This window comes from Elephas maximus, chromosome 3 (genome assembly GCF_024166365.1).
Source record: "Elephas maximus indicus isolate mEleMax1 chromosome 3, mEleMax1 primary haplotype, whole genome shotgun sequence".
Taxonomy (NCBI): domain Eukaryota; kingdom Metazoa; phylum Chordata; class Mammalia; order Proboscidea; family Elephantidae; genus Elephas; species Elephas maximus.
Window position 1 is genome coordinate 66,693,979 of NC_064821.1, and position 140,293 is coordinate 66,834,271.

A 140,293-nucleotide genomic window follows, 5' to 3' on the forward strand; every position below is an offset into this window, starting at 1 on the left:
GTGGTACTCAGCAGGAAGGTGAGAGGTGGCTCTTAAAGCCAGCAGTGCCTCAGTCTTTTGGAGCTGCGCCTGGTCCCCTATTCTGGGCCAGGACTCCCTCTCCAGCGTTCTCTAGGACCATCAGTCAGCAGAGCCATGGGAAGCCAGTGGCTTTTGGTGCTGCTGCTGTTTATTGGGGATGGAGCCTTCCACCTGTGTGGTGAGTATCCACATATACCCTTTCCTTACTTCCTTTTCTGGGGGCTCTCACAGCCTTTCTTCTGGCTGGCTGGAGAAGAAAACTAGGTAATAGAAGATCAGGTAGGGTCCCCAGGAAGATCTTAAAATGTGAGCACAGCCCTCCCCCAAATGTCCAAAAGGCTTGAGGCACCAATGAGTTTGGAGGCAGGAACATGACAGGATGATCTCCAAGGGACTTCTGTCCATCCATCTCTTCCCATCTCTGCTATCTGTGTCCAGTTGTCTACTCCATCTTGTCTGTCATCTCATCTACCTCCCCCTTTCTGTCTGCCCTTCCCGTTGAACCAGGCTAATAGTTCAGAGTTTCAGCAGACTAGTGCTCTCCCAAGATGGCCAGAACTGAGGACCCAGGAACTTGGACCCCTGCTGCCCTTCCCTGCCCCCTTAGTTCAGAAAGGAGCAACCCCCAACTCCAATCAGTGCATCACCCAACCTGAGGTAGGAGTCCAGCCCTGGATTCTGAGCTCCTGGAACAGTATCAGGGAATATATTTGGAGGTAGCAAGAGATTATGTATCTCATCACCCCCATGAGTCTTGGACTTTTGCCAGGGACAGGAGCATCCTTGGCAAAGCATGCAGGAAGCAGATAACAATTTTGGAGATAGGAGCAGAAGGGATAATCATTACTACTACTACTAATAATAAAAAAAAAAACAAACCCATTGCCATCGAGTCGATTCTGACTCATAGAGACCCTATAGGACGGAGTAGAACTGCCCCATAGAGTTTCCAAGGAGTGCCTAGCAGGTTTTAATCAGTGAGCAGCTACTACGTGTTAAGCACTGTGCTAAGTGCTTCACATGCATTATCTCACTCAATCCTCATGATTATCCAGTGAGGTGGGTGCTATTATCGTTCCTGTTATACAGTTGAGGAAACCAAGGCTCAGAGATGTGATGTGATTTGTCCCCCATCACAGAGCTGGAATTCTAGCCCTGGTCTGATTTCAGAGCCCAGGCCACACTCATTGCTTCCAAGGGAGCTACTAAGGGCAGGAAACCGCTCATATCATAAAGATGTCAGTTGTAATACATTGCCAATCAAAATCTCAACAGAAGTTTTTGTGGAACTTGAAAAGCTGATCCTAATATATGCAAGGAAGAATGAAAGGCAAACAATATCCAAGATAAGTTTGAAGAATAAGAATGGAGACTCACTCTACCAGATATTGAAATTTACTATAAGGTATTTTGGTTAGCAGTCAAACCCTTAACCAGCTCGCCACCAGGAGTCCAAGACAATGTAGTGTTGGTATAGCAAGACAAATGGACCAGTGAAACAAAAGAGAGCATAGAAATTGGTCTAATATACATGAGGAAAGTTTACATATGACAAGTGGCATGACAAATCAGTGGGGAAAGAATGGACTTTTCCATAAGGGAACTGGGACAACTGGCTAACCACATGAAAAAAAATAAAATCCAAGAGAAATATCTCTACCCCCAAATAAAAACTTGAGAATTCTATAGGAAGACATCTGTTTATTTTAGCCTGCACCTTTATTGCAAACAGATCTATGGACCACTAGAGTTTAGAGTATTCCTCTGATATTGAGTCCTAAGTTCCTCACTGTGCAGAGGGGGACATGGAGGCCTAGAGAGGGTTAGGGCCTTACTCATTTTCACACAGAAAGTAACAGAGCCAGGTCTAGAGCCTAGGTTTCCCTGCTCTTCCCATACATCCTGACTGGCTCTCTTGTCCTGTTGTAGCCCTTAGCTCTGTACAGGACTGGTAGAAAGTGGGGTGTGACAGGGCCAGGTGTCAGGTGGGGGCAGAGTTGGTCAATCCCTTCTCAGAGCTAGGTTGTGGGAAGGATGGTCCATCACCTGGGCTGGGTTAGCTCCAATTTTCTGAACCAGCCCTTTGGCAACTGCCAAGGATGCGATGACAAAGCATCAGGTGATGAACCTATTTCTGTCCATTGCCCAGGGGAAGGGGGAAGGTTTCCAAGGGAACCCAGCTCAGCACAGCTTATTTGGACCTTTCTCTCTAGAGAGAGTGGCTGGCTTAGCCATGGGAACAAAGCAATGTTTTTGTGAGGCGGTACATATAGCACAGTAGGGAATACATTGGGCTCTGGAGTCTGACAGATTTGGTTTCAAACGCAGTACCACTACTTCCTGGCTGTGCGACCAGGGACAGATACCTTCTTCACCTGTCTGAGCCTCAGTTCCTTTATTTGTTAAATGGAATTAATAACTTCTGCCTCAGTTGGTTATAAGGATTCAGTGAGCCAATGCTTGTACATGGGACTGACAACTTACTTGGGTAGGGTGAAAACTGAACATTGCCAAAATGGATGCCTTTGCAACAGATGAAGTAGTTGATTTGCAGTTAGGGAGCATATTGTACAAGAAAATTATATACCTAGATATTGGAATCATATTCAATGCAGTAGGGAATTCACATCAAAGAGGGCATCAAGAAACCCAAGACCAAATAAGATATCAGATTTCTGTCTTTTGTGGACTTTCACTGTCTCTAGAGTGGTCATTAATGAAACATAGTTGCCTGCACTAGCTGTAGTCTCATTCCCTGGTATGCATCAGTTGAAATCTATGTGTATGATGGGATTCTACTGTAAAGTAATTAGCACACAGCTGGCACATAAATGACCGTGGGACAGTAATCGTACAGCTGCTGTTGATACTGTTCTTTTTTATTGAATCTCCCAGTAAGAATTCTTGGCAGCTAGAACATCTGTAAAGAACTCTGGTTTGGTGGAGGAAACAGGCTTATTGGCTTATTTTTGTTTTTGTATTTTTATAGGCAGTTTTACAACCTGGGAAGTTAGGTCAGATACAACACCCTTCACAAAAGGCTCTGTGCCTAACAGCCCGGGAACATCATCCACTCCATTAACTCCAGCCAACAATGAGAGAAGCCACATCTTTGGAGCTTCACCTAGCACTTTGTCAATGACCACCATGATATCAACGTCTGACTTTCAAAGCAGTACAACATCAGTTACTCATTCAACTTCACCACAAACCAGTAGCACTACTGGGTCCCCTAAGCAGATGGCCCAAATACATGGGACTCAGAAAATGGAATCAGATACAACTGTCATCACACCATCCAAGGGCACAACACTGTCAAGTTCCATGGCGACTTCTATGCTGATGGACCAGGGAGAGTCATCCAGAATTACAGCCTCATCCAGCGTGGCCACTTCAGCTGAGATGTCAAAAGAGAATCAGAGAGTTTCAACTATGGCTCCAGTAGCATCAAATACCACAGTCAACAGAAAGGAACCAGCAGTGTCCACTGACTCTGAGGAGTTAACTGCAACCACAACCTCAACAGCATTAAACACAACGGGCAATGACGTTACATCATCAGGGTCCATGAGAACCAGAGTCTCTAAGAATTCAGCTATAGCCTTAGCCCCAACAACACCGAACATAAGCAAGGACATGAAAGAATCTTTGTCTACGACAACCAGTCCTGAGTCCACTTCAGCTACCTTCACCACCCTTGGAACAACCATGTCTGGGACTCAAGGCAATGACATTACATCATCAGGGTCAATGACAAACATAGTCTCTGAGAATTCAGTTACAACTACAGCCCCAACAACAATGAACATAAACAAGGACATGAAAGAATCTTTATATGTGATGGCCAGTGCTGAATCCACTTCAGTTACCTTCGCCACTTTTGGAACAACCATGTCTGGGACTCCAGGCAATGACATTACAGCATCAGGGTCCATGAGAAGCACAGTCTCTAAGAAGTCAGCTACAACTACAGCCCCAACAACACTGAACATAAGCAAGGACATGAAAGAATCTTTACTTGTGACAACCAGTGTTCAGCCCACTCCAGTTACCTTTACCACCCTTGGAACAGCCATGTCTGCGACTCCAGGCAGTGATATTACATCATCAGGGTCCATGAGAAGCACAGTCTTTGAGAAGTCAGCTACAATTACAGCCTCAACAACACCGAACATAAATAAGGACTTGAGAGAATCTTTGTGTACGACAACTAGTGTTCAGCCCTCTCCAGTTACCGTCACCACCCTTGGAACAACCATGTCTGGAACTCCAGGCAAAGACATTATAGCATCAGCATCCGTGAGAACCACAGTCTTTGAGAAGTCAGCTATAACTACAGCCCCAACACTGAACGTAAGCAAGGACATGAAAGAATCTTTATACGTGACGAGTGCTGAGTCCACTTCAGTTACCTTCACCACCTTTGAAACTCAGGAAGAGGAAACAACAGCTGCACCCTCAGCTCTAACAATGGTCTTCACAAAGGACATGAATTCCTCCATCTCCCTGATGAGCACGCTCTCTGAAACACGTCACAACACAGCCACACAGACACCTTCCCATTTAGCAGAATTAGCCTCCAGTGCTGGCACTGCTACGGCCCAGTCACCTGAGACAACAGCCGCTCATTCAACAGCCCTTATCTCCAGGTCCTCAGGGACAACAAAATCCTCTCCTGTGGCTGAGGACAGTCAAGTCTCCCCTAAATACGCCCAGAATAGTGGTCCCAGAGCTGGAGCCTGTGCTTCGGGTGAGTATGCGACTAGTGGGAAAGGTTGTACGGGCAACGACAACTACTATGCCCACTCAGGTAAGTCTGCGGACCTCATCTGAGTAAAACCAAAGAAGCAGAAGCCAGAGCGGACATTATAACTCTGATGTTATTGGGCAAAAGGCCTAGAGGAATGTGTGTCCAAAGGGTTTGGGGAGGTTCAGCATGGTTTGGTCAGACATTGGCACCTAAGGAGGCCATCCAAGGTAGAAATGATTTCTTGTGGGAGGAGAGATAGCTGGGCATATGAGATAGAATGAACAATCCATCAATCATCAACCCCCAGGACTCCAGCCATGGGTCAGAAATTAAATCCTTCTGGGGGAAGGAGCTGATAATCTACCAAAGACCAGCGTTATTGTCCCAGCAGAGGCCAGGAGGGATAGACAGGGAAGCTGAGGCAAAGTTGGGGCAATGCCAACGTGGCAGACATACAGAAAGGCTGAGTTCACAGAGCATCCCCCAAGCAGTATAACTAACTCCCAGGCCTACCCTCTGTCAGGGCTGAGCTGAGTCCTGGGCACCGAAAAGATGATGGTAACTCCCAGCATGTGGCATTCACAAAGTAACCCCCCAGAACACTTTAGTTTTTTTTTTTGTAATTGCCATTTGTAAAATAAAATACCTTTTTATGACTACCATAATATTTATAGCCAAAGTTAAAATTTAACAAAGATAACATATGATTCTTAATTAAATAATTTTTAAAACAGTGTTGTGGATTTAAGTAGTTGGACCTCTTATTCTGTTATTGGGTGATGCTAGTCAATTCCAACACATAACAACCCCATGTGACAGGATAGAACTGCCCTATAGGATTTTCCTGACTGTAATTTTTTTTTTTAATTTTCTTGTGTTGTTGTTGAGCATATACACAAAGAAACATATACCAGTTCAACTGTATCTACAATACAGTGATTACATTCTTCAAGTTATGCAACCATTCTCACCCTCCTTTTCTGAGTTGTTTCTCCCCCATTAACATAAACTCACTGGCCCCTAAGTTTCCTATCTAATCTTTTAAGTTGCTGCTGTTACTTTGATCCCATATATATAGTTCTTAAAACAGCATAACGCTCAAGGCAGACATTTTTTACAGGTTAAGCTAAACTATTGTTTGGTTTTAAGAGACTTCAGGGGATATTTTTGGTATAAGTTTTAAAGATTATATCAGGGCAACAGTTTCAGGAGTTCATCCAGCTTCAAAGGCTCCAGGAAGTCTGGAGTCCATGAGAATTTACAGTTCTGTTCTGCATTTTCCCCCTTTTGATCAGGATTCTTTTATAGAATCTTTGATCAAAATGTACAGTAATGTTAGAGGGCCACCATCCAGTCTTCTGGTCTCACGGCAAAGGAGGTAGTTGTTCATGAAGGCAATTACTTAATCTTTACTGAAGCAGACTGCCACATCTTTCTTCTTCAGAGCAGCTCGTGGGTTCAACCCACAGCCCAGCATTTAACCACCTCAACACCAGGGCTCCTTGCACCACCTTAAATTAAAAAAAAAAAAAAGTTTCAGTAGAGTCGATTCCAACTCAGAGCAACCCTATAGAACAGAGTAGAACTCCATAGGGTTTCCAAGGAGCAGCTGGTGGATTCCAACTGCTGACCTTTTGGTTAGCAGCCATAGCTCTTAACCACTGCTCCACTATGGCACCACCTTAGGCCCCTCAAAAACTCCTAAGAGCCAGGCTACCTGTTAGGAATGGAATGAATGAGATCACACAGAACACAACAGATTAATATCTCAAAAAATAATTTTGCCAGACAAGTAACAGAAAACAACTGGGCTAGCTAAGGAGAAACAGAAGAATTTATCTTAAGGCTAAGAGGGTCTCTCATGGAGGCCAAGGGCAGGCTCCAACCAGGTCCCCCAGGGACTGGACTGGGAATTGGAAACCTGGCAGGAATCAGAGAGTCACCTCTCCTCTCAATCTTGCTTCTCCCCTTCCGCACTCGCTTTGTTCCTCTCTCCACACACCAACTTTTTCTGCCTCTCAGCCCACATGGCAGAAGACGGCTGCCTGACAACTCTCAAGGTTTTTTGTTTTTTTTTGTTGTTTTTTAATAATTTTTATTGTGCTTTAAGTGAAAGTTTACAAATTAAGTCAGTTTCTCACATAAAAACATACGCCTTGCTACATACTCCCAATTACTCTCCCCCAACGAGACAGCCCGTTCATTCCTTCCACTCTCTCTTTTCGCATCCATTTTGCCAGCTCCTAAGCCCCTCTACCCTCCCATCTCCCCTCCAGGCAGGAGGTGCCAACCAACATAGTCTCAAGTGTCCACCTGATCCAAGTAGCTCACTACTCACCAGCATCCCTCTATTGCCCATTGTCCAGTCCAATCCATGTCCGACTTCTGGCTTCTGGGGGCCAACAGAAGGTCTGGGGGCCATAACCACTGGGGTCTTTCTAGTCTCAGTCAGACCATTAAGTCTGGTCCTTTTTGAGAATTTGGGGTCTGCATCCCACTGTTCCCCTGCTCCCTCAGAGGTCCTCTGCTGTGTCAGGGCAGTCATTGGTTGTGGTCGGGCACCATCTAGATCTTCTGACTCTTATCCTCCTGCAGAGCTGTCCAGTGTAACAGTGACCCTACACTGCCGACTACAGGAAATTGAGGTGGTCCTGAGCAGCTGTTTCCTGAAGACTCGCCACTGGATCCTGAGGGAAGATACCTTGTCAGGATGCCCTAATGTCAGCAAGATGGAGCAGGGCCGTCGTGGCTAGGCCTTCCTGGTGACAAAGAAGGAGGACACTTGTGGACTCTGCCTCTCTGTAAGCAAGGTGTGAGGGACTGTCTGATAGGAAGGGGGCTGTGTGTTTATCGGAGGGGTTTGGGAGGGAGTGACTTTCTTTCCACCTGACTGAGGAATTCTCTAGAATGGAGTCAAGTTTTAGCCATCAGACCAAACTTTTTCCTATAGCTCCCATACACAGTTGTCCTCCACCAGACAGGGAACACCTTATAGGTGGCACTATGTTTGATGGATTGGGATAGTGGTTTCCAAACTGTTGTCGGTCATGGAATACTTTAAAATAATAACAACCACAACCACAATTGATATTTAGTCATATCTTACCATATGCCAGCATGATGCAGGCCAAATCCTTTTTTATATGCATTATCTCATTAAATCTTCACAATAATCCTGTGATGTTCCTATTTTACAGATGAGAAATTTGAGGCTCAGAAAAGTTGTGAGATTTCCCAGGTCACACAGCTAGTTATTAACAGAGCTCTCCCTGGGTGGCACATACCCATTTGTGTTGGCAGTTTAAACCCACCCAGAGGCGCCTCGGAAGACAAGCCTGGCGATCTGCTCCCGAAAGGTTATAGGCTTGAAAACCTTATGGAATGCACACACTGGTTTGCCATGAGTTGGAATCGACTTGAGGGCAATTGATTTTTTTTTTGTTTGTTTGTTTGGATGGTTTGTGATTCTAACTGCTCACTGATGCTACCACCTCTTCTTTGGAAGGGATCTTATATAAAAACAGAATACAGTAAAAGCAAAGCAGCTCCGACTGAGTTGGGGAGAAGGAATAGTGCCCTGCAAGGCCAGCTTCCACCAAAACCAAGGTCGGGTCTCATGTTCCTTCAGGGAGGCTCTGGGGCTCCCCAGACTCAATTTGAAAACCAGAGGTTGTCCTGAAGAGGTGATTTAGTTCCTCCTGGCTGTCTGACATTATCTCCAGTCCTGCCACCCAGGGATTCACAGGCCTCTCCCGTGGGTTATAGAACTGAGTCAAGACTTTCCACATGTGGCTAAGGCCACAGCTATGCCACTAGAACTCTTTATCAGTATTCTTTTTTAACAAACTATTTATAGAAACAAATACTTAGTTTTTTAAAAAGAAAAAAATAAATCTATGTAGACAACAAAATACCAAAAAGATATCAGAATCTTGGGGTAGGGGCCAGGACTTGGCATTTTTAATAGGTACCTCAGTGATTCTTTTATTTAATTATTTTTCCAAGAGACCCTAAAATGCACACTAAATTTTGAAAACCATTGGCACAGAGGTTAAATACCTAGGCACTGAAGTCAAAGGGATTTTGAATTCTGACTTTGTTGCTTGCTTTGGGCAAGTCTTTTAACTTTCTAAGCCTCAGTTTGTGCTTCTGTCAAATATAACTAAGAACAGAACCCTCTGTAAAGGGTTATGGCTAAGCCACAGTGCCTGGCATACAATTCACCCTCAGAAAATGTTAGCCATGATTATTTTTATTTAAGTAAGCAAGAACAATAAAATAAACAGGTGTCTTCACACTTGCAGCCAATGAGGCTAGGAGCTGTTTGTTTCCCTTAAGAGTCTGAGGGTAATAATGGCTGCCTTCCTGTCTTTTCTAGACCAACAGCAGCCACGCCCTGTACTCGCTGGAGGTGCAGCTCCTGCAGGTTTCCAATACCAACATCATAACAGACTTCAAAACACTCAACTTCAGCTGTGCATACCCCCTGATGGTGAATGTCAGCCAGACCCACCCCCACCCAGTGGTCTCCTTCCTGTGAGTTCTGCCCTGTCAGCTTGCCTCTCACTGGGTCTGGCTAGGCGCTATAGAGGCTCCTGAGTTCTCACTGACACCTCTAATCCAGGCAAAATGTCAATACCCTCTGGATGTGGTCTCCTCAACTTGGTCTCCAATGCCCACCCATGAAATATAGCCACCTCTTAGATGGGGACTGAAAGCATTAGTGAAGAAAAGGGGTGCTTCTATGAAGAAAAGCATTATGGGTTGCTTATGTAAATTACTATGGGGTAGGGCAGATTTAAGGGTTCCAGGTCTGGGGATCTTTGAGGTGGCCTCTCATTTTTCAGGAAGGTTACCAGGTCTGCTCCTCTCTTCTTATTTTTTAGGACTACCAGTGCTCAATGACCTTGGGTGCCAGGCAGAAGTTGAGTGAGTGTCCCTCCCTTGGGATTTTGTGGTAAGAGTCTCAATTCTGTCCCTCTCTAGATATAGCACCATCCACGTGCCAGGTACTGGTGATACCATCGTCACCTTAGGCATCTTCACAGACCCTCAGCTTTCATCTCCGCTTGAAAACAAAAGAGCTCCCCTTGGCATGCCCCTCTATGTGGTCCTCAGTGCCACAAGCAGCGATCCAGACCGATTTGTCCTGGTTGCCAATGAGGTCTTTGCCAGCACTGACAACTCCAGGACAGGTGCTGCTAAGGCCACCCATCACTTTGTGAACAAGAGGTAAGGATCTGTAAGGCCTGGTAACCTCCTGCCAGTGTCAGGCCAGCCCTTGGAAGGTGGCTTGTGCTGGCTATTTTTGTGCCAATGAGCTTCTCAAAGAGCCCTGGTCTGCAGTGGTTAAGAGCTCGGCTGCTAACCAAAAGGTCAGCAGTTCCAATCCACCATCCTCTTCTTGGAAACCCTATGGGGCAGTTCTACTCTGTCCTATAGGTCACTATGAGTCAGAGTCGCCTCGAGGACAATGGGTTTGGTTTTTGCTGGAGATTTTCAAGAACCCAGATCCTGTCTGTGTATGTATCTTTGGTACATAAACACACGGAGAAACACGTAAGTGCTGGATGAAGGTATGTTGAATAAATTCAAGTATCACTGTCATTCCCATTTTGCAAATGAGTAAATTAAGTCTCAGATATTAAGGTCTGTCCAAGCACCTATGCAAGTAAAAGCGGGGGGGGGGGGGGGTGGAAGAGGTGGAGAAAAGAAGGGTTTGGGATGAATGTTTGTTCATTCACACCTTCGGCTCCGATCCGCGGCTTCTAACCAGCTGGTGACGCTGCTTCTCCCCACAGCTGCCCAGTCAACAACCGGCTGCTCCAGGGCCTGCGGGCAAACGGGGCCTCTCTGAAGGTGATGCTGGCTTTCAAATTATACCGCTTTTTGTCTAGCGATATGTTCTACTGGCACGGCCGGGTGACGCTGTGTGACAAGCGGGCGGGGCGCCCTTGCCAACCGGTGAGTGGGCAGCCCTGGGGGTCCTGAGCAGTCGAAGGAGCCTCCGCTGCCGGGCGGTTTCGGGGCTGTAGTCGGGGTAGCCCAGAGTCTCAGCAAGGCCGTCATCGACGGGGCGGGACTAAGAAGGGGCCTGAAGGACTGCAATGCTGAGGATTGGCCGATCCTCCCATGGGCGGGGCCAAGGGCGGGGTCTGTGGGAGCTAGGGGCCTGTGGCCTGGTAAAGGGCGGGACTGTGGAGACCAAGGTCTTGCCGATTGGTGAACTCTCTGGGCGGGGCTAGCTGAGATTTGGGGCAAAGTCTCACTTGGCGGGGGATGAGATCCTTGCATCGGTACCCTTCCGCTTGTGTCGCCCACAGAACTGTAGTCAGATGAGTCTCTCTGGAAGGAATCGAGCCTGGCAGATCCGAGCACGGGAAGGCCTGGGGGTTGGCGACGGCTGGATGGTGTTCGGGCCGATTCGAATAAGCGGTAAGTGGACTATTTGTGGGCGGCCTTCCTGACTCCTCTCTTAGAGCCTTCCACTGACCTGTTTAAGACCCGCATCCCTCCCTGAGCAGCCTCCCACCTTCATGCCCTCACCTCCCTTCCTAAGTCCGAGTCCCCTCCCCAAGCTCACACTGCCCTCTTTGGCGCCCACTCTGCTCCAGAGAGGCCCTTCACTGGGCCCTGCTGTCCTTAAACTTCCAGTCTGAGCTGTCTCTGCCTCCTCCTCCCATTCTCACCTTCTGGTCACATCAGATCACTCTTCTCCCAGTCCGTTGGTCCCTGATGCCAGCCTCCTTTTGTGAATTTTTCTTGCTGATCTAGAACTCTCTCTCCCATCTTTCTATTCTGTAACTGGCCTCCAAGTCTTTGACCCTCAGGGGAAAGCCCATCTTCTTAGTATGTCCATTCTTATTACGGACAGAAGATTCAATTTCCCACCCGTTCTGAGTCCTAGCTTCAACGATGCAGGCTAGTTCCTTTGCCCAATCTTGATGTGAGGATATTGGCTTTGTCCTATCTGGATGGCACCACAAGCTCAATCTTTCTTTGGTGTTTCAGAGTCCAACGCCTCCAGCAGCAGGAGCCCAGTAGGTTGGTACAGAGAGATTGCTGTGCTGAAGTTCTGATGGTTGTGCCAAGGTCTGGGGTCCACTCTGGGTCCTGGTGGGTACTGGTCTTGTGTCCTGTTGCTTCTCAACTCTCTGTAACCTGGGAGACATCATTTGACCTCTCTGACCCTCAGTTTCCTCAGCAGTACAGGAAGCTGTTGGTAGTCATAGAGTTTTATCCCTTATCAGAGCCTGAGACTATCCAGAAATCATTTAAGCAGGGGTTGAAAATTCAAGATCCCTACAGGGCCGGGTGGGTAACACCAAATGAGGTGTACTGAGGGGGCCTGCATTGGACTGGAGAGTGCAGCTAAGGGGGCAGCCACCACTCAGCTCCAGCTGACTGTTGCCATATGTGAATTTAGACCAAACATGCTAGATCTGATTTTCCAAGAGAAACTAGAGATTCAGATCTTCAAATGTTGGCAAGAAATTTCAATTAAATATAAACAAGCAAACAACTCCCCCCAAACAAACAAACAAACACTGTTCAGCCAAACTACCCATTTGCATGCTAGATTCAGCCTACAGGTTACCAGTACACAGTGTCTGGTTTGGGGAGTCTGACGATAGTGTAAATTCAAGTTCTAGAGCTTAGAGTCAGGGCTGCCACTTTGCACAACTCCAAGAGATGCTTTCTGTCTAATATCTGTGTGGAAGGAGCTCCTCAGGGTAGCACAGTGCATAACATGACAAGATAGAACTTGGGTTACTGTATGTAGAAGCCCTGCTCAGAGTAAGAACCTAAATCTTTATAAGCTGGGATGCATGCTTTTTCCTTCCCACTCCATTCTCCGGCCTTAGTTGCCCCAAACTCAAAGCTAAACCCAGATGAAGTAGCTGGGTGGAAAACTCCCAAAATTAGGGGCCAGAAAAGTCTGGGGAATCTCTGGACTTCCCTAAGCAGAATTTGTCACAACATGACAAATAAACCCTTTGCTGTTGAGTCGATTTCGACTCATAGTGACCCTATAAGACAGAGTAGAACTGCCCCATAGGGTTTTCAAGGCTGTAAATCTTTACAGAAGTAGACTGCCACATCTTTCTTCCATAGGGCAGCTGGTGGGTTTGAACCACCAACCTAGCAGCCAAGTGCTTAACCACTGTGCCACCAGAGCTCCTTAGGACAAATAAGGCCACTCTTATAACAACTGTCATTTATTGATGTGCCTGGCACTGTTCTAAGCACTTTACATGGGCTAACTCATACCACAATCCTGGAGGTTAGCACAAATGTTCCCCCCATTATATAGACGAGGAACTGAGACTCAGTTATCAAAATAACCCTTTTTGGAAAATGCTTCCTTGGGATGTCAACGAGTGAGGCTCAGTCAGGTTCCCTATGAGTAGTTTTCCCAGAAGGGATCTACAGGTCAAATCCAGCACAGTGGATAAGAGTTTGGGCTAAAGTTGTGTGAATTATATACTAAACTATGTATGTAAAGGAAACCCTGATGGCATCATGGTTAAGAGCTACAGCTGCTAACCAAAATGTTGGTAATTTGAATCTACCAGGGGCTTCTTGGAAACCATGTGGGCAGTTCTACTCTGTCCTATAGGGTCACTATGTGTTGGAATCCACTCGACACCAATGGGTTTTTTTTTTTTTTTTAATTTGGTTTTATGTACGTAAAGAACCTAGTGTAAAGCTTAGCATGTAGCACTGGGTTGAACCATATGAAATTGTCATTTTTGTAGGTAAAAAATGGGCAAGTATCGGCAATTTCATAGGATTCCACTTAATATCCAATCAGTGAGAGGACTGGTCAGGTACAGAATGTAGCCTGGAGGGTTGTTTGTCTTTTTATGATGGTGTTTGATCCATCACAAGACCAAAAAAAACAGTCCAAATGCTCATCACAGGAGTCAGCCAGCATTGTAGCTCCTGAACGGTTTCTTCCCAGTTAGATTTCCTTCCCAGTCTCCTTGAGGGAAAGGCTCCTGTCTTTCATCCCAGTATCCTCCTACCCCCAGTCTAACAGAGGGACTGGCACACTATCAGTCCCAAGAAAGTTTTGTTGAAAGAATGAATGAATGGATCACTAGATAATCCCCCAAAGTGGAGTATCTAAGTCTAAAAACCGATTCCCCATAGCAGAGTTTCCAAGGCTCTCAAAGCCACTTAATCCTGTTTATAATCATTTCTTTCTCTCCTGCAGGAGCCTGGGTGGTCATATTTCTCCTGATGGTGAAAAGCTGGATGCTGGGATAACTCTAGCCCCTGGCCTCTAGTTTAGTAGCCTGAGGCAAGGGTGGGGTGGAAGAAGACTTGAGGGAGAGGCAAGTAGTCTGTGCTCTTGTGAGGGACCAAAGAAGTTGAGGGTGAAGATGAGACCGAAGATATGACCCAACTACTATCTGGTAAGGAGTGGTGGCTGCTGAGCCTTGGGCTGCACTTCCCCATCCCACCTTTCCTTCCCATCTCTGGAACTCAGCCTTGCTGCTTCCAAGGGGGAGATCAGGTTGCTCAATATTGAGGGGTGGGGGCCGGGGGGTGTACAGAGGGTATGGCTAATAAATAGCAGGAAATTCTGATACTTTATGTCTGACTCCTTTTCTGTGTAATCTTACCATAAAACTTCAGCACTAGGGTGGACAGTGGTGAAAGAATGGGGTTGCGGAGTGTTGAGAAGTCACTTTATTCTCTGTGGGCCTTAGTTTTCTCATATGTAAAATGGAAGATTTTGACCAGATGATCTCTGCTTCAACAACAGGGCTCTGTACTCTTGTTCTAAGGTCCTGGGTGGCACAAATGGTTTGCAGTTGACTACTGACTTAAAGGTTGGCAGTTCACACCCATGCAGTGGTGCCATGAAAGAAGGCATGGAGATCTGTTTCCGTAAAGATTACAGCCAAGAAAGCCCTATGGAGCAGTTCTACTGTGTAACACATGGGGTTGCCATGAGCCAGGATAGACTGAATGGCAACGGGGTTTTTTTTTTAATACTCTTGTTCCAAAGAGAGTTTCTGGGCCTTAGCCAGTCAGCCCTAAATCTCCTTTCCTCTTCTGCAGAATGGTCAAGAGCTATTCAACTTCAGAATTAGGGTTAAATGTATTCATATAATATTATCCAAGCCTTCTCTTTTCAACTGTCTGTAACCCGGGAGACGTCATTTGGCCTCTCTGACCCTCTGTTTCCTCAGCAGTAAATGGCAGAGTTGTAATTGTGAAGCTTCTCTTCCTGTCCCTTAATTATTTCTGACCTTATTAGCTCCCCCTTCCTAGTAAAGGGTGGCTATAAGGAGCAGTGCTTGTGTTACTACCATTTATCTAGTCAAAAATGGCTGGGCTCCTGAGGACATTAATGGAATTCCTGCTGCGACCACAGCATGAGGTCAGTGTTTGAGAGGCCTGTGGCTCCAGCACACCTTGCCTAAAGTGATAATATTCTCATTATCAGCAGGCATCTGGAACAGCAGCTGGCCTCCCACCACACACACAACCTATACCTTTACTTATGGAGGGGAAACGGAGAGCAGCTGTTATCAAGCGCCAGAGTGAGACAGAAACCAAGATCTCAAAGCCACCCTTTAGTCCACGTCACCAATTTCCTGAGAAAGTTCTCTTTTAAGGAATCATTCAAACTCTTTCTAGCTTTTAGAAAAGGACCAAGTATTCAAAGATACAGATAACCCAAAAGGGTATATATGTTTCAATAAAAAATGGCCTATAATAGAAGCTAGTCTCAAAAGGTTACTGCTGATTTCTATTTGACATTCTCAGAAAGACAAAACTGTAGTGATGAAAAAAAATCAGTGGTTGCAAGGGGCTATGTGGGTGAAGGAAGGGAGTTTTATGGGGTAATGGGACAGCTCTGTATCCTGATTATTGTGGTGGTTACATGAATCTATGCATATTAAAATTTATAGAACTATGTAATAATTTTTTTTTTTAATTTAAGCCTCCTTCCCCCGCCCCCAAAAAGAAGAGTGGAATCTATTAGGTATGGGCCAGGTCCTGTGTTAAGCCCTGGGGATTCAACAATATGTAAGATGTAGTCTTACAGAGAAGACTGTTGAGTGTAGGGAGTAGGTGGGACCAGAGAGCAGGACACGCTTTCTAATTTGGCAAAGGTGGCCCCTACCTGTGAAATGAAATTTCACAAAATGACAAGTAGGTCCTGTGCCTTTTTAGTGCCTCTCTCCCAAATCAGATTTCCGGATACCTGGAATTTCATTGTCAAAGATTCATTCCTTTTATCAAAGATTCCTGGCTTTGTTTCTCCTTTTAAACAGTTTCCCAGTCTGATGATTCAAAAATCCATATGAATGCAAATGGACTTAGCAGTCTCTTTTCCTGGGGACCAAGTTTGGGTAGGAAGGCAACACTGGTTCTTTACCTTTCACCCTGAGCTCTGAGTCTAACCCAGATCACAGACTGAGTCCAGCCACAGACTGAGCCCTAACCCTGACAAGTCAGTGATTCGGGCACAACCTAACTCCTGGTCACAACCTGACCCTTGCTTCAGGTGGTAGCGGTCATCAGTGGATTGTGGAAAAAGAGGAGGGTGAGGCAGGTTTGGTGGGATTCCTGAATGATTCGCACCGGCCCACTAGAAGCCCCGCCGCCAGTTTCCCCATCCGCACAGGCCGGGCCCGTCCCTCCAGGCCTTGCTGAGCAGGGCTCCGCCTAGAGGCGAGACGCGGCAAGAGGCAGAGAAGACTACGAGGGCCGGCGGGGTCATGCGCAGAGAGATCCGGCCGGCTCTCCGTGCCGCGGGCGGCGTGCACGAGCGGGAGGCCGGCGAGGCCCGACTCCTGATTGGTCGGGGAGGAGAGGGGCGGGGCTGGGGCGGTACGCGCTGTGTGTCGCGCGGGCTGGCGGGTGTGTAACGGCCGTTAGGCGAATTGAGGGACGGAACCGCCTCCCGCGGCAGACGTGGTGGTCAGTGGCCCTGAGTGAGGGATTTCGCCTCCGCTTTCAGACCCACGTAAGTTCTCCTTCTTTCGGGGGCCCCGTGGGGCTGACAGACCGTACTCCTTCAACAGCGCCAAGGAAGCCTCAGACCCCCACGCCCTCTCTCGGGAGCGCCGAGGGAGCGAGGCGCATGCGCAGAGCGACTAAGCAGTGACCCACCTCCGTCTCTGATCACCTCGGCTCTTCTAAAATAATGCTCCCCTCCCCTCGTGTCTGGTCGTCTTCTCTCCCTCGTTGCCTTGCTTTCCTCCCCCTTTGTTTAGCTCCACAGAAATTGCTTTACTTGTGCGCCAGGCCCTGTGCCAGTCGCCAGGGAAACAGCGGGAAGCGCGTTCCTGCCCTCATGGAGCACACAGTCCAGGAATAAAAATGATGACTAGTAGTTGAACGAGTAATTGCTCAGTTAGGTCTCAGAAGGTGTAGGATAAAGACACGCAGAGAATACAGAGCTGGAGGAGATGACCTAGTCTGGGAGGTCAGAGCGCTCTCCCTGAGGAAACGAAGTTTGAGCTGAGATTGTGAAGGATAGGATAAAAAGAGAATTCAGGCTGGGGAGTCACAGCGCTTGTGGAGGCCACACACCAATGGTTCTCAGCATTGGGCCGTTTTCCCCTCCATGGGACATTTGGCTATGCCTAGAGACATTTTTGGTTGTCACAGTTGGGAGTTGCTACAGGCATCTAGTGTGTAGAGGCCAAAGATGCTGCCACACATCCTACAGGGCACAGGACAGCCTCCCACAACAAGGAATTACCAAGCCCAAAATGTCAGTACCGCCAAGGTTGAGAAACCCTTCTCTAGACAAGGAGGAGCTGGTGCTTTGGATGAACTAGACGATAAGTGTGTTAAAGTTTATTTGTTCAACAGAGTGTATTCAGGAACCCTCGTGGCACAGTGGTTAAGAGCGTGGCCGCTAACCAAAATGCCGGCAGTTAGAATCCACCAGCTGCTTCTTGGAAACTCTATGGGGCAGTTTTACTGTCCTATAGGGTACCTATGAGTCGGAATTGATTCGATGACAGCGACCTTTGGTTTTCTTTAGAGTATATATTCAACATTTTCTTCATCACAATAAACCAGGAGGATCAGAATCATGTTTGTCTTTTACACCAATATATTTCCAGCACTTGTCATGGCACCAGGCACATAGTAGGTGGCCAGTAAATTCTGGTTGATTAATTGAATAGTGTGTGCTAGGTAGGGAGATGGAAACCCTGGTGGCTAGTGGTTAAGAGTTGGGCTGCTAACCAAAAGATTGCTCCTTGGAAACTATGGTGCAGTTCTCCTTTGTCCTGTAGGGTTGCTATGAGTTGGAATCGACTCCACGGCAACGGGTTTGGGTTTTTTTGGTTTTAGGTACGGAGGAGTGGTGTCAAAAAGATGATTGAGATAACCGTGCCTCTGCTCTGCAACCCCCTCGTTACTTGCCCCTAGGCCTTGTCTGCTTTATAGTGGTCTGTTAGTTTTGTATCTCTCAGGACAACTTCTTGGCAAGGATTTAGCTTTATCTCTGGTTTAATGAATGATCAAAGCCATGAAAAATAGTGTGATGGTGTGAGATTCTTCATGTGTCTGTGTCAGCTGTCTTTGTCTCTTATCAAATCTTCTGTCTTGATGTGATTCTGAACAGCTGGCATGTATGATGTTCCTTTCTAAGATTGGGATTCTTCAAGGGGAGAAATAGTTATAACAGTCAGAATCTAATTCTTGGGTAGCAACTTGGGAAATACAGCATGGGCGATGACCAAGGGCAAAGTGGAGAAATTATCTGTGCTGTCCCTGCTCCTAATTGCTTTGGGGTTTGCAGCTCACGTTAGAAATTCCGACTTGTGGTGCTTTAATAACTTCCTTGATTTTTCTTTTTGTGTTTTGTCATGCACAGAATGCTGGCTGGACTGCTATAGCATTAGAGAGAGTGTAGTTCTGGCTTTGAAGCCTCTACCTAGCCATGCCCTTCATCTCTTTAAACTTTTATTTTCTCATCCATAAATGAGGATAGTAACTGCCTCATAGAGTTATGTGAGCATGATACATGATACCTGTAAGTGTTTAACACAGTGCCTGATGAGTAGTAAGTATTGAATACATATTACATTTGTTGAATGAATGAATATTTCTATAGTTAAAAAGACTTTGAAGATAGGAACTATTAGTGTTGAATGATTTCTTTTCTCTCTGCCTCCATTCACCCCTGCCTTTCTTGACTGTATAATTGGTTATTCATGTTGCTTTTTGTGTGCTCATTTTTCTCACTTTTATCTCAGAAAACCTCTGTCTCCTTCAAATGGTACTAAAAATTTTCACCAGTGGCCCATCTACTTCTGAACGTAGTAGTAGAAGTCAAGGATGAGTTATTCTGTATTGTTTTACTCCTGTGGGAGTTCTCCTTTTTTTTTTTTTTTAATTAATATTTAATATACTGTAAAATTCACCCTTTCTGAGTGTACAGTTCACTGTTTTGTAGTGTATTCACAAAGTTGTGCGACCATCACCGCTCTTTCTAATTCCAGAACATTTCGATCATCCCCAAAAGAAGCCCTGTATCCATTAGCAGTAACTGCCATTTCCCCTCACCCTTTAGCCCCTGGCAACCACTAATCTACTTTCTGCCTCTGTGAATTTGCCAATTCTGGCTGTTTCATATAAATGGAGTCCTGTAACATGGGCCTTTTTGAAAAAAAATTTGTATTTGCTTTATGTCTTCATATTTAGTACATATGCATTCCAGAATGCCAAGAACCAGGGGAGAAGGACATGTTTCTGTGTACAGTTTTGGTTTTTTTTTTTCAATTTATTTTTTGTTGAGAATATACACAGCAAAATGTACACCAATTCAACAGTTTCTGCATGTACAGTTCTTCATGTACAATTCAGTGACATTGATTACATTCTTCAAGTTGTACAACCATTCTCACCCTCCTTCTCTGAAGTGTTCCTCCCACATTAATATAAACTCACTGTTTCCTAAGTTTCCTAATCTTTCATGTTGCTGTTGTCATTCTGATCTCATAGAGGTAGATCTTAAAAGAGCACCATGGTCAAGGCAGACATGGCTTGCTAGTTAAGCTAGACTCTTGTTTGATTTTAAGACTTGCAGGGGATAATTTTGGTTTAAGGTTTAAAGATTATCTCAGGGCAATATTTTCAGGAGTTCATCCAGCCTCTATTACTTCGGAAAATCTGGATTCCATAACATGGGGCCGTTTATATCTGGGTTTCACCTAGCATAATGTTTTCGGGGTTCATTAATGATGTAGCATGTATCAGTACTTTATTCTTTTTTATTGCTAAATCAAAACCCATTGTATGGATATTGTTATTAGTTGCCTTTGAGTTGGCCCCCAACTCATTGTGACCCCATGTACAATAGAATTAAACATTGCCCATTCCTTTGCCATCTTCATGATTGTTAGTATGCTCAAGTCCATTGTTGTGGCCCCTGGGTATTTTGAATGGCTTCCAACCTAGGGGACTTACTCTTCAGCAGTATATTGGACAGTATGCTGTTGTGATCAATAGGATTTTCACTGGCTGATTTTCAGAAGGAGATCTCCAGGCCTTTTTTCCTAGTCTGTCATAGTCTGGAAGCTCTGCTGAAACCTGTCCACCATGGGTGACCCTGCTGGTATTTGAAATATCGGTGGCATAGCTTCCAGCATCATAGCAACACCACAGTATGAGAAACTGACAGATGAGTAGTGGTATATGGATATGCCCCATTTTATTTATTTATTCATAAATTGATGGACATCTGGGTTGTTTCCACTTTTTGGCTATTACAAATGATGCTGATTGAACATTCATGTACAAGTTTTTGTGGGGACATATGTTTTCATTTCTCTTGGGTGTATACCTAGAAGTAGAATTGCTGGGTCACAGGGTAATTCTGTGTTTAACTGAGAGTTCTCTTTTTGTCACCGTATCTTCAAGCCATCTATCTGTTTTAGGAAAGATCTCAGAATCCAATGGTCCTATCATTTTGTTATACTTTAAAGAAAGGGGTAAAGAAAGGAATTTTGATATTGAAAAGAGTCGCTAGTAGTTAATCTCATCGTTCTTTGTCACCATTAACATACTGAATGATCAGAACCAAACCAAACCCGTTGCCTTCCAGTCCATTCTTACTTATAGCAACCCTAAAGGGCAGAGTAGAACTGGCCCATAGGGCTTCCAAGGAGCACCTGGTGGGTTCGAACTGCTGACCTTTTGGTTAGCAGCTGTAGCTCTTTACCACCACACCACCAGGGTTTCCTACTGAATGATACTAGCCATAAATTGAAGGTTTTATTACCGTACAAAACTTCTCTCTCCCAGTGTGTGAAAAATTGGGATTTCAGGGAATGGTACCGTTCCTGTTGTAGATGCATTTAATTAGTGAGGGTTTGGGTTGTTGTTACTAAGAGAAAGCTATAGAGGTCAGTAAAGTACATTAGAGAAGTAGTACAATATAGCCTTTTTCTTTTTCCTCCAGAGTTGAATTTAACATCTAAGAATTGTGTTCCATAGATAGTTTGTCACAAATTCTTTTGGGGCTCTTATAAATGAAAAGTTTCTAAACTTATTTATCTTTCAGGGGCTGTACTTTGCCACTTTTTGTTGATGTAAACTGCCAAGTAATTATATTAAAAACGATTAAGCACTTAATGTGTGCCAGGCCCTGTTCTAAGTGAATTCTAAATGAGTTAACATGAATTGGGTCATTTTATATGAAGGAATTGAGGCACAGAGATTAAAAAAAAAATTGTCCAAGGGTACATGGTTAATAAATTCCCGAGCCAGGCTTTAGACTCAAGCAGTCTGATCAAGAGTCCATGTTCTTAACCATTTCCCTAAACTGCCTCTCAAGTACTACGCATATAGATAAAAAGCTTTTGTTTACACAGATGGTAATTATGGAGCCCTAGGTTGGCAGTTTGAATCTACCAACTGCTCCTTGGGAACCCTATAGGGCAGTTCTGCTCTGTCCTATAGGGTCTCTATGAGTCGGAATCCACTGGATGGCAGTAGGTGCATGGGTGACCTTTAGAGTGGGGTGCTCTGGTGATGCAGTGGTTAAGTGCTTGGCTACTAACTAAAAGGTCAGGTTCGAACCCACCAACTGCTCTGCGGGAGAAAGATGTGGCAGTCCACTTCCGTAAAGATTTACAGCCCTGGAAACCCTAAGGGGCAGTTTGTTCTGTCCCATAGGGTCACTATGAGTCAGAATTGACTGGATGACAACAGGTTTGGTTTTTGGTTTACCTTTAAAATAAATATAAGTGTTCTAAGGGGTGAGAGAAGTGGGAAGAAAACAATGTTCCCAGCTGATGATTGGGGTTATACTTATGACCAAAAGTTTTCTCCATCTCTGTGCATCATATGACCAACTTTTATTGCGGAAGGAATTGGTGGGTTCGTTTTATGTTGCTCATAATTGAAGCTATAATACCTCACTGTTGGTTTGGTTTATTAGGTCTTTTTCCACCTCATCCCTCTTGCTAAGAAGATCCATGGCAAAGATTCGGTAATTAAAAGTAATATAATTTTTTAATTTTGCAACAGTTAGAAGGGTTCTAAGACTGTATGGGATTAGTATTAAGAACCTCTGTTTGGTTTTAGGTTTTCTCTGCTTGCTGTGGGAAGAGAAGTAGAGTGGAGTATTGGGAGTTGTTTTGCCTAAAAAAAATCCTTGGACAATAGACATATGGATTATTCAATATCTGAATAATCTGTGTAGTCTTGACCGTTCGCTGAATAGGAATTGAATTACAGGGAATTAAAAGTTATCGGAGAGATCTAACTGATTATTCCTACATTCATTCTACAGTTGGCTCAAATAACTGTGATGGCGATGCAGGAGAAATACCCAAGTGAGAGAATCTCCCAGGCCAATTCACCAGGTGAGTTAAGTTTTCTGGGTTAAATTCTGACCCCTGCTCTGTTCTTTCTTTAAGGGAAATACTGAGCAGACAAGCATTCACTGAAATGCTGTTGATTGAAAAAAATATTGGTTGAAAACACCTAGAAAGCAGTTGATAGCTATAAAGAACAAAAATAACATGAAGCGACATTTAATAGAAAAACAGGTCTATGGGGGAACAGTTACTTGTCTCTGGTCCTCCATGGCTTCTAGAAAGACCACATGATTGATGAGGGGGAGGGGAGGACACATAAGGGATCAGAACAGAATGACTTTGGAAAATATTTCCATTTGAAATTAGAAAAACAGCATAAATTACTGTATTCTGTGTTGTCTTTGTAGTCCTCTGGGTGGGTCAGTCATCTGCTAGCCCACAAAGATCAGAATTCTTCTTGGATGCCAACAATCTCTGTAGTGTTTTCACTAGAGACTCAAAAATTTAATAGGATTTTGAAAGTTACAGTAGATATACCAAATGGATATATTTAGTATATATATTAAATATATATGCTTACACATACTCAGTAGACATGGTGTATTTCAAATAGGAAATATAGCCTTAGAAAAATAACTTTTTGACTTCTAGGGCATTTATGAAGAAAAGGGTATATTTTATTCAATTAAGGATATGTTTTATTTAGCTTTAAATATCTCACAATGCTTTACTCACAGCAGACATTTGGTAGGTACTTGTATCCTCCTAGGTACAGTGCCTTGCATGTAGTAGGCTCTTGTTAAGCTTTTGTTGAATCAGCTCAGCATTTTGCAAATACTTAGTAATCGTCTACTTTATGCCAGGCACTGTTTTAGGGCCAGATTATACAGTTTTTTATGACAGTTACGTGTGCATTGCAAGTTGTTAGAATGTGGTAATTCCCAAAAAAGCTCACTGCCTTTCTGATAGCTTTGTCTTTCTTTAGTAGTTTGTCATTCAAAGTAATAATGGTCTTAATATTTGGTAAGGTTGCTACTGATGGGATATGACATAGCAGAAAAAAATTCAGTTTTCAAACAAATTTTGAGATAAGCAGTAGTCAATATAAATATATCAAAATGTATTTTTATTTTAGTAAATATTCCTTTAGAATTGGGGTTACAGAGTCAGTGGATGGAAATGTGGTAGTAGTGAAGAATGGAAGATTAGTCATAATAATAGGGAATGGTTTCCAGTAGGAGGCCAGGAACATGGCAGTAGAGGCCCTTAATTTTCACTATTTTAAAAGTCCTGGAAAATTATACACTGACGAGTGAGATAAAGCCGTTTAGATTCACCAGGAGGTCACATTTCCTTGCTTCTGGCTAGAATTACATCAACTTGTTAACACAGGTTAATCTCTTGCTGATCAGTAGCTCTGATTGTTGGCTATGTCTTCTATTAAAAATTATTACAGATTACTGCATATGTATATAAATTGGGTAAATTATTTCAAACTTGGCAGTTCATGGTCACCCAGAGAATGAAAGGAGTACTTGGGGGAGGGTCAGTTTGCCCTCAGTAGAAAGCAGAAGTAAAGCTAACAAAAAAGGAACAGAAGTAGAAGTAGGTTAAAAAGATGGGCGAAGCACTAAGTTTGTAAGAAAGGAATAAGGTGATTTCTGTTCCAGTATCATTTGTCTCCCACTAGATCAAAGAGTCTATAGAGCCATATTTTTTAATTTGACCTCAAACTCTGATACTTTATAAAGGATAAGTAGCTGCCATTACCTGTTTTTGTTTGTTTCCATGGATCATCAGATAAAGCTTAGAAATCTAATTCTAGTTTTTTAAAAATTAATTTGAATTGAAGCCTTCACCAGTATGTTAGTAAGTAAATCAAGTATTTTTTAAATACTTCCTACCTATCAACCCTCAAAGAGCTATAAGAAGCTAATAAAGTCAAATAAATCTCATCAGTCTTTTTTTTTTTTTTTTTTGGTCTGTGTGCTCAGAAATTTTAGCAGTTTCTTTACATTGATTGCCTACAGGATAAAGCTCTTCACGTTGGCTTTTAGAACTCACCTTGATCTGAGTTCTCCCTGCTTATTGAGAGTACTCTGGTTTAGTCAAGTGATGGTTTTCAACAGGGAACTGGGCCACCTATTGTCTTAGGGTGCATTTAGAGTATTTTCTGATTGTCACATGATGATGGGGTGGGATAAGGGTTTCTACTGGCATTTAGTGAGTGAAGACCATAGATGCTAAGCCATCCTGTAATGCATGGACTACACATTGAAGAAATGTCATACCCAGAATGCCAAAAGCACCCACTGAGAAGCCCTGCAAGAGGAAAGAATGTGGGTGTTGGAATCAGAAAGACCTGGGTTCAAATCTCAGCCCTCTTCTTTGTAAAACATGGGTAATACCTTTTCAGTAGATAGGTAGATGAATTATGTTTGTAAAGTGATGTGGCTTTTAGGTTTTAATAAATGGTAACTGCTATTAAATATTGCTGTTTTCTGTCCTAGTGCTCCTGCATTGTGTCTTTGAACATTCTCAACCTCTCATGCTATTTCCACTTAAAATTAACTAGCTCAGAGCAGCTGAAATAGGCATGGGAGTGAGGAGGAGGTAGGGTGCTGCTATTCTCTCAGATTTAGGAGTGATTTTTTTCTAAATGATCTCAAGGAGTTACATCAACTGGTTCACACTAAAAGTGGGAAACGCCACTTGTTTCAGGTTCCAGTGTGATTCAGAAGGGCAGTTCCCTGGGGACTGAGTGGCAGACCCCAGTTATCTCAGATGCCTTTCGGAGCCGCTTCAGCCGCTGTTCAAGTGTAGCTGACAGTGGGGACACAGCCATTGGCACATCATGCTCAGACATTGCAGAGGGTAAGTTTGGATTTAATGATTTGATTCCTAATATATGTTGTCATTTCCAGATTGTGTTCCAGGTGTATTGTCACTTTTAGATTGTTATTTCCAAAATATTCATAAGGTCAGTTTGTTCTTTCAAGGAGTCTGCTTGATTCTTCCCTCACCATGGTTCTCACATCTGGTTTATTCGTCTCAGTTCCCACTGTTTGTCCTATCTGAAGCAACTTTCTAGTAGGTTTTTTTGACCTCAAGTCTTTGCCTCTGCTGCCTGATTAATCTTGCTACAAGCTTGATTTCGTAGTTTCTCTTTGCTGCAAATCCTCAGTTCTTCCCGTTACTTGAAGGGTAAAATTCAGAGGCCTCACTTCTTTTGTAATCTGGCCGTGCCCTACCCATTGAAGCATGTTACCTGCTATCACCAGGGAACTTTGTTCCAGCCAGGTCTGCTGTCTTACTCTTCTATGAAAGTACAGGACTTTTTTTTTTTTAACCAGCCCGTTTTTTTTTTTTTCCTTCTTTAAACCGGGCCTATTTGTGCCATTCCTACCTTCTCTCACCCTCCCTGCTATGCTGATCTTATTTAAGATCTAGTGAAGTCCCACAAGGCTTTCCCTATTCCTCCTACCCCTTACTGATATCCTTCTCTTTGCAATCTTATATGTTTATTGTCTCTGCCCCTTTTTTTGAACTTAATTAAGTAACAACTACCAGGCAATATTTTACAAGCATATTTTGTTTTTCCAGTTAGGTTATAAGTCCCTAGAGGGCAGAAGACCTAATGATAATAATTAATTACCATTTATTAAATATTTTGTGATGGGTATTATGCTAAATTTTTTCTATATTATCTCATTAATGCCTGTAAGAACCCTATGAAATATTTTATGATTTTCATTTACAGAACAGAATTTCAAAGTGAGTGAATAACTTGATTAAAGCTATAAAACTAGTAACTTGGGCAGATGTTGTCAATAAGAAACATATTTACTCCATACTCACTAGAATGGCTGTAATCAAAAAGATAATAAGTGTTGGCAAATATGTAGAGAAATTCAAACCATAACACATTGCTGGTGGGAAATGAAATTGGTGTAGCTGCTTTGGAAAACAGATTGGCGGTTCCTTATAAAAGTTACTGTATGACCCAGCAATTTTACTCATATACTCACGAGAAATATACATACATCCGTACAAAACTTGTACATGAATGGTCGCAGCAGTATTATTTATAATAGTCAAAAAGTAGAAATAACCCAAATGTCCATCAGCTGATGAATGGATGAATAAAATGTGATCCATACAATGAAGTATTGTCCATCAATAAGAAGAAATGAAGTACTGGTAGATGCTACAAAATGTATGCCCCTTTATGGCCTGACAGAGACTGGAGGAACCCCCAAAACTATGGCCCCTGGATGCGCTGTTAACTCAGAACTGAAACCATTCCCCAAGCCTACTCTTCAGACAAAGATTAGTCAGCACTATAAAACAAAAAATCATACACATGAGGAATGTGCTTCTTAGTTCAATCAGATATATGAAACCAAGTGGGTAGGTCCTGTCCAACAGCAGGATGAGAAAGCAGGAAGGGACAAAAACTGGTCGAATGGACACAGAGAACCCAGGGTGGAAAGGTGGAGTGTGCTGTCGTATTGTGGGGGTTGCAGCTAATGTCCCAAAACAATATGTGTATAAATTTCTGAATGAGAAATTAACCTGAGCTGTAAACTTTCACCTAAAGTACAATTAAAAAAAAAAAGGTACGAACCTGAAAAATGTTAAAGTGAAAGAAGCCAGATATATAAGACCACACGTTGTATGATTCCATTTATATGAAATGCCCAGCATAGGCAAATCTGTAGAGATAGAAAATAAATTAATGGTTGCCTAGAACTGGCGAAGTTGGAGGAAAATGAGAATTGACTACTAAAGAGTGTAGGGTTTCTTTTTGGAGTGCTGTAAGTATTGTAAAATTGATTGTGGTGATAGTTGCACAACTGAATATATTGAGTATACATTGAATTGTATACTTCAAGTGGGTAAACTCTATGGTATGTGAATTATATATCTCAGTAAAGCTGTTAAAGAAAAAGAATAATTTAGAAAAGTTTGGAAAAAATAAAAGGAATGAAGAGAAAAAAGAAATACCTACTAATAATATTGACTCCTGGAGCCCTTGTGGCACAGTGGTTCAGTGTTTAGCTGCTAACCAAAAAGTTGGCAGTTCAAATCCACCAGCCACTCCTTGGAACCCTATAGGATAGTTCTGCTCTGTCCCATCGGGTTGCAATGGGTCGGAATTGATACGACAGCTTTTTTTTTTAGTAGTGACTCCTAAACACCTGGCACTTAATTTTAATAATTTAACAACTGTATGCGTATCAGTAAATACTGAAGTAGGATTTAATCATAGATTTTTGAGGTAGATACCCCTTGCTGTCAAGTGGATTCTGACTCATAGCGACCCTAAAGGACAGAGTAGAACCGCCCCATAAGGTTTTCAAGGAGCAGCTGGTGGATTTGAACTGCCAGCCTTTGGTTAGCAGCTGTAGCTCTTAACCACTGCAACACAAGGGCTCCTTGAGGTAGAGAGGACTTTAAAAATCACTTATTCCAGCTCTTTTTTGCTGATGAATAACAAAAATTCCCTGAGGGGTTAAGAAATTTGCCTAATGTCACACTGGTCGTTATCAGAATCTGGTCTCTTGACTGTATATTTTTTCCATCACTTGTGTAATCAAAAGTGTTACTGTCAGTCTTATTCAACATTGTGCTCAAAGTCGTAGCCAGACAATTAGGCTAGATAAAGAAATAAAGGGCATCCAGATAGGCAAGGAAGAAGTAAAAGTATCTCTATTTGCAGATGACATGATCTTATACACAGAAAACTCTAAGGAATCCTCCAGAAAACTACTGAAACTAATAAAAAAAGTTCAGCAGAGTATCGGGATACAGGATAACATAAAAAAATCAGTTGGATTCCTCTACACCAACAAAAAGAACATACAAGAGGAAATCACCAAATCAATGCCATTTACAGTAGCCCCCAAGAAGATAAAATATTTAGGAATAAATCTTGCCAGAGATATAAAAGACTTATACAGAGAAAACTACAGTACACTTCTGCAAGAAACCAAAAGCGACTTACATAAGTGGAAGAACATACCTTGCTCGTGGATAGGAAGACTTAACATTACAAAAATGTCTATTCTACCATGCAATTCTGATCCAGATCCCAACGACATTCTTTAATGAGGTGGAGAAACAAATCACCAACTTCATATGGAAGGGAAAAAGGCCCCGGATAAATAAGGCATTACTGAAAAAGAAGAACAAAGTGGGAGGCCTTACTTTACCTGATTTTAGAACCTATTATACCGCCACAGTAGTCAAAACAGCCTGGTACTGGTACAACAGATACATGGACCAATGGAACAGAATTGAGAATCCAGACATGAATCCATCCACATATGGGCAGTTGATATCTGACAAAGGCCCAAAAACAGTTAAATGGGGAAAAGACAGTTTTTTAAACAAATGGTGCTGGCATAACTGGATATCCATCTGCAAAAACATGAAACAAGACCCATACCTCACTCCATGCACAAAAACTAACTCAAAATGGATCAAAGACCTAAATATAAAATCTAAAACAATAAAGATCATGGAAGAAAAAAAGGGGCATGTTAGGAGCCCTAATACACGGCATAAACAGTATACAAAACATTATAAAAAATGTAGAAGAAAAACTAGGAGCTCCTAAAAATCAAACACCTATGCTCATCCAAAGACTTCACCAAAAGAGTAAAAAGATTATCTACAGACTGGGAAAAAGTTTTTAGCTATGACATTTCTGATCAGCACCAGATCTCTAAAATCTACATGATACTGCAAAAAGACAAATAACCCAGTTAAAAAGTGGGCAAAAGATATGAATAGAAAAGACACTTCACTAAAGACGACATTCAGGTAGCTAACAGATACATGAGGAAATGTTCACGATCATTAGCCATTAGTGAAATGCAGATCAAAACTACAATGAGATTTCACCTCACTCCAACAAGGCTGACATTAATCCAAAAAACACAAAATAATAAATGTTGGAGAGGCTGTGGAGAGATTGGAACACTTACACACTGCTGGTGGGAATGTCAAATGGTACAGCCACTTTGGAAATCGATTTGGCGCTTCCTTAAAAAGCTAGAAATAGAACTACCATATGATCCAGCAATCCCACTCCTTGGAATATATCCTAGAGAAATAAGAGCCTTTCCACGAACAGATATATGCACACCCATGTTTATTGCAGCACTGTTTACAATAGCAAAAAGATGGAAGCAACCAAGGTGCCTGTCAACGGATGAATGGATAAATAAATTATGGTATATTCACACAATGGAATACTACGCATTGATAAAGAACAGTGAGGAATCTGTGAAACATTTCATAACATGGAGGAACCTGGAAGGCATTATGCTGAGTGAAATTAGTCAGTTGCAAAAGGACGAATGTTGTCTAAGACCACTATTATAAGAACTTGAGAAATAGTTTAAACTGAGAAGAAAACATTCTTTTGTGGTTACGGGGAGGGGGTGGGAGAGGGGCATTCACTAATTAGATAGTAGATAAGAACTACTTTAGGTGAAGGGAAAGACAGCATACAATGCAGGAGAGGTCAGCACAACTGGACTAAACCAAAAGCAAAGCAGTTTCCTGAATAAACTGAATGCTTCAAAGGCCAGCGTAGCAGGGGCAGGGGTCTGGGGACCACGGTTTCAGGGGACATCTACGTCCACTGGCATAATAAAATCTATTAAGAAAACATTCTGCATCCCACTTTGAAGAGTGGTGTCTGGGGTCTTAAACGCTAGCAAGCAGCCATCTAAGATGCATCAACTGGTCTCAACCCACCTGGATCAAAGGAAAATGAAGAACACCAAGGACACAAGGCGATTACGAGCCCGAGAGACAGAAAGGGCCACAGGAACCAGAGACTACATCATCCTGAGACCAGAAGAACTAGATGGTGCCCGGCTACAACCGCTGACTGCCCTGACAGGGAACACAACAGAGAACCCCTGAGGGAGCAGGAGAGCAGTGGGACGCAGACCCCAAATTCTCATAAGACCAGACTTAATCGTCTGACTGAGACTAGAAGGACCCCGGTGGTCATGGCCCCCAGACCTTCTGTTGGCCCAGGACAGGAACCATTCCCGAAGCCGACTCTTCAGACATGGATTGGACTGGACAATGGGTTGGAGAGGGATGCTGGTGAGGAGTGAGCTTCTTGGATCAGGTGGACACTTGAGACTATGTTGGCAACTCCTGCCTGAAGGGGAGATGAGAAGGTGGAGGGGGTTAGAAGCTGGCTGGCGAAATGGACACAAAAAGAGAGAGTGGAGGGAGAGAGTGGGCTCTCTCATTAGGGGGAGAGTAATTGGGAGTGTTTAGCAAGATGTATATGGGTTTTTGTGTGAGAGACTGACTTGATTTGTAATCTTTCACTTAAAGCACAATAAAAAGTATAAAAAAAAAGTGTTACTGTCAATTTAGTTATAACTTGTTAAAGTTTTGTCCACGTGTATTCATGGGACCTTTGTCATTTTGACTAAAATAATAGGTTTTTTTAATTGAACAGTGGTCTAGATTTTCCCCCTGTTGAATTGACTGGCTTATTGAATTTAATCAAAGCATTGCACTGATTGTATATGTGACGTCATTTGCTGTGTACTCCTTTGGGGATATAAGTATATTTCCTTTGTAATACATGGTTTTTAAGTTGTTGTTGCCTTGAGATACTGGCCAATCTCATTAGTCTAGAAGTTTAAGAATCTAAAGTGTCTTTTCTGCCGTGTTTGTTATATACCATGATTTTTGTCTCAATCTTGACTCTTGCTCATTTGTTTGGAGCCTAGTTGATAAAAGAACCCCTGAGACTGGTATAAAATATAATTCATTATCAGATCTTTAAATTGATCAGGTTTTCTTTTGGTCCTACCCGTCACTAAGGTGTTTTACCTTGAAGATTCTTAAGGGACAGGGTAGTGGTAGATACCGAAGAGCTCAGAGTGCTTTCAGCTCTTTACTAAAGACTGACCTGGTGGCACAGCGGTTAAGTGCTTGGTTGCTAACCAGAAGATCAATGATTCAAACCCACTGGCTGCTCGGTGGGAGAAAGAAGTGGCAGTCTGCTTCCTTAAAGATTTACAGCCTTGAAAACCCCATGGGGCAGTTCTCCTCTGTTCTAGGGTTGGTGTGAGTTGGAATTAACTCGATGGCAACGAGTTTGGGTTGTTTTTTGTTGTTGTTGGTTTTTAGTTCAGACTACCGTACTTCATAAGCCAACAAGGGAGGTAGGCAGAAGTGATCCAGATTTAGCAACAGTGCAATCTACCCCTTACCAAGAAAAGGGGGTTGCTAGAAATGTTTAAAGAAAGGATTTGTTGTTTATGGAGAGGGACAGAGGGTATGGTTGGGGAGAGGAGAAATTCAGAAATATGTCATAAAGTTGCAAATATCTAACAGTTTTGTGAACTATAAACCAAAAACCAAATCCGTTGCCGTCGAGTCAATTCTGACTCATCGTGACTAGATATCTCTAAATAAAAATCACATAGCCCATACACTAAATTTTGAATGCCTTTGAATTTTGTTTCAAAATGTTCTAAAACACAAACCAGACTTAAGGTATAACTTGACATTTTTAGAGTGCGGCACAGTTAATCAGAATCAGGCAGTTCCCTTAATATTAATAGGTAAACCCAGTAGACAAGTGACAAATGCTGACATTGAAGTAGAGACAAAAGCCTTTCTTTATTCCATCATCTATGAGAAAATTATCATCTGTTAGAAAATTAGAAAGACTATATTATCCTGGGTCAGTTGGTACTTTTCTTCTTGACTTTGGTTTTGGCATGAATACTTTGGAGAGTTATCTTAGTTTCCTAGTGCTGCTACAACAGAAATACCACAAGTAGGTGGCATTAAAGAACAGAAATTTATTTTCTCACAGTTCAGGAGCCTGGAAATCCAAATTCAAGGCACCAGGTCTAGTGAGAGAGTCTGTGGACTCTGGGGGAAGATCCAAGTCTCTTTTAGCTTCTGTAGCCCTGGTTTTCTTCAGTTTCTTGGTAGTCTTCACGCGGCATCTCACTCGCCCTGTTTATGCTTACCTTTGTGTCTGATACGGAGCCCTGATGGCACAGTGGTTAAGACCTTGGCTGCCAACCAAAAGGTTGGTAGTTCAAATCCACCAGCCACTCCTTGGAAACACTATGGGGCAGTTCTACCCTGAACTATAGAGTAGCTGTGAGTTGAAATCAACCCAGCAGCAAGGGGTTTGGTGTTGGGTTTGGTGTCTGATACGCTCTGAAGTGATTAGTTGAAGGCACATCCACTGGTATGACCTCCGCTGATTGAGCATGAGATTGCATTAAAGAAGGTGACTGCGTTACATTGGATTAGATGGCAGCCACCAGGCTTAGGGTTGGGACTCTAACACATATTTTGGAGGGGCACAATTCAATCCATAACAGGGGTTATGGAATCAAAACTGAATTTGTTGAGTCTAGGGAAAGAGATGGAGAATGGAAGGAGATGTTACTAAATGCAGCACAGTAGCAGCCCCTCATATGCCACCATCCCACTTCCATAATTACACTATGGGAGCAGGGCCCCTAAGTAATATTAGGGTACTATTATGGAGGATTATAAGTAGAATTCTTACTGGTCCTGAAAGTCTACACCACCACCAGTCCACCTTAGGCCTGTTGACTGGTCTTATATTTAAGTTGTGGGACACCAAAGAATGTGTTCCTTGACTCTGGAGTTGGCTTCTTTCTTGGTCCTGTTTGCGTGTGGGTTTTTTTTTTTTTTTTAAAGGTATAGCCTTTTATATACCCACAAGACCATCTGTATATAGGAAGCAAGTACTCTACATACAATATAAACGATGCCTTGGCTTGTCCGTGTTTTTAAAGAGCTGCTTACAAACAATGAGAAGATGGTAGCTGATCTGTACTTAAAATTTCTGGGAAATGTTATATTATCTGTCGCCTCATTAGCTGAGTGTGCTCCGTGTTAGCTAAGAAAATAGAGAAACAAACTGGTGGTCCGCTCTTCTTGGTAGATGTGTTTGGTTTGGAAAAGAGTACTGGAAAAGGAAGGAAATTTGTATTCTTTGTCCACTTACTCAGCTTTCTGCCTGTTGAAGGTAGAGGTCATGTTACCCCACATTCCTGTCTTGTTTGCTTGCAGCCCACTACCCTGGCACATTAGTTCTGTCACCTAGTGCTCTTTAGAGCAACAACTGAAAGTTGAAAATATGTTGAAATGCGAACCTTCCGCAGCAGGGCTAATCAAAGAGTTATCTCCCAAGATGAGGCAGGAGCCAAAGGAAGCCTAAGTCCAGTCCGAAGGAAAAGTTAAAAGTCACAGTTGAATACAAACAAGGGGACAAGTGAAAGGCAAAATATAAAATAGTGGATTTCAGTTCGTACCCACTTGAGAGTGCTCGCTGTGCTAGAGTGAAACCTGAGAGTTACTAAGAATAACTTCATATCCAGGCATCAGGTCTGGGGTGTGGGGGAGAGAACAGAATCCTGACTCAGACGCCACACTCCCTGCCCTGGATACTGAGCAAGACTATCCAGTTCGTCTTATTCTTCGGATAGTTGTGATTCATTGCTCACCTTCACTGGGGAGCTTTGGAGGTCACAGAGGCTTCTGGCAGGCCTTGGAAAGGGTATTATTAGATTGGATTATATAGCTCAGTGTTGTTCATCTTCCAGAAGAGTAGGACCTAATCCATTTCCCTTAAGTAAGTGGTTTTTTAAAAAGTTTGATTTCCAGCTTTGTTTGTTGACTGTCAAGATTTTTTACTCAAGTACAAAGGACAGAGTATAAGCTAAAAGTGAAGCCAGAGTTGCCTTTATTGATTTTACTTTGTGAATGTCATTTGAGATTTTGGAACACACATCTCCCTGTTAGGCTCCCGTGTCTTTTTGAGTGATACTTCTAATGATAGTGCCCCCTGCCTGATCTTAGGACAGCCAGAGAACCTCTGGAATAGCAGCCAAACTCAAGAAAGCGTGCTGCTTCAATTTTGACTTATGGAAGACTATTCTCTTCACAGATTTTTGCAGCTCAAGTGGCAGCCCTTCTTTCCAGCCCATCAAAAGCCACGTCACCATTCCAACAGCCCATGTGATGCCTTCTACTTTGGGGACCTCTCCTGCCAAGCCAAATTCTACAACTGCTGGACCCTCTTCCTCCAAACTTCCTTTGTCAGGGTCGGCTGAAAGTGTGGGGATGACGAGAAATGGAGACCTCAGTGCAATGAAACGCTCTCCAGGTCTGTCTAGAGATCTGATGTATCTCTGTGGTGCTGCTGGAGAAAATGGAATTGAGCAGTCCTGGTTTCCAGCAGTGGGCCATGAAAGAGAGAAAGAGGTGAGGAAGTTTGATGTTCCCAACATGGAGTCTACCCTCAATCAGTCAACGACAATGGATACACTTTATTCAGATCCCCACTACCGAGTCCACTTCCACAGTCCAAGAGCTGACACAAACAAGGAGTTGTACAAAGTGTTGCCTGAGGCCAAGAAGGCACCAGGCAGCGGGGCTGTATGTGAGCGGAATGGACCACACCCAAACAGCAACGGGGTGCTTCCTTTGGGACTCCAGCCTGCTCCCGGGCTCTCCAAACCTCTACCCTCTCAGGTATGGCTGCCGAATCCTGACCCTTGGCATCCCCGTGAGCGATCCTGTGAACTCAGCACTTGTCGGCAGCAGCTGGAGTTGATCCGTTTACAGATGGAGCAAATGCAGGTAGAGGTTTTTCTTTGGATTTTGCAGTTTCTGTGCAGATCTTATAACTATAGCTTTTGTCCTTTGTATTTTGGCTCTAAAGAAAATATCGGTAGGAATGAAGGAAGTTGAAGGAAATGAAGACTTGTGGGCTGTTGACCATTCAGTCTGTTGCTGGTCTAATTAAACACTAGATGGGTTCTCCAAAGTAGAGGGTTATGAGGGAAAGGTAGGATACTAACACTGATGGTGTACTCACTGTATACCAGTCACTAAGCTAGGTACTTTCGCATACAGTCTTAATTAATCCCAAAAGCACACAGATGAGGTAAATGTACAGACTTATCAGGTTCTTAGGATAAATAATATGTCCAGGGCCACAAAGCTAGTAAGTGGCAGAGCTGGGGTTTAAAAATCGTCTTTAACCCCTGTGTTCTTCCTACTATACCATTTTTGTGTTCAAAACAAAACAAAAAAAGGTCCTTACACTGTTGAAGAGTGGGAAGGAAGGGAAGAAAAGGACAGACTTTCCTGCCCTGGCTGGTAAGGACATCTTAGCTTCTGGTTTGCCTCTATTACTAGATAATGAAAGATAACTGACCTTTTCTTAGAAACTAGAACCTTTCTGACCAGGGAGTGGCCAGTTGGCAGAAGCCTCACTGGCAGGTTCTTTCCAGTCATGTATCAGAGCTAAAATTATTGCATAAACACTGGGCCTTCTCAGGCTGAGCCAAACTGGGTCTGATTGCAGAGCTGGGTACTGCATACTGCTCAGGTGATGTCAAGTGTCTCTAGGTCAAAGTCAAGCCACCTCCTGAGCCTATTTGTCTTTCAGCTTCAGAACGGAGCCATTTGCCACCATCCCACTCCTTTTGCTCCTTCACTGCCCACCTTGGAGCCGGCACAGTGGATCAGCATCTTGAACAGTAATGAACACCTCCTGAAGGAAAAGGAACTCCTCATTGACAAGTAAGAGCAAGGGGTGCCACAGGGCCAGCCCCTGCTCTCCCAGCTCCCACTGCGGGCACCTGTGAGGCCTTCCCCAGGGCGCACATGTTCGTTCCCCTGCTTAGGCCCAAGCCTTGCCTCATGGTAGAACTGGGTTGTTAAGCGGCCTAGTCCTGTATCTGACTACTGTGATAGGCCAATTGTGTCTTTCTGCAGTGGCCCTAGGGTGTGCTGGAAGGGGGCAGCTGGTTCGTTGCAGCTGATCTTTCCTCACACCCCCTCAGTCAGCTTTGTTGTTTTCTTGTCCTCCTTCAGCAAAACAGTGCTGCTCAGAATCCAGAGCCTTCGCTTATGTAGTATGGAGTGTACCCATTTTAGGAAGAACTCGCTTGAGGAAAGTTTTTGTTGTCGTGTGCCGTGGAGTTGATTCTGACTCGTACTGAACCCTAGAGGACAGAGTAGGGTTTGTAAATCTTTATGGAAGCAGATTGCCAGGTCTTTTCTCCCGTGGAGTGGCTGGTGGGTTTGAACCACCAACCTTTTTGTTAGCAGATGAGTACTTAACCATTGTGCTACCAGGGCCCCTCTAAGGAAACCAAGGGGGGCTTATATTGCAAGTGGGCCTGGACCTGATTCTACTACCTTTTGCAGGCAGAGGAAACACATCTTGCAGCTGGAGCAGAAAGTGCGAGAGAGTGAACTACAAGTCCACAGTGCCCTTTTGGGCCGCCCTGCTCCTTTTGGGGATGTCTGTTTGCTGAGGCTGCAGGTAAGTATTGCCAGCCAGGATGGCACTCTGCTTATCAGAACTCATGCCTTCCTAGTGCTTGGCACAGTTAGTTACCCAGAAGATACCAAAGGGACCAAGTGATGTAAGGCATACCTGCCCTCAAAGAGTAAACATCCTAATTTTAAAGCATCCCCTGCTGTGCCCTTGCAGGGGCAGAAAAGGCTTGCGGGCAGAATCAGGTGAAACTCCTGATGCCTTGGTGTCAAGACATTCTTCAGAGAGAAGAAAGACAGAGCAAGCATAGATAGGAAGACCCTAGAGTAGAGTGATGTTCTGAGAGGGAAGGAGAGGCTAAGATAATGGGAGATTTAGAGCCATTCTCCTTTTTATTCCTCCGTGTCTAGGAGCAACTGAAGGAAACCATATACTCGCTGAGGTAAATGGCTGTGGTGGCTGAGAGCTAGAAAAGAAGCCTGATTTATTGACCAAGCTTCTGCAATTTGGGCTTTTGAGTGAATGGGCACTATAGTACTGACTTGGCTACCTCCTGGGCACGGGAGGATTATCCAATAAGCAAGGGTAAACACAGTGCTTACCTTGTTTACCAGATCATTTGTAGTGAACAATTTCACATTTTTTCACCACATCAGTGGTTATCCTTCTAGGTATGGATGGCATCTGTCTCTCTCCCAACCCCACAACACCTTCATATAGAATCAAAGCCTCTTTTCAAATTTACAGTCCCTGAGAGGGGCAGATAACCCAGTAAGCAAGGTAAGCACTGGTTTACTTGTGCTTACTTACTAATCTGTAGTGAACAGTTTCAGTTTGCCTACTGGGTCATCTACCCCTGCCCCTGGGCCTGTTAAGACAATATTCCATCTCAGAATCAGAATGTTGGAGTAGGAAGTGCCCTTAGGTAAAATCTAGTTTAGTCCCATAATTTTACTGATGAAAAAATTGAAGCCCAAGGAGGAATAAGAACCTACCTAAGATCATAAAGATAAAAAGTGGTGGGGGACCAGGCCTTGAGCCCAGGTCTTCGGATGTCTTGTCCTGTGTTCCTTGCATTGTAATGATAATGCAACTCCTTGGGTTATTGTTTTTTGAGTCCGTGGTTCTCAAATTTTAGTGTGCATCAGAATCACCTGGAGGGCTTGTTAAAACACAGATTATTGGGACCCATCTCCAGAGTTTCTGATTCAGTGGGTGGTCTGGGAGTTGAGCCCAAGAATTTGCATTTCTAGGTGATTTCTAGTTTCCAGGTGATGCTTATGCTGTTAGTCCTAGGACCAGACTTTGAGAACCACTGTTCTAAGAAATTCCTGGAGAAGGATTATATTTGACCTCAAACTGTGGTGGGAATAAATAAAGTATATGAGATTGTGAGGGTACGTAACAGTTATATATTGAGAATCTTTCCTGCAGGAATTGCAGCGAGAGAACACCTTCTTACGCGCACAATTTGCACAGAAGACAGACGCCTTAAGCAGAGAAAAGATCGAGCTTGAAAAGAAACTCTCTGCTTCAGAAGTTGAAGTCCAGCTCATCAGAGAGTCACTCAAAGTGGCATTGCAGAAGCATTCAGAGGAGGGGAAGAAACAGGAAGAAAGGGTGAGCTGAGGAATTGATATCTCTGATTCACAAAGAAGTTGGCACCAGCCAGAGATGAGTCAGACCTCTCCAGCATGAGCCTAGGCTGTTCTGGCCTCCCATTTCCAGAACTAGGAGTAGCCACTTGGTTCCAACTGTTTCTGGGCTTCTTACTCAAGATCTATCAGGTAGAAATGGAATTCCTCCTTTCTGTTGCTTCTCCACAAAGCTGCTGTAGCCGGAAAAGTTAAATAATCCCTCGCTGTCCCAGGCTGTGATATGCTGCCGGCTGGCCTGGGTGGAAAACTAGCCTGGGCAGGCATACTAGATGGCGCTGTTGCAACCCAGTGCTTCGCCACCCTCTCTCTCTGCTGTGACTGATATCCCTGAGTCTGGAGCCTCTGTCATTTGATTTTTCCAGAGAATGAATCTTCAAACCCCTCAAGGGGAATACCAGGGTGAGGACAGTATCTGGCTAACCTGTTTGTAGATTTTCAGTGAATCCTCTTATTTTTCAGGTCGTTGGCTGATACCTGCCTCTCAGGAGTTGTGAGAGGCACAGTATCTTCCATATTATCTAACTCCCACTGCAGAGTGTAACTTCCTCTGCTCTGCTGAGTCATTTATCCCACTTGCCCACTTCAGTTTTTCAAAAACACACTGAACTCTCTCATCTGCTTTTGTCTCCTTCCCTTTTCTCTCTTTTTCTTTTAGGTTAATACTTTATTTCCTTCCTGTCATTTAGAGATGTTTTAGAAGGGATAAACATCTGGGGTCAGTTTACCATTTTTTTTTAATCCAAAGTTGGTTATCAGCATTTTAAGTAAGCTCTCCAGGCGATTCTGATGCATATTACAATGTGAGAACCACTGGTTCAGAGCTTGAAGGGTAGAGATAAGTGTATCTGGGGTAAAGTTTTTGGCTGATTTTTCAGGAATCTTTCCTAGTACTTTCATATCTTTGTATTAAATTAGGCCTGTGCCCTCTCTTTGGCATCAGTGGATCTGCCTCAGTTTTTCTCTGTATTCTCTTGCTTTCCCCAGCTTCCCTTTTGCATAAGCCAAAGAAGAAACCAGAATAGTGAAGAAAAGCCTCCGTTCAACAAATCTTTATTGAGTGCCTGCTCTGTGCTAGGTGCTAGAGATATAATAATGAGCAAAATGGAACACAGCCCCTCCCCTCAAGGAGCTTACATTACGGTCTCATTAGCCCTTCCAGATGATTGCTTGGCGTTTTACTGCATGTCCTATTCAGGGAAGAATGTACCACCTTTTTCACCAGAACTGGCCAAACTGGTTGTACGTCTAGAGGGAAGTGCTGTCAATTCTTTAAAGCTGCCCAAGGAGCCATTCTTCCCTGCCCTCGCCTGGAAAGTGTAGATGTGTTAACTCTGAAGTTTATGCCCAAATCCCAAGTGGCAAAATTTGATGAGTTTCCTGCCTTCACTGCAGTGAAACAATATCCACAGCCCCAAGGGCGGAGACAGTGGTCACTTTGAAAAACATTGATGTTGGGGTTGTAGAGCCAATGAAGACAGACTCTTAACATTTCTTTTTCAAGGTCAAGGGTCGTGATAAACACATCAATAATCTGAAAAAGAAATGTCAGAAGGAATCGGAGCAGAACCGGGAGAAGCAGCAACGTATTGAAACTTTGGAGCGCTACCTGGCTGACCTGCCCACCCTGGAAGACCATCAGAAGCAGAGCCAGCAGGTAGCAGCAATGTCTGGGCATACTCGGGGCAAGCAGGGCATGGCCAAGCAGGGGGACTGATCAGCATCTGCTGTATGCAGTCACTCTGTGGCTTCCCAAAAGAATATCCCAAGGGAGCCATGTCCAAACTCCTGGCCATCAAATTTTCAACTGGACTGAAAATTTTTAGAGGTACCCAGACAAAGTCTTCCTTGGCTTGTTGACCTAAGAATGGGATCCTGTCTCTCAGCTTAAGGATTCTGAGTTGAGGAGCACAGAGCTACAGGAGAGAGTAACTGAGCTGGAGAATTCGCTGGAGGAGACCCAGGCAGCCTGCAGGGAAAAGGAGGCTCAACTGCAAAGCCTGAGACAGAAAGAAGCCACTAAACAAAGGTAAACAGTGCTGTGGGGTTGAGGAAAAGGAAGTGGAGAGCTGAGCTCTGGTCTGGGCTGTCCTACACGCTAACTATGTGACTATGGGTAAATTATTCTACCTCTCTGAGTTTCATTTTCTTATGGACAGGGAATAAATATGTCTTTGGTACCTCAGAAGGGGTGGGAGCAGAGCCACAGGGCTTGTCACTGTATTCTTTGGAAAAATCCAACCCAGTGCCTGGCACTTAATAATCCTCGAATATGTAGGTGTTGAGTGAATGAAAGCACTTTGTAAACTGGGAAATGAAGTATCTGTATATGTGTAAAAGTAGATCCTCGAGCTGAGGAGTAGGGGTTACTAACATTTCAACCTTGTAAGCTAAAGGTTACCAAGAGCATCTGTTTGTCTTCGGCCCTAGGGATTGCTCTCGATTACCATGACAGGTTTTAAGAACAAAACAAGATGTCATAGTGTACTCTCAGGGTGTCTTGGGAGCCTTCGCCATTAGGCACCTCGTTTCCATATTAATAGTTTCTGAAAATGTGATGGCTGTGTTTCAGTAGCCTCTTGGACCAAATCCAGTTTCTGATGGGATGAATTGGATTTATCATCCCATATCCAGCCGCAGTGATCCTGTTGTTTATCTCAGCAGATGGGCCATGATGGAAGTGATTATGGGGACCTGTGGGTGAGGTTAGGGGACAAAGTTGGCTCTGCTCCAGACTATGTGTGCCTAGAAAAAAGGAGTTCTATTTTGTACTTCCCAAATTTCTACAATGAACATGTGTGACTTTTATAATCTAAATTCATGCAATGAATGTTTATTTTTTAAATATCAAAACAATAAAAGAGCCTTGGGTAGGTAGAGAATCAATGGCACATTGAAAAGGCCACTGTCTTTCAGCCTGCAAGATAAGCAGTGTGTAAAGACCAGTGGAGAATGTCCAGCCCAACAGGAAGAACGTCCGAATGTAGAAGTGGAGTCTTGGCAGAAGGAATGTGATTCACTCCGAAAGGTGACTGAGGGTGTCCAGGCTGTGACAGCCAGCAAACTGGGAGAAAAGATAAGATAGTATATTGGGAAGACGCCAGAAGAGCCTGGGGTCACCCAAGATCTGCTATCTAGAGCTTTTCTGTCTTTCCGGAGAAGTCAACCATGCATAGCAACAATTTGCATTTTAGATATTCATCCTTGTAACAGACAAACTTTACTCTTGTAGAGTACAGGCAGAAGTCAGTAGGGGAACATGCCTCTGAGCATAGATGCCCCAAAATGGTGTACTGAAGCTTGGAGCACTTCACTTGTGGCTCAGGCCCTACACAGAATCTCTTGCCACTGCATAGAGTTCTGACCAGCAAGGTGGTCTGCTTTCTCAAGTAGGCAGAGGAAAGGGAGCCAAGGGCCTGCCAGGGACACTGGCTGCAGGTCACCAAAAAAGAAAACCCAGAAATGGTTCAGAGAATTCATAAGGACTCAAAAAAAAAGAACCCAGGCCTGTTAGGTTTCTGCTCGGACAGCCAGTGTGACTAAAGCTCTAAGTAACAACAGCAGTCAGTGCTTTAGATAGGGCAGGCTTTGTTAAACTGAACTTTAAGCCATGTCCTTTACCGAAGAACTGAATGTGCACTGGCTGTATATAAAGTTGATTTCATTGGCTTGTAGTCATTAGGGTGAGAGTCCCCGCTACTCCTCCTTCCCCACCCAGTAGTGGTTGTGGGTCCACACTGCATTCCTATACGAACCTCTTCATGATTGGAGCATAGTAGTGTGAGGCTAGTCAGTCAGGATTGGGAATCTGTGTCATATTTTTTGTAGATAGAGCTAACTAGTCATCCCCTTGGTCTCGCTACCAAAGGACTGTAGCCGAAGGGCTGATGGCCAAACCACAGATCCTGGCACAGGCCCTTCTCCTCCGACCTTACCGTTGGCATTGTGATTGCGCCTTCCTTGATGACTTTTCTTTTTCAGATTGTAGAGAAGCAGCAGCAGAAGATGGATCAGCTGCGTTCACAAGTACAGGTGAGTAGGAGTCTTTGGGACACGGTGGGCAGGACTTGGTGATGGTATCTTTAGAATTCAGCCAATTTATTCTATTCTCTGCCATGTAGTTTGCTCAGTTCTAGGGATACAAACAAGAATGAGACCCAGTCAGTGTTTTTGAGCCTACAAAAGACAAACATGATCGAAGTTTCAGCACAAAAGAGAGCCATGTCCAGGTTACCCTGGGAGCACAAAGGAGTCAGTGGAAAGAGGGGGTAGGTCAAGGACAGCTTTTGGGAGACCCTGAGGCTTAAAGGATGAGGAGGAGGCATTAGCCAGGCAAGAGAAGAGGAGCTGGATAAGATGGTGTTGGAATTCCAGATAGAAGGAAGAACATGAGTAGGAACAGGAAAACATCAAACAGCATGGTTTGAACATGGAGCTGCAAGCTGTTTGATATTGTTCAAGTATTCAACTGAAGGTGCTGAGCGGGAGAGGTGGGTATTCTGAGCTATAGGAGGGCCTTGTTTGTCTCACTAAGTTAACTTGTATTCTTTTGGTAGGTGACTGGATGCTCTTAAAGCACTGAATTGGGTGTGACATGGTCAGGTTTACAGCTCAGGTTTGAGTGTGAAGGAAGATCGGCAGCCTGGAGAGAGGCAAGGCTACAGGCCAGGGGCTGTTGCAGAAACCTTAGTGAGAAACGATGAGGGAACCTGATATAAGGCAAGGATGGAGACGTGAGGGGACCGATGTAAGTGATTTTTAGGAGGTAAAATTGGGAGGGATCAGTGAAATTCTGGGAAAAATGGGTTCACTTAGGGCTCTAAAAGAGGTTTTCTCACCAAACACGTGAAATGTACTCACTCTGAGGAGCAACTGAAAGCTATAGTCCTGCCTTCGTCATTAGGTGATTTGGGCTTTGTCTGCTATTAAGTCGCTTGTTTTAAGTCCTGTAAGGAAACAGTCCAGCCTGGTTAGTTTGTCTATGCCTATTTAAAATCCCAGGGCTTCAGTAGAGTTTTTAATGAATCTGAAAATAAGTTCCCTGGAACCCTGAGGTTCCACAAAGTTGGAAAAATGCAATATTTTAAATGGCATATTTACCCATGTTGGGGCTACTTAGACAAATTAAAATGTCAGGTGGAATTTGCTCGAATTAGGTGGATTCAACATGGTCACATTGGGTATTTCATAGTGATGAGGCTTTCTCCTTGGCATTTATATTTTCTATTAATATGGGAAAATTCAAAAATTTTTAATAGGTTATTCAAATCAGTTTCAAAATTGGACGGGGAATTGGAATGAATAGACTGGGAAGCAGAAGGCATGAGCATAAATACCTTCCTCCCCTGACACCACGCACGCGCGCACGCGCACACACATATACCCCCCCTTACTGAGCACTCTGCTTACCCCCTCGCAGCTGTGTCAAAGCACTTCATACACGGTATTGTCGAGGGCATCTGACTAGGAGCTCTTCAAAGACAGGGGCTGTTGAGTATTTTTTTCAGTATCTTCAGTGCCCTTCACACAGAAGTGCTCAGTAAATATTGAACTGAACTAAATGGCATGTTCCCTGCCCTCAAGAAAGTTAGGATCTACTGGAGAGAGGATCATGTGCACATCCAATTAGAATGTTAAGCAGATGTATTCATGAGCCGTGGTGGAGGTATGAGTGGCAAAGAGAGATTAGGATTAATTGGATCTGATTCACCCATTGGGGAAGGCTCAGGTGGACCTCGGAGGTTTCTTGGAGTGACAGGCAGAGCAGAAAGCAGTCTAGGTAGAGGAGAAGAGGAATGAGCAAAGGCATTCAAGCTGGATGGAGCCTTTGGGGAAGAAGGTAAGTCATTCAGTGTGGTTGGAGTGGAGGCTGTGTGAAGGGTAAAAAGAAAGGGTACAGCTAGAAAAGTAGGTAGGGCCCGACAGGCCTGGCATGCCCTGCTGAAGAGTTGAACTCTATGAGCAGGTGTCGGGGGCTATAGGCAGGTTAGAGTGGGAAGTCACAGATTCGGGCTGTTGTAAAATTTGTAGCAGTGGGAGGATGGGGCCGATGTGGTCTCAGCCAGAATTGTGGTATGGGTCTCTAAAAGAAGGGAAAGAAAGGAGAACTGGTTAGTGAGTTCACTTGTTATTCCTGGTATATTTTCCCACCACTCCTTGCTTTGGGATTCAGAGCCTAGAACAGGAAGTGGCTCAAGAAGAAGGAACAAGCCAGGCCCTGAGAGAAGAGGCCCAGCGGAGGGAGACTGCTCTGCAGCAGCTGCGCGCAGCTGTGAAGGAGGTGAGCAGCATGAGCCAGGCATTGCCTCCACAAACCAGATTTTTCTTTATACCCTCCCACCCTCAAGAGCCCCTGTGTTTGAGAGGTCCCTACTGAGGAATAGGCAAGGACGTTGCCTCATCCTTCATATCAAAGGCCCTAAGCCTGTTTTGGAGTGACCATAATCACCCAGGAATGCTTTTTGGATGTAGAAAATAAATCTGTCTCCCTTTGTCTTCCTGCAGATTTGTGAGATTGGGGAGGGAGGGTTCAAGAAGACTTGGGGTTTGGTGGTCCTTATGCAGGACACAGAGCTGTCAGCAGGGGGCGACCAAGCTTACTGGCCAAGCTGCCTAGGAAATAGTCTCCCAGAGCTAGGATTGTCACACGGCCCAGCTTGGATAGAGGACTGGGACAGGAGAAACTGTATTTCTCAGTCTTTAAAGCAGAATTAGAAATAAGCTGGGAAGGAGAGTGGGTTTAAGGAGAGTGAGGGAAAGAGAAATAAGTAAGGGTTAAGAGGAAGGACATGTTCCAGTACTGGATCCTTCAGTCTAGCTTCTCCAGCCTCCCACCATTGACCACTAGCTGTCTTACTGTCTTCCTTGTCCCCTTTTATTCCTCTGACATATACTGATCAGGCTGGCTGGTGGCCACTTTTGTCAAGGTGGCAGGGAGAGATTGAAACCAGTGTCTCCTCAGATTTCACAGTTCACATTAAGCCTTCTCTAATAGCCTGGCTAACAGAGTTGGCTGAAGGAGTGGCTTCAGATAGAGTTCCTAGGGGCAGAAACATCTCTGGTTGCTGAACAGAAACCTGGAGGCTGATGACTCAGAGCCTGCTGGGGAGCAGCTTCCTCTCCAGTGCTAGAACCCAGTGGGCCCAACCCTACCTGCAGGAGGAACCTGGCCTGATATTGGGGTGGAGAGGGGAGACATGGCCTGTGACTCACCGTCCCCCACACACATACACCTGTGTCCACACACGTGCAGATACTCTGCCTCTCCCTGGGCCTGGGGTAATGTGGCTTACACATCTATCTACTCAGCTTTCAGTGCAAAACCAGGACCTGATTGAGAAGAATCTGACACTCCAGGAACACCTGCGTCAGGCCCAGCCACTGTCCCCACCTTCGCCAGACACAGCCCAGCTGGCACTTGAGCTGCACCAGGAGTTGGCCAGCTGCTTTCAAGATCTGCAGGCTGTCTGCAGCATTGTGACCCAGAGGGCCCAAGGCCATGACCCCAATCTCTCTCTGCTCCTGGGCATTCACTGTGAGTCCCCAGGCCAGTCTGAGGCCCCAGATAGAGGGACCTTTATTCTCCCCTCACCTCCATCCCACTTTCCCATCCTTAGGGCAGTGTTTGAACAGGGCTGCATATGAATTTCACAGAGTAGGTGTTTTGAAATCTATTTTGGGAACGGGCATCCTTATGGGGTACTTGCATACAGGTGTCTTAGGCAGCAGGTTATCAGCCCACTATCCCGAGCTGCTTTTTTAAAAGTGCCGTGTCCCAAGATCTTGGGCCTTAAGGTGCTGCCCATCCCTACTGCCCCCAACATTAAAGCATCTCCTAACTGACCTACTGACTGACATTCTCGAAACACTCTCCTCCCCAGCTGCACAGCACCCAGGGACTCAGCTAGACTTGCAGAAGCCGGATGTGATCAGGAAGAAGCTAGAGGAGGTTCAGCAGCTGCGCTGTGACATCGAGGACTTAAGGACCACCATGTCAGACAGATATGCCCAGGACATGGGAGAAAACTGTGTCACACAGTGAGGAATGCTGGGGGTGTGGGACAGGCCCTGTTCCCCCAGGGAGGGTCTGGGCTGCTGAGAGCCCCGTCCAGCAGGTCCCTGCCCTGACAATCTCTTGCCTGCTGTCTGCTGCTATTCCTAGAGAAGGGGGAGGGCAGTGAGAGTCTGCATCTGGGGGCCCAGGGCTGACTAGGGAACTGTGGCTACCTTGCCCCACACTGGCTTTGCCTTGTTGGATTATGTTTGTCCTCTCATCCTGGTTTCCCCTTTAAGGGTAAGTTACTAATGAACTTTTGCAGGCACAATTAATAAGTTCTCATACAGTGCTCCCAGCCCCAGGCTGATGTCAGAGGCAAACAAGTTGCTTACATCTATTCTCCATTCTCCGGGATGGATACCCATTCATTCCCATTCCATACCTTGATCCCGCTGGTTCCCAGCATTCATTAGGGAGGCCCGGAAGGGCTAAGTACCAGAAGCATTGGCTGTTTGAGGATCAGGCCTCATGTGCCAGCCTTCCTGGGAGCTGACCTAGCTTTCTGGATTTTCTCAGGCCTAGTTCCACTGCTGCTTCCTCAGGGCTCTTGTTCTCCCAGAAGCCTCAGGATGATCTGTTCATGAGCAAAGAACCCACTAGGATTGGAGGCCCCAAGATAGCAGCCAGGGCTCCTTAATCTGCTCACCAAGACATTTTACAAGAGACCCTGTTCTCTAGCAGCCCTCAGTCCCTGGGGCCCTGGCCATGTGGTTAGCACAGCCCCCTTCTTTGCTTTTCAGGCCTTCTTGGGCTTTGAGTATCAATTCTTCTCTGTGATTCAGGACTTGGGGAGGATTTTTCCCCAGAATGCAGAAGGGCAACTGTCAAGCTGCTAACCTCCTCCCCTGGAGCTGGGGCTCAAGCCTAGCCTTCTCATTTGTGCCTCTCATGTTTGGGGGAGACCTTTCACCTTCTTGGCTCAGGGTTCCTTGAGAGTTCAGAGTACCTAGTGCAGGTTAGCTTTAAGTTAAGCTTTCCATGTTTGTTTGTTTGTTTTTTTCCATTTCTCTGGGGCCTTTGGACCTTCTGCTTTCTGGTTTCTCTTGCCTTTTTGGTTTAGGGAGGCATTTCACAGTTGTTTGGACCTGGCTCTTTGGACCGGGCCCAGGCCACCTCTAGATCAGAAGCCAGGCCAAGCAGGGGCTGTGTGGGCATGAGGGGAGCACCAAGCAGTTCAGGAGCCCAGAGTCAGCCATGAGATTCTTGCTAAGCTTTGGGCCTGCAGCATTATCCTGGACTTCACTCCTTGGCCTGAATGAGGCTCCTTCTTAAGTGTTTTGACAAGTTTGTGTTTTATTTATGGAGTGACTTATCCCTTTCATTCAGAACAGCCCCACCCGGCCATTCCCTCAGCCTCTGGGCTCCTGCCTCCTGAAAGCAGAGCTGCCTGGTTGGTCTCCGCCCTGTGTTGGGAGCCCAGCCACCATGCTCACGGGTATTTTTCCTTGTAAAGTTTATAAGCAGTTATTTATATGAATCTTTGTTATGTCAACTGGTTTGTATTGCCTATTTTGATTACAAAATAAAATATTTAACAGACTCCTCAGTTTTCTGTAGCCTTCCATCACCACCTCGCCCTTGTCTTACCCTGTTTAGGCTTGTTGAAGCCAAAGGCTGGGTGTTTACCCAAGTTCCCCAGACAGCAGCAAGGAGGGACCTTTGGCAGGTCCAGTCTCACATCAGTATCTGTACCACTTACTTCTGCTCCTCTGTTGTTCTGTTGGGGCAAACAAGATGTCTACCCACACCCCTTTCATTTGGGCAAAGCTGTCCTGAGTCATCAAGCAAGTTCATCATTGGGAAGAGTTTCAGCAGTCCTCCCCAGAGAGGAAGTCTCGCTGCTTCTGGGTTGCTGTGAGGAAGAAGCTCGCAGAGCAAGGCCAGGCACTGTTTGCCTGAGGGCACCAGTCTTGCTGGGCTGTTACCTGTCTGAGCTGGAACTGTTTGCCTGAGGGCACCAGTCTTGCTGGGCTGTTACCTGTCTGAGCGCTGGAACTGCGGGAAACTCGGGGGACATCATGGCCAACCCCAGACACCTAGATAAGTTCCCAAAGCTAGGCTGGTTGCTTGGTTCTGCTCCCTCTGAACCTATTTAAGTTTTGCTGGGAGCAGTTGCTGTTTCAGACTGCCATCCACAGCATGGAGTTGGGGTTGAGCTGGGGGCCCCCCAGGACTGGTTGTGAATCTTTAACAGAGGGCCAGGTGAGGCCAGGCTTTCCAGTTTTGACACTAACTTCTGCCTCCTTACTTTCCAGAGCTTTTTTTTATCAGCCTCTTGATCTCCATCTGGCTCGTTTAGGGTGTGGCCACCACCCTTCCTTGTCTAAACCTGCCTGAGTGGGGAGGAACTTCAGGGGAAATCTGGAGCAGGCGCGGCACCTGCTTTAGTGTGCCTCCCCTTCCCCAGGGTTATGGTGGGGGCTTCCCTGGGAGGGGCGTGGGGAGGTGGACCTGGAGAGAGGTTCCCTAGCTTGGAAACTTCGAGTTAGAAAACAGTCCGAGCTTATCAAAGCCCGGAGCTGAGCTGCTTTATCATGGCTCCTCCTCTTGGGAGCTAACAGTGGCACGGAGGGGTGGTTGGGAGCACCAAAGCTGGGTGGTGACTGGGGCGCAGGCCTTTGCTAAACCCTTGCCCCTGCCCTCCTTGGCCCTCCTGCCATCGGCTTCCTCCCCAGCCTCACTGGACCCCAGAAGAGGGTAGGACAGAAGAGGGCGGCTAGAAAAGGAGCGGCCCTGCGTGGGACTGAGGTCCCCGGCGTCTGGCCACAGAGGGGGAGGGGAGGGGGCCTCCGGCGCGCGGGGCGGAGTCGCGCAGGCCCCGCCCCGGCCGCTTGCCTGCCCGCACCGCCCATTGGTCCTGAGAGCGGTGACTCGCGGGCTGAGCAGGAAGGAAACCGCTCCCGAGCGCGGCGGCGTAGTCTCCTGGCCGTGCTGCTGCCGCTATCTCTGTCCTCCTGTCGGTCCTTCCGTCCGCCCGCAGCATGAGTGGCCTGCGCGTCTACAGCACGTCGGTCACCGGTTCCCGCGAAGTAAGTGCGCCCCGAGTCGGGCGCCAGGGGAGAGGACCGGGGCCGTGTCCCGGAGCTCTGGACCGGGCGCCCAGGACCCGCCCCCCAGGACGGGGGCGGGCCGGGGGTGGGGGGCGTCGGGTCCCGGAGCTCGGCCCCTAAGGTTTGGAAGCGAGTCCGTGACCCCATCCAGAGCCCCTTCATCAGGCATTTTGTGTCCTCGGCGGCCCGGCATGAACTGCCCACGCCCATCCCCCGTCGCCTGGACAGCCGTTCTCCGCATCCCCACTGCCCCAACCACATCCTTATCCTGCCTTCTCCACCACCGTGTACGCGCGTGGGGTGGGGGTGGCCCCTTACCACGCCTCCATCCAGGTCTGCTTTGCCTCCCCTTGGCTCAGACAGCCGCTGGCTGTCCTCACCCGGAACCTTATCTCACTTTCCCCGTTCTGACCCTTCCCCACGGTTAGTGGTCCCTCTTTTCGCCCTACACCACCTCAAACTGGACTCACCCTTCCGAATGACCAGTGGCCAGAACCCTTCCCCAGAGTGTGGAGGGAGCAGGGAGACCAAAGCTCCAGGTCACAGCCCTTCACACAGCCCAGGCTTGCCCCACACTTCCCCCCTGCGTGCCCACTGATCCCTGCTGGCCCCCCACCCCCAGATCAAGTCCCAGCAGAGCGAGGTGACTCGCATCCTGGACGGGAAGCGCATCCAGTACCAGCTGGTGGACATCTCCCAGGACAACGCCCTACGGGACGAGATGCGAGCCTTGGCGGGCAACCCGAAGGCCACCCCGCCCCAGATTGTCAACGGGGACCAGTACTGTGGGGTATGGGCCTGGGGGCTGGGGGGAGTGTTGTAGAGGGCTCCAGCCAGGGTCAGACCTGAGACAAAGCACTAGTGGGTGTCCAGTGCCAGCACTCAGGTGGCCACCCCTCACCTCCCTCCCCCAGGACTATGAGCTCTTCGTGGAGGCTGTGGAACAAAACACACTGCAGGAGTTCCTGAAGTTGGCCTGAGCTAAGCACACCCACGGTCCCCCACTGGACTCCGTCACCACGTTCCCCCCTAGCCCTTGCCTAGCCATGGACCTTGTGACCAATTCCCTGTCATTCCTAACCTTTTGACCTCGGAGCCCCTCCCTCCTCCCCCCAGGTCCCTTCTCCCCTAACTGTAGCCCCTCTCCTCCATTCAAAGGCAACATTCCTTACCTACTAGTCTTAAGCAACAGCCCGGTGCTGGCTATCCCAGCCAGCCTTGAGGCTGCCACCCTGCCCGGTACTGGCTGATGGGCACCTCTGTTGGTGCCATCAGCCAGGGCTCTGCCAAAGGCCCCGCAATCCCTGTCCTGGGAGCACCCGGAGACAATTAAATGTTCCATTCCATTGGCGCTGTGTCTGTCTGGTTGTGGCCTGGACATCCTGGGCCCCTGCCCTCAGCAAGGCTGTGCTCCTGTGGGCCCAACAGCTGAGCTTCCCCCCGTGTGTCTGTCACCTCTGTGTGTCATGGTACATGTGCTTGGATATCAGTTTGGCAGACCCAGGCCTGTGTGGACCACCAGTTCCTGGGGACTGAGTGGGTGCCCTCCAGTTCACATGCACGTGATGGTGTCCCCAACACCCCTGTCCGTGCCTTGGTGTGTATGCATGTTTGCATGCCTGTCTCTGCAGGTGGCTGTCCGGTGGCTGCCTGCTTATGTGCCAGCAGGCTGGCTGAGTGTGGGTGTGTAGTGGGAGTGGACGCACAGCTGCAGTGCTGCAGGTTTGGGGGCATGAGAGTAGTTGCCGGCTGGGGCTTTGTGCATACTGCTGAAGTGTCCCCACATGCTTGTGGGTTTGTACACATCTGTCTGCACACTTGCACATGTGAGGCCGCGCTGCCCCAGCTGAGGCTGAGGATGGGGGAACTGGAAACCCAGCTAGGCCGGCCTCTCCCTGCGCAGGATCCGCTCAGCCCTCGTGGGCGAAAGAGGAACCTGGAGGACAAAGACCCAGCGGCGAGGCCCGCCAGCTGGGGCTCGGGTTACTGAGGGGCGGGTCCGTGCCGCCCCTTCCCCGGCCCAGCTGGGCTCCCGCCCTCCCTGGCGCCCCGCTGGGCGGGCGGGCGGGCCGAGAGAGCCTGGTGGAGCAGCCGGTGGCGGGGGCGGGTGTTTTATTCAGCGCTGGGGCCGGGGTCTAGACCCAACCCGGCGCGGGCCTCGCGGACGGGCGGCGGGGCCCGGCGCGCCCGCAGCAGCAGCGTCGCGTTGGGCACCAGGCCTGCGGCCTGCAGAGTGAGCGCGTCGTCGTCGTAGACCGTGGGCGGGAACGTGCTAAAGATCTCGAAGGCGGCGGGGTCCACGGCCCTGGGGACCGGGCGGGGCAGATCAGGCCCGGCAAGGTGCCAGCGGCCCCTTTGCGGCCTGCAGCCCCGCCCGGCGCCCACCTGGCCTGCGCTAGCAGGGCGCGCACGTCGCCCACAGTGTCCTCCGGCCGCATTGTCAGCAGGAATGCCTGCTCGCAGTTCTCGGACTTGATGCGCAGCGTGGAGAGTGAGGGCGTCAGTGTCTCAGGCGACTCCTGGCTCCTGTGGGCCCAGGACCATTAGTGCTCCCGGGAGCCCGAGCCCCGGCCCACACCTCTCAGCCTGGCCCTCACCTCTCACGCTTCGCAGCCAAAGCAGGTGTCTCCACCACAACCTCCTGGATCCGGACTGGCAACGGGCAGCAGTTCTGGAAGGCAGAGATGGAGAGTGGACAGAGCCCTGGGCCTTACCAGACCTACGCCCCCACTCCCCCCAACCCTTAGAAGGGGACTCATCCCCTGGTCAGGGATGGAGGAGACCAATGGGCAGTGCCAGGCTAGGGGGTAGGTTGTTCTAACAACTAAGGAGAGGAAATGGAAAAAGAGGGGGGTCCTTCTCTGGGAGATGGCCTCATCATTCCCCCGAGAAGCCTTGAGCTCCCTCAGTCTAGTGGGGAAGACAACCCCACAGACCATAACCAGGCAGGGTGCTGCCCTGGGGAGATGACATCTGAGCTGTGCCTGAAGCATAAGGAGTCCTTAGGAAGGAGGTGGAGAAAAAGGCAGCAGGAATATTCCAGACAGCATAGGCAAAGATCCTGACATCAGGAAAGGCTTCCTAGAGGAGGTGATACCTTAGGGAAAGTGCCAGCCAGTCGCGGGGGCTGAAGCTGGGAATCAGGTTGGACAGGAGGAGCAAAGGGGTTGGGAGGGGCTTAGATGAATGGTGGCCTTGAGGGCCAGGATGAGGAGCTTGGCCCTATCCTCCAGGAAGCCTTTGGAGGATTAGTGGGGAGTATCAATTTACATTTTCAAAGAAACACAGAGGCTGCTGGGAGAGGGCTGGCTGGAGGTGGAAGGCCAGTGAGGCTGCTGCAGCTGTCTGGGAGAGACACTGGAGCCTACACTAGGTTGGTGGTGCTGTGGGAATGGAGAGAAGGGATGGATTTGGGAGAAGCTCTGGGACTCACAGAACTTGGTAATGTGGGGGTGAAGGAGGCAGAGGAGTCCTGGAAACTGAGGCTTGGTGCCTTTCACAGGTGGAGACCTGGGAGGAGCGTGATGGGGAGTGGGGGAGATGGTGAGCTCTGTGAGGGCCAGCTGAGTTTAAGGGGCCTGGGGGAAACCTGGACTGAATTCAATATTTAGGTCTGAACTGCGAGGGGGCAGCCTAGGCCTTGGGCTCATCCATGGCCTGGACCCCAACACTTTTCCCTTCTCATCACATCCCCCTCTCCTCATCCCACTGCTGGGTCCGAGCCCAGAGCTCTCACCACTGCTGGGTCCGAGCCCAGAGCTCTCACCAGCTCTACAGATTCCAGGGGACAGTCCAGGCCTTCATCGGGGGGCACCCAAGCCTGAGCCTCTAGACAAGCCACTGCTCGGGGAGGCTGGCCCAGGGTTGGTGGTGCATACCCCTAAGTAGGGCTGGGGGAATTGGGGCTGGTCTCACCTGTAGGGTGTCCCGGATGGGGCCACGGATGTCAACCACCTCGCCCTGCCGGATCACAACCTTGGGAAGCCTGTTCAGAAACTTCTCAGCAGTCATCCTGGAACCTGCAGGCAGGAGGGTGTCAGGAGCCTTGGTTCCGGGGGACTGTGAGGATTGGCGGAGGAGGTCACCTACACAGCCCCCAGCCACCAGGCTCAGCCTCAGGGCTGAGCTCACCTGAGTTTTCCAACCTGTCCGAGGCCTTGCGTACCCTCTGCCAGCCCACCACGCGACCCTCTCCTGGGAACAGGTTCAGCCCATCCTCCGGGTAGAACTGATTGCGAAGGTCACTCACCTGGCAAGAAGGACAGGCACAGAGGCAGGCCCAGCTCTTCAGCCCTGGGCCCCACCCCGACCCCTGCTTGCCCACACAGAGGCCTCAGAAACAGACTCTGGGAACAGGACCAAGGGAAAGTTTAATTCATCTAATGCAATTCCCATTTTACAGACGAGGAAACTGAGGCCCTGGGAGAGAGCAGGGGAACCACAGTGCATGTTGCTGTCATCTACCTGGGCCCTGCTCTTTCTACAAGCACCCCTGATCTATGCCAGCTGAAGCCATAGCACTGACATCCTCCTCACAGACCCCCTCTCATCAGCTGACCGTAAGGGGAAGGTGTTAAGAAAGGACAAAGCCTTCTGCTGCGGCCTGTCTGCAGGGCAGACCCCATCACAATGTGTATTACCTCACTTGCCCCCATCAAGGCCCACCTCTTGGCACCATCTTGGCACCGACTGCCTCCGACGCCCCCAATCATGACTCACACTGTTTTTTAGCTGTGGTGGCACATGCCTTCTCACTGTGGAACTACTCACCCGCCCTCTGGGACACACTGCCTCACGTGCTCCCATAGCAGCACCCCCAGCTCACATACCCCAGCAGGGACCACCTCCATCCCGGCCTTCAGCCCCAACATGTGCCCATTTCAGTTCTGTGTTGAGGTTCACAGGACTGCCTTCCCCCACAACCAATGGCTTCAGGAGACTCTGAGGGAAGCTAGGCCACTTCTGCATAGATCCCTCAGGGACCTCAGACTGTCGAGGTGTCCTGAAGGAAAGGGCAGCAGTCCTGCCTGGCCAGGGCTGTGCCTTCAGGGTGCCAGCAGAGGGTGCTGCCTGCTGCTCAGCCTCGGCAGAGCCCGCTGAGTAGCAGCCACAGGCACAGCAGCCTCCCCACTCCTTTCCCACGCCAGCTCAGGCTCACCCTCCCCCAGGTCATCAGACTAGGGTCCCTGGGGTGCTGAAGTGGCTCCCCACCTCAGAATGGGTGACCCCTGAGAGGGAGCTGTTTATCACCACCTTCTCCAAAATCCTCACACAGGGAGGGGGTGGTCACCTTAAAGGGGACTCCATCGGGGTACAGTCGTTGGAGCTCGGAGGGGAAGAAGCCATCCAAGATGTCTCGGAGGCAGCGCTGCAGGGGGGAGAGGCAGGGTGAGGCCTGGCCAGACACATGCAGTGCCCCCAACCTGCTTCTTCCCTGGGTGCCAGGCCTTTGGCGCTGGGCTAACCCAGTGGATCACTCTGGAAATACTCAGAGCCCCAGGATTTGGGTGGGGGCCCTTTGCAAGTCGTGCATGTAGCACCAGCTGCAACTGGGCTTGGGTGCCCGGTGGAGGGTAGGCTGGGCCTGGGGTGAGCTGAGCCCCACCATCTCCAACTGTCGGCGGGCAGGTGGGAGCAGCCTGTCCCCTGCACTTACCTGCGTGGAGGGATCGTAGAAGGGCCGGAAGGGCCCGTCAAACATGATGATACCATTCCGGTAGAGCTTCAGGGGGATGGGCTCGAGGACATGGAGCCGTGCCCCACCGGGCACTGGTGTCACCTGGGTCTCGCCCTCAACCACCAGCTCACTGAGGTCCTTCAGGCTGGCCAGCAGCCTGTCAAAGTCCACCTCTGGGGGCACCACTGAATCCCCTGGCAAAGAGGATGGTCACCCATGAGCCTCTCTTGATGGCCCCTGTGGCTGCCCTCCCCATGCTGGGCAGTGTTATCTCCTTAAGTGGCTACCTGAGGATGAAGGACAGCTATCTTTTATTGAGTGCTTACTGTGTGCTCGGGGGTTAGCATCCATTATCACATTCACTCCTCATACCAACCCTATGCTGCAGATGCTTGATCACCCCCATTCTTCAGATGAGGAAACTGGACAGAGCAGGTGAAATGACTTGCCTAGGGACACGCGGTAGTTAAATGGCAGAAGCAGGATTTGGCTCCAGGTCTGTCTGGGTCAGGCACTGGGTTGGCAGCTTAAAATCAACAGGGTAGAGCTCCAACTCAGGATCACAGCAGCCTGGGCTCAAATCCCACCTCCTGCATTTCTGGCTGTGCAACCTTTGGTCAAGTCATTTAATGCTGTGTGCCACAAGGTTCTCTAGAATGGGATGATGATAGCATCTACCTCCTAGGATGGCTGTGAGGGGCCAAGATGACAGCCAGCTCATCGCAAGCACTCTACCCATGTTAGTTATTGTTACCAGCTCTACCTTGCCACAAATAATCCTCAGACCACCCCTGAGGCTATGAGGCAGGTGTCATTTCTCTCCATTTTTACACAGGAGGAAACAGGCCCACAGCAATGAAAAATGACCTGCCCCAGGCCACCTGGCAAGGTAGAGAGCTGGCTGGGATTTGAGTTGGGGCTGACTCGAGTGTTTTTCCTGCCCGTTTGCACCATCAGGAGAGGAGGGTCAGGGTTGGGACAGATGTCTGTTACGCAGGGTGTTGGGAATGCCGCTGGACAGAGAGCTGGGGCAGGCCTTGGGCTGTGCAAACTTTTTCTGGGTCACAGACCCCTGTGAGAAGCTGACAGAAGTTTTGGCCTGTTCCTCTGAAAAATGTGTGAACGTACAGCTGTGTCTAAGCTCTGGGAGGTGAAGATGGGGTGGTGGGGACAGCCATGACAGATGCCACAACAGCAAAGGTAGAGGGCAGGCGGGACGCCACCTGGGGACGGGATGTGACCTGGTCCCCAAATAAGCTATCTACCAGGGTAAACCCAGACACAGCACCCAACACCCCAGTGACTTCCTGGGCCTTCTTGGAGGCTGTTCTTCACTAGGACAGCCAGGCTACAGCAGGATGTAGGTCAGGACTCTGGGGACCCAATTCCTTTCCCCACAGAGGACAGCTGCTATGCTGGGTAAGTACGGATGTGGGTGGCCATGCTTCCTGTTGCCTTGTGGGAGCTGAAACAGCAAGCCCCAGCTGGCCTTCCCCTCTCCCCACATGCCCTACTGTCACTGGGGTTGCACCTGCCCCCCACCTCCTCCTGGGGCTCACTGGGGTCCCTGAGATCTCAGGAGAGGCTGGCAGGAAAACCCACTCAGACCACCCTGGGTGTCCCTGGTATGTCTGGGCTCAGAACACTATCAAGACGTTCTTTTCCTTTACCAACTGCTTTAAGAACAGCAACAGCAGAGAAGGTCTCACCCAACGCTGCCCCGCCCCTATTCTTACAGATGGGAAAAGTGAGGCCTGAGAGGTCAGGGGACTTGGCCAAAGCAGAGCATACAGTGCAGAGCTGGGAGTAATCCCAGAGATGCTGACTCCTAATCCAGTGCTCCTCCCCCTGCACCAAGCTGCCTCCAGGGGCCAGGGCTTTTCAGGGAGCTCAAGGGCATGGGTGTCCACAGGGAATGGGGCAGGAGGAAGCCCAGGGAATGATGCCAAGACAGAATGAGAGGGATAAGAGAAGTTTGCTGAGAGAACAGACCCCAGAGGCAGCACTCAGCCAGCTGGGTTAGGGCTCAGCAGTGAAAGCAGGGTGGGCTGGGCAGAGGTTGGCTGCTGTTGTCTCTCACACCCCACCCTCCCATTCATCACTGGGCACAGGGTGCGCTCACTCACCCCATCTCCTCCAAGAAGCCTTCCTAGGAGCCTCCTTGAGGAAGGGCCCTGGCTCTTCCTGGGTTCCTGGCGCCCTTGGGTGCACTTCTCCTTAGCCCTTGTCTCAGGCTGTTGTTTTCTGTTTGCTTGTTTGTCTCTTCAGCCACACCGGGTGCTCCCTGAATGCAGGGCTGGAGCAGCCAGCCCTGGGCCTGGCCCAGAGTGGGTGCTCAGGAAGTGTGTGCTGGATCTGTTCTCCCCTTTAGCAAACACGTCTGCAGCACCCACGTTCTGCTTATTGTTGTTGTTGCATGTCGTTAAGTCAATTCAGACTCAAAGTGACCCTATATGACAGAGTAGAACTGCCCCATAGGGCTTCCAGGTCTTCTCTCCTGCAGAGCTGCTGATGGGTTCCAACCGTCAACCTTTCAGTTAGCAGCCAAGCGCTTAACCATTGCTAGTTTCTGTGAATTCTGGCAGTGCCACAGCCAGGGCCCTGCCCTTCTCAGGCTCACACTTAAGCAAAGGAGATGGGGTAGCCAAGAGACAGTGACAATAGTGCCACTGTGGGGGCTGTAGAGCCCATAGGAGGGCCAGACTGCTGCAATGAGCAGGTAAGTGGTGGCCTTGCACGGGGCTAGCTCCTTGCAGGTCCCTAGGAGAACCACCCACTTCTGTGAGAGACTGAGTAGTGAGCAAGTTGCCCTGGCCCCTCTCAGTTCCACTGCCCTCCATGCCTCTTTCCCTGTGGCCTCACGTAAAGACGGCTGCAACAGGAGATAGAACCACTGTTACCACACACTTGCAAGCCAGGCCCTGCACCACTGTTACCACACACTTGCGAGCCAGGCCCTGCACTAAGGACTTTGGCAGTATTCACTCTGCCCCTCAGAAGAGCCAGTGGGAGGAAAATAGGCACCAAGAGGCTGTTCACTGCTGGGAGTGCACAGCTAGCCCATGACAGAGGCCTGCTCCATTCTACCCACAGCTCTCTCTGGCCCCATTCATGCAGATGACAGGCTAATCTCCCCCTCAAACAAGCTGATGGGCCTGGGGCTGCCTCACTGGGCAGGAAGCCCACCCCCAGCCAATCCCGTGTGAGTGCATATACCCTGGCCCACGTACCAGGCACTGTGCAGGCACTCGGGGCATGGGGACAGTGCAGTGACACTGTCTGCAATCCCTGCTCATTTACGGGGCAGCAGCATGCCAAGCACTCCACATGCACTCCCATTCCATCCTCACAGCGGCCTAGACATCTCACAGGTGAGGAAACGGGCTCAGAGGGGTTAAGCAATTTGCCCATACAGGGTCAGATCCCACCCAGGATCCCTACTCTTCAGCCTGAGCCATCAGCCCCTGCCCTCTAAAGCAGAGTCCCTTCCCACAATGCTCTGCGGCAGCTACAACAGGCATTTCAGCACTAAGAACTTATGTGGGAGGAGGTGGGCTTTGAGCCAAGATTCAAAAGAGGGGATAGAAGTGGGCAAGGCACATGGGAGGGGACACAGCACTAGCAAAGTTCCAGGTGAAAGTGACGGTAGGGAGGAGCCTAGACTGCCTGGGGTCTGGGCCAGGCTAGTCTGAGGGGCTCAAGGGCAGATCCAGGACCCAATCCTATGATGGCCATGCCAAACCCAGACCCAGGAGCTTGGGACTTCAGAGGAAGGATACAGAGGGAGGGGAGGAACTTGATGGGGAGATGAGGAGCTCTGAGAGGAGGACAGGAAGGAGGGGGAGAGAAGCTCAGAGAGGGGGATGGGAAAGGGGGGGAAAGGAGGTCAGAGGGGGACAGGGAGGGGAGAAGACCTCAGAGAGGGGGATGGGGAGGAGGGGGAGAGGAGCTCAGAGAGGAGGACAGGGAGGGAAGAGGACCTCAGAGAGGGGGACAGGGAGGGGAAAGGACCTCAGAGAGGAGGACAGGGAGGAGGGGGAGAGGAGCTCAGAGAGGGGGATGGGAAGGAAAGGGAGAGGAGCGGGGGGGTAGGAGGGGAGAAGAGCACAGGGTTGAACTGAGCCCTTAGCCCTGAGGCTCAACACCTGCCTGGATGGTGTCTGACCACAGCAGGACTATATCTTTCATGTTTCCGCATACCCTGAAGCACCTGGCACAGCACCCTATTTGATGCTCTATATATTGGTGGGGAGTGTGGGAAGGGGTGAATGCTCCAGCCTGAGGCAAACTCCTGCAAGGCTTCTCCTCAGCTGGGGCCTTTTTATGGGCCCAGTTGACCCTCATCCCTAAGGCAGTTATTCCCTGGCTCGAGAATGTTCTGAATCATCCCCTTTTGGACCAATATAGATGTTCTGGCTCATCCATGGAGCCATTGGGGATGGGGTCCAACAGAGGGAAGCCAGAAAAATGAGCCAGCGTATGAGGGCTAGCAGGAGGAAGGCTTTGTGAGTCAGACGGTGCTTGGGCAGGAGCAGGCTGACATCTGGGGGCTGGAGGCAGTGGGGCAGAGGGAAAGAGGAAAGCCAGGGGGGCCCAGGAGGAAAAGCTGCTAGAAATGAAAAGTGTGTCACTCATCTGGCAAGAAGAGCTAAATCAAGACCCCCTCCCATGTTGAAGAATCAAAAAGTGAAAGAATTAAAAGGGGACACAGAGGGGACATGTAGCCAGAGGGGACCTCTGAGGTTAGGGGGTTGGGTGGCTTTCACAGTTGCTTTAGCCATGAAACACTCAACTCCAAAGCCAGCCCTAACGAAGCATAAAGGAAGTGAGCCGAGCAGGGCTGCTCTCTGTTTTGTGGGGCAGCGGGGAATCTAGAGAGCCAGATCCAGAATCCAGCCATCTGGTCTGACCCTCCCTGTTATGGATTGAATTGTGTCCCCCCAAAATATGTGTTGTAAATCCTAACCCCTATGCCTGTGGTTATAATCCTGTTTGGGGATAGGTTGTCTTTATTACGTTAATGAGGCAGGATTAGTATAGGCTGTGTTTTAAGTCAATTTCTTTTGAGATATAAAAGCAGATTAAGCAAGCAGAGATGGGGGGATATAGATTCGAAGCCACATGAAGAGCATCAAGAAACAAAGGAACAAGGAACAAGGACCTTCCCCCAGAGCCGACACAGACAGCCTTCCCCTAGAGCCAGCGTCCTGAATTCGGACTTCTAGCCTTCTAAACTGAGACCACAGCCTTCAGTGTGGATTATACCTCAACATAAAACAAAAGCCCTCACAACTGGACCAACAAGCAATATCATGATAAATGGAAAATTCCTAAGGTTGTCAAAGACTTCATTTTAGTTGGCTCCACAATCAACATCCATGGAAGCAGTAGTCATAAAATCAAACAATGTATTATTGCATTGGGCAAATCTGCTGCAAAAAACCTCTTTAAAGTCTTGAAAAGCAAAGATGTCACCTTGAGGACGAAGATGCACCTGACCCAAGCCATGGTGTTTTCAATCACCTCATATACATGGGAAAGCTTGTCAACGATTAAGGAAGACCAAAGAAGAATTGATGCCTTTGAATTATAGTGATGGCAAAGAATATTGAATATATCATAGACTGCCAGAAGAACAAACAAGTTTGCCTCAGAACTGGTACAGCCAGAGTGCTTCTTGAAAGTGAGGATGGTAAGATGTCTTAGTCATCTAGTGCTGCTGACACCACAAATGGATGGCTTTAACAAACAGAAGTTTATTTTCTCACAGTCTAGTAGGCTAGAAGTCCAAATTCAGGGCATCAGCTCCAGGTGAAGGCTTTCTCTGTCAGCTCTGGGGCAAGGTCCTTGTCATCAATCTTCCCCTGGACTAGGATCTTCTCCGTGCAGAAACCCCGGGTCCAAAGGACACGCTCTGCTCCTGGTGCTTCTTTCTTGGTGGTGTGAGGTCCCCAACTCTGTTCACTTCCCTTTCCTTTTATCTCTTATAAGATAAAAGGTGATGCAGGCCACACCCAGAGAAACTCCCTTTACATAGGCTCAGGGATATGACCTGAGCCAAGGGTGTTACATCCTACCCTGATCTTTTTCATCATAATCCAATCTTGCCTCATTAACCATAGGCAGAGATTAGGATTTACAGCATGTAAGGAAATTATATCAGTCACAAAATGGAGGACAACCACACAATACTGAGAATCATGGCCTAACCAAGTTGACACGTATTTTTTTTTTTTTAATCAAAAGGGTACCTTTTTTATTACTAATTTTTATTGTGCTTTAAGTGAAAGTTTACAAATCAAGTCAGTCTCTCACACAAAAACCCATACACACCTTGCTAAAAAAAAAAAATATATATATATACACCTTGCTACGCACTCCCAATTACTCTCCCCCTAAGGAGACAGCCCACTCTCTCCCTCCACTCTCTCTTTTCGTTGACACATATTTTTGGGGGGCACAATTCAATCCATGACACTCCAACCTTTGCCCCCGCCCCAAAATTCACATCCTTGTCACATGTAAAACACATTCTCCCCATCATATCATAGCAACAGTCTTAAATCAACTCCAAGTCCAAAGTCCAATAATTCCTCTTCATCTGTGAGATCTAGAATACAAGTTATCTGCTTCCAAAGGTACAATGGCAGAATAGGCACAAGCTTACAAATGGGAGAAACTGGAAAGAAAGAAGGGATAGCAGGCACTAAGCAGGTCAGCAGAGTACATTACATTAGCCCTCAAGGCTTTGAACATAATCCTCTGTTCTCTGCCACAATTTACACAATGGCCCTGCCCTCCAGGCTCTAGGTATTGGCTACATTCTCCAGATTCTGAGTGGAGGCCCCTGGGCCCTGGGTTTCAGCTCCACCTTCGGGGCCCACTGGAACAGCAACTCTGCTCCCTTGGCTTTAAATGCGCCATTCTCCTAGTCCATCTGAGTGGTGACTCCACCCTTAGAAACATCAGAAGCAATGGCTCCAGCCTTTAAAATCCCAGAGGTTGAGGCCATACCTTTTGAGACTGAGGCAGTTCAGCTTTCTGTGTTCCTTGTCTCTTCAGCTTCTGCTTCCTGGTTCCTTGGCCTCTCAGCCCTCAGGCCTCATGCTCGAATCTGCCCTGCTGGGGCAAGTGTTCCAAAGCTCTGTACTCCACCGGTAAGTCCCCGGAGGCACCCCATTCCACCAGAAAGCCTCCTGTGTACAGGCACTCAGCTCTCTCGCTCCATGGGTAGGCTCCAGTGCTGCCTGGTGCTGGTCTCCTGGTTTTGCTGCAGCCGGTCCTCTGCTGCCATTTCTCACCAGCATCACCTTCTCCAGTGTTAACAATTCTCCTCGCTTCCCTCTGAGTCCTCTATCCATTCACAGTTTCAAAACCGCTTCCACATTTTAGGTATCTGTTAGAGCAGCACCCCACTCTCGGTACCAAAATCTTAGTCATCTAGTGCTGCATAACAGAAGAACCACAAGTGGATGGCTTTAACAAACAGAAGTTTATTCTCTCACAGTCTAGTAGACTACAAGTTCAAATTCAGGGCATGAGCTCCAGGGGAAGGCTTTCTCTGTTAGCTCTGAGGAAGGCCCTTGTTATCAATCTTCCCCTGGACTAGAAGCTTCTCTGCGCAGGAACCCTGGGTGCAAAGGATGTGCTCTGCTCCCGGTGCTTCTTTCTTGGTCGTGTAAGTTTCCCAAGTCTCTGCTCACTTCCCTTTCCTTTTATCTCTTGTGAGATAAAAGGTGGTACAGGCCATACCCGAGGAAAACTCCCTTTACATTGCATCAGGGATGTGACCTGAGCAAGGGTGTTATATCCCACCCGAATCCTCTTCAACACAATCCAATCTTGCCTCATTAATCATATGCAGAGATTAGGATTTACAACATACGGGAAAATTATATCAATCACAAAATGAAGGACAACCACACAATACTGGGAATCATGGCCTAACCAAGTTGACACATATTTTGGGGGGACACAATTCAATCCATGACATGAGACTTTGTCTCAGGTACTTTGGACATGTTATCAAAAGGGATCAGTCCCTGGAGAAGGACATAATGCTTGGTAAGGTAGAGGGTCAGAGAAAAAGAGGAAGACCCTCAACGAAATGGATTGACACAGTGGCTGCAACAATGTGCTCAAATATAGCAACCATTGTGAGGATGGCACAGGAATGGGCAGCATTTCATTCTGTTGTACATAGGGTCGCTATGAGACAGAAATCAACTCAATGGCACCTAACAACAATAAGCTTCGAGAAAATAAATTTCTGTTTGTTAAAGCTACCCACTTGTGGCATTTATGTTATAGCAGCACTAGATAACTGAGACACTCCCCAAAGGGGCAGGAAGGCCCCACTGGCCAGGAAGAAGGTTACCCTCCAACAAAATGCAGGGTCATGTGATACCTGAGACTGGCTTGCCATGCAGGCCTCTCTGCCCCTGGACCCCAGGGGCAGATACTCTTACAGCATCTAGCAGTCGCCTGCCAGGGTCTTGCCATGCGGGGGTCCCTAGGGAACTCTTCCTATGGCATTCCTGCCCAGAGTTCAGTTAATGCATTAGAGTTGCTGGCACGCCCAGACTTGCAGCATCATCCTGGGCAGCCGAGCCATGCCCCACCACCTACTGGCATCGCCCAGATGCTGCACAGCTCCTTAGCTCTGCCACGTCCCAAATAGATTCAAATCTTCCCCCACAGCTGTGCTCCCTGGGATCATCCCTGACTCCCCTCACCCTTCTAAATCTCTCTGCTCTGCTTCTTCTTGCCATCTCATCAGCGCCACCCTCCTCCTGGGCATCATGTCATCTTCTGCCCAGATCACTATAACTGCCATCCAAGTGGGGTCTCAGCCTTAAGCCTTGCCCCCTTTACTCAGCAGTCTTCTGACTCCTTCAGTACCTCAGTGTGCCCATCGGTAAAACGGAATAGCCCATGGCCTGTGTCAAAGATGTTCATGAAAATGCTTTGAAAGCTGCAAATGTTACACAAATTGGAAGTGATGTTTTTAGAATAAGCAGTGAGGGGGTTGTGCCCTGAGATTTTGGGGGACCTGACCAAAGCCCAGGTCTAAATATAAGGTAGAACATGCACGTACTGAGTCTGGGTTTTTACTGAGCAGGAAGTGTAAAGTGAAGAGAGTGTTGTCATCTTTCAAACCACCCCCTTGGGAGCTAAGCTCATGTTCCCTTGAGGCTGCCATTGCCTTCCTGGGAGGGAATGTCAAAGACTGTGTGCGGCAAAGACTTTGGAAAACAGTAAGAGCTCCAACTTGTTGGACTTATTATGTGCCAGGCAGTGTTAAGTGCTCTGCCTTTATTAATCATCTACTCCTTGTAACTCTGCGGGAAAGAGTATTATTCTCATTTTATTGATGAGGAACTTGAGGCTCAGAGAATGGAAGTCACTTGTCCAAGTCATACTGGAATAGCTGGTGGAGTCAAGATGAGGACCCAGGCTTGACTAACTCCACAGCCTGCAGAAGTACCTCCTGGACAACAGCCTCCGTTCTTTGAAGGTGGACCTAACTTTCCTAAATGGTCAGTTCTATGGCTCCAAATCTAAGGAGCAGGAGTGCGGTCCCTCTAGATATTAACAGTTGAGTTAAAAATAAAATGTGGTGGGAATCCCACAAAAGCAGAAAGATTTTAATGGTCTGGATTATGAAGGAGCCTGAAAAGAGAAGGCCTAGCCCTGGAAGTGGAGGATCTGGCTTCCAAAGCAGATTTTTTTTTTTTTAAAGGATGGATGGCTTTTGGTAAACTACGAAGCCTGAGGCAAGTGAATCTGCTGTTACATCTTGTATCTTTGTATCTTTGGAGCCTTTGCAAGATGAGCAAGCAGAGTCTGAGGTGAGACCAGAAGGAGAAATTGGCCAGAAATTGCTCAGTGATGAAGGCCATGACCTTTCCTGAGCTGTGTCACGGACAAGGTGTGGAATATCTTAGGGGCACCTTGTGCTTGAAGGCAGGGGCATGAAGCATGAAGGAAATGGACTCTGGAGGGCCAATGGGCAATAGAAAGCTGTTGGAGAATTCTCTTTGTGGGAGAGGCTAGGGATAACCCCTACTTTACCTGGCTTCCAGAACTTCTTCACAGTCATCCAGTCCTTCTTGCTATCCTCTGAGGCTGCCCTGCCCTCTGAGTCCTCGTGGTCCGTGGGCTCGCCCACCCACTGCAGGCCATAGTCATTGAGGAACCGCTGGGGGAAAAAAAGGTGGAGATGCTGGGAGCACTGTCAACTCAGCCCCTTCCCAGGGAAAATGCAGCATCAGCCCAGTGCCTAGCCTCGGTCTTCAGCTTCCAGAGCCAACTGGACAAAGGGGATGGGCTGGGGAATCAGCCACTTCCTGGCTATGTGACCTCAGAAAGCCACTTCACCTCCTAGAGCCTCAGACTCCTCCTCTATAAAATGGAGATGAAGTACCTGCCTCTCAAAGGCTCTGAAGACGACTCAGATGATTCATGTCAAGTACTTAGCTGGGTGCTTGGCACAAGCAAGAACTCCGTCAAGTTAGCCATTATGGCTGTGGGGAACCGTGTGAGGCTAGGCCTTAATGGGACTGGCCTGAGTGTGAGGAGGCAAGGACGCCCCGCCCTGCAGGAACTGAGAGGACATGGCCACCACACGCCAGCCCCACTAGGGCTTGGCCTCATATCCTCTATGCTACAGGAAAACAAGTTGTATACACTTCCTGTTGCTGCTTCTTTACCTCCCTTTCTTTCCAACCTGACCTCCATCTCCACAATTCACTAAAACTACTCATGCCATGGCCACCAACAACCTCCACGTTGTCAAACACAGCACATTTCTGGCTTCATCTCTTTCAACGCATGCCTGGTTTTCCTCCTACTTCATGGGCTATACCTTTTGAATTTGCTTTGCTGGTTTCCCATCTATTTGCTGGTACCCAACATCTATGTTGGAGGGCCCAGGGCTGAGCCCTCTTCTTCTCTCTATACTCTCTCCTTTGTGGTTCTAATCAGTCCCAAATATATATATGGATGGTACCCAAATTTATATCTAGTGCAGATCTTACTTCTGAGCCCCAGACTCAAATTCCCAACCATCTACACTTGGATGTCTAATAACCAAACCTGCTGCCATTGAGTCGATTTGAACTCACAGCGACCATATAGGACAGAGTAGAACTGCCCCATAGGGTTTCCAAGGAGCACCTGGTGGATTCAAACTGCCGACCTCTTGGTTAGCAGCCATAGCTCTTAACCATGACACCACCAGGGTTTCCAGACGTCTAACATGCATCTCAAAATTTATTCATCCAAAACAGTCATGACCTTCTGCCCTTACTGCCCAAGCTGCCTCCCCTCCAGGTTTTTCTGTCTCAGTCAAGGATACCTCCATTCATGACCTATTTCTCTCTCTAACACACTATCCCTGACAACCTGCAAGGCCTCTGGGCACCAGCTCCAAAGCAAACATGAATCCATCCACTCTGTCCATCTCCTCTGCTACCATCCTAGTTCAAGCCACTGTTGTCTCTCTCCAGGACAGTTGTAACAGCTGCTTCTACCTGCTTCCCTCTTCCACTTGTGCACCCCTGCCAACCTGTTCTCTGCACAGCAGGGTGATCTTTTTGTCACATTGCTCCTCTACCTAAAACCCTCCTATAATTTCCCGTTCTTGGAACAGAATCCAACCTTCACCATGAGAGAGCCCCATGTGATTTGCCCTGTCGGGCTCTTGAGCCTCTTCTCCTTCTCCCTCTTGTTCACCACAACCAGGGACCACAAGCCAAGTTTATGTGACAAGTGGTAGGGCCTTTGTACGGGTTCGGCCTAGATTCTTTTCCCCTAGTCTACAAGGCCAGCCCCTCCTCTAGAAGTTTCTATGCATTCCCTGTTTAATTATCTCATGGCACTCTGTAATTGTGTGTTTTTCTGTCTACTTGTTTACGTCTCTTTCCCCCTCCACACGGTAGACCCCATGAGGACAGGGCCATGTCTGTCCTGGTCACACTGTATCCCAGTATCTGCCAGGGTGCCTGATACACAGTAGGTACCTTGTGTGAGTGTGTTAAATTAATGAAGCAATAATTGTATGGATCCCTGAACATGTAAGCCAACCATAACCTGTGCCCGAGGCTCTGGGGCACAGCTCTCACCCCCCTTCAGCAGCAGTGCAGAGAAGGTCCATGGGCTGCAGGGGCTTCCAGCAGGCAGTGCAGGGAGCAGCTGGGTTTCCCCACAGCCCAGGTGTGAACAGGCCTCTTGTGGGAAGGGCTTGCAGCTGCAGCTGAGGCTTGGGGGTTTGCTTCTTTGGCCTTACGTAAGATTGGGGCTTTAGAAACCAACTCTGCATGGAGAGGGAAAGAGGAGAGACCCCAGGCAAAACTTCCAGCAGGGCCAGAGAAAGTGTGCCTGGGACCTTTCCTTGTGCCTGGTGTCTCTCTAGTTCAATTCCTGCCTCACCCCTCCCCATGCCCCACGCCCTCCCAGGACAGCTCCTCCCTCCTCTAATTCCCGACCCCAGCGCTGCCGTGACACCAAGCTGGCACTCAGTGCTAAGTTATGATGTTCCCTTTCCCTGCCTCTCTCTCCCATCAGACTCAAAGGTGGAGCTTGGGTCTGAATAATGTGCATTTCCCCAGCTCCTGGCACAGACCTGGGCATCAGTCACTGCTGTGTGAGTGATGAGTCAGTGAGTGGTGGCCAGAGTAACTGAATCACTGGGTGAGAAGTCATGTTCTGAGGTAGGGAACGGCCTTGGCCACTTCAGCAAACATGTATGCCTGGCACTGTGCTAGGTCCTGGGCGTACAGCAATGAACACAAGGGATGTGGTCCCTCTCATGGAGTTCACAGTATGGCAGGGAAGAGAAATGAAGCACTAAGAAAGCACATGACAGAGGCAGGGCCTCCTGGGGAAGTGACCTTGATTTGAGACTAAGAGTGAGTGAAAACTGACCAGGGAAGGTGAGAAAAAACATTTCAGGTGGAAGGAATGGCACGGGCCAAGGTCTGGAGGTAGGAAAGAGCCCCAAGTAGTCAAAGAATCAGAGGAAGGGCCCCATGGCTGGAAGGAAATGTGAAGGAGAGAGTGGTTCAAGATGAGACCGAAGCAGTAGACAGGGGCTAGCCCACAGGAACTGTGGTAAAGACTCTGGCATTTAGCTCAAGAGCAGTGGGAAGCCATGAGGTCTACTGAACAGGGGAGTGATATGTCCAGGCTCCACAAGGCGGGTGTGCTTTGGCATTGGACATCTCCTTGGCTCTTTAAACTCTAGGTTAGTCTTTAAACTCTATGTTAAACATGGGCTAGGACCCTGGTTGGAATGGAGGGGCTCAGGGAAATGGGCTCTAACCTAGTACCTAAAGGGCACACACTGAAAGCCAGGGACTGGGGCCCTGCCTCTCACCTCCATCTCGCTGACCTGCTGTTGTAGCTGCATGCACATGGTCTCCAGCTCCTCCTGCCGCTGCAGGGCCGCCTCACCTTCGGGGAAAGATGGGGACAGGGTTCAGCTGCCCAGTTCAGAGGCTGCAGGCCACCTCTGGAGAAGCTGCCCTCTGAGAACACTAAACCAACAAAACCACACCAGTTGCTGTCAAGTCGATTCCAATTCATGGCAACCCTACAGGACAGAGTAAAATTGCCCCATATGGTTTCCAAAGAGCACCTGGTGGATTTTAACTGCTGACCTCTTGATTAGCAGCTGTAGCTCTTAACCACTGTGCTGTTGTTGTTGCTGTTAGGTGCCATCGAATCGGTTCTGACTCATAGCGACTCTATGCACAACAGAACGAGACACTGCCTGGTCCTGCGCCATCCTTACAATTGTTGCAGCCACCATGTCAGCCCACTTCGTTGAGGGTCTTCCTCTTTTCCGCTGACCCTGTACTTTGCCAAGCATGATGTCCTTCTCCAGGGACTGATCCTTTCTGACAACATGTCCAAAGTATGTAAGATGCAGTCTTGCCATTCTTGCTTCTAAGGAGCATTCTGGTTGTACTTCTTCCAAGACAGATTTGTTTGTTCTTTTGGCAGTCCGTGGTATATTCAATATTTTTCACCAGCACCACAATTCAAAGGCGTCAATTCTTCTTCGGTCTTCCTTATCCATCATCCAGCTTTCACATGCATATGATGCAATTGAAAATACCATGGCTTGGGTCAGGCACACCTTAGTCTTCAAGGTGACATTTTTGCTTTTCATCACTCCCCTGTTCAGTAGACCTCATGGCTTCCCACTGCTCTTGAGCTAAATGCCAGAGTCTTTACCACAGCTCCTGTGGGCTAGCCCCTGTCTACTGCTTCGGTCTCATCTTGAACCACTCTCTCCTTCACACTTCCTTCCAGCTATGGGGCCCTTCCTCTGATTCTTTGACTACTTGGGGCTCTTTCCTACCTCCAGACCTTGGCCCATGCCATTCCTTCCACCTGAAATGTGACAGGCCCTCGGGAGACCAGTACCCCCAAGCCCCCAGGTTAGAGGCTGCTGAGGGTGGAACTGAGTCTCCTTTACCCTTCAGACAGTGTACCCGGTGCTTGGGCTGAGCTCTCTCTGCCTTCAGGGGCTCAGTCCCACATAAGAGGGTGCAAAGCAACTCAAGCACTGTCCTGGCTGTGTCCCTGCCCCTCTGGGCTCAGCTGTCCAGACCCACTACAGGAGTCAGCTGGATGTTCTTGGACCCCTGACGCACAGAAGTCACTGCCAAGCTCTCAGGAGCCACCAGCCCAGGGAAGTGCCTGACCCAGGGGGCCACTCAGATCAACAGAGGTCAGGCTGTGCCCACTGAGAGGGCCTTTTACCTCGGTTTTGCTGAAGGTTCTGCACCAAGTCCTCCAGGGCCAATATCTTCTTATCCTGCAGTAGCAAGGTACAGGGTCAGCATAAGCCCTGTGACTCCCAGAGCCCAAGGAAGTAGGGAATGGGGGATCCCCAGCTCCTCCAGAGGGGAAGGCCCAGAATTTTTGCCTATGTGGGGATGCTGGGGAGCTTAAAGCCCCTACTCCCCTACCCTTTGGCACAGTCGTTGCTCCTATACCTCAGGTAACCCTGGTGATTCCTAGTGAAGTGGGGAGAAGGTGTGAAGCATACCCCAGGTATCGCAACCAGTGTCTGGGGGTGTAGTGCTCAGTGGCCTATTGCTGCTACCCAGTCCAAGGACCTCTGGGCCCTCATCAGTTGTGCAGAAGGTCCCTAGTCTCTCTATCCAGGATCACAAGGACCTTGATCAGTCCCAGGCCCAGACCTGACCCTCCGCTGGGCAGCTCAGTCGGGGAGGTGGTCCCAGGACTCATGTTCTGGCTTTCTCACTCGTCTCTCTGGCTGCCCCATCCTGGGACCCTCCACCCTGCAGACTGGCCCCTGGGCCTTCCTGCCTGGTATCCCACCTTGGACAGCATCTCGACAGACTGGGCCTTCACCTGCCGCTCCAGATCCTGCAACTTCCTTGCCATGGAGGACATCGTGTCCAAGTCATGGAGTACAGCGCCTGCCAACCAGACAAGTCCTTTGGAGCTCAGGCCAAGAGCTGACGCTTGGGCGGCGGGGGTGGGATCCCCAGGAGCCAAAATAAAAGTAATGATAGCAGCTAACACTTAGGCACTTATGAACTGTTCTAAACCCTTTACATAGATCAATTTGTGTAATCCTTACAATGTGCCTACGAGGTAAACGAACTGTTATCATATCCTTAGGAAAATGAAACACAGAGAGACTAAGTCATTTGTCAAGGTCACACAGCTGGTAAGTGGTGTAACGTATGAGTCACAACATCTTGAAGCATTCTTGTCAGAAAGTTTACCTTCCATCCAGTCAAGCCTCTAAATCTAACCTCCAGATTATGGTGGACAGAGGAACACATTAACAACGCTGCAGGCAAACAACCAGACAGATTCATAATGTAGGACATTCTGCAAGACAACTGGCCTGGACTCTTCAAAGAAGTCACTGTCATTTTGGTAAGAAGGCAGAGAGACTGTTCTAAAGTAACAAACTACAGAGACAAAACAATCAAACACAGTGCATGAAGCGCAACTGGATCCTAGATCGGGGGAAAATAGCTTTAAGGGAGATTTTGGTCAGACACAAAAGGACAAATATGATACGGCCCCACTTAGATGAAATATCTAGAATGGGCAAATGCAGAGAGACGAAAGTTTATTAGTGGTCACCATGGGCTAGGGGGAGAAGGGAATGGGTGTGACTGCTGAAGGGTACTGAGTTTGTTTTGGGGTGACGTAAAACTTTTGGAAGTGGAATAGTGGTGACAGTAGCATAGCATGATGAATGTAATTAATGTCCCTGAATTCTATGCTTAGAAATGGTTAAAATAGCCAAAAAAAGAGAGAGAGATTTTGGGACACTGGGAAAATTTGAATGTGGGATGTTAAACCGGAGCCAAACCCACTGCCGTCAAGTTAATTCCAACCCATAGCAACCCCAAGGGACAGAGTAAAACTGCCCCATAAGGTTTCCAAGGAGCAGCTGGTGGATTACAACTGCCAACCTTTTGGTTAGCAGCCATAGCTCTTAACCACTGTGCCACCAGGGCTCCTGTAGTACATTAGACAGTATTACAAACTATTCGTGTTCTTCGGCGTGTGACAATGGTACTGTGGTTATGCATTTCCTTATTCTTAGGATACGCACATCGACATATTTAGAGGTGAAATGTCATAGCTGCCATTTATTTCTAAATGGTTCATCCAAAATATACATTAACATTCATAGATCTGCACACATGGCTATCTATTGTTGAATCTAGATGGAGGCCACATGGGTGATGGTATACTATCACGTCCACTTTTTTGTATGCTGAGAATTTTCTAAAATAAAATGTTTAGGAAAAGAAAAAACAAGAGAGGCACAGGGAAAAAGCCCTCTTCTTCCCCTGGATGCTGCCCTTTCTACCTGTGCAGCAAGAATTGCAGCCATCACCACACAACCATGAGGGGCAGACACATTGAAGTTGTCTCCAGAGAAAGGTGGAAAACCCTGAACTTTTTATTTTTTTCATTAATAATTTCTTTTTGTTGCTATTGTTCTTGAGACTATATATAGCAAAAACATGCACCAATTCAAGTCTCTACATGCACAATTCAGTGGCACTGGTCACATTCTTGGAGTTGTGCAACCATTCTCATCCTCCTTTTCTGAGTTGTTCTTCCCCCATTAACATGAACTCACTGCCCCCTAAGGTTCCTATGTAATCTTTCGAGCTGCTGTTGTCAGTTTGATCCCATACAGATAGTTCTTAAAAGAGCACAATGCTCAAGGCAGACATTCTTTACTAGTTAAGCTGAACTATCATTTGGTTTTAAGACTGCAGGCAGTATTATTGGTTTAAGGTTCAAAAATTACCTCAGGGCAACAGTTTCAGGGATTCATCCAGCCCCCATGGTCCAGAAAGTCTGGATTCCATGAGAATTTGAAATTCTCTTCTACGTTTTGACCCATTTGATTAGGACTCTTCTATTGAATTTTTGAAAAAATGTTCAGTAATGGGAATTCCATAGAATCCTAATCAAAAGGGGAAAAATGCAGAAGAGAATTTCAAATTCTCATGGACTCCAGACTTCCTGGAACCATGGAGGGTGTATGAATCCCTGAAACAATTGCCCTGAGATAATCTTTAAACCTTAAACCAAAACAATAATAATAAAAAACCTATCTATATGGGATCAATCTGACCACAGCAATGCAAAAGATCAGACAGGAGCCTTAGCTAGCAGTAACTTTATGTTAATGAAGGAGGAACAACTCAGAAAAGGAGGGTGAATGTCACTGCTGAATTGGTACATGTTTTGCTGTGTATATTCTCAACAACAAAATAAGATCAGTTAGTTTAAAAAAAGGCAATTTGAATCCACCAGGCGCTCCCTGGAAACTCTATGGGACAATTAGTCTTAAAAAAAAATGTTCAGTAATGGTAGCCCGGCACCATCCAATGAGAACATTAACTTTTTATTTTTCTTTCCTTTCATAGATTCTTTTTTTTTTAAATTGTTTACAAATCAAGTCAGTCTCTCATACAAAAAGTTATACACACCTTGCTATGTACGCCTAGCTGCTCTCCTCCTAATGAGACAGCACATTCCTCCTCTCCATCCTGTATTCCCCAAGTCCATTCAACCAGCTCCTGTCCCCCTCTTCCTTCTCATCTTGCCTCCAGACAGCAGTTGCCCACACAGTCTTAAGTGTCTACCTGAGCCAAGAAGCTCATTCCTCACCAGCATCATTGTCTATCTTTTAGTCCAGTCCAATACCTGTCAGTGGAGTTGGTTTCAGGAATGGTTCCAATCTTGGGCTAAAAAAGGGCCCAAGGACCATGACCATCAGGGTCCCTCCAGTCTCAGTCAGAACATTAAGCCTGGTCTTTTTACGAGAATTTGAGGTCTACATCCCACTGTTCTCCTGCTCCATCAGGGATTCCCTGTTGTGTTCCATGTCAGGACAGTGATCGTGGTAGCTGGGCACCATCTAGTTCTTCCGGGCTCAGGCTGATGGCCCTTTCTAACTCTTGGGCTCATCTTTACCATATATCTTTGGTGTTGTTCATTCTCCTTTGTTCCAGATAGTTTGAGACCAGAACATTAACTCTTGATGATGTCTCTGAGTTGCTGAATTAACAGCTCTGGAGCTGCCTCCTTAGGACTCTTGGTAGGTGGGATAATAAATCTGCCTTAAGTCCCATGTTAGTTGAGAAAAGGTTTTCTCTGACTTGTATTCAAAAACTTCCTGACTGATATAGCCAGAGATATACACATTTGGGAGCTGTCAGCACTTAGAGCACGGATGAGCTCACTGAGGTGAAGAGTAGAGAGAAGAGAATCCAGGCAGGAGAACGACCACACTGGAAAGCTGGGAGGAAGAAGGATCTAGAAAAGAGGGCCAAGAGAAAACAGCCTGGGAGGTAGGAGGACAACCCGGTGAGTCGCATCATGGCAGCCCAGAGACAAGGGTGTTCTGAGAAGGAGGGACAGTGAACTGTGTTGAGTGCAGCTGAGCAGAAAAGCAAGAAAGGGAGGACAAGTCCTTACCTGTGACCTTGGTGGGAGCAGTTACTGAATGGCAGGGATAGACACCCGCTGTGTAGGATGGGAGTGAATGAGAGGGGAGAAGTGGAGAGAGGACATAGACAGCTCTTTTAAGCAGAAGAGCTGGTTGTTGTGGTTACTATTGAAAGGATCCCCAGCTGGGGTGTAGGAGATTCTGGCTTTGTGACTAAATGGCTGTGGGACCCTGGGCCAGGCCCTTCCCATCTCTGGGGCTCAATTCCCCCACCTGTAAAATGGAGGGGGTGTTTGGTCGAGGATTATCGCTGACTTGATAGGTAGCCATCACTCTGAGCACCCTCTGTGTAACAGGTACTGGCTAGGGGTCTCTGTCCAGCAGCATTTCACCAAGTCCTCGCCTCAACACACTGAGCTAGGTGTTCCCATCCCCACTTCACAGAGGTGGAAATGGAGACAGACACCCAAGATATCACAGCTAGTGGAAAATTTTACCCTCATCCTCAGCTCCTCCAGACTCCCAGCTCAGACTTTGATCCTGCCCAGCACTCCACACAGCTCATCCTGGCCTGCACAGGTTGCCCCTTCTTCCCAGGCCTGCTAAATCCTACCTCCTCTGGAAAGCCACCTGGTCAGCTGCATCCCACTTCAGGCACCTTCATGATCTCTGCATCACCAGAGTCCACTGGGGATGGTGGGGGCCAGGTTAGGTGGGCTATGCAGGAAATAGATGGCCAGAGGCTGAGCTCCACCTCAGCCCCTTCATCCTCCTCCAATCCTGAATCCTGAACCCACTGACATCACATGTGATGGTAACTCCAGCCCGGTCCACTCCAGAGGCTCCAGCCACAGCCTGGGGCTTGGCCAGACCTGCTGAGCCAAGGTTGGGGGACTACGTGGGTTTATGCCAAACCAGGCTCTGAACAGGCCTGGGGTACAGGCACATGGACACAAGTCAGCCAGGAGTAGGAGGCAAAGAATAGAAGGTGTCCTCCCTCTCTGGGCCTCGCCGTCCCCTCCTCTGGGGCCCCCTCCTGCTACCAAAGACTCAGACAACTTCTGGCATCTGCTCTCACCTTGCCAACCCACAGGGGCGCCTATTCTTCCGTAGCAGGAAGGGACCAAGAGCCTTTCTTCTGAGCCATGTCTGTCATCCAGCACATCTGTCTCATCTTCTGCAGAAAGGGATGCCCGGGTCACTGCTCTGGGGCCGAGGCCTGTTCTCTGTCCCCAAGGGTTTGAGGACAGAAGAATTGCGAGGTCAAGGAGCAAGGATACAACCAGAATGCGCCACCTCTGGGAGGCTCCTGGGGGGAATCAAGTGGCCATCCAGCACCCTGGGGACAGGAATGGGTTGGGATCCAAAGGCCTGAGCCTACAAGGGTCAGGGCAGTGATGTGAGGACAGGGCTTCAGGCAGGAAGGGCTGTAGCGAGCTAAAGGAGGCTGTGGGGAGAAGGAGGGCTGGGGAATCTCAGCCCCCACATGGTTTCTAGGCCCCCAACGGCCAACCACGTGGTGAGTTGAGGGCCTTGAATGTTTAACAGCAACATCTCTGCTAAGGGTGTGTAGCTTCCCAATCTGAAAGCTGCCAGGAGGGAAGCCTCATCCTCAGGGAGTGGTTGGGGGAGCTGTAGATAACACTGCAGTCAGGCCAGCACTCTGGCTCACACGAGTGTTCATCATGTGCCTTCCCTCCATCTTCCCAACCCCATGGAGGACCAGGCAGACAGGAGAAAAGGACACGAGGGCAGAGCCCACACTTACCATCTCCATAGATTTTTATTCCTCGTTTCCTGGGAACCCGGGCAGGAAGGAGAAGGAGGAAATGCAAGTTAGGGCCACCTGGGTTGCTGGTCTGCAGAATAAGGGCTGCAGCTGCCCCCTTCTCCCCCACTACCTCCCCACCAAGGCTAAACTGGATGAGCACATCCACCCCCAATCCCATCCCCAGCATGAGGAGAACCAAGGGACAGGTTTTAGGGTGTCCAACTCCTTCCAAAAGAGAAGGATGGGACAGAGCTGAAGGTCAGTCTCAGGTGGGAAGCCTAGAAGACTTCCTAAGCTCAGGAGCCACCTCAGCTCGGCTGTGAAACAGCCATGGGACCCCTATCACTTAGCCTCTCTGTGTCTCCTTGGCTTCAGAATGACTCAAAGTGGTGTCTGGAAGAGCAAGAAGGAAAGAGAAGCAAAAAATGCTTCGAAACAATGAAAGTGCTAGACTAAAAAAGATGAAACCTATTGCTGACAAGTTGATTCCAACTCATAGTGACCCTATAGGACAGAGTAGAACTGCCCCATAGAGTTTTCAAGGAGCACCTGGTGGATTCGAACTGTTGACCTTTGGGTTAGCAGCCATAGCGCTTAACCACTACACCACCAGGGTTTCCAGTAAGGTGTACTTTTTACTGAGAGCCCAGCACAGGGCCAGGCCTGAAATAGGTTCACCATCAGTGCTTGCAGAGTTAATAAATGAACAGACGATGTGTAGATGGATGGTGAACCATTCCTACAGGGCCCAGATGTCACTAGAGAGCACAATCCAGTTTATGGTTAGAACCAAAGTAGAGCTTCCCAAAAGAAGAAAAAAGAATAAGATCAGGTATCAGGGAAAGTCACTCTTCTTTGTTTCCCCCAAGACACCAGGAGTCATTCTACTCTGGCCACACGAGGTTGAGAGGACAGGGGGATGGACATGAAGCCCCCATAATGCCTGGCCTTACCCTGGATTCACAGGCTCCGACGGCAAGGGCACTCTCCGGGTCTTTCCAAGAGAAGCCAAAGGTGAACTCATAGTTCTACTTCTAGCTTCTAGCCATCAGGAACTCCCTGAGAAGAAGGAAGGAATTCAGTCCTTAGGGACAGAGGGAGCCCAGATGGACCCAGAAGCCAGCCTGAAGTTTTGTCTTCTCTGGCTACTTCTCCCAGGAGGGAGCACTGTCCACTGAACAGTACCCCCACCTCTTCCTGATGCCCAACAGAAGTTTCTGCAGGAAGCTTGGCTGTAGCCATACCTTGAATCCCTGTGCTGATGTCTGTGTCTTAGGCAATTCAGCTCTCTGCTCTGACTCTGGAAGCCTTTGGCCTGGTGGTTCTTGGAAAAGGGTGGGGTGGGATGCAGAGCTGAGCTAGAATCTTGGGACTTCCCTGATCTTAGGGCCGGGCACAAGACTACCCAGGAGGCCTGGGGCTTCAGTCAACATAAAGCCCAGGTCTCTCTGCCCCTCCTGCCAGAACCCAGGTACCACATCCAACATCTCACAGAGCCAGAAGGGCCACCCAAAGGCAGGACTCAATGAAGATAGAGTCCACATGGTACAGAGGGGTGAGCCCTCAGGCCTTGGATGGACTCTGCCACCTACTAGTGTAACCCACACCTCAATTTCCTTTGGTATAAAATGGGGATAGTAATAGCTTGGCTGCTAACTGAAAGGTCAGTGGTTCAAACCCACCAGCCACTCCACAGGAGAAAAGACCTGGTGATATGCTCCCGTGAAGATTATAGCATAGGAAGCCCTGTGGGGCAGTTCTACTCTGTCACATAGGGTTGCTACGAGCTGGAATTGACTTGGTGGCACACAACAGTCATACCAACCATGTGGGGCTTTTGAAGGATTCGAAGAGATAATATATGTAAAGCACCTAGCACGGTGCCAGGCTCGAAAGAAGCACTTAAATACGTGAGTTGTGGCTATTGCGGTTTTTGTTGTTATTGGCACATAGAAGGCACTCAAATGTTAGTCTCCCTTCCTTCCTTCTTCCTTCTGGCAAGATGAATGCACATCAGGGACATAACTACAGGCTACTACTCAATTCGGTGAAGAGAGGATATTATGTGGCTAACATCTAGTTCCCTATGTGGCGCAAATGGTTTGTGGTAAACTGCTAACCTAAAGACTGACGATTCGAACCTACCCAGTAGTACCATGGAAAAAAGTCCTGGTGATCTGTTTCTGTAAAGATTATAGCCAAGAAAACCCTAATGAGCAGTTCTACTCTTTAACACATGGGGTCTCCAGGAATCGGAATCGAAAACAACAGGTTAATATCTAGGAATCCCAGAACCAACAGGTCTCCATTAGTGCCTGAACCAAATCTTTGTAGGACAAATCCAACGAAGTCCCCCTTTAGAAATCTGTGGCACTGGTCTCCAGACTGCCCCTGAAGCTGCCCTGCAAGGGAACCCGCACTGTTTGCAGGCAGCCTCCCTTGCCTTCTTTCTGGAGACTGGGGCTTACACATCCCCTCCTTCTCCATGGGAGCCCTCTTCCAAAGACCAGGCCCAGAGTTTTACCATTTCCACCATCCAGCCTCCCAAATCTGCCCCACTCTGCCCCGGCCCCTGCTCCTGTCTTGTCTGGACATCCACGTGGCTTGTGTGGCCAAGTGTGGTAACCCCTCATGCATTTTCCATACCCTGCCAGACGGGTCTTCTTAAAACACAAAGCTGACAGGTCACTTCCCTGATAAAAGCTTCCCAGGGCTCCTTCTCATCCACAGAAAATAATTCATAATTCCTGATCTGGTCTCAGCCTATGTCTCCAGGCCTCATCCCCCAGCTCACAGCCTCCTGCATGGAAGCCACATGAACTGCTGGCAGTGCCTCAAAGGCACAGGTCTTTGCACATGGGGCTCCCTCTGCCTCAAAACCCCTCCTGGAAGGTTCTCCCCACTTCTACCAGCACCTTTGGCCAGGCTGACTCCTCTTTTTTTTTTTTTTCTGCTTTTTTTTTTTTTTAACTTTTTATTTTAAAATAATGATAGATTCACAGGAAATTAGAAAAATAGTACAGAGAGGTCCTTTGTACCCTTTACCCTATTTCCCTCAATGCTTACATTTATTATAACCAGAGTATAATATCAAAATCAGGAAAATAGCATTGGTACAAGCCAAATCAATGCAAGTACAATCCAAGGCTGGATCTATTGGTACAATCAATACTGGTACAATCCAGTCCGTGTGTACAGTTCTATGCCATTTTCTAATGTGTTGATTCATGTTACCACCACCGTAATCAAGATACAGAACTATCCCGTCACCTCATAACTCTCCCTTGGGCTACCCCTTTATAATCACACCCTCTCTGCCACCGTCCCTAACTCGTGACAACCACTAATCTGTTTTGTATATCTGTAATTTTGTCATTTCGAGAATATTATGTAATAAAGAACAGCGATGAATCTGTGAAACATTTCGTAACATGGAGGAAGCTGGAAGGCGTTATGCTGAGTGAAATCAGTCAGTTGCAAAAGGACAAATATTGTATAAGACCACTATTATAAGAACTTGAGAAACAGTTTAAACTGAGAAGAAAACATTCTTTTGTGGTTACGAGAGGGGGGAGGGAGGCAGGGTGGGAGAGGGGTATTCACTAATTAGATAGGAGATAAGAACTACTTTAGGTGAAGGGAAAGACAGCACACAGGGGAGGTCAGCATAATTGGACTAAACCCAAAGCGAAGAAGTTTCCTGAATAAACTGAATGCTTTGAAGGCCAGCGTAGCAGGGGCAGGGGTCTGGGGACCATGGTTTCAGGGGACATCTAAGTCAATTGGCATAATAAAATCTATTAAGAAAACATTTTGCATCCTACTCTGAAGAATTGCGTCTGGGGTCTTAAATGCTAGCAAGCAGCCATCTAAGATGCATCAACTGGTCCCAACCCACCTGGAGCAAAGGAAAATGAAGAACACCAAGGACACAAGGCGATTACGAGCCCAAGAGACAGAAAGGGCCACATGAACCAGTGACTTACATCATCCTGAGACCAGAAGAACTAGATGGTGCCGGCTACAACCGCTGACTGCCCTGACAGGGAACACAACAGAGAACCCCTGAGGAAGCAGGAGAGCAGTGGGATGCAGACCCCAAATTCTCATAAGAGCAGACTTAATCGTCTGACTGAGACTAGAAGGACCCTGGTGGTCATGGCCCCCAGAGCTTCTGTTGGCCCAGGACAGGAACCATTCCCAAAGCCAACTCTTCAGACATGGATTGGACTGGACAATGGGTTGGAGAGGGATGCTGGTGAGGAGTGAGCTTCTTGGATCAGGTGGACACTTGAGACTATGTTGGCATCTCCCACCTGGAGGGGAGATGAGAGGGTGCAGGGGGTTAGAAGCTGGCGAAAAGGACGTGAAAAGAAAGAGTGGAGGGAGAGAGCAGGCTGTCTCATTAGGGGGAGAGTAATTGGGAGTGTGTAGCAAGGTGTATACGGGTTTTTGTGTGAGAGACTGACATGATTTGTAAACTTTCACTTAAAGCACAATAAAAATTATTTAAAAAAAGAGTATTATATAAATGGAATCATACAGTAAGTGACCTTTTTTCTAAAAGAAAACAGCTTTATTGAGATGTAATTCACACACCATACACTTCACTCATTTGAAGTGCACAATTCTCAGGTTTGTCGATTATTTCCAGAGTTGTGCAACCATCACCACAGTCAATTTTAGAGCATTTTCATCTCCCTAAAAAGAAACTCCATACCCATTAGCAGTTACTTTCCATTTCCCTCCCAACTCTCCCATCCCCCCCCAATCCAAACCAAACTCACTGCCATCAAGTCAATCCTGATGCATAGTGACACTATAGGACAGAGCAGAACTGCTCCATAGGGTTTTCAAAGCTCTACTCTTCACAGAAGCAGACTGCCACATCTTTCTCCTACGGAGCGGCTGGTGAGTTCGAACCGTTGATCATTTGGTTTGTAGTCGAGTGCTTTAACCACTGCACCACCAGGGCTCCTCCCATCCCTCAGCCACCGGGAAACCACTCATCTACTGTCTGTCTCTATAGATTTGTCTACTCTGGGTATTTTATATAAATGGAATCACATAATAGGCATTCTTTTCCCACTGGCTTCTTTCTCACGTAGCATAATATTTTCAAGGTTCACCCATGCAGTAGCATGTATCAGTACTTCATTCCTTTTTATGGCTGAAAAATACTCTATTGTACAGATGTACCATATTTTGCTTATCCATTCATCAGTTGGTAGATATTTGGGTTGTTTATAATTTTTCGCTATTATAAATAACGCTGCTAGGAACATTTGTATACAAGTTTTTGTGTGGCCATGTTTTCATTTTTCTTGGGTATGTATACCTAGAGTAGAATTGTTGTTGGGTCATAAGGTGACTCTGTGTGTAACTACTTGAGGAACTGCCAGACTGTTTTCCAAAGCAGCTGTACCCACCAGCAGTGTATGAGGGTTCCAATTTTTTCAAATCCTCATCAATTGTGATTTTCTTTTTTATCATTATCTTAGTGGTAGTAAGGAGGCCTGGTGATGCAGTGGTTAAGAGCTCAGCTGCTAACCAAAAGGTCAGCAGTTTGAATCCACCAGCTACTCCTTGAAAATCGTATGGTACAGTTCTACTGTGTCCTATAGGTCGGAATCGACTTGAGGACAATGGGTTTAGTGTGGGAAGTGGTATTTCATTGTGGTTTTGATTTGCATTTCCTTGATAGCTAATGATGTTGACCATCTTGTCATGTGCTTATTGGCCATTTTGTGTATCTTCTTTGGAGAGCTATATATTCAGATCCTTTACCATTTTTTAAATTGGGCTATTTGTCTTTTTATTACTGAGTTGTAGAGTGCTCTATATATTCTTAAACAAGTTCCTTATCAGATATATGATTGGCAAACATTTTTCTCCCATCTGTGGGTTGTCTTTTCACTTTCTTGATGGTGTTCTTTGAAGTCCCAACATTTTTAATGTTGATGAAGCCCAATTTACCTACGTTTTCCTTTGTTGCTTGTGCTTTGGTGTAGAATTGAAGAAAGCTTTGCCTGACCCAAAGTCACAAAGATTTACTCCTGTTTTTTTCTAAGAGTTTAGAGTTTCAGCTCCGAACACTTCTGGGATCAGTTACTCTCGTCTGGGCTCCCACAGCCCCTCTGCTCACCCCTGTCAGAGCTCTGGTCCCCCTGCATTGGGATTCTGTCTTCACCACCAGACTTCTGGAGGGCAAAGACAATGTCTTTGCTTGCCCTTGTATTCTTGTGCCTAGCACAGGGCCTGGCCTAAAAAAGGTATTTGAAATATTTGTTGGAAGAAAATACCCCCTCCCATATACGAACACGTTTTCCTGTTTTAAGCACCCTAGTCTAGTGTCTTAAAAAATACACATCTACTTGTGGAAGTCCCTACCCACATCATATCGAACATTTTTAAATGCACCCATATTCCACGTTAAGTATAATTTTCTGTGGTAAAAACAAGTAAAGGATTTTTATATGTCTACAACTTAAGGTTTCTTTATAAATTCATTATTCATTTTCTTTCATAGTTTACACTTTTTCTTATTTGGTATATATGACTATTTGAGTTGAGTTGTGTTGCACCCCACTGGACCAGTGGGCAGGAGTGACTCAGAGGGGCACAGACAGGTTGGATTCTGAAAAAAGAAGCACAAAAAGCCAGGTTGATCAGATCTAGCTTTTACTAGGGAACTTACAGACAGAGGTTGGTGCCAAGATTCCTGTGATAGACAGCAACTCCCTGAGTCATCCACGTAGAGTTCCTCAAACTACAGTGCAGGGTGGGGGTTCATATACTTAGCATTTACGTGCAAGGATACATGCAAGGGACCCAGGAAAAAACCACCCTAGTTTATGATGAATGGGTTGTTTTTGCACTAGTTAATGGATTCCAATTGATGTTACCAGGAAGTCAGGTATTTGGGTATTTTTTCCTGGCCCAGGTCACCGCTAGTTCTTTCCCAGAGTCCTTTGCAGGCAGCACCCATCTTGCATTGTTCAGGGCCCTCTCGGAGTGCAGCTCAGTACTAGAAATAAAATTGCACTTTGTAATACTTAAATTAAATAGTTATTAATTTTGTTCTTTCTTTTCTTTTTTTTTTTGGAGACAACGGTCTTTGGGTTTTTGTTTGTTTGCTTAGGTTTCAAACATTTGTCTAGGGCTTGAAAGAGTCATAGGTCCCAGGCACTGTGCCTTTAGTGGCTAAAAGTGCTGTGCCTGAACTCCCACCAAATCTGAATGGCCCTCCCTTCTCATCACTGTAATGATCCCTCAAAAGGTGCTGATCAACAAGTGTTGATGAGACATGAAAAACTGGAACCCTCATACACTCCTGCTGGGAATGTAGAATGGTGCAGCCACTTTAGAAACCAGTCTGACCATTTCTCAAATGGTCAAACATGGAGTTACCCTATGGCTCAGCAGTTCTTCACCTAAGTGGATACCCGAGAGAAATGAAAACATGCGTCCACACAGAAACTTGTATACAAATGTTCACCGCGGCATTATTCATAATAGCTAAAAAGCATATAAACAGCCCAAATATCTACCAACTGATGAGTGGATAAACAAAATATGGTATATTCATACAATGCAATATTATTTAGTCATAAAAGGAATAAAGTGCTGATACATGCTACTACATGGATGAATCTTGAAAACATGCTAAGTGAAAGAAGCCAGTTAGAAAAGACCACATAGAATGACCCCATTTATATAAAATGCCCAGAATAGGCAAATCCATAGAGACAGAAAATAGATTAATGGTTTGCCAGGGATTGTGGAGGATCAAGGGGGTGGAGGGAAATGGGGAGTGACTGCTAACGGGTACAGGGTTTCTTTTAAGGATGATGAAAATTTCTAAAATTGATTGTGGTGATGGTTGCAAAACTCTGAGAATAACAAAGATCGGACTGGACTATAAGACATAAAATGATATTGGTGAGGAGTGTGCTTCTTAGCTCAAGTAGACACATGAGACTATGTGGGGAGCTCCTGTCTGGAGGTGAGATGAGAAGGCAGAGGGGGACAGGAGGTAATTGAATGCACATGGGGAATACAGGGTAGAGAGGAGTGTGCTGTCACATTGCAGGGAGAGCAACTAGGGTCACATAATAATGTGTGTATAAGTTTTTGTACGAGAAATTGAATTGTAAACTCTCACATAAAGCACAGTAAAAATTTTTTTTCTATTAAAAAACCTGTATGCTAAAAACCTTTGAACTATACACTTTAAATGGGTGAAGGGTATAGTATGTGAGTTATAGCTCAATAAAGGTATTATAGGAAAAAAAAAAAAAAGAACTGGTCCCCAAGCCAAGCCCAACATCGTCTCTCAAAATCACCTTTCACTTTCCCCTTCTTAATAGGACCCCTATCATCCACCATAAAACTTTACCCTGCCTTCTTCCCTCTTAATCCCATCAATTACCAAATCTTGCAGGTTAAACTCTGCAATGTCTCACATACCGTTTCTCCTTCTTATGCCCACTGTTGGTTATCTTAGTGCGGGCTCTCATTGCCTTCTTTGGGGAGATCATAATATCCCAACTGATTTCCCTACTTCCAGTGTCACTCCAAGCCAATCCGACAACTGTCTTCTGATTAATCTTCCCACGGATTATAGGAAAGCCCTGAGAGCGAAGATTCTGTCTCCCAATCAGCCTGGGGGCTACTGAGCGCAAGACTATGTCTCTTCCTCCCTCACACTGGTGGGCGGGCGGGGGCAGCGCTGAGGAAGTCTACCATCTTAAGGGGCTTCCAGTGATAGGACAGTGTTTCCCCCTCCAGTTCCTAAAGGCAGGGATGTCTCCCACTTCAGACCGGGGTTCTGAGGGCAAAGCTGTGTCCTATACCTCTACATTTTGGGACCGAACTCAGGACTGTGCTTGACTGACAAAATCCTTCGTCACACCTGCTAGACCTATTCGTCGCCCCAGGCTGATAGTCCACCCCCACCCCTGGTCCCAGTACACTCCAGAGCAGACAGGCCCGGCCTGGCGGCACGCCTTCACTCCCTAAATTCCCAGCTATACGCGTTCACCGCGCCACGTCTATTATGATCTAACTCTGCCTCGGGTGCAGCATCGCTTCCTCCCGCCTGCACGCGCAGTCGTAGTAAACTAGGTCCCGAAACTGCTTCCACAACGCGGGGGGCCTGCTGAGGGAGCCGGGCCCGAGGACCTCTCGGGGCTCTCGGGGCTGTCAGGGCCAGGGTCCCAAGCTGCGTGGCGGACTTCGGCGGCAGAAAGGCCTTGGAACAAGACTCACCAAGCAGGGCCACCGAGCCGTCCCGCGGCGCCGCCATCTTGTTGTCACGCGGTTTCCTAGGCGACCAAAACCTGTGCAATTTTCATTGGCCAATTTGAGAGGGGCTAGTGAGCAATGAGCGACCGGCAGAGGAGGGTACAGTCGTCTGTACTCGGATACTATTGGCCCAGAGAATCTAAACGCTTCGCGGGATACTGCAAATCCCAGAATCCACCGCTGTAATCGGACTGTTGGACCTGGGGAAGCGGGCTTTATTCGTACCACTCTGCAGGTGCAGAAAGGGCAGAAATTGCAGAAAGGGCAGAAATTGGGATTGGATTTATGAAACTGCTGGAAGAGAAACCTCTGGGCCTGAATGTGTAATCCCGACTGTGCCACTATTTTGCTGAATTCCTCATTGGGAAATTCTCATCCCCCTGAGCCTCCGTTTCCCCATTTGAGCAGTAAAGTACTCCGTGGGGCAATTTTGAGGATGAATTGAAATGACTCAGGTACTTAATAAATGTTTGTTAAATTTGAGTTCCTGTACTAACTCCTTGACCAGATGGCACCCTGATTTGACGGGAGGCTCCAGTTCTTGTTCCTTTGTGTAAGAGTTTAGATAAGACACTTTCCCTCCTGTAGGATACTTTGGGTAAAACGCTTGCTGTGACTTTGGGTAAGACACATCCCCTCCTATGTAAAATTAAGGTGTTGGACTAGACTCGAGTCACCAGAGCAACTAGAGGCAGTTTAGTTAAGAGCATGGACTCTGGCATTGGAACACCTGGCTGTGTGTCCTGGGCATTCAGGAGAAGACAGGGTCCTTGGGGCATTCCTTATACATCATTTGGAGACTGACGGGAGCTACCAATTACTGAGTGCCTTCCAAGTTCCAAGGAGCCCTGGTGGCACGGTGGTTAAGCGCTCAGCTTACCCACCAGCCTCTCCACGGGAGAAAGATGTGGCGGGCAACCTGATTCCGTAAAAGATTACAGCCTTGGAAAACCTATGGGGCAGTTCTACTCTCAGCTCCACCAGCAATATGTTTGGCTTCTAAGTTCCAGATGCCAACATTATGAGGTTTACAGATGAGAAAACAAGCTCAGAAAAGTAAAGTGACTTGCCTAAATCCATGCAGGTAGGAAGCAGTGGAAGTGGATTCAAACCCAGGTGTGTCTGCCTAAAAAGTCTGTGCTCTTTCCAGAAGCTTCCATCCGGTAAAACAGGCAAACATGGATAAGCCAAGCATTCAGGTGGTACAGGTGCAATGCCAAGGGAGGGGTTCAGGTGGAATATGCAACTGGAGGAGGTTGGAGGTGGGAGAATTTTCTTGCGGCTGGTCTGATCCCAGAAAGCTTTCCAAGGCTAGAGGTATATAAGGCTGAGAAAATTTGAGGTCTTGCTGGGGACAAGTGTTTTCTGGCATTAGAGCTATGTGCAAGGGGAGTAGCAACCTTATACTGTCACTTCGCTCATGTTCCTTCGGCTCATAAAGGTAATCAAGGACCAACAGTGTGGGAGGCAGTAGACTACGGCCTCATGTGCCCTGCTGTGGTCTGCCTCCTGCCTCAGCAGGATGGGGGAGCATGAGCTGGCATTTACCCAGGCATTGGGATTTACCCCACAACTCCCTCTCTCCCCAGGGCCTGAAGCTGGGTCTGAGATTCTGCAGCAGGCAGACACACTTAGCAAGCACTCCATAAACATCTCTAGTTCCTGGAAGGGAGGTTGGAGCCCTCTAAACTGGCAGGCCAGCTTATTATTTTTTAAATAACATTTATTTTTGTAACATAAAAATATTATTAATAACATTTATTAGAACTTGATTATAAAAGTATACATTTTCATCATAGAAACTTGGAAAATAATAATAGCCATCATTTATTGAGTTGTATTATGGGCCAGTATAACTAACACAAAGAGCCCTAGTGGTGCAATGGTTAAGCGCTCGGCTGCTAACCAGAAAGGTTGGAGGTTGGAACCTACTAGCCAGCCCTCGGGAGAAAGATATGGCAGTCTGCTTCTGTAAGGATTTATAGCCTTGGAAACTATGGAGAAGTTCTACCCTGTCCTATAGGTTCGCTATGAATCGACTTGACAACAACGGGTTAATAGAGCCTACCTCATATGATTAATGTGCAAATTAAATTTCCTATAATATCACATTATTGTTTTCAAAAATATGTTTTCCAAAAATAAAGTTATGAAAACAAAATAAGAGTCTCAGCTCCCCGAAGAGATAGCTTTCTGAACTGTTCCTATGGAGGGTTCTGAAAATCCCTCCCAGGTCTCCAGGCTTGTGGTGCATTGAATCACTTTTATGTGGCCTTTCTCACCATGGTCTTATGACTCCTGCAAAATAATTGGGTGGGACTGTGCACATAAGGTGCTTGTGGCCCACCAAGGGGATTGGACAACTTGCTGATAATGCAAATAAGCTGCATGGAACCCTTGTGGGGTGGGACCATGCAAATAAGGTGTATGGAACCCTAACGAGGGGATTGGTCAGTTTTGCCATTCTGCTAGGCTTAAAAGAGAGCCAATCCCATAGCAAGAAAGAAGAACCAGGAGTGGACCTCATCCTTTGGGCCCAGGATCCCTGTGCTGAGAACCTCCTAAACCAGCGGCATCACTAGGGCTGGTGTCACTCAGTGCAGTAACTCATGGTGTCACCCCTCCCATGCCAATTACCACAAAATTGTCAAATTATCAGAAAATTTGACAAAATCAATGACTATAAAAATGCAGGCAGCAACAAAAACAACAGCATGTGCTTGTAGCATGTACAGATGAAACCACGTGATTTGAAGCATCATTGTAATTGGGTAATAATGACAGCTCTGACCAGAGTGCATTACAAGTTTCAAAAACTAAATTAGCATAGAGTTTTAGCCTTGTAGGTATATTGATACACATAAGCTAGGCTTAACAAAAATTTTTTTGTTATTATAACTAACTGCGGAAACCCTGGTGGCGTAGTGGTTAAGTGCTAGGGCTGCTAACAAAGAGGTTGGCAATTCAAATCCGCCAGGCACTCCTTGGAAACTCTATGTGGCAGTTCTACTTTGTCCTATAGGGTCACTATGAGTTGGAATCGACTCGATGGCAGTGGGTTTTATAACTAACTACAGGGATATGGTTATAAAAAATAATAAATTTCTGCTGAAACACTGCACAGATATTTTATTGATAGTCATTTTGGTGTCACTCCCATGACTGTCATCTGGTACAGTGCGCACCCCCCCCCCCAGTTCCCCTAGTGACACCACTATCATAGACCCAGGAGACAGAGACAGAGAGAGAGAGTTGTGACGCATAAGACAGTGAGAAGCAGCAGCAGAGAAAGAGACAGCAGAGCCAGAGACTGGCACAAGATGGCATGGTGGGCTTCCTGTCCCAGGGAGCAAGGCGGTTACAGTAGGGTGCTTCTGCACTTATCAGCAGAGCTAAAGAGCTTTGTAACACTTGCCTGAGCAGGGCAGAGGCTGGGCCAAGGGGCTGAGGGCTGGGGAGTGGCCTGCCTGTGGGCACAGCTGAGAAACTGTCCTGATAGAACTGTATCCTTAGTTGTTCCTGATCCTGAATTGTAACCTGGTTCTTCCCTAATAAACCGCATAATTGTGAATATTGTCTGTGAGTTCTGTGTGGCCACTGCAAAGAATTATTGAACCCAGCAGAGGAGTAGACAGTAGAGAGGGAAAGAAGGTTGGTGTAGGAATTGGTAAAAAGGTTGGAGAGGGGAGGTTTGTGTGACCTCCCTTCATAGGATTCAGCCTTGGACTGTTGGTGCTGATAATGGTTCTCTCTCCTTCCCCTTGTGAAGTTAGAGGAGGAGGCCTGAGGCTGCTACCATGCCATTTTTACAAGTCTTGTAAGACTTGAGAGTTGGGAAGACCTCAGAGGCTAATCTGTCCAACTTCCCAAGCTCAGCCAGGATTCCCTTTGGGGTTTGGGATGGGGATCATCCAGATTCTTTAAAAAAAAAAGTTATTGGGGTAAAATATACATAACATAAAATTTGCCGTTTTAACTATTTTAGGAGTTCAGTTCATTGGCATTGCCTGTATTTACAATGTTGTGCAACCATCACCATTTGTTTCCAAAACTCATCACTCGGAACAGAAACTGACCCATTAAGCAATAACAGCCCATCCCCCTCTCTACCCAGCACACTGTAACCACTAAATCTACTTTCTGTCTCTGCATTTCCGGCTGCTGCTTTTCTTTTTTTTTTTAATATTACTGTATTGTGTCTTTGGTGAAAGTTTACACAGCAAACTAGGTTCCCCTTTAACAATTTTCATACAAATTGTTCTATGCCATTGGTTATGATTTTTACAATGTGTCAGCATTCCCATTATTTCCATTCTGTTTGCTCTGTTTCCATTGATCTAGCTTCCCTTCCTCTCCTTGCCTTCTCATCTTTGCTCTTGCGTAAATGTTGACCGTTTGCTCTCATACAGTTAAGTGTTTTAGGGAGCACATTACTCATGGGTGTTATTGTTTATTTTATAAGCCAATCTATTATTTGGCTGAAAGGTGAACTGCAGAAATAGCTTCAATTCCAAGTTCAAAGGGTATCTTATGGCAATAGTCTCAGGGGTTCCTCTAGTTTCTATCGGTCCAGTGGGTCTGGCCTTTTTTGGGATTTTGAGTTTTGTTCTACATTTTTCTCCCATTCTACCTGGGACCCTGTCTTAGTTATTTAGTGCTGCTGTAACAGAAATACCACAAGTGGATGGCTTTAACAAAGAGAAATTAATTTTCTCACAGTTTAGTAGGTTACAAGTCCAAATTCAGGGTGTCGGCTCCAGGGGAAGTCTTTCTCTGTTGGCTCTGGAGGAAGGTCCTTGTCCTCAGTCTTCCCCTGGTCAAGGAGCTTCTCAGCCACAGGTTCCCCATGTCCAAAAGATGTACTCTGCTCCTGGTGCTGGTTTCGTGGTGGTATGAGGTCCCCAACTCTCTGCTTGCTTCTCTTTCCTTTTATCTCTTAAGAGATAAAAGGTGATGCAGGCCACACCCCAGGGAAACTCCCTTGACTTTGGATCAGGGCTGTGACCTGAGTAAGGGTGGTGTCACAATCCCACTCTAATCCTTTTAACATAAAATTACAGTCACAGAATGGAAGACAACCACAGAATACTGGGAATCATGGCCTAACCAAGTTGATACACACATTTTTTGAGAGACATAATTCAATCCATGACAATAAGTCTCTCACACCCCTGGTTAAATTTATCCCTAGATATGAGCGAGGCTCTTTCTGGACCTGTTTCCCCACCTGTAGAATGAGGAAGTGAACCCAGCCCTGGGCACTGGTGGCTTTAGAAGTCTCTATTCTTGAGAGTAGACAGAACTGTGGCTCTCCTCTACTTTGCTTTTAGGTTATTTCCTGAAAGATCCTTATCAGCTATGATCCTTTCGCAGTTAAAGAGCCTATTGGGTCCTATCAGCTCAGGAGGGAAAGGCAAATAATAAAGGAGAGAGAGGCTCTTCAAGCCCATGGATTCTCTCAGAATAAAAATCTAACTCTCTCTCCCTCTCTTCTCTACCCATATCACCACTGCCTTAAATAAAGCCCTCATAACTAGCTTAGCATGACATTTAGGGTCTTTACATTCTGAGTTCTTCCCTCCACCCTCCTCAGTGTTCCAGAAACTATCATCCTTTTTTCTGTCCTCAGGCTTCCCCTTCCATCCTCCCTTGCCTTTTCTTCCTGGGAAAATTCAACTCGATCCTTCAACAACCAGCTCAAATGTCTTCTCTGTTAAACTATCTCTAGTTCACCCCTACTCCTCCCCAGCAGACTTAATTACTCCTTCCTCTACACTCTAGTAATCCTTCTGCCATTATAGAATTTCTTAGTCAGGTCTGTGATTATTTCAGTACGGGATTCCCCCTGGGAGTATGAACTCCTCAAAGGAAGAGGCCCTCGTTCATTCATCTCACCTGACACACAGAAGATGCAATAAATTGATTGAAAGAGTGAATGAGCAAAAAGATGGATAGATGATGGGTGGATAGATGGATAAACAAATGAATAAAGATTTACCTTGCAGTGTTCTATAATTCCATTGGGATCACGCCCTTTCTTGGCGAGGATGAAAGATTCAGGGCAGAACATGCTGTAATATCTACTGCACCCCCCCCCCATCCCTGCCCTGTTCCATTCCATCATTGAAAAAGTACATATTAAGTACCTGCCCTGTGTGGGACTGTGCTTGGCCCTAGGGACAGTCATCAGAGAAACTGTGAGACGAGGACAGGGGTGGTAGTCTGAGGTGCTTTGCATGCCTAGGTCACTTCTAGTTCTGCAAGTCTCAATACAGACATTTCCTGAGTGATCTTCCTTGAACACTTAGTTAGGGCATATTCCCTCCCTCCCTCCCCTGATTTCTCTTCTCACAACACTCTCTTGACTTGCCCATAGCATTTATTGAAATCCAAAATTATCATTATTTTTATTGATCATCCGTCTTCTCCCATTTAAACGTCAGCTTCATTAGGGCAGGAGCTACATCCGTTTGTTTACTTCTCTGTACTTAATACATTATGTTATAATATGTATTTTCTTATGGCCTCTTTTTCACTTCATAATTCTCTCTTCAGTTGTGTTCAATCAGATGCTAAACATATCCACTGAGTTCTTAATTTCTATTTTTGTATTTTTTGGTTCTAGAATTTTCATTTGGCTCTTTTCTGTAATTTCCAGTTCTCTGCCAAAATTCTCAATCTTGTCTTATATGTCTTTGAATATGTTAAGCATAGTTATTTTAAAGTTTGATTAATAATTCCATATCTGGTTATTCTACGGAACTATTTCTACTATGTTACTCCTCTGAGGGACTTTCCCAAGGGGAGTGGCTTCTGAGGAAGCCTTGAAGAATGAATAAGAGGTTGCCAGGTGAAAAATTGGGAGAAGGGCTTTCCTTGCAGAAATACTGATGTGCAAAGAGCCTGGGGTAGCTGGGGAGCTTGCAAGTGGGTGTGGCTGAGGGCCGGGCTGTGGTATGTATGGGACAGGGAGGGATGATTGTGGAACTTATGGGAGTGTGGCTGAAGACTGGGAAGTGGTGTGCATGGGGCAAGGGATGGTTGTGGAACCTAAGACATGAGGCAGTGGAGGAAGGTAGGGGTCTTGAATGTCACACTAAGGAGTCTGGTCTTGATCCTTGGGGAGATCTATGGCAGATAGAGGTGTGGGCCAAGATTTCCATTCTAATAGTTAAAGTTCAGAAATCAGGTTTGGAGATGGTACACAGTGAGACACAGGAATCAGGAGATCTAGGTCCTAGCCCTAGCTCTGCCATTAACCTGACCTTCTAGGGCCCTCAGTTTTCACATCTGTAAAATGGGGATTTCTCAGGGCTCTTTTAAACTTTGTGACCAGGGTTCTCTCCATCCAGGTGTTGTCAAGATAGGATGAAACTGTTCAGGGGGCAGGAGAGGAAAAGGCTTGAAGTCCCTACTTTCTCAGGTACTGACAGGCTCCAGACATCTCTTCATGCCCCAAGTCCTGAAGACTCTTAACAAACCTTCCAGCACCCCCCAGGGCCCCACCAGCAGCAGCTCAGCTACACGCCACAGCAGAGCCTCAGGAAGTGGAAATGAAACTTCTTAGGTTTGTTAAGAAAAAATGAATCTGGCACTTAAGAATCCTCCCAAGCATCCCCAGCACTGCAGCATGCCTGTCGCCTGGGCTCATCCACTGAGTTGCCTTTTCATAAGAGGAAATGACCGCCCAGCGTGAAGGAGCCAATTTCATAAGGGCAACTTTGGATTTCAACGTGGGCCTCCTATTTCCTGGGCCAGTTCCTTCGTCAGGCCTCCGGCAGCCTCTCTGGCTTTCATGAACCCCCAGAATCATTCACCCCCACACGTGCACCAATGCAGCTGAGAACTTGAGTCAGAGGTCAGGAGAGACCCCTGGGTGATGGGGCAGATGGGGAGAGGAGTGATGGGTAGTTGGCTCCTTCCACTTCCCTCCCAGGTCCCCAGGCTCCTGCCCCACTCTTCTTCAGGCTTTCTCTCACCAGTCTGGAGTCTCAGTTTTTTCCTTTTGAGCTGGTCTCAGTGAGGGGTTAGAGACCCCTAAGGGCCCACTCAGGTTTTTTCCTATGTTTGCAACACAAAGCCCATAACTACTTCTCACCAAGGGAAGTGGAGTGGGAGAGTACCCCTTATTACCTGGCATGCAAATGAGGCACAAATACACAAAGGAAGGTAAAGTTGGTGAGGCAGAAACTGGCTGCAGTGTCAACCTCTGAGTTTTTTGGGATCCTGGTCAGGGGCAGAGAATCAAGATTTAATCAGCGGATTCTAGGGCAGCCCTAGAAATTACACACATGGCTGTTACTTCAGATAGACCTGGATTCAAGTTCAGATGAGATTAGCTCCACTAGTTACTACTTTCGGCAAGTCACTTAACCTCTAAGCCTCAGTTTCTTCACCAGGAAGGTGGGTATAAGTATAAAACCTACCGCACAGCCTCACTGAATAAAGTGAGAGAAGGCATAAAGGACAGAGCACCACTCAATCACCTTTATGAGTCGTCTCACCACCCCACCCCCAACTGAGACTTCTCAGCCACTCCCCCACCCCAAATCCCCTTCTACTAGAGTCTAGTCACCTGCCTCTCCCTCCATGAGGGCCCCTCCCATCCATCCTAAATTGACACAAAGTGCCCACCTGTTGTTTTCTTCGCCCAAATCACAAATCACTAGACCTTAAGAAACTTCAGAAACAATCCCCTTTAGTCTTCTCACATGAAATGGTGAAACTGAGGGCAGTGAGAACAAGGGGTTTGCCTAAGGGAATGGTGTGATTTGTGCTAGAAGTCAGGTTTTCCGACTCCTAACCCAGTGCTTCAGTCGTTTTCACAGATATGTACCACCCCCTTCTAATGTTCCCGAGCCTTCATTCTGAACCTGTGCCTCCTGTTCCAACCAGATCTTGGAACCAAAATCTATTCCCAATCATTTCTCCTTCAGCTCCTATCCCCCGCCTCAATCTACTTTTAAAAAACATCTACAGAGTATTGGCTGTGTGTCAGCACTTTTAAATGGGTTATTGTCCTTAATCCTCCGGCAACTGTTCTGTTAGGGGCTCAGGGAGGCGCACTTTCTGGCCCAGCGTCTTAGAGTTGGCAGGCGTTTGAACGAAGAGTCAGTCCTTAGCATACATAACTCCAAGCCCAGGCCCTTGTCGCTGCCCCACAGTTGCCTCCTTGGTTTGCCCACCTCCTAACCCCAGATATTCAGTTCGGCCCCTATCCTGAACCCATCATCCGCCCCGAGGCAAGTATCATCCACTCCCAGATCTGTAGAAAGGAGCCAGTCCCCACCCCTCAGCCGAACCTCCTTCCTCTCCACCGCCCCGCCTCCTCGGCTTCCTAGTTCAAAAGCAGCCAAGCCAAAACAAGTGTTCAAACAGCCCTGTGCTCGTCTCCAAAAGCTACTAAGCAAGACAGCCTCCAAGATCCTCCCAAGATGAAGGGCCTCTTTTTCCTTCTACTCACCACCAGCCTTCTGCTGCTCATGATTCAGGTAAGAGCAGCCCTCCTTTCAGACCCCCTGGTACTACCACCCAGAACTCCCTAGACCTGCCTGGCACGGAAGGAAAGAAATGAAAACCCCTAGGGACCCAGCTTCTGCCGTGGGAGCAGAAGTAGACAGGACCCAGTGGGGAAACCAGGGACTGAGGCAGCCTGGCTGCCCAGCATTCCAGCCCTCTGGCTGGAGTCAGATTGCTTAGGGTTGCTCCTGAACAAAAGCCTGACGGCTGAGGCTGGGGAGCACTTACAGGGTGCAAGGCACACTAAGGCACCCGGGGGGTATTGTGGAATGATCGGAAGTTAAGAGGATTAGGAAGACAGTCCTGAGTGAGGATGGCATCAACCCCCAGGGAGCCTGGGAAATGGTCTTGTTGGGAGAAGGGGGGCATGAAATTGACAAGTGGAGCTGCTCTGGTTCTGGAGGTGGTAAGGGATCTCACAGGGGAGAGAAGCCTGAGTGTCTGGGGAAAGCAAAGAAGAGAGAAAACTCCCATTCCAGAAACAACTGGGTCTCAAAATCAACTGCTCTTCTGGGAGGTGGTTCTGGCAGCATCCCATGTGCCCAGAGGGGACTAGTCAGTATAGGAGACAGGAGCCATCAAGTTCTTGATCAAGACCAGCTTGATCAAGCATCAAGCTCAGTTTGATTGCTATCAAAAACAGCTTAATCTCTATCAAGACCAGCTTGATCAAGCATCAAGTTCAGTTTGATCATCATCAAAAACAGCTTAATCTCCATCGAGGACAATTTGATCAAGCACTAAGAACAGCTTGATCACCACCTGGCCATCTCTTTAGAGAGGAAGTTCTACCTTCCCCGCCCATTCACCCACCTGCCCACTCATCCACCCTTTACCAAGTGCCTTCTCACTCACCCCAGTCTCATGTGACCCTCACAACTGTGAAGGACTCTTCTCCCTATTCAGAAGACAAGGAAATTAAGGCTCAGAGAGGTTACAGGCCTTGCCCATGTAGTAAGGTCAAGAGCTGTGGGCACAGCTCTGGGTCTGACTTCCCACAGAACACTGGGCACAGGCCCTCATATGTCCTTTAACAGTGAAGGAGTTGGTGGCGTGGGAGAGGTGAAATAAAGGTTTGGGGTGGGTAGCGAGCCAGGGACCACCTCTATCGCTGCCCGTGCCAAGGCAGGAAGCAGCTAAGGGGACCCGCCAGGACCTGTGGCAAAGGTAGTGGCAGTATGCGAGAGAACTGAGGGCTTACTTTACTGGGGGAGGGAGGACTGTATCTTTAAATAACAAACACAAGATTCAAAAGCCCCCTGAGCTCCCCCCACGTCTCCTCTTGCAGATACAAGTAGTGTCCACACAAAACACCACCAGGAAAAGCCCCACAAAGGGTGGCGCCCCCACACTCAGCAGCCTGGGCAGCGGCAGTGTTCTCCTCCTCCTGAACAGCGCCCTCATCCACTTCTTCCACTTCAGCTGAGGCGACATGCCTCAGCCCATGCCCCTGAAACAACTGCCACCACGACTAGCAAGAAGGACCCCTCTCCCTCTAATCCTTGGGACGTGTTGATGCCAGAGATCACCAGGTTGTCGGAACTAACAGGGCAGTGTCTTGGGAGCAATGGTTAAAACATGGCGATCCTGAGCGGAGGAACACGCACCTCACAGCTGGAGATCAATAAAGTTATCTTTGTACTTGGAGTGGGGTCCTGTGTGCGGTCACTGGACAGTGCAGGGCCCTAGAAGCCAAGTTTGCAGCAGCGCCTCCATCAGCTGGAGAGGCGGCACCAGGGAGTTACCATTCCAGCTTCCCTACCCCGAAGTCCAAATGCTGAGGGCTCCTCCCCTTGCAATCACCTTGCAGGGATGAGGCCCAGACCTGCCATCTGTTTAGTTGCATTTGCTTCACTCGCCCCTTGGTGTCTGGGAATGATGGTCCCAGAGGACCCCCCCAAGCCCCACCCAGACCCTGGATACCCCCAGTTACAGAGGCTCAGAAAGCCCTTCACTCCTGCAAGACCTGGCACTGAGCAGGCTCTTAGAACACTTCATTCCGGGGGATTGCATAAAGGGCCACATTAGCCAGTTTGTCCGGTCCCAGGGCTCCCTCTAGTGGCAGAGGGAGGCCTTGCATCCGAGCCCCAGAACTGGAGCAGGGAGGGGAGAAGCCAGCCTGAGTGTGTTGGAGGAAGACCGCAGGTAGACAAAGTGCTCTCCCCGCCCCCACCCCACCCCACCTCCCAAATATCAAGATGCACAGAGATGAGGGTACCTGGAAGTATATTAGAAAACAGCTTATGTTACGACAACAACAAAAAAAACGTGTAAAAACATTTCATCCCCACGACAGCCTCCAGGGCTTCAGGAGAGGAGGGGGAAAGGGAGGGGGGCTCAAAGCACGTGGATGGTCCAGATCTGGGAGGCCCTGTCCTTGGCTAGCTCCCACAGCACCGCATGGTCCCGGTCGTAGCCCCGGCCTCCTGCGGGGGAGGATGGTAAGAGATAGTTAGAGACAGCTGGGGAATCCATTGTCCTCAGCCCCCTCAGATGCCCCCTCTCCACACACACCACACCTTACCCTTCACATCCAGGATTCGTTCTTCAAACATCTGGCTGCAGATGTGGCCTGATTCCTTGATGCTCCATGTCTGGCGGGGCAGGCGGCTCTCGGCCCACAGCACCACCTTGGAGCCTGTGCTGGGGGGCCCAATTACCTGCAGACTCATGGTAGGGGCCACCTGAGGCCCCAGGAGGTCATCAGGCAGTGTTCCTTTCCATAGGGACTCCACCAAACCCAAGACGCTATCAATACACCCAGGCTTGAATTCTGGCTCTTACGGATTGTGTGACCTTGGGCAAATCTCTTAATCCTTTTGAGCTTTGGTTTCCTTAGGGATGGGAAGCTGGTTGTTGTGAGGATTCAACATGGGAATCATAAAAGGGCTGGAAAAATTTTAGCTCCTCCAGGAAGCCTGCCATGACTGACTCCCAAAGCACAGGCTTTAGCAACAGGTAAGCCTCTGATTCCAGCTCCACTTATTAGCTGTGTGACTTTCAGCAAATTACTCAACCTCTGTGTGCTTTGGTTTCCTCACCTACAAAATGGGGGGTATAACAGGACCTGCCCCATAGTGCTCCGTTAGGATTATATGAGCCATTCATGTGCAATGTTTAATACAGTGCTTGGCACATGGCAAGTGTTCCCTCTCATTCCAAGTAAAAGACAAAACCCTTTCAATGGCTTACAAAGACCCGTACCCTTCACAGTCTTTCTGACCTCATCTCCTGCTACTGTCTCCCTCATCCACTTTACTCCAGCCACTCAGATGGCCTCACTTAGCCCTAGAGCATGCAGGCATGCTCCTACCTGGGGGCCTTTGCACTGGCTGTTCCCTTTGCCTGGAACACTGTTCCCTCAGGTATCTGCATGGCTGCCTTCAAATGACAGCTTCTCAGGGAGGGCTTCCCTGACCACTCTATTTACAGTTTTCAGCTCCCTGACACTTCCTATCCTCCTTTCTTGATTTGTTTTTCCTCTATTGCCCTTTAGCCCTGGTGCCCCAGCGGTTAAGAGCTTGGCTGCTAACCAAAAGGTTGGCAGTTCGAATCTACCAGCCCCTCCTTGGGAACCCTGTGGGACAGTTCTACTCTGTCCTATAGTGTCGCTATGAGTCAGAATCAACTCGACAGCAAGGGGTTTGGCTTTTTGGTTTGTCTACAGGACTTTTTTTTTTTTTTTAATAGGACGTTTGCATGATGTAAGCTACTGAGGTATTTTACTCATTTCTGTTGTTTCCCATCTGTTTCTCCCCACTGGGATATAAGCTTAAGGAGAGCAGAAGTCCTTCCTGTCTTCTCACTGCTGTATTCCCAGCACCCAGGACAGGTGCTGGCGCATAGTAGGCGCTTAGTAAATGTACAGTGAGTCTGTCATTATTAATAGGATTCAAGTCCTGTCACAGGATATCAGAGTGCGGAGGTCCATTAGAAGCATCTGGTTCAACACTCCTGCAGAAGAGCATGACTCACCCGGGGTACAAAGCCTGCATTCTCCACCTCCCCAGGGTCCCCAAGGCACATCTCTCTGTCTCCCTCCCCAAGGCAGGCCTGTGCGTGCCTGGGGCGCTGGTGTCCCTGCCCCAGCCCCTCAGCTGGTACCTGGTTCTTCAGTAGCCCATCCTCGTAGTACCAGATGGAGCTGCCTCCAGCTCGGGGCTCTGAGACCACCACCCGGCCCGCCTTCATGTCCTCCACGTGGTCCGGCACTGCCAGGAATCCCCCCAGGGCAGCATTCCAGAGGCGGAAATAAGCCCGGCGCTGACAGGGAGAGGAGCCAAGGGTCAGGGCTTCCCGGCCAGGGATGCTCCCACTTGGTCCCCAGTACCCCTAACTCTGGTGCCCCCCAGAATCAAGCTCCTACCCCCTCCTTCCTGCCCCTAAACCTTCCTCAGCCCTACTTCTAAGTCACCCGTTCTTTCACGCACATATACTCAGAAACACATACGGAGCACACACCCACAGTTCCGTGGCCACAGAGAGACCCACAGTTGTGTGTAGACAGACACACCGACAGATACACCCACGGTACACACGGTTGTACAGATGTTCACAGAGGACACAAACACACGAATACAAACAGCTGTCCAAGCTCATACATCCTAACGGACCTGCCCCATATACTCCACGATAGGCACTTACGCTGGCTAAAAGGACAGCTAAGTGTAGGAACCCCGACATGCACACACACTCACAGAAAGCAATGCATGCACACACCCGTACGGCATCATATGGTGACCAGTGGACTAGACATCAGACCTGTTTCCCACAAATCAGCTGGGGTCTTGGATGGCGGTGACAGTAATAATGGAAATAATAATCATCACAGCTGACGTTTGTTGAGTGCCAACACATACAAACACTGTCCTGAGGGTTTTACTTATGTACCTTACTTATCTTCAATCCTTATAACCACTCCCATGATATATATTAACCCCATTTTAAAGATGAGGAACTGAGGTCCATAGAGGCAGAGTGCTTGTCCAAGGTTGCAGAGCGAATCCTTGTCTACATCTCGGGGCCTTTATTTCCCCATCTGTAAAATGTGAGGGATGGAGATAATTTCCAAGATTTCTTCTAGCATTAATGTTTGAGTTTGTGAATAAAGGAACTAGACAACTACCTCCATACGAAGACACACTCACCAGTGTCACAAATATGGGCATGCACAGCCATAAGCAGGCTCCCACAGATGCCTGCACACACCCAGACCCACAGGTGTACCTGCAGAGCACACAGACACATGGCCACAAATGACATCATGTGCACAGAAGTACCCTCAGACACACACACATGCACACACATACACAGACCCTGTGGCCACGACTCCGTGTAAATGCACGTGTACATAAATCCACACGGGCAGACAGGTGCAGATACAATGTATCCCAGAGTGAAATGTGCTTATGACTGGTGGTTGGTCCAGGAGGTAATTTTCAGATCTATGTGGATAAACTTATTTTTAAAAATTTAACACTAATATATTTATTATCATGTCCATTAAGGAAATTATACATGTACATCAAACCCATGATTTCATGGATATTATTCCTTCAAATAAGGATAAAAAAAAAAGTTGATTTAGAGAAAAATATTAAGTAAAGGTTCCGGAAGAATGACGATGTGGAAAAATTGTGACAATGCTTGTGATGGTTAATTTGATGTGTCACCTTGGTCAGGCTATGGTGCCCATTGTTTGGTCAGACACGAGTCTAGACACTGCTGTGAAGGGGTTTGTAGATGTGATTAACATTTACAATCTAACTGATGGAGATTACCCAATAATCCTCCATAATGTGGTGGGCCTCATCCAATCAGTTGAAAGCCTTAAGAATAAAAACCGAGGTTTCCAGGGACAACAAATTCTGCCTCAAGACTGTAACACAGAAATTCTACCTGAGCTTCCAGCCTACAGATTTCAAACTTTCTAGTCTCTACAATTTTATGAGCCAATTCCTCTCTCTCTATGTATATATACACACATATATTGAGAGAGAGCACCTCTGTGTATCAGTCAGAGTTCTACAGAGAAACAGAAAAAAATTGTATATATACACACACACACGTCGACATATAGAACACACACACACATATATGCAGAGAAAGTGTGTGTGTGTGTATAGACATAGCTATGATCTGTTTCTCTGTAGAATCCTGACTGAAACACTGCTACACAAATGCTGAGTTTGGGAAACATGGGTAGATCACACTCAGACAGACACACACCCAGACAGGTCAGCACAGACACGCTCAACCCCAGACACGCTACTTACCTGCTTGATGGGGTAGAGGGAGCCCACCCTCTGGGTCCCGCTGTATGTCAGCCAGTTGGTGATCTCACAGCTGCCCACCAGCCACTGGCGGCCTCGGAAGTCGCTGTGCTCGCATAGCACCCAGCTGGGTCCGGAAAGTGCCAGAGACACAGAGAGGAACACAGGCAGATAGACAAGTGAAGAAGGAAACACAGATGTCAGAGCCTTCCCTACCTCCTTCTCTCCCATGTGGGGATTCCTCTGCCTGGAGTTAGGTTCTGAGGGTGGGGAGGGAAGCCTGGAAGTAGATTTGGGGTTTGCAGGGCAAAGTAGGGTCCTAGAGAGCCAGCTGCGCCCTGGGCTCCAACCCCTGAAAGCCAGTGACCCCCTCAGTCTGCATTTCTCCTCCCTTCTTGGTTAGAGGGGGTAGAGCAGAAGAGGAGAGGAGGAAGAGGCAGGAAACCCCTGGGGTCTCACTCATCCCCCCAGCAGCCCCCACATCCGCTGGGCCTCCTAAATTACTCACACGCCCCCCTTGATCCGCACGGACAGCACGTGGTTGTTGAAGCCCTCGGCTTGCAGGCTCCGCACCTCGCTGTTGAGCTCAATCTCCTTCCCCTCGAAGCACTCCAGCCCATACAGGAATATGGAGGGCTCTGAAAAGTGCTGGGGGGCCAGGGAGTGGAGGAGGGGTGAGGTCACAAGAGCCCTAGTCCCAGGCTCAGCCCCACAGTCCCAGACCCCTCAGCCCCCAGATCTGTATTTCAGGCTGTCTTCCCTCCTGAGCAATACTCCCAGGTCCACTGACCCCAACACTGCTGGCTGGGGTCCCTAGGATTCTCAGATGCATCGTGTGCCAGACTGGGCCTGGAGTCCCCCCTCAAACCCTGTACCAGGTGATGGCACTTCTAAGAACAAATACTCCAGGGGGAAGCCTGGGGCTCATTCTAGATGTTCTCTTTTTTTGTCCTCACTATAACAATTTTTTTTTTTTTATAGCAACAATCGTAATAATAATAGCACATACTGGTAGCGATAGCACTTCTCACTTTTTCAGGGTGTACTCCATGCCCGATTCTCTGCTAAGTGCTCATCTCACTGTAACTTCTCAACAATTCTAAAAGGCAGGTGCTGTTATTATCCCCACTTAACAAAGGGAACCTGCTGCTGCAGAAGGTAAACGCTTGCCCAAGGCCCCAAAGCTAGGCTTCAGAGCTAGGTCTGTCTGCAGAGCCCAGTGTGTAGTTGTAAAGAGTTTGATGCCTGGGTTCTACCTGGCTCTGCCTGTTACCAGCTGGATAACCCTGAACAAGTCACATAACCTCTCTGTGCCTCAGTTTTTACATCTGTAAAAGTGAAATAATAATAGTAGCATGTTTCATAGGGTTGTGGAGAGGATTAAATGCCTTAGTATGTGGGAAGCCCTGAAAATGCTACCTGGCATGGACTACGGGTTCAGGAAATGTCAGCTGCTCTGACTGGGTGCTACCACGCTGGCCCGTGCACTCAGTCGTCGAGTCCTGCAGACTCTAGCCCCTTAATATGGCCCATGGCAGTTCTCTCCATCTCCTCCTGGTCTAGGATGTCACCATGTATTCTGGGTTACTGTAGCAGCAACCCATCTTTCTCACTCCTCCCTGTCTAGAACCATCGTCTCGGCAGTGTCAGCCCCCACCCCACTCTGAGTAGCAGCCCCTCCCATCTCTGTACACTACCGTATCTAGACCTACCACTCCGCATTACTATCTTTATGTCCATGTGACCATAGGTTCCTTGAAGGCGGGCTGTGTCTAATTCCTTTCAGTGTCTCTATTTCAGAACCAAGGAGCCCTGCTGGCACAGCAGTTAAGCCCTTGGCTACTAACTGAAAAGTCGGTGGTTCGAACTCACCAGCCACTCCATGGGAGAAAAGATTACAGCCTAGGAGACACTGTGGGGCAGTTCTACTCTGTCATATAGGGTTGCTATGAATAGAAATCCACTTGTTGGCACACAACAACACAACATTTTGGGATTTATCTCAGTGGAAAATTCAATAAACATCTAGTGGACTGAATTGGCTTTGAAGCTCCAGGGTCAAAGGGATCTGGGTGGTTCTGAAGAAGACTGGGTTGAACCTGCACTAGCCTAATGTGCAGTGAGAAGAGGTTCTGTGCCCAGGACTTGCCCAGCCTCAGGGGTTGCCTGAGTGTGGACAGGGGCACTCACTCACCAGGGGTACCTTCTGGAGAGAGCCCAGGACCGTGGAGGCTAGGCAGCCCATGGCCGTGAGAGTGGGGAACTCGCCTTCGGAGAGAACGTGCTGGTCACCCTCAAAGTTCTTCTCATCGAACAGGATCCAGCTGGGGGAGGGGAAGAGGAGGGAATGAGAGGGTATGTGAGCCTACCCCATTCTCAGCCTGCTCAGGGCCCCCTGCAGTGCAGAAGAGTGGGTGCAGACTTGATCCCCCTAGTCCAGGAGAGGTCAAAGAAACAGGCACCGCAGCCATAGGGACTGAGGTCAGACTCAAGGAAGGACTGAATGAAATCATACTGCCCCTATGGATGGGGATTTGACGATACCAAGCAAACTACATGTGCAATTACTCAGCAATCTCATTTCTAGGAATCTATCCTAAGGACACCCTTCAAACCATGAAGTGACACGTGTGCAAGGCTAGTCATTGCAGCACTGTTGGCAGTAATGTGATAATGACTTGTGGCTATGTAGGGGAAACTCTGATATATATATACAGACACACTAGAGATATATATGAAGTATTTACTGGAGAAATTTTATGATGGGGCTGGGTTTTTAAAGACTCCACATCAAAAAAAAAAAAAAAAAAGAAGGAACAGATGGAACAAGATTGGGGTTTGCCATACTATAGTACCTAGGTATGAAGGTTTTATATCGTCCTTTAAAACTTCCTTTTGTGTGTTTTAAGACTGAACGTCTCAGAGCAGAACAGCCAAGTCTCAAGGAGGCTAAGGGGTGGAAATCGTCTTTTTACAGGAAATAAAGACCTTTCTCCTGCAGCCCTGATTCTCAAGTTAAGTGTTTCAAGGCAGCTCCGAAGTGCCCTCCCCACCCCCAGCGCTCACCTGCCGCCGTGGACCCGGCAGGACTGGGGCTGGAAGGAGAAGGGCAGAGAGGCCTGGTCATCCTCGAAGGAGATGTGGTCGCCCAGGAAGTCGGGGCCAGAGAAAAGCTGAATCTGGGGGCAGAAAGGGAGATGAGAGCGAAGGAGTGCGATAAGATAAGGGAGACGATGGTGAAGAGGGGGAGAGGTTTGAAATGCGGGGAGAGGAGACGTATGCCCCTACCAGCTCCCTAGGGAGTCTCTTCCTTACCTTTGAGACAAAGTGCAGATTGTGTTCCTCGACCTAAAGGGAGGGATCAAAATTTCGAGACTTAAGGAGGGTAGCAGCCCCCAGCCTCAGCACCTCTGGTGTGCATATTTCAGATCCTTAAGTGGCGCCCTTCTCCCTTTCAGCATTAGCCCCGCCCCCTCCTAGAGGCCCCGCCCCTCACGAGCTCCCAACCTTGTCCTTCCGGACTCCACCCCTCAGCGGAGGGAGCGTCCCCGACTCCATGCCCCGCCCCTCGCAGAGGCCCCGCCCGCCGCGGCCGCACGCACCTGCAGGACCGGCTGCAGCGAGGCGAGGGCGCTGTTGCCCGCGCCCCAGTCCTCGCAGTTGCGGTACACGCCCTTCTCCAGCACGTACTGCTCGCCGGAGAAGCCCACCTCCTGATAGGCCACCCACCTGCAGGAGGGGCGGGGCGCGGGTCGGCGGGGGCGGGGCCATCACCTCCCCTGGTACCGCCCCCGCCCCGCCCGGCCTCGGGGAGCCCGGTTCACTCACACGCCGCTCAGCACGTGGATGGCTTGAGTATGTGGCCCGTGTCCCGCCTGCTCCACGTCGGGCAGCGCCTCGCTCACCTCGACTCCGGGCCCCTCGAAATCCATAGCTTCAAACAACACCACGGCCGGGTCGGCGAAATCCTGGGGCCCAGGGAGAGTCAAGCCTGGGTCGGAAACAGCCCCTCCCGCCTGAGGACAGAAACCCCTGAAAGTGCCCAGAACCCAGGGACGCAGCCCACCGGGGGAATTCGGGATAAGGCATCATTGCAGCCTGAGGAAAAGCAGCAGGAGGGAGAGAGGCTAGATCTCAGGGAACATTTCCAGGTCCTCTGGAGAACTGAGAGTGAGGTGGAAGCTCACCCCTTGTAAATTGTACTAGAGGGAAGCCTGGTTGTGGCAAGAGGGATGGCCCAACTGCCCTCGCTTACCGTGCGGATGACCCGCAGGGAGGTCAGCACCTCGTCGTACCCTCCCCAGTGTGACCAGTCGGCGTATTCCCCCTCCTCCAGCAGGTACTGGTGGCCCCGGAAGCCCTCCTTTTCGTAGCCCACCCAGCTGGGGAGGGAGAAGATGGTCAGTCGCAGGAAGCCCATGAACGGGTAAGACAGCTGCCCCCACTCCTAGGTGCCCAGGGCACTCCCTGCCCCAAGGGTAGAGGCTGGTGGGGGGAGGGGTGAGGTGGAAGGAAGGGTGCTTTATCCTCACCAGCCCCCAAGGACCCGCAGGGACCCCACGGAGGCCAGGTGGGGGCTCTGGCTGTCCTCTGGCTGCCTCAGATTGTAGATGTCTCGGCTCACTTCCCAGCTCTGGCCCTGAAAACCTGGGGCCTCAAACACCACAGCCTGTGGGCGTGACAATGGAGAGGTCAGGTTGGTGGGGAGTCGTCTGGGCCCAAACACCCAGCCAGGCCAGGAATGGCTCTGCCAAGAATCAGCCTAGAGCCCCCAGGCCTTTACCTAATTCCTGTCTGCTCTGACCTCTGACCTGACACAGCAAAAGCTGGTTGCCAGTGAGCCCATCAGGCTCCATCCTCCCAGACCCAGCTTCTGGGCCCCATTGCCCTCTCTTCCCCAGAGGCCTTCTTTGACCCTGAGGCTCTTACCTTGGGTTCCCCTGGCCTCTCCACACTGGGGCAGCCCTGCAGAGGAGACAGAGATGAGATACCAGCCCAGAGGTGGGGAAAGCATATGGGCTGGGGACCCAGGATTTTCCTGATCCTGAGACCCCTGAAAATGGCCACCTGTGTTCTCCCTTTTTCCCCGCCTCTTGGTCTAATCCTGGTTCCTCCGATCCCCACGCCCAGTGGAAGCCCCCAGGCCCTGCTTTTTCCCACAGACTTTACCAGGCTGTGGGTGTGCCTTGCCCCTTACCAAAGTCACGGGCTTCAGGGAGCCCACGCTGAGGTTGGTTGTGCCACAGGCCTCCAAGGTGTGGTACTCTCCAGGCTCCAGGATGCAGGGAGTGTCCTCAAAGAAGGGTTTAGGGTACAATAGCCACCTGGGGGGCAGCAAAGAAGCTGTTACACCCAATGCTGCAAGGGATACAGATTGGTGGATGGGAGGGAAGATTTTGAGGGGGAGACCTCAGGGGGACCCCCATCAAGGGAAATCTGGAGGACATTTCAGACCCCCATAATCTCTTGCAGTAGCCATTTTATTGGCCTCCCTGCCTCTGGCCTCCTCCCCCTGAATTTCACACAGCAGTGGCCGAGTTCTTTCTAGAACACATATCTGGTTAAAAACCACCAGTTTTAAAAACACACGCATTAAAGCCCAGTAGCACAAAAAGGCCTGTGTGATCTGACTACGGCCTTTTCCCCAGCCTCACATCTCACTACTTGGCCCTTACACTGGCCAGACTGAAATTTCAGAGTCTAGATCTCTCACCGCTGGGCCTTTGCATGAGCTGTTCCCTCTTCTAGATACACTCTTTGTGCATTCATTCAATTAACAAATACTTTGGGGCAACCATTCCGTGCCAGATGCGGCTTTAGGCGTCAGGGGCACAGTAGTGAACAAAACAAAATCTTTGCTTTCATGGAATTTAGATTCTTCTTTCGGCCAACTCTAGCTCGTCCCAGCTGAGGTGCCCCCTCCTCCAGGGAGGCTTCTGTGACCACCACCACCCAGCTTAGTGCTTTTCTGTGCTTCCACAGCCCCATGCTCCCTGCCACCATCAGCCTGACACTCTGGATTCCGACTGTTTACTTGCCTGTCCCCACAAGTAAACTGAGCACTCTTTGAAGGCAGGAACTGTGTCCTGTTACCTCTGTGTCCCCAGCACCCAGCCTAGTAAATATTAAATGAAGGGATTCCAGAACACTCCAGACTCACAGTCCTGTGAAGACAGTGATAGATGCCACCTGCAGAGGCCTCCCTAAGCCTTCGGAGTTCTCCAAGGCTTGGGTTAGCTTCACCTGCTCCCCTTTGAGGTCCTCCTCAGAGAACAGGCTGATCTCCGGGGTGCTGTAGTCCTGCAGAAGGAAAAGGGTGGAAACTGAAGGTCAAAGTATCCCGTTGGAGGCCACCCCTGCCCCCCACACTTGCCCAAGTGTGCCCAGCCAGGGCCCCAGGGGGCTTCTGGAAATCTTTGTGGCCATTTCCCCCAGATGTAGGGAGGTAGCTGGGTGTTCTCAGCAAGTTGTGCCAGACAAGCCTGACACCAAAGCCTTTTCAGGCCCACCAGGAACCGTTGAGGCGCCATGCCCATCCCCTTGCCTCTGAGTACTCTGCCTTCCACGCTGGTAGAGGGACAGGCAAGACTGACAGCAGCTGAGGTCTTTGACCCTTCCTTTATGTACAACTCCTTCCTCTGCCCAGACTGGCTTCTGCCCACATCTCATCCCGGGAAGCAGGAGACGCTCTGCATTCTGGGTGTTTGTTCCTCATTAGGACCGTTTTTCACTCACTCATTCATCATATGCTTGTGAAACATCTACCAAGTGCAAGGCAGTTCCCCATGTCCCTTATTCCCCTCAATGGCTGTCACTACTCCACTCACAGTTGAGGAAGGTGAAGCTCAGGAAAGTTAAGCAATCTTCCCAAAGTCACACAGCTTGTAAGTAGCAAAGTTAAGAATAGACCATTGTAGTTTTCGTTCACTATTACCATCCAGCACCCCCCACATGCCTGGTACACAGTAGGCGCCCAGTTAATATCGAAGGAATCAAATAAATACAGGTCCATCTGACTTCAAAGCTTGTACCTCCTTACCTCCCACACAAAGATGAATTTATTGTGAGAGGCTCACAAATTATCCACAAACATCTGTGTGTTTCTGAGAAGCTTTGAAAATTCCTGTCCCCTCCTTTGCCTGGCTGGGCCACTGCCCTAGTTAAGACTCATCATCTGTCACCAGAAGGATTATAATAGCTCTAGACTTGGGATAACTCATTCTTTCACTTAAAAAGTGAAAGATAGGCCCCAGCTTTCTCTTCCAGGTTTCCCTAGTGCCAAGATGGTTTTTCAGTCAAACTTAGTTTCTGCAGTTCACAAATTTGTGCTGTGAAAACAATAGTTTTTTTTTTCCACTTTACAAATATGAAACCACACCCCGCTCCCTCAAAATTTAGCAGTCCCTCCTGCGCTGGAAATCATAGCCCTTCCTGGTCTCAGGCCTCCACCTGCCAGCCAGAGAAATGTTTCTAAGTCCCCAATCTGGTTATACAGCTTCCTGCCTCAAACCCAGCCTCATACCCTGGCTTAACCGTAAGGCCTGCAGGGCAGACAGCAGATCTCCCCTGCCTGCCCATCGCTGGGCACAGTGCCTGGCACACAGCAGACATCAGTGAACATCTGTGAACAAATGAATGAATAAACGCCCTGTGGCATCCTCAGGTCTGACTGTGGGCCTGAGAGCCTGGGCCCCCGGTGGAAGGTGACTCCCATGGAGAAGCTCACAATAAATTATCCATAAACATCTGTGTGTTTCAGAAGCTTTGAAAGCTTTGCCTGGCTGGGCCACTGCCCTAGTTAAGACTCGTCATCTCTTGTCATCTCTCACCTAGTTCTCCAGAACCAGCCAGCACTTCCCCAGGCTGTTTTCCCAAGCTGGGGCTTGGCCTCTGCCTGGCCCCTGCCTCTTCAAGTCAGCCTCTGCACACTCCCCACTTGGATCCAAGGTGAGAAATCTATAGGTCTATGCACAATTCAACCCCAGATTCCAATGCTAGGCAAGCAAGGCTGTCTCCCTCCGAAGACTGGAGTGTCTCGTCTCTTTGACTGGCACATGTTTCCCTCTCAGACTAGGATCCTGGAGGTCAGGGCCCACAGCAGACAAGGCAACATCTGGCCTCCCATCCCCATCCTCAGCCCACTCACCTGGACAACCCTCCTCAGGGAGCCAATGCCTTTGGGGCTCCATGCTGTCCCTGGGGCTTGGAGTTCCACATCTCCTTCAGGCAAGACCAGCTTCCGGCCCTGGAACTCCGGCTCTTCATATAGCACCCAGCTGTGGGCACAGAGACTCCACAGTCACTGGGTGGGAGGGGGGTGTACCCTCAAGGCAGCTGATGGGGTTTCTGCTAGGTTGGCCTGGACACTTCTCACTGTCCCCCACTCCCCAGGTTCACAACCAGGGCCCCCACTCACCAGCCTCGCACCACCCTTATGGAGGCCACAAGGGCCCAGCCTGAGGCATCAGCAATGTCTTTCCAGACCTCCCTGCTGCTGCCCTGGCAACTGGGCTCCGAGAAAAGAATCATCTGGAGAAGGCAGAAAGGAGGTCCTCAGGCCCTGTCGCCAGGCTCCTGCCTCCTGCTGCCCCTGCCCCACTGCCCCCACACCCTTACCTTTCCAGGCCTGGTATTCAGCTTGCCCTGGGTCTTCAATGCTGGGCTCTGGGAGAGAGGGGAGTGATAAGAAGCCTTATGGGGAGTTGCCTCCCCACAACCTGCTGTCCCAGGGATCCCATATCCTCCCTATTCTAAAACTGCAACCCCAAGGAGCTGGCCCATAGAGCATGCTGCACTTGTTCCCAATCCCCAGGGGTCTCATCAACCCTGTCCCAGGGGCTAGGTGCCCATCACTCCCCTTCCCCAGCTTTGAAGTCACCAAGCCCTTTGGAATCCACAGTGCAAACCTGCTATATTGCGGGAGATTGAGGCCCACAGAGAAGTGGCTAGCACAAGGTCACACTGAACTGGACCTCAGACCCAAATCTCCTGCCTCCAGAGACTGTGACTTCCAGTATAATGCTCCTCATGCCACCCAAAATCCTGACTCAGGTGAGGCCAGGTACCCTCCCTTGCCCACCCAGGCCTCACTCACCCACCCCTCCAGGGGCTGGGCTTGGGCAGGCTTCTCTGGCGCTGGCCTTTCACTGCAGAGCAGGGGCAACTGTCCTGGCACCTTCCTGAGCCCTGGTGCCCTGTGGGGCGGCAGAGCAGATAGTTTTGTGCCCAGTGGCTCCAGGGTGGGGGCTTCCTTGGTGGCAGGCACCAGACCACCAAAGAGAAGGCTGCCTCCAAGACGGGAAGTGGGCCTGCTGCCAGCCTGCCACTCAGGCCCCAGCTCTGGGTGGGAGCCCTTGACACCTGTTACATGCTTCTTCATCATCTCCAGAGGGGAGAGGAAATCCTGGGGAGCCTTGGCAGGCCGGGTTTCCCAAGAGGGGCTGGGCCCAGCTTTCTCCTGCCTGCGCTGGAGCTTCTCATCGTCGCTCAGGTAGGGGTTTTCTGGTTCCTCCTCCTCCTCTTCCCCCTCCTCCTCCTCCAGTGCTGGCACCTCTTGGGGGCCGGGCCCTGGCACCCATGGCCCAAGCTGGTCCTCCTCAATGGCAGGCAGCGTGGCATACATGGCCAGGTAGGAGGAGCGGGGGGCTCGTGGCATCCGCTGAGTGCGGAGGATCTCAGGGGGCTCCATGCTCCGCAGGGTATCCAGGAAAATCTCCAGGTCTGCAGTCAGGGCCACCTCATCTTCCTCCCTCGATGGCTCTGGGAGCACCTTGTCCTTGGTGGAGTCAGGGACAAGCCGGGACTTCAGGCTGGCCTCTGTTTCCAATGGCCCGGTTATAGGGGGGCTTCCTGGGCTGGGGGACACCTTGTCTACTGAGGAGGATGGGACAGGGAGGACAGCAAGGCCCTGGACAACCATTTTCTGAGTAGAAAATGGGATAGCAGAAGCACCAGAGTCCTGGACATCCTGTTTTTGGGTGGGAGATGAGATGGGGGTCCCTTCAGAGCCCTGGGCAACCTGTTTGGGAGATGGAGTAGCAGGAGTAATTGGGCCTTGGACAACCTCTTCATTGGTGAAGGAAGGGGCCAGGCTGCCTTCAATACCCTGGGCAACCTCTTTTTGGGTGGAGGATGAGCTAGGGCTGCCCTCTGGGCCCTGGACAACCTTGATTGGTTCGGGGGATGAGGCAGCAGGAGTACCAGGCCCTTGCACTACTTCCTTTTGGATGAGGGATGGGTCAACAGGAACACCAGGACCCTGTACAACCTCTTTCTGGGTAAGGGAGAAGGAAGAAATGTCTTCAGAGTCCTGAACAACGTTATTGCTTGGGGAGTATGGAGCAGAAAAACCTGGGCTGGGGACATCCTTCCTTTTTGTAGAGGATGGAGCAAGAAGTTGTCCAGGAGCCATGGCGACCTCGTTCCTCACGATGGGCAGGATGGTGGTAGCCAGAGGATCTGTGAGCCCTTCTCTTTTTACAGAGGGCAGGTCATGGGGCACCCTGGGCTTGAGAGTGTGCTGGGACCTGGAGTGAATGGGTACCACAGGCTGCTCTGGGGGGTGCACTAGGCCCAGGGAGGGGGTATGGGTCTGAAGTCTGGGAGAGGAAGGTCCTGGTACTTTGCCCTGAGAAGTCTGGAGAGAGAGCTGACTGGGACCGGAGGCTCCCTGCACCCTAGAGGCCTCATGGGTCCTGGCCTCTGGAGCTCTCCCCTGGTCTTGGTCTGGGTGGGTGGCAGGGACATGCTGGCATTGAGATGGGTGAGTACCAGCTGGGATGCCTGCAGGGGCCAGAGCAGATCTGTCCTTTGGCTCTGCTGCCCCAGTCTTAGGCGGCTGCCCCAGGACTTCGCCTGCTGTGCTGCCCAGACCTGGGCTCTTTGGCACAGTGACCGTGGGCCTGGGAAGCCGACTGGCAGGTGGGCTGTGCTCAGGAGGCACAAGGCTTGTTAGCAGCTCCAAGGCCTGGCTGTGGCTGGGTGAGCCCTTTGCCCGGGGGCTCACCACCACTGCCCGGACCGTGCGGGCAGCATTGCGACCTCTGGGCAGGGCGTCGCCTGGTAGCACCGGCCTCACAGTCACAGAGCTGCTCACCCGTCGGTCCACGTGCCCTTCCACCACTGTGGTAGTCCGCACAGTGCGTGTCACTCGCCGTTCCTCACAGATCCGAGGACCCTCGCTGGTAAGACCTATACCTGGGTGAGGGCTCAGCTCACGGGGCCCAGGCAAGGGCACGAAGAACTCATCCCTGGCTGGGGCTCCTAGGCCTGGGGGCTCAGTCTTGGGGGGCTGGGGGCTGCCATCAACCTGGTCCATGGCCTCCTTCAGCCTCCCCACTGGCCTCTTCTCCTTGGGGGGTGGTGTGTACTTCTTGGAAAAGATGGGCCCATGGCTCTGAAAGCTATTTGAGCCAGCCTCATCCCGGGGGCCCTGGTAATTCACAGTCTCTTCTTCCCGTGTAGCAAAGCCATTGACTTCCTCTCGACAGTGGCTGTACTCAAACTCCCGGGAGGCTTCTGTCCGGGTCCCTGACACCAGAGATACCTTGTGAAAACGATGTCTGGTCTCTTCCCGGGCAGGAGGCCGCTGCCGCCACGTCAGCGTGGAGCTCACCACTCGGGCCTCGGCCCGGGCCGCGGGCCCACCTGCCTCCTCCATGTTGGGCCCCGGCAACCTGTCCTGAGGTGTCCTTGTCTCCCTGTGGTCCAGCTCCCTGCAGGTGGTGCCAGGAAGAAGAGAGATGAGGGTCAGGGGGTGGTGAGGGTGGCTCCCCACAATACAGGATAACTACTACTGCCAAGGTCAGGCTGGGTGACCTTGAGCAAGTCACTTGACCTTTTGGGCCTTTGTTTTCTCGTCTGTAAGATGGACATGATACTCCCAACTCTGACTTAATTCATCAGGGCCCCTCATCCAGGCCTTTCCCCAGTTTTAGACGATCCCCTAGGCCACGGTTCTTCAAAGGGTGAAACTGAGAACTAAGCTTGGGAGCAGAGAGAAGGAAGAAGACAGAAAGGAACATGGATCTCTCTGTGTTAGTAGTAATAATAACAACAGCCGTGTACTGAGGGCTTACTGTGTGCAAAACATCTTGCCAAGAGCTTTACAACTATTGTCCGGTTGAATCCCAGAAGAACCCCATGAGTTTGATACTTCATAAAGAATAAATTATTAATAAATTACAAACAAGCAATCCCATTTTACAGATGAGGGGAAAAAAGGCTCAGAGAAATTAAGTCACTTGGCCAGAGTCACACAGTAGCAGAGTCAGGACTTGAACCCTGGCCGTAAAGTCCATGTGTTTAACCACTATACCAAATTCCTTAACGTATTTATCTGGTAAATGAAGATTCTTTGATTTTGAGGTTTGCTTTTCAAGGGAACCACAGTTTTCCTGGAGGGTCCAGCCTCTCACCCCTTGACTCCAGAAGTCCCTTCCAGCTGTACTGACCAGGAGAACCCTATTATCAGACCCCAAGGACCCCGGAAAGCTCCACGTGTACATCCCCAGCCTCAGGACCAGCCTGTCTTCAAGTCTGCACCTCCTCACCACAAGGCAGCCCCCAGAGACCCCACCCTGGACCCGAAATGGACCCACTGCCCACAGCTTCCATGATAAGGAGACCCCTTCCCCCACCTCCACCATCTTCCCTCCTGAGAAGCTAGTGGAACCTAGAACTTTGACCCTGCCCTGTGTCCCCAGCAGTGACTCAGGTTTTATGAGGGGCAGAGATGAAAGGGGCTGGGGCCCAGGGAAGCTGCCGAAGCCTGATCTGACTCCAGGACCACTGGTGGCTATGACAGTGCCTGACCTGGCCTGGACATTTGGGGAGTTGGGCGGTGTGGGCTAAAATGGATCACGATCCTTTCCCCCTGGCTTCCTGAGAGCAGAACACCCCAGACACCTGAGGCCCTGGTTCTCAGCCCTTTACTGAGGCCCCAACACCTTCCCCATCCTCACTACTGAGCTCCCTTTCTTCCCATGGAACCCCTATCCTCCTCACTAGTACTCCCCTACCTGGAACTTCACCCCCTCACTGAACCTGTAAGTCCTTGCCCCCCCTCGCTGAGTGTCCTCCCCGTTTCTGAATAACAACAACAACTACCATTCGCTGAGATTATTTGTCCCTGGTAGCACTGATAGTAAGTGGCAGAGCCTGGGTTCTAACTCACTCATTCATTCACTATTAATTGTGCCAGGTGATATGTTAGATGTGGGTTAAGCTCATCCAAAGCTGACTTCCCCATGAAGGTGGTATCCTAGGAGTCCAGAGGTCAACAAATTAGACATAATAAAACAGGAACCACATTTGGAAGGCCCTGTGGGCTTTGGCAGAACAAGAGCAGAGCAGCTTCAAAAGAAGGTGTGGGTAATCAGATCAGATCTTGTTAATGACCTCCTGAACATCAAAATTCAGTGCCTTTCTCAACTCAGCCCAAGCCCTGGACAACACCCCGATAGTTACTCATTCCACAAGCATGGGTTATTTGCTTCTGCTTGCATACCTCTAGGGACAAGGAGGTCACCACTTGACAGTTCACCACTCCTATCCCTGGATAGTCATGGTTGCTATATTCTTCAATCTGTGCTGAAATCTGCTCACCTATAGCTGCCCCTCTTTGTCCTTGCTTTGAAAATACCTTAATGGCCCAGGATGCCCTTGCTGGGCCAGACGATGGGCCCATTCCCAGAAGCCCTCTCATCTCCAGGGCCCCAGACCAGAAGTGGATTTGTTGGCATGGTGACCTGTGATCTCCAAACAAGATGTGTGAGGCTGGGAAGGGAGAGGCTGGGGAGGGGGCGGGGGGAGTGTGGGAAAGAGCTTTGTCTAACCCAACAAGTCCTGGATTCTCCCCGCTTACCTGTGAGTCACCCCCAAACTAGGCCAAACCAGTCCACAGGCCCACACGCCGGCAAACACATTCTTCCTCACAGGAGCACACACTGACACACAGACAAAAATGAGCACGGCACAAAAACACACACAGACAGACATGTATAGTCAAGGGCACACACAAACACACAGGCGCACACTGAGACGCACAAGCAGACACAGTCAGAGTTATAAATGTACATAGAGACAATACAGACACACAAATCACGTACATATACACAGAACACACAGACACAGTGACACACCCATGCCCACATTCACAATACAGTTAATTCACACACATGCTCTCCTTCCCTTGAAACTTACCTATCCTTGAACATAGACATACACACATGGGTGCGCACATATCTTACACACCCCTGCTTGCAGCCCCAACTGTATTCTGCTCACACACACACACACATACACACATTTACCTACTCCTGGCTCAGAGAATCCTCCCCCAGTAAGGGGAAATACGGGATGGTGTCCCGGAGGTCATCTTCCTCCCTCTCTAAGTGAGCCCCAGCCTCCCACGTGAGTCTGTCATTATCCACCTTGGCCCAAAATAGCCAGGGAATGGCAGAGAAAGACCCGCATTCCCCCAGCTGAACCTCCCGCTTCTTTCCTTCCCCCTGCTCAGGCCTCTTGCACCCACCTTCCCTCTCTCTTCAGCCCTTCTCTCCTTCCCAGGCTGGGGCACCCAAGCAAGCCTCAGGACAGGCGTAGGACCAGGCCTACTGACTCCTGCCAGGAAAACCAAGGCATCCCCAATTCTGCCTCTTCTAGTGGTAGTAAAAACAAATCCCACCTCCACAGGATTACAGAAAACCCTGGAGTCTGCAGATCAGCCATGCTTAGCCCTCTGGGTTCTGCAGAAGGCCAGAAGCCTCTTTGAGAGACAGAATAGAGTCATGGTTAGAGCATGGGCATCTGTGTTAGAGAAACCTCGGTTCAAATTCTGGCTTCTTCCTTTCCAGTTGTCTGAGTTTGGCCCAGTGAATTAACCTTTCTGAGCCTTCGTTTCCCTGTCATAACTGGTGGCAGAGGAGGGGGCAGTCTTAGTCCCTATTTCTTGGAGCTTTTGTGAGGATTAAGTAAAATTATGCTTAGAAAATAAATCATAAATGGCAACCACCACTATCATCATTAGGAACTTTTCAAAGCCCTGCCTGATGCCCAGTTCCCCTTCCTGGTCATCCTGGGGGGGTTCCATATTCATCCCCTTCCTAGTAAGTTTTGGGGAACCCACCTTCCACCTCTGAGCCTACCAGGCAGATTTAGGAGAGTCGTTTCAATACAAATAAAAACTAAGGCTTGGAACTCTCGCCTGTGGCTGCCAGCAGAGCCAGGTAGGGTAATTATTGCTGCCACAGAGGCGTTATTAATAAGCATCCCTGCTGTTTTGGCAGCCCAGCTCTCCGGAGTTCAAAGTGTGTTCCTGTAACTACCTCCTCCTTCCTCATCTCCAGCTACAAAATCCATTTGACACCTCAAAGCCCAGAGAGGTTAAGCAACTTGCCCCAGGTAACCCAGCACCTTTTCTGGGTGCCGATTCCCAGGCTGGGTCTGTGGCCTCCTGGACAGAACCGAGAGTGGTAGGTGTTGACGGGAAGGTGGCCCCATCCTCTCCGGGACAGAGTTTCCTCCGTCTCAGGTGGGCAAAGGAGAAGAGCAGCAGTAGACTGAGGGTAGACTTAGGGGAAGAGGGCAGAGCTAGAGCGGGAAGGGGCGGCCAAGTCAGCTCTGGCTCAGGGAACTGAATGAATGAATGGGCCTCAAGTTGAAGAAGCCCAGGAAAAAGGCAGAAAGACCCAGGATGTGGCGGCCAGGCCCGTGTCACCCCCTCCCACCCCACCTTCCCACACAGGGACGGACCTCTGCTCACCGGCTGTGTGGGGACCCAGATTTCTGGCTAGTCTGGAGCTCCTGCTGCTGGGCCATGCTGTCCTGATGTGGTCGGGCTCTCAGCTGGCGCTCCTGGGGCGGGTAGGTCCGGCACCCTGTGATGGGGCGGGGCCCCTGGGGAGTCTCCAGCCAGCCCCTGGATTCCTCAGGGCCACAGGGTTGGGGATCTGGTCTGGCCGGTTCAGGCTCCTCCCTCTCCTCCGCAGGTGCCTGCCCACACCCCTGCAGGGTGACTGTGATGTGGTAGCGGGTCCTTCTGGCAGAGGGGTGCACATGGAGGGTTTGGGCTGGCTCTGGCAGGGCCGGCCCTGGGATAGCGGGCTCGCCCTTTGCCCGCTCTACCGTGGGGAAGGGTGCTGGGTGGGGTAGCAGGAGCACTTCTTCCAGGTTACAAGGTGCCTCAGGCCTCAGAGGGACCTCTGGGGCTGTGTATGGTGGCTGTGGGCAAGCACAGCCTGGGGGTCCCTGTCCCAAATGTCCAGGAACTGGCACCAGGCATGAAGGGCTCCTGGCACAGGTAGGCTCTGCTGAGACCACTGCCAATGCCAGGGTCTCAAGCCCCATGGAGGCAGAGCTGGCCAGGTCAGAGGCGCTGCCCACAGCTGGCCTCCGCAGGCGCCCCAGGGGCTGAGCAGTCCCCCCTGAGCTGTGTTGTCGCTTCCAAAGCCAGGACCCATGGCTCCCTCCCTGTAGGTCCCATTCTGAGCGGCTCTGGGTCTGGACCTGCAGAAAGCAGAGGTGCGCATCAAGAGGGACAGGGGCATGGTGACATCTCCCCCTTGCCCTCCAGCCACCCCTGAACACCGTGGCTGCCCACCTGGCACAGGAACAGTTGAGCAGAGATCTGGCACCAAGCAGAGGTGCCCTAGGAAGAGGCTTCCAGGGCCCCCGGAGCTGGACAAAGGGACAGAACTCTGGACAGGCCCTTCAGCATTTACCACTTCCCATTCTACAGATGAGGAGTGCTGGCCTCCGCATTTGACTCGGAGAATAGTGACATAACTAAGTCAAACAGCAAGGCAGGGAGGGCTCCCAACTCTCAGGTACCACACAGCCTCCCAGGTGACAGAGGCACCGGGGGCCTGCCTACACCTCCCAAAGGGTGGTGACCTTGGCTTCCTCTCAGGCTGACTGCTATCTTCCCAAGCACCCATAGGCCTCTGGCCCTTTGGCAGCAGCTGTCGTGGGGATTAGGGGCTGTGTGGACAAGCCTGCTGAAAGCACCCATGGCCTCTGCACGCGTCGGGCTTCCAGAGAGCCTGCAGCCACCTCTTGGGTACCCCTTCCAGGCCAAAGAGTCCCACAGCACACTTGGCAGGAGGTACTTAGGCCTAGAGATACAGCTGGGGCATGAGGGTGCCAGGCAAAATGGTCCCCCTGAAAGTGAGGCAGCACCCGAACTCTGTCTGTTCCCTTCCCCTGGGGTCCAGCCTGGCTGTGGGAGTGGGGGAGTGGGCTCAGGGTCCCAAACCCACGTGGACATTGCCTTCCAACCTGTTCTCAAGGATAAGGTCTGTCGTTAGCAACAGAGGAGCCAAATCTGGGGTCAAAATTCTTCCTAGCAGGGACCCTTGATCCCAGATGCCTTGATTTACTTATCTGTGAAATAGAACCCCACAGCCTCTTGCTCCCCAAGGACTGGACACCTCAAGAGACAGGAGAGTGATAAACTATGGAGGCCTGGAGCGAGGCAGGGTCCCTAGAGGATGCAAACGGTTTGCTCTCAGCTACTAACCTAGAGGTTGGCAGTTCAAACCCATCCAGCAGTGCCATGGAAGAAAAGTCTGGTGATCTGCTTCCCATAACGATTGCAGTCTAGAAAACCCTATGGAGCACAGTTCTACTCTGTAGCGCGTGGGGTCACCATGAGTCAGAATCAACTCCATGGCAACAGGTTTGGTTTTGGTTTGAACAAGGCACCCTGGGTTTAAGACCTCTCCTGTCTTACCTTCCCTATATGTAAATGGGAGTGATAATAACAGTACCTTCCTCCTGGGATTGCTGTGAAGATCCTACAAGATAATCCATGCAGGGTGCATGTAACAAGCACTCAGTTATACACTAGTAACTAACTATTAATGGCATTCAGGGCCAGACAGAGACACACGACTGAGCCATCACCAGGGGAGGCTGTCCCCCGTCCCCCCAGGGGAAGGACACCTTGTCACCATCTAATCCATGGCTCAGGTCTGAATTACAGATGGGGAAACTGTGGCCAGATGATGAAGCCACCCACTCAGGGTCATTCCTGAGGGGATGTGCCAGGAAAGGGAGAAAGAAGGGGCCCAAGCTAAAGGAGGGGGTATAGAGAAGGGGGCCCTAGGAGCAGGCACAGCCCCTACCTGCTCCCCAGAGGCCCCAGCATTAGGAAGCTCGTGTTTCCTGAGCACCCAGGCCCCATACTGGGTGTTTTACGTCCATCACCTTATTTCTCACAGCAGTCCTGAGAGAGAGGCACTATTGTCCCCATTTTGCGGACCAGGAGACTGAGGTTGCAAGTGGGCGATGATTTGCCCAGGACTTTTACAGTGGCAGAGGGAGGACTGGAAATCCAGTTACTTGACCTGTAAGCCAGAGCTCTCGAGCCTGCACAGCCCCTCTCTGAGGTTCTGCCCTCTTCCCTCCCCGCTCCCCTCTGGCTTCTCTCCTACCTTGAGGCTGAGATTGCTGGTGCTGCCCTGGGCCAGGTCAGGGCAGCTCTGGCCACCCCAGGGCCTGGGAAGGAAGCACAGGGGAAAGGGATAAAGTAGCCTCCTCCTGTCCCCACACCTCCCACCCCAGACTGGCTCCAGTGGCCCACAGCCCAGCAGGGTGAGCTCCTGAAACCTCGGGGAAGTCTATGCTGTAGACTCCTCTCTACCCACCCCCTCCAGCTGTCCACTCCACCTCCAGAGAAAGAGACAGGGATGGGTTTGGAACCAAAATGGGGACTGGGCCTGTATCAGAGAAACACAGAGAAAGGATAGGACCCCAGTAATCCCAAAGCTCGCCGCCTGCTCCAGCCCTCCTCTGTGTCAGGCTTAACACTAGGTCTTGTGCTTCCATGATCTCCTTTAAGCCTCACAAGAATCCTAGAAGGTGGATATTAGTGTTCCCATTTTTCAGATGAGGAAACTGAGGCCCAGAGAGATAAAGGGCAGCCCTCACCTGTGTTCTGCCCCCCATCCCAGGCAGTCATCAGGGACTGGAGGCCAGTGCCTCAGTGCCAGGGTCCCATTCCCATGGCTGGTGAGACGCACATGGCGTGTGTGTCATCCCTCTGGCCTGGGACCCTGCGCAGCTCCACCCCTACCCTCCCCACCCCTGACTCACCTGCACCCCAACCCTGCCGCCTCCTGAGGGGGAGGGGCAGTGCCATCTGGGCCTATAGGGCAGGTTTCTGCCAGGCAGGGTAAAGGGGGAGGGTGTGTCTGCCAGGCAGCGGAGGGCAGGTCCCTGGCAGGGTGTGGGTACCCCCAGGCACCCAGGCATAGGGTGGCTGGGGCCTCCCCTCCCCTCCTTCCCTGGGGTGAGAGGACAGTGCAAACTCCTCCCCTCACTCAGCTCCCACCACGCCCCCAGCCCCGCCCAGGCGGGCTGAAGGCAGCTGTGCCATGATAAAATCAGAACAAATTGCCCAGTAACTGCACAGACACATAAACACCCCCCTTCGCTTGCGCGCACACCCATGCTGTCTGCAGATACATGGCCTGTGAACTCCTGGGCCCTCACGGATTTTCACTATGCCTCTCTCAACATTTGACCCTGCCACCCAGGGAGCGTTTTACTTCCATTTGGACATCAGAACCCTCAGCTACCAATGAATGGGCTGGGAGAGGTGAAGCAATTTGCTCAGGGTCACACGGCTAGTAACATCTCTAGCTGGAACAGAGCCCAGGCCTCCTGGCTTTCAGTCCAGCAGCCTGCCCAGGCAACCAGGCAGCAGTTTCAGAACGTGGGTTCTAGGGTCAGACTGCAGGTTCTGATGTCAAACTACTTAAGCTTGTATCCTGGCTCCATCACTTCCCAGCTGTGTGACTTTGGGCAGGTGATTTTACCTCTCTGAGCCTCCATTTCCTTATCTGACTCACACAGGATACTCATAGGATTGCTATGACAATAAAATGAGATAATCCAGGTAAAATGCAAGAAGCAAGCGCTGAATAAAGGTTTATTGTTATTACAATCGAGAGCTATCTCCAGGTGTGGGGATGACAGGGGAAAACCTCTTGTGGAACCTGTCATACTCGATGGCAGAGGGACAAGATCTGAGGTAAACAGGCCTGTGATGTGAGACTCAAAGTCCACACCGCAGGACGAACTACTATGTTTGCCTTTAAATCCTCTCCAGAGAGGAAATCATTGTCAGCAGGTCGCCTGCCAGACTTCAGAAATTATAGAAGTTGTTTTAAAGTTTCAAAAGAGCCCAAGGACTTTGTTTTCAAACTTTAAATTGCCAAAGGGTGTGTCATATAAACAACAACAACAACAAAAATTTTTAAATACCGTTTTCACATTCACATATCCGAAATTGTGGTACATGGACACATACATGTTTATGCTCCGAGACACTCATACACACTTATTTGAACACACACTATGCACCCTAGGAAACCCTGGTGGCTTAGTGGTTAAGTGCTACCGCTGTTAACCAAAGGGTCGGCAGTTCAAATCCGCCAGGCGCTCCTTGGAAACTCTAGGGGGCAGTTCTACTCTGTCCTATAGGGTGGCCATGAGTCGGAATCGACTCGAAGGCACTGGGTCTTTTCTGGGTTATGCACCCTAACATACACACACACCCTAAGGCCCAGGGGCGCGCAGCCCTACCCGGCCCTCCTCCATCCCCCCTCACCTATCCCGGGCTCCAGCATCCTCCGGGGTCTCCTTCCCCCTGTGCTCCCTCCGGCCCCCCAGCCTGGCCAGGAGGCGGGCCAGGCGGGCCCCGAGTCCCCCGCGCCATTCGGCCATGGCGCGAGGACTGCCCGGGCTGTCAGGGCATCTGAGCGCTCCGGACCTCGGGGGCCACCCGGATCCGTAGTGTTTGCGGAGAAACGCCTCCTCCGGCCCGTCCTCCTGAGCAAACAGCGGCCCCGCCTGCGGCCCGTGCGGGCTGGCGCCCGACCCAGCTGCTGCCGGTGCCCAGGGCCGGGGGTGCGCTCTGCAAGGGGCAGCCCTCCACCCCAGAGGGAGGCCCCGAGATGTGCCCCTGTACCCACGTCCGCTAAAGCCCCTGTTCTGGGCCCAGTCCGCGCTACTTCAGGCTTCTGCAGGTGCCAGAGGCCAGCGGGGTGCAAGCAGCCCCAGACAAGACCTGCGCGAGGTGAGGAGGAGAAAGAAGGGCCTGGGACAGGTGGGGTTGCCGCCGCAGGGGCTCCTTCCGAGAAGGAGGGGCTAGAAATCAGGGGCGGGCCAGTGGTCAGAGGCGGGAATGGGCTTGGCCTGTAGAACTGAGTGGGCCTAACCCTACTGTGGGACTGGAAATGGGAAGATAATCAGGATAAGTGACCAAGAGGGACCTCCTTCATATTTGGCAGTTTTGTGGCCTGGAGACCCTGTCCACACTAGGGGAAGTCGATTGTCCTCGCACCAGCTGTGCTCTTCATTCTTTGGAGATATATGAGAACATCCTGAATAGGAGAAGTCTTCATAGAACAGTAGACCTGGAAGACAGCATTTAGTCCAATGCCCCCATTTTACAGATGAAGAAACTGAGACCCTGAGAAGAAAAGGGTTAGACAGCAAGGCAGCAGCCAGGATTATAACCTGGGCCTCTTGCCTCCCAGGCAATGCCCTTTCCCACCTAATGCCGCTTCTCTGACTCATAAGTGGGGCGGGAGGAGTGGAGAACGTCTGGCACATTGAGGGGCTCCTCTGGGACTTCAGAGAGCAAGACGATCAGGAGGATCCCAATTCCCCAGCTCTCCTGGCCACGTCTTCCCTGTCTAGTCCCTCTAGGGCCTCCGCCCCTTCCCTGAGCTCTGCACCACCTTGCCCTTTGCCCCGTGTGGTGACTGGTCCTGGCACACAGGGTGATGATATGCTTCTGCGTCATGAGTGGACACTAGCATTCTTGTGTCTCCTTCCTCTCCAGCCCTGCAGGGGGCTCAGCTCCTGGCATGTGCAGAGGGAGGCACAGGCCCCACCTGTCCCCTACCTGACCACTGCAGGGCTGCCTGCTGAGGAGGCCCTGTGGTCTAGTAGGAATAGTGGCTGTGAGACCAGAAGGTGGTGGGAAGCCACAGAGAAACATCTGGACAGGTGGCTGGAAGAGGGCACGGTGGCCTGTGCTTGGCAGCACAGTTCGCACTTTGCATAGTCCTGGAGAGCTGGACTTGCCATTGATGAGCCTGTCCCAGGCAGGCCCCAGACAGGCAGTGGAACCCAAATCCAGCCTTGACTTAGCTGACCACAGGCACCCACCCCATGCACGGCCAACAGAAGATCTTCTCGGCTGTGTCCCTTGACCTGCTCTCAGGTGGCGCATGAGGTTTGGCAAATACACACTGGCTTCCCCCTCCACTGTTGAAGCTCAGGAGGCCTTGACTCTTCATAGAGAAAATCCTTTAATTGCTCACCCCTGCCCTCTCCCCAGAGCGGTCCTGGCACCACCGTTCAGGCTGGCTGTCCTTGCTTTCTCTGGGGTGAGGAGGACTCCTTGTCCTTGTCCTTGTCCTTGTCCTTCTCCTTCTCCTTGTCCATGTCCCAACCCACCTTTCTCTCTGATGGCTCCCCCACAAGATCTAGTGCCCCCCTTGGCCAGCAGGCTAGGCAGGTGAGGGAGGCCAGGGGCAGGTGGGAGTGAGTGAGGCTGCAGGGCTGAGGGGCGTGCAGCTGGTGGTGCAGCTTCAGGGGAATGTGCTGGTTGAAGCGACTTGAGCAGACGCTGCACTGGAAGGGCCGGGCCCCTGAGTGCAGGTGCAGGTGGGTCTTGAGGTTGCTGGAGCTGCTGAAGCGCTTATGGCACAGCTGATTGGAAGAGACAGAGGTGTCATCTCTGTCCTCCGCCTGGCTCAGGATCTCTGCTCTCTTCCCCATCTTGGTAACAGCCCCACCCACCTCTTTGTCAATGAAGGCCCAACAGCTTTCACCCACTGATTCATTCCTCCCTGAGGCCCACAGTGCCTGGCATCTTGGAGCCCAGCAGATGAGTATAGTATCCTGGTTCTTTGACTCCCTGTGAGACCTTATATAAATGACATCTCCTCTCTGAGCCCTGTTCTCCTTATTGATAACAAATGACGATTAATACCTAACCCCATAGGTATGGTGGACTGAATGAGATCATCACGCAGAACCCAGTTTGCAGGGCTGCAGCATCAGTGAACATAAATAACATTATGTCCATAATTAACTGGGTGTTGCCACAGGCCAAGCATTGCTCAACCCCATGTACATCTATGGTCTCATGTAGTCTGCCCCAGGACCCTATGACTAAGTACTAGTACAACTGATTACAGTGAGAAAACAGAGGCCCAGAGGAGTGAGGCCACCAGTCCAAGGTCACACAGCAAGTCAGCGTCCGAGCTAGGATTTGAACCCAGGAAGCCTGACTCTGCAGCCCAGACTGACAACCACTACACTGCCTTCATATCCACCTCTGTAAAATGGGTGTAGAATCTCTGTCCTTCTGACCTCCCAGGCTTCTGGTGAGACTCAAAGAGGGAGGGAGCTGATGTGGATCTAAGGGTCTTTCCACTTGGTACTTTGAGTACATTATGGCATCGACCCTTCTAGAAACCCTGGGAGGTAGGTAATAGGTATCCACTCCCAAGGGACCCCCCCACCAACTTCCCCTGACAGACATACATCTCTTTTCCTCCAGGCCCTGGGAGTGACCTCCAATATCTCATCCCGGCACCTCCAGGCTGAGAGGCGTAATTTTCACCTCTCCACTCCCCGCCCCTTTCAGCTTCCACTTGTTCAGGAGGACTGGGGGTGGAGGCTACTATGTGCGGTCACTCAGGGGCCTAGAACTCCTCAACCGCTGTGGGAGCACAGGGGAGGGGAGGAAGGTCTCACCGGGCACTGGTGGGGCCGCTCCCCGGTGTGCACCAGGTGGTGCTTCTGTAGGTGGGCCAGCTGGGTGAAGCTCCTCTTGCACAGGGCACACTGGAACGGGCGTTCCCCGCTGTGCACGCGCAGGTGGACCTGAGGCCAGTGTGGGCAAAACGCTGCTAACTGCCCAGAGCCCTGGGCAGGGCTGGGATCCTCTCCAAATCTCTACCCAAGTCCCCACAGGACCACTTTGGACATCAAAGCCTCTCTGTCCCCTTTCCTTTCTGTACTCCACTCAGGGCCTCTCTACCACCCTCCAGGGCACCCTACTCTTTATGCTGCCCTGTGGGAGAGGACATAGGACATAAGGAGCACCCCGGGTACATCCCGGAGCAGTGCTACTCAAAGCGTGGTCTACAGGCCAGCAGCATCTGCACCACCTGGGAGCTTGTTAGAAATGCATCTTCTCAGGCCCCACCCCAGACCTGCTAAATCAAAATCTCAGGGTGGGGCTCAGGAATCTGCATGTTTACTACCTTTCCAGAGGGTCTGAAGCTTATTAAAGTTTAATACCCCAAGAGGATCTGGTAGGGTTAAGTCTCCCAATAACCATAATTTTTCCTCAACTTCTTTTTGTGGATACCAGCTTGAGCATAGCTTCTTGACTTCACTAACACACAGAGATGTACCCATGATCGCCCTCTGCTGGGTGATGCTGCTGATGACGCCCACAGCACAGGCACTGATGTGTAGGATCCGGTTTGAAAAAGGGTGGTTGTCAGGTCTGTGGTCTAGACTCACTGAAACCTACACAATCCCCCATTTGACCGTCAATAAAGTAAAGCATACACTTGAGTGTGTATCCAGAAACGTTGGCTGTCGAGGAAAGGGCTTTGCCCTAGACCTTGGGAGATTGAGGTCAAGGCCTAACTCCATTATATCAAAGTAACCTTGGGCAAATCCTCCCCATTGGGATCCTCAGTTTCCCCCTTTTTTTAACTTAAATGGGATGATCTCATAGGCAGCCTTTTGGGGTGGAGAGGACACTTTGTGGCCATCTAATCCTATATTGCCCCTCTACAGATGAGGAAGCTGGAGCCCAGAGGGGCCAAATGAACCATCCAAGGTCACACAGCCCGAGAGGCTACCCAGGAGTTCCTTCTGGCTTTAAGGTCTCTGATTCTAAAAGCAAGACTGGGAGGAGGGTGAGGGGTGATTGACGGGTGCTGAGGGGAGCAGCCGTGCCCAAGAGACAGATACCTTGAGGTTGGAGAGCTGCCCAAAGTTCTTGCTGCACACGTTGCACTCGTACAGGATTTTGCCATTCTCTTTCTTCAGTGGGTAGGGCAGGGCTGCGGTGCCCACTCGGGAGCCTGATGGGGCCCGCTTGGCAGGAGCCATCATGCCAGGACGCTCCAGCCCTGAGGAACAGTTCTGGGCAGCTCCAGGGCCTGGATTCCGGGCCTGGGAGGGCAGGGTTTGGCCAGAGGCTTGGAAGGCTCCTGGGTCAGGAAGCAGGGTCTCCCCCCAGGTGTTGTGGTGCCCAGGCTCATTGGCAGTCATCGGCAAGCTGGGCACAGCCCTGGTGGGGCAGGAAGTGCCTTGGGGCAGCAAGAAGAAGTGGGGGTACTGGACAGAAGGGAGGGCCCCATAGGGGAACAGGTAAGGTGGAGGCAGGAGAAGTGGGTATGCAGGGTAGAAGGGGTGGAGGTGAAATGGGAGCTCCTTGGAGGTGGGGGTGGGAGAGGGGCAGGGACAGAAAGCCAAGGGGCTGGAGCTCTTTCTAATCTGCCAGGGAGTTGGGGAAGAGCTGTTGCAAGGAGGGGAGGATGGGCAGGGGGGCCCCTCGCCAGCTCTTTCCAGCTGATTTCCCATCTTTTCCCTGCTGGGAGGGTACTTGGCTGTCAGTTTCTTGCCATTGGTGGAGCTGGCCTGCAGCCGTGGTGGCTGGTAGTCTGAGCAGGAAAGAGAAGACAGGTCAGGGCCCCACAGGCTGGGGTCAGGCTCTGCTCCCCATCAAACCTGCCCAGCTCAGCTTGGGCAAGAACGCTTCGCCTCTCTGGGCTTCAGTCTCCTGGTCTGCAATTGCACAGCAAGTGTTTCTGTCGTGCTTAGCAATTTCAGGGAGAGGAAAGATTCGAGAAGCCTATTAGACATCCAGATGGAGGAGTCAAGTGGGCAGCTGGACGGATTTGTCTGGAGTTTAAGGGAAAGGTCTGAGCTGGAGACATGAATTTGGGTGCCATGGATCTGGATGAGATCACATAGATCTGCTCTGTCCGAAACGTTAGCCACTAGCCATATGTGACTGTTTAGATTTAAATTAATTAAAATAAGTGTAATGACAAATTCAGTTCCTCTGTCACAGTAGCCACATGCAAGTGCTCCATAGGTAGTGTTGGGCAATGCAGGTATAGAATGTTTCCACCTTTGCAGAAAGTCCTATCAAAGAGCACTACTCTAGAAAAGGGAGGAGAATAGACAGCTCTGGACTGAGTTCTGGAGCCTGCTAATATTCAGGAGGTAAGCAGAAGAGGAAGAGTTAGCAAGGAGACTGAGATGCGACAGCCACTGAGAGAAGAGTAAAACCAGGAGTGATATCAAGTAAAATCCTAAAAGGAAAAGAATACTAAGAAGCAGATCCATAAACATTGTCTCACTGGTCCTCATTTTTTCATTCAGCCAACTTTCCTGAGCTGTTCTGCTCTGTGGGCTGTGCTGGGGTCCCAGAAATAAAGGACACAGAAAGATAGTCCCTGACCTCCGGGAGGTCACAGTTGCATGAGAAAATGGCACATCGCAATACAACAGACCCTGGAACATGGGTGTAGGTAAGTCCTACTTTTATAGATGAAGAAACTGAGGCCCAGAAAAGTGTAGTGTTGTGTCCAAGGTCATTGAGCTAGAAAAGGCAAAACCTGGATCCCAATCCAATTCCCTGACTCCCAGTTCGATACTCTTATAATAAGGTCCCCTCTAACTCCAACATTCGAAGCAGACAAAGTGCCATCCCAACCCCCATGACCACTTATACCTGCTCCAGTTCCCATACCATGCCTGAGAAAGCCACTGTCCACCCCTCTGGCACAGGTGTCACCACCTTAAAAGCCCCCTGCACCCCCAGGCCAGAACTCCAGGCCAAAACGTAAAAATAAAGTATGCCTGAGGCTCTGTTCTCACCAGTGACACTGAGTCCCCTCCCCCTCCGGTCCCTAGAACTAATAGTGCCTCCCACCTCCAGCCTGCACCAAGATGCAGCCCCATGCCCTGGGCTTACTCATGCTCAAGACTTCGTCTCTGAGACCTTGCAGGGCTGTGCCCAGGGGTGCCGGCTGCAGGGTGCACAGGTATAGATCCAGGCCCTGGGGACAGGCCAGCAGGGCAGACCTGGCTGGTGCCAGTGGCAAAGGGCACAGCCAGTTGGCACAGGATGGGCCATGGATATTCACTGTGTTTGTGTCTGGCAGCGGCCTGAAGGCTGAGGAGACCTGTAGGGCAGAGGGCAAGGGGCTTGGGGGCTGGTGGCTGCAACTTCTGGGTCACTGGAATGGTATGCCTCTAGTTTGGTTTCCAAAGGGAGAAGAAAAACCGAGCCCCCACCACCACCACTATGTCTGTCACCCTTCCCCCATCCAAAAACTTCTCTCTCTAAGGACTTTCTCACACCCACCAAGAATTTCATGCCCCTTCCCCCCAGGACCTCTCATCTAGCCCTACCCCATCCCCCACCATTCCTTACTTCCCCAGTCCCATCATGACTTAGATCATCTACTGTGTTTTGAATGGAGCCAAGGCAAACTTGGGGAAAATTCTCATTCAAGATTGTGAATTCCACAGGATGGTCCTGAGTCCCTCTCCTACCAAGGCCATGGCTATATCAGCCAAGCCTTCTGTGTGACCCTGCCCCATCTCACTCCCCATAGGAGAGTCTGGGCACCTGGGGCATGGGGGAGGGTCTCTGTCATCTCAAGGGCACATCCCCATGATGTGCCTGGAATAATGGGTGCTCAGGACCAGGGGAGAATGGGGCTCCAGGCCCCTTCAGACATTCCCCACTTCCTTCTAACCTCTCTCTTACCACAAGCAGCCTGGCCTCAAGATAAGGCAGAGACCCCACCTTACCTGATCCCCTTGGCAGAACTGGAAGTCCAGACTGGGGGACAGAGAGCTCCCTGTCCCCCCTAGGTACTTGGGCTTGTGGCAACAACCAAGTTCTGGAGCTGAGTTCCCCTTCATGCCCCTACTACCTGCTGGGAAGTCAGTCACAGGTGAGCAGTGAAGGATCCTCTGTATAGCAGACCTGGGTTCTAGGGCTACCTCTCCCACTAACAGGCTGTGTGGCCTAGGGCCAGCCACTTTCCTCCTTGGCTTCAGTTTCCCTATCTGCAAAATGGGAGAGTTGAATTGCTTGATGTGTAGACTCTCTGTGCTGACATTTAAAAGCCAATGATGCTCTTCTGGTGGGTGCAGAAAAGGGATTGACTGATGACTAGCCAATCAGAGGTGAGGCACTGGCCTGATGCCCATCCCTGGGAGAACCAAGAGAGGAGAGAGGAAAGTCCTCATAGGGGTTACTTCCAAGTGAGCTCAGAGATCTGAGGGAGCATTCCAGATTTCTTCAGAGCTATGGGGAACTGAGAAGCTCCCTCCTTGCATGCTGGTAGAGGTCTATGACTCTACCAACCAAAGGCTCCCTGCCAAGAGGAACCCTAGTGTTCTGCTACCCAGGCTGCCTCAGGCTCAGCTCTCTTGCCAGGGAGAAGGCCTTAGAGAGTGGGCAGACACTTTGCAGGTGTCCCTGACTGGCCCTCTCGCTGATCAGGAAACCGCCCTGAGTTCTCAGCTATCAGCTCATTTATCACATCACTTCTCTGCCATGTTTCAATTAAGGCCACACGGCACAGGGATTATCTCGGACGTGCAAATATCCCAAGATTCCTTCCCCTCCTCCTCACCAATCGCTGTTCCCTCCTTAACCTCCAGTGCCCCTCACACCCAGCATCCCCTCACTCCAGTGTATCAGCCCTCCAAAACCCCTTCTCCTTTTGCTTTTTCCTGACTCCTCCCAACCCTAGCTAAAGTTCTTAAAACAAATACCACCACCCTAAAAGAACCACCTATGTGAGGGCCTTCACCTGATTCTGCAGCAGTCCTCTCTGGCTGGGGAAGGAAGGAGGGTGGGCAAGTGGGCAGCAGCTGTCTATGACTGAGGCCCCAGTGGGTGTGAGTGGTGACAGGAAGATGTTACATTTGAAGTTGCTGCAAACAGAAAGGAAGAGAGGGGTGGGTAGGCAGACTTTGGGGCCCCGTGAGTCCTAACAAAGAGGAGCTGCCTATCCAGGCCTTACCTACCTATGGCAACTCTATAGGACAACTTGCTGCTTTTTGGACTGCAGTGAACTGGGGCTACTTGAATTTCTGAGTGTTGGAGTGGAATATGGGAAATATCTCTGGTTATCAGAGAGGCCATATAGTTGACCAGGAAAGGGACAGAGCAGGGCTCAAAGGCTGGAGCTGGGGTCCTTCTGGGGATGTGGATCAAGCTGAGATAGAGGCAGGTAGTGATAAAGCCAGGGAAGACATGATAGTGATAAGTGGGGACAGGAACAGGCAGAGACAGAGAAGGCAGAGATGGTTGCAGACAGGGACAGGAACAGGCCTAGACAAGAGCAGCCAACATAGAAGGATTTGGGGTCAGATGAAGAATAGAACAGGGATCTAATGTCACAGAGCAGAGGCCAGGATACAGACTCTTCCTCCTTATTGTTCCATCTCTGATCTCCCTATCCTCTTCTATCATCAAACCCAGAGAGAAATCTGAGGCCCAGAGAGGGCAAGAGATAATTCAAGGATACAGCAAGATGGGTGTAAGGCATGACTAGATGCCTCAAAAGGGAGGCCTCATAGGCCAGAAGTGGCTTCTTAGGCCCCATTATTCCTTTGAACAGGAGAAGGTACATCACCCCCAAGGCCACACACAAATTCTACACAAACAGTGTGTCCAAGTCCCACAGCATCCAGACAGTGTGACACAGTGCTAATCAGTCCCCGAACTCCACCCCAGTGGCCTGTAGCACCCAGGGGCATCTCTGATTCTCCATCTTGGGGAACATCTCCAACATATTGATGATGCTCTGCCAGTTCAGCCCCTGGAGCTAGTCCTCACCTCCACTGTAGCCTCCATATTTTCCTCGTAATTATTTGTCCATGTAACTGACTCCTACATATCTGTGTCTCAAGTACAGTGACCACTGTCTACTCATCTTTGTATCTTGTGTAGACATTTGCAGGGTTGTTGGATGCCCAGTATGTGGACTTTTCCCCAACATGAGTCTTGAAGGGAGCAGAGAGTACCTCCCACTACAAAAGCTAAAATGGCCAGATGCTTCATTCCAACCTCTCCTCCTCCAGCACAGGACGTGGGGACGTGACATGGACTAAGCCAAACAAATGTCCCTGCCCAGACTGTGGATCAGAAGCCAGTGGTCCTAAGAAGCAGGCCAGTGGAGGCTCCACTCTGAAAGTGGCGGTAGGGCCACATCTGGCTCCCAGGGCGGCAGAGCAAAGGAGGGGGTCCAGAGGTGGCCACAGAGTTCTTGCTGGACTGGTCCTGGGGTGTGATCTTGGATGTGATCTTGGCTGCTGCAACTTCCCTTAATCCAGACCATTCTCTATGCCAGGCCCTATGGCCTTCCCAAACTTTCTGTGAACTCCTCCAACATATTCTCAATAAATTCCTTTTCTGCTTAAATCCTCCTGAACTGGTTTCTACAGCTTATAAATAAGAATGTTGCATTACACATGCCCAGAATAGACAGATGAAGCAACGGAGCTCAGCGTGAAATATTCCAAGGATCAGAGTAAAGAGTTATGTTTACAGATTACTTATTGTGTGCCTGGCACTGTACTAAGGGCTTCAGAAGCTTTAGCTCACTTAATCTTCACCTCAAACCTGTGTGGTTGGTTCTATTATTCCCACGATGAAGCAAAAGAAGCTCAGGAGAAAGTAAGCAACTGACTGAGAGCCATACAACAAGTAGCCAAGAACTCTCTAGTGCCCAACATCAGACTCCTCCGTCTCTTGGCAACGTCAGCCCATCCCGCTACCACACCCACTACTTCATTTCTGACCTTCATGCTCCCTCTTCCAACATACCATTCCCAATGCCTAGAAGAAGACTCCTCAGCCTCCCTCCCCTTTCCCAGCTGCCTTTCCCTTATCTTTTAGATTAATGAAGGGGCTTCCCTCCATCGGGGCACAAATGGATAGCACTTCTTGCAGTCTTGATCCCCCAAAGCTCCACTTCCCAAAAGCTAGAGCCCTCCGAGACTCCCAGGCCATAAGCCTGCCTCCTCTACAGCCTTGTTGGGAATCCCAGGGATGCGAGGGCCTAGCTGGGCAACCAGGGAAGTTTCCACCCACACCTCCAAAGAGAATCCTCACACCCCTTTGGGTTCCATCTGCCAACTCCACCCGCTCCTGGCATCACACTCTGCTCCTAACTCTCAGACATACCTGTACAACCGCTTGGTTAGAAAAAGGGAAATGGCCTTGGAGACTTCCAAGTCTCCAATCCCTGAAAGTCCCCTGGCTTGGCTAGTAAATCCTGGGAGGTGGACTGAGAACACAGTTCGCAGCAGGAACAGCCTCTACCCCTTGCTCCCACCTCCTGGGCCCTTGCCAGGTCCTCTGTCTATCAGCCTCCAGGTCCACTGTGATGTCACAGGCCCAAGTATGATGTCGCCACAGTTGGTGGCACCAGGGAGCCTAAGATGCCTGAACCCAGCTGGAAGACTTAGACCAAAGAAAGTCCTTGATGACCAGGGTGGATTGGGAAGTGCTCCTGGAGGGGAATCAGAATTAAGCTGCCCCCCAGGGGTGAGTGGGAGACTTTAGGGAGGGCTCCGACAGGGAGGGCCATCTAGGGCAGGGGCTAAGGGCTGGAGTAGTGTCTGGGGGTCCTTAGGCTCCTGGTGTTCATCCCACACGTACTTTTTACTTTTTTTTTTTTTTAATTACAAAGTAACACACACTAGTGGCAAACATTTCAAACAAGACAAAATGTAAAAATTTAAAAAAGGAAGCTTCCCCTCCCTCACAATTTCCCAGGGGTTAATGTGAACTGTCTGGTGTATATCCTTCCAGACATTTTTCTAGAACCAACAAGCAGTCAAATGGACTTTGAAAGTTTTGTTTCCACACAAAAACGGGATTACACGATGTATACTGTTCTGCAGCTTTTTCTATCCAGCAAGCTACTGTGGCCATCATTTCCTGCAGGAACGTACATATCTAGGGCCTGCTTTTTCCTGACTATATAGTGTTTCATTACAGGGATGCACGTAATATGTAGCAGTCCTGTACTGGACTCTGATTTTCCCCTATTCCACACACACTGGAAAGGATCTCCACGGACAGTATGCAGTGTGGTTAAGAATATTAGCTTTTCTGGATTTGAATCCTAAGCTGTGTGACCATAAGGCAAGTCACTTAACCTCTCTGTATCTTTTCCTCATTTGTCAAGTGGAGATAAGAATCATAAAATAGTTACTGTTGAGTTGGTTTTGACTCATGGTGACCTCATAAGTGTTAGAGTAGAACTGTACTCTGATTTTGGCTGATTTTTCAGAAGTAGATCACCAGGTCTTTGTTCCAAGGCACCTGTGGGGGGACTTGAATCTCTGACCTTTGGTTAACTATCGAGTGTGGTAACTGTTTGCACTACCCAGGGACACCCAGGGATAATAATAGTGCTTGCTTTATACGATTGTTTTGAAGATTCCTCAGAATAATTCACATAAAGCCTTTGTGCCTGGCACAAAGCAAGCACTTGACAAATGTGGGTTAGTACAGTAAAACCTACAAAAGCTGGAACCTGTGTAAGATGGAAACCCATCACAGAAGGAAAGCTCAAATACTTTCCACTAATAGAGAGCAATAGAAAAGTGTTAAGGCTGTGCTCTGTCAAAGGCAGAAAACTTTCGAGACCCAGAAAATCAAGGCAATCCTATTGAGTTCCAGCTCTCACAGGTTTCACTGTATTAACCTTGTGACTCAACCTTGGCCTAGTTAGGCAAGTATCTGCAAGTCGGCTTCCTAACAATGTCAAAATTGTGGTGAGTATTCCTAGCTCACGTTGGAGGACCAGCACCCTTGAAGGAATTAACGACATTCAGCTGTATTGCTTTATTCATTAATCCCTGGTTCGGGACCGCTACCCTCACCCAATGAGGTCTTGCCATCCCAATCCACACACCACAATAACAGTAGCTCTCAGCATTTGCACCCTCACACGTGCCAGGAACTGCACAAAGCACTTCAATGTGCTTTGTTTCACTCAACCAGCACAACAACCCTGCAAGGTAGATGCCGTTATTCCCATTTTACAGATGAGAAAACTGACAAAAGGAAAGGACTTGCTCAAGATCACAGGACCCAAATTAGGGCTGCAGAGTCCCGGAGGCGGAGTGCTTAGGGGAGAATCGTTGGAGGGTGGCCTGTGTGAGTTGCTGTTGTTGTTAGGTGCCATCAAGTTGGTTCCGACTCATAACAATCCCATGCACAGAAGGAAAGACTCCCCAGTCCTGCACGATCCTTACAATCGATGCTATGCTTGAGGCCATTGTTGCAGCCACTGTGTCAGTCCGCCTCGTTGAGGGTCTTCCTCTTTTCTGCTGACCCTCTACTTTACCAAGCATGATGTTCTTCTTCAGGGACTGATCCCTCCTGACAACATGTCCAAAGTATGTGAGACACAGTCTCGCCACCCTTGCTTCTAAGGAACGTTCTGGTTGCATTTCTTCCAAGACAGATTTGTTCGTCCTTTTGGCAGTCCATGGTATATTCAATATTCTTCGCTAACACCACAATTCAAAGGCATCATTTCTTCTTCCCTCTTCCTTATTCATTTTCCAGCTTTCACATGCATATGATGGGACTGAAAATACCATGGCTTGGGTCAGGTGTGCCTTAGTCTTCAAGGCAACATCTTTGCTTTTCAGCACTTTAAAGAGGTCCTTTGCAGCAGATTTGCCCAGTGCAATGCATCTTTTGATTTCTCGACTGCTGCTTCCATGGGTGTTGATTGTGGATTCAAGTAAAATGAAACCCTTGACAACTTCATCTATGTGAGGAAGGCCACAAATGAGGCACAATAGAATCTAGGTTCCTTTCAGGGGCTGAAGAACTCACTGGAAAAATCAAGAGGGGCAGAGGCCTGAATTAAGGGTTGGGGAAATGCTGTGGAATTAGCATCTGGCGCTCTGAAAGCACCCCAAGAACCTACCATTCATTAATTCACTCATTCATTAACTCAGTCACATATTTCTTTTTCTCCTTTTTGTTTTTATAGTACTTTAGATGAACGTTTACAGAGCAAACTAGTTTCTCATTAAACAATTAATACACATATTGTTTTGTGACATTGGTTTGCCAACCCCACAACATGTCTGCACTCTCCCCTTTTTGACCTTGCGCTCCCCATTACCAGCTTTTCTGTCCCTTCCTGTTTTCTGGTCCGTGCCCTTGGGCAGGTGTGCCCATTGAATCTCATTTTGTTTTATGGGCTTGTCTAATCTTTGGATAAAGGGTGAACTTCAGTACTGAGTTAAAAGGGTGTCCGGGCGCCATACTCTTGGGGTTCCTCCGGCATCTGTCAGCCCAGTAAGTCTGGTCTTTTTCTTTTTTTTTTTTGTGAGTTAGAATTTTGTTCTACATTTTTCTCCAGCTCTCTCCTGTACCTTCTATTGTCATCCCTGTCAGAGCAGTCGATGGTAGTAGCCAGGCACCATCTAGTTGTGCTGGACTCAGTCTGGTGGAGGCTATGGTAGTTGTGGTCCATTAGTCCTTTGGACTAGTCTTTCCCTTGTGTCTTTGGTTTTCTTCATTCTCTCTTGCTCCAGACGGGGTGGGACCAGTGGAGTATCTTAGATGGCCACTCACAAGCTTTCAAGACCCCAGACGCTGCTCACCAAAGTAAGATGTAGAACATTTTCTTTATAAACTATGTTATGCCAATGGAGCTAGATGTCCTTCAAGACCATGGTCCCCAGCCCTTGGCCCGGTCGTTTGGTCCCTCACGGAGTTTGGAAGTGTCTATGAAGTTTCCATGACCTTGCCTTAGATAAGTTTTGCTGACTTCCCCAGCATTGTGTACTTCTTACCATTCACCAAAGTCACGGCTTATCTACTGTCTCGTTAGTGTTTTTCCCATCCTACCCCTCCTCTCCCTAGTAACCATCAGACGTTGTTTCTTTCTGAGTGTAAACCTTTTCATGAGTTTTTACAATAGTTGTCTCACACAGTAATTGTTCTTTTGTGAGTAACTTAATTCACTCAGCATAATGCCCTCGAGATTCATCCATGTTGTGAGATGTTTCACAGATTCATCATTGCTCAGTCACATATTTCTTGATTGCCAACTATATTGAGGCATTGAGCTAGTTGATAGTTGCTGGGGATATAGCAGTGAACATGACCTTGGAATTTATATTTTACAGTCCAGCCAGCAGAAAGCTTACTGGTTGTTGCTGAAATATAAAGCTGTCTGCAAACATAAGGGCTTATTATTATCAGAGTAGGGTTTGGAGAACAAAGTAGAGCCAGGAGGTGTGGCTAGCCCATGCAGTAAGAAAGAGGCAATGGAACCACAATCAGAAGCCTACTTCCTCCCTGAAAACCTCAAAGACTTCTTCAACCCATAACCACTGCCACCTCCAAACTTGAGGCCAGCCAACTGCTCATTCAGAGCAAAGGTCCAGGAGCTCTGTCATGTGGATGATTTTGAAGTACACCAGATAAGGACTCCAGGCCAGGAAGGTGCTTGGGCCCATCATGGGCTGAGAGGGCTAGCCAGTTGTGTGGGATGTGACTCAGAGGACAGGGCTGAGGGTGGGGAGCTCAGCCCGGTTCCCCGGTTCCCCGTGCTCTCACCTCTCTCTGCTCTGCGGTTGACACCTCCCTCCCTCTGCCTGACACTCACTTGCTTATCTCCTCGGACAGCCCAGCTGTCAGTCTGTCAGATGCAATGAATTGGCCCTGGCTTCACACCCCGGGGTAGGTGGGAGGAGATCCTGAGATAGGGTGCTCCAGCTCTCACATTTGCAGAAAAGGCCTCGAGACTCTTGCATCTTCCCCTCACCCATCCATGACCTTCACTCCTTCTGTGGACAAAATTGCAGATATATCTTCATAGTTACATCTGAGATCATCCTATCCATCCTCCCATCTCAACCATTTCCAGAGGATAGGAGACAAGAAGAGGGCTCACAGCTGGGCTTCAAATCCCGTAGAGCTAATATACTCTTAACAACTATGCAACACTGCTTACCATGTACGTGGATGTCCTTTCCAGTCTTGTGTAGAAAAGAGAATAATTGAAGTCCACCTACATGTTCACCAATAGAGGAATGTTACAGACTATGTACATGCATGCAACGGAATAGTATGCAGCCAGGAAAAATCAAGAGGTAGGTTTATTGAGTGCTTCCTTTAAGCTAAACCTCTTTACAATCATCTCATTTACCCTTCCCCAAAATCTTCCAAGGTGAGAATTATTAAAGCCTTCATTTTATGAATGAACAAAGACTCAGCAAGGGTAAACCAGGCATCGTCAACTCAAATGCCAACAGTGGCCATGAAGTTAACGTAAATAAAGTGGTCCAGGAATAGGTATGATATAAATGGTGCCTAACCCTCACTCAGCCTTGCTTTTAAGGACACAGTAGGGAAGGATGGGGACTGGGGCAAACCAGGGGACGTGAGCCATTCTCAAAGGGCAGCCACTACTCAATACAATTAGAAACCAGTGTTGTCAGAGATTCTGACTTTTCTAGAGAATCTGAAAATCATGATTCTTCACATGAAATCTCTAGATTTTTAAAATGTTACTTCAGATATTTTAAAATAATACGTACACCAATCAGAACAGGCCTCTGTGCCATTTTTGGCTGCCTCTGCTTGAGATCACACAGCCAAGCTAATCTGGCCCCAGAATCCCACCCAGCTCTTTCCATGTTTCCACCTGTTGCAAAAATGTATGACCCAAATGGCTTCACTAGCAAATTCTACCCCAAACATTTAAAAATATCAATTCTTTACAAACTCCTCCGAAAAATAAAAGATAAAACTCTTTCTTTAAGGCCAGTACCATCCTGATACCAAAACCAGACAAAGGCATCACAAGAAAACTATAGACCAATATCTCTTACCAATATAGATGCAAAAATCCTCAACAAATTATGAGCACACCAAATCCAGCAACATATAAAAAAGATTACACACAGTGACCCAGTGGGATTTACCCCAGAAATGCAGTTAGTTTACTATCCAAAAGTTAATAATGTAATATACCATATTAATAGAATAAAGGACAAAACCACATGATCATCTCAATAAACCCAGAAAGTATTTAGTAAACCCTACACTCTTTCAGGAAACCCTGATGGGGTAGTAGTTAAGAGCTACGTTTACTAACCAAAATGTTGGCAGTTCGAATCCATCAGGGGCTCCTGGGAAACTCTATGCGGCAGTTTTACTCTGTCCTATAGGTTGCTATGACTCGGAATCGACTTGACAGCAACAGGTACAGGTACACTCTTTCATGATATAAACACTCAGCAAACTAAGAATAGGGAATTTCTTCAACATGACGAAGTCCATTTACATAAAGCACACAACTAACACCATATTTAGTGGTAAAAGACTGATAGCTTTCCCCTAAGAGCAGGAACAAGGCTATCTGTTCTCAATATTTCTATTCAACAGTATACTGGAGGTTTTAGCCAGGACAGTTAGGCAAGAAAAATAAAAACATCCAGATTGGAAAGGAAGAGGTAAAACAATTTTTATTCACAGGTGACATGATCTTATTTACAGAAAATCCTAAGAAATCTACAAAAGCCTATTAGAACTAATAAATGAGTTCAGCAAGTTTGCAAGATACAATATTTAAAAATGGCACCAAGAAACTGGATACCCATGTGCAACAGAATGAATTTTTACCCCTTCCTCACACCATACACAAAAATTAACTCAAAATGGACCTAAATGTAAGAGCTAAAACTGTAAAACTCTCAGAAGAAAATATAAGAACAAATTTTTGTAACCGAGGGCTAGCCAAAGTCTTCCAGATACAACATCAAAAGCACGAGCAACAATAGGAAAAATAAATTGGACTTCCTTGAAATTAAAAACTTTTGTGCTTCAAAGGACACCACCAGGAAAGTGAAAAGAAAACCCATAGATGGGAGAAAATATTTGCAAATCATATATCTGATAAGGGACTTGTTCCAGAATGTATAAAGAACATTTACAACTCAATAATAAAAAGATAAACAACCCAATTTAAAAACGGGGATAGGATATAAATAGATACCTCTCCAAAGAAGATATACAAATGACCAATAAGCACGTGAAAAGATGCTCAACGTCAGTCACTAGGGAACTACAAATTGAAATCCTAGTAAGATACCACTTTACCACCACTAGATTGGCAAAAGTAATAATTTTTTTTTTTAATGAAAAATAACGTGTTGGTGAGAATGTGGAAAAATTAGAACTCTCTGAACTGCTGATGGGAATGTAAAATGGTGTAGCTTCTGTGGAAAACAACTTGACAGTTCTTCAAAAAAGTAGAACATGGAGTTACCATATGACCCAGAAATTCCACTCCCAGCTATATATTCAAGAGGATTAAAAACATATGTTTAATTCAAAAACTTGTGCATGAATGTTCATGGAAGCATTATTATTATTTTTCTCATTCAGCTTAATTTTTTGAGTAATAGAGACAAAGTAGATTAGTGGTTGTCAGGGGATGAGGGGAAGGAGGAATGTGAAGTGACTACTAATAGATATGGAATTTCTTTTGGGAATGAGGAAAATGTTATGGAATTAGATAGTGGTGATGGCTGCACAACCTTGTCAATAAATGAAAGTCACTGAATTATATACCTTACAAGAGTGAAATTTTTGGCATATGAAGTATATCTTGATAAAAAAGCATAGAGGAATAATTTTCAAATAAATTGATAACAAAGCTCAGAAGGAAATGAAGTACTGATTACATACCTCAACATTGATGAATCTTGAAAACATTATGCTAAGTGAAAGTAGCCAGTCACAAAAGACCCCATGTTGTATGAGTCCATTTATACAAAATCCAGGATAGGCAAATCTATACACAGAAAGATTAGTGGTTTCTTTGAGCTGGGGGTGTTAGGAGAAAATGGGGAATGACTCTTAATGAATGTTGTTATCAGGTGCCACCGAGTCAGTTCCAACTCATTGTGACTCTATGTACAACAGAACAAAACACTGCCCAGTCCTA

The 140,293-nt window shown here is 48.8% G+C and overlaps 5 protein-coding genes and 2 long non-coding RNA genes across 18 annotated transcripts; 3 read left to right on the plus strand and 4 right to left on the minus strand.

Annotated features, from left to right (window-relative positions):
* Positions 1-11,046: 11,046 nt before the first annotated feature.
* CEP85 (centrosomal protein 85) lies at positions 11,047-47,022 on the plus strand. Of its 5 annotated transcripts, none has more exons than XM_049878347.1 (16): positions 11,047-11,206; positions 11,783-11,887; positions 13,992-14,193; positions 22,557-22,629; positions 25,306-25,458; positions 34,577-35,271; positions 36,086-36,219; positions 36,850-36,967; positions 38,357-38,542; positions 40,082-40,234; positions 40,464-40,606; positions 41,494-41,605; positions 42,559-42,609; positions 44,750-44,857; positions 45,886-46,111; positions 46,458-47,022. In XM_049878347.1, the coding sequence occupies exons 4-16, from the start codon at positions 22,575-22,577 to the stop codon at positions 46,616-46,618; spliced, it is 2,295 nt and encodes a 764-aa protein (XP_049734304.1). In that variant the 5' UTR covers positions 11,047-11,206; positions 11,783-11,887; positions 13,992-14,193; positions 22,557-22,574; the 3' UTR covers positions 46,619-47,022. The 5 variants fall into 5 exon arrangements, with proteins under 5 accessions (XP_049734304.1, XP_049734305.1, XP_049734306.1 ...); XM_049878348.1 differs by having other exon boundaries at positions 11,783-11,815; XM_049878349.1 differs by lacking the exon at positions 11,783-11,887.
* On the minus strand, positions 41,553-47,094 carry LOC126072753 (uncharacterized). The gene is made up of 5 exons (XR_007516568.1): positions 47,016-47,094; positions 43,987-44,659; positions 43,438-43,523; positions 42,513-42,709; positions 41,553-41,641 (listed from the first exon to the last, which is right to left on the minus strand). It is a non-coding gene; the product is annotated as an uncharacterized LOC126072753 (long non-coding RNA).
* A 2,398-nt stretch (positions 47,095-49,492) lies between these two features.
* Positions 49,493-51,029, plus strand: SH3BGRL3 (SH3 domain binding glutamate rich protein like 3). Its single transcript, XM_049878351.1, has 3 exons — positions 49,493-49,662; positions 50,306-50,473; positions 50,598-51,029. Exons 1-3 carry the CDS (start codon positions 49,615-49,617, stop codon positions 50,661-50,663), a joined length of 282 nt encoding a protein of 93 aa, XP_049734308.1. The 5' UTR covers positions 49,493-49,614; the 3' UTR covers positions 50,664-51,029.
* Positions 51,030-51,777: 748 nt separating this feature from the next.
* UBXN11 (UBX domain protein 11) lies at positions 51,778-90,378 on the minus strand. 8 transcript variants are annotated; one of them, XM_049878352.1, is made up of 15 exons: positions 90,134-90,373; positions 77,064-77,169; positions 76,108-76,136; positions 75,418-75,516; positions 70,718-70,818; positions 70,133-70,187; positions 68,739-68,815; positions 65,435-65,561; positions 55,340-55,554; positions 54,974-55,051; positions 53,815-53,932; positions 53,599-53,702; positions 52,281-52,354; positions 52,069-52,209; positions 51,778-51,988 (listed from the first exon to the last, which is right to left on the minus strand). In XM_049878352.1, exons 2-15 carry the CDS (start codon positions 77,132-77,134, stop codon positions 51,796-51,798), a joined length of 1,482 nt encoding a protein of 493 aa, XP_049734309.1. In that variant the 5' UTR covers positions 77,135-77,169; positions 90,134-90,373; the 3' UTR covers positions 51,778-51,795. The 8 variants fall into 8 exon arrangements, with proteins under 8 accessions (XP_049734309.1, XP_049734310.1, XP_049734313.1 ...); XM_049878353.1 differs by lacking the exon at positions 90,134-90,373 and adding an exon at positions 85,381-85,440; XM_049878359.1 differs by lacking the exon at positions 51,778-51,988 and adding an exon at positions 53,117-53,193 and having other exon boundaries at positions 52,100-52,209; positions 90,134-90,375.
* A 2,881-nt stretch (positions 90,379-93,259) lies between these two features.
* Positions 93,260-96,582, plus strand: LOC126071677 (uncharacterized). Its single transcript, XR_007516367.1, has 3 exons — positions 93,260-93,274; positions 94,758-94,907; positions 96,224-96,582. It is a non-coding gene; the product is annotated as an uncharacterized LOC126071677 (long non-coding RNA).
* A 598-nt stretch (positions 96,583-97,180) lies between these two features.
* CRYBG2 (crystallin beta-gamma domain containing 2) lies at positions 97,181-117,038 on the minus strand. Its single transcript, XM_049875907.1, has 20 exons — positions 116,971-117,038; positions 110,302-112,921; positions 109,824-109,871; positions 109,624-109,736; positions 109,354-109,483; positions 107,368-107,507; positions 106,405-106,531; positions 106,137-106,172; positions 105,740-105,876; positions 105,463-105,589; positions 105,036-105,175; positions 104,810-104,936; positions 104,523-104,555; positions 104,274-104,386; positions 103,402-103,531; positions 101,716-101,855; positions 101,211-101,334; positions 99,040-99,198; positions 97,460-97,619; positions 97,181-97,361 (listed from the first exon to the last, which is right to left on the minus strand). The coding sequence occupies exons 1-20, from the start codon at positions 117,024-117,026 to the stop codon at positions 97,273-97,275; spliced, it is 4,749 nt and encodes a 1,582-aa protein (XP_049731864.1). The 5' UTR covers positions 117,027-117,038; the 3' UTR covers positions 97,181-97,272.
* Positions 117,039-123,239: 6,201 nt separating this feature from the next.
* Positions 123,240-129,274, minus strand: ZNF683 (zinc finger protein 683). Its single transcript, XM_049875908.1, has 5 exons — positions 129,087-129,274; positions 128,242-128,452; positions 126,225-126,919; positions 124,989-125,117; positions 123,240-123,935 (listed from the first exon to the last, which is right to left on the minus strand). Exons 1-5 carry the CDS (start codon positions 129,198-129,200, stop codon positions 123,582-123,584), a joined length of 1,503 nt encoding a protein of 500 aa, XP_049731865.1. The 5' UTR covers positions 129,201-129,274; the 3' UTR covers positions 123,240-123,581.
* Between the last annotated feature and the right edge of the window lie 11,019 nt (positions 129,275-140,293).

Excerpts from the sequence above, each read along its gene's own strand:
- CEP85 (XM_049878347.1), top strand. The coding sequence starts at position 22,575 with ATGGCGATGCAGGAGAAATACCCAAGTGAGAGAATCTCCCAGGCCAAT. Across the intron at positions 22,630-25,305 it reads CTCCCAGGCCAATTCACCAG|GTTCCAGTGTGATTCAGAAG; the intron begins GTGAGTTAAGTT and ends CACTTGTTTCAG. Across the intron at positions 44,858-45,885 it reads TGCGCGCAGCTGTGAAGGAG|CTTTCAGTGCAAAACCAGGA; the intron begins GTGAGCAGCATG and ends CTATCTACTCAG.
- SH3BGRL3 (XM_049878351.1), top strand. The coding sequence starts at position 49,615 with ATGAGTGGCCTGCGCGTCTACAGCACGTCGGTCACCGGTTCCCGCGAA. Across the intron at positions 49,663-50,305 it reads CGGTCACCGGTTCCCGCGAA|ATCAAGTCCCAGCAGAGCGA; the intron begins GTAAGTGCGCCC and ends CCCCACCCCCAG. Across the intron at positions 50,474-50,597 it reads ACGGGGACCAGTACTGTGGG|GACTATGAGCTCTTCGTGGA; the intron begins GTATGGGCCTGG and ends TCCCTCCCCCAG.
- UBXN11 (XM_049878352.1), bottom strand. The coding sequence starts at position 77,134 with ATGAGTTCACCTTTGGCTTCTCTTGGAAAGACCCGGAGAGTGCCCTTG. Across the intron at positions 68,816-70,132 it reads GAACCTTCAGCAAAACCGAG|GTGAGGCGGCCCTGCAGCGG; the intron begins GTAAAAGGCCCT and ends CTTTCCCCGAAG. Across the intron at positions 53,933-54,973 it reads CCGATGGAGTCCCCTTTAAG|GTGAGTGACCTTCGCAATCA; the intron begins GTGACCACCCCC and ends CCTTCTTGCCAG.
- CRYBG2 (XM_049875907.1), bottom strand. The coding sequence starts at position 117,026 with ATGGCCCAGCAGCAGGAGCTCCAGACTAGCCAGAAATCTGGGTCCCCA. Across the intron at positions 105,590-105,739 it reads CTGCGGGTCCTTGGGGGCTG|CTGGGTGGGCTACGAAAAGG; the intron begins GTGAGGATAAAG and ends CTCCCTCCCCAG. Across the intron at positions 97,362-97,459 it reads ACGAATCCTGGATGTGAAGG|GAGGCCGGGGCTACGACCGG; the intron begins GTAAGGTGTGGT and ends CCTCCCCCGCAG.
- ZNF683 (XM_049875908.1), bottom strand. The coding sequence starts at position 129,200 with ATGAAGGGGAACTCAGCTCCAGAACTTGGTTGTTGCCACAAGCCCAAG. Across the intron at positions 126,920-128,241 it reads AGACGAAGTCTTGAGCATGA|ACTACCAGCCACCACGGCTG; the intron begins GTAAGCCCAGGG and ends TTTCCTGCTCAG. Across the intron at positions 125,118-126,224 it reads GGCAGCTCTCCAACCTCAAG|GTCCACCTGCGCGTGCACAG; the intron begins GTATCTGTCTCT and ends CACTGGCCTCAG.